Source organism: Lactuca saligna, chromosome 1 (assembly GCF_052625555.1).
Source record: "Lactuca saligna cultivar CGN05327 chromosome 1, ASM5262555v1, whole genome shotgun sequence".
NCBI classification, from domain to species: Eukaryota; Viridiplantae; Streptophyta; class Magnoliopsida; order Asterales; family Asteraceae; genus Lactuca; species Lactuca saligna.
In genome coordinates, this window is record NC_136417.1 from 66,885,539 (window position 1) to 67,029,717 (window position 144,179).

The 144,179-nt window shown below is 35.9% G+C and overlaps 9 protein-coding genes, 2 long non-coding RNA genes and 2 other non-coding genes across 14 annotated transcripts; 6 read left to right on the forward strand and 7 right to left on the reverse strand.

The window, feature by feature from the left end:
• Window positions 1-9,253: 9,253 nt before the first annotated feature.
• LOC145038970 (Peptidase S41 family protein) lies at window positions 9,254-12,325 on the reverse strand. Its single transcript, XM_078987157.1, has 13 exons — window positions 12,195-12,325; window positions 11,522-11,882; window positions 11,301-11,450; window positions 11,128-11,210; window positions 10,834-11,042; window positions 10,677-10,745; window positions 10,482-10,600; window positions 10,320-10,395; window positions 10,187-10,228; window positions 9,955-10,063; window positions 9,772-9,869; window positions 9,600-9,693; window positions 9,254-9,518 (listed from the first exon to the last, which is right to left on the reverse strand). Exons 1-13 carry the CDS (start codon window positions 12,267-12,269, stop codon window positions 9,393-9,395), a joined length of 1,611 nt encoding a protein of 536 aa, XP_078843283.1. The 5' UTR covers window positions 12,270-12,325; the 3' UTR covers window positions 9,254-9,392.
• Window positions 12,326-14,733: 2,408 nt separating this feature from the next.
• On the reverse strand, window positions 14,734-16,304 carry LOC145007740 (uncharacterized). The gene is made up of 2 exons (XM_078966539.1): window positions 15,520-16,304; window positions 14,734-14,908 (listed from the first exon to the last, which is right to left on the reverse strand). Exons 1-2 carry the CDS (start codon window positions 16,302-16,304, stop codon window positions 14,734-14,736), a joined length of 960 nt encoding a protein of 319 aa, XP_078822665.1.
• Window positions 16,305-16,331: 27 nt separating this feature from the next.
• LOC145007756 (uncharacterized) lies at window positions 16,332-20,476 on the reverse strand. Its single transcript, XM_078966540.1, has 7 exons — window positions 20,462-20,476; window positions 20,317-20,389; window positions 19,997-20,245; window positions 19,816-19,887; window positions 19,035-19,705; window positions 18,676-18,916; window positions 16,332-18,592 (listed from the first exon to the last, which is right to left on the reverse strand). The coding sequence occupies exons 1-7, from the start codon at window positions 20,474-20,476 to the stop codon at window positions 16,332-16,334; spliced, it is 3,582 nt and encodes a 1,193-aa protein (XP_078822666.1).
• Window positions 20,477-22,532: 2,056 nt separating this feature from the next.
• Window positions 22,533-23,697, reverse strand: LOC144998971 (uncharacterized). Its single transcript, XM_078958679.1, has 5 exons — window positions 23,554-23,697; window positions 23,173-23,464; window positions 23,024-23,099; window positions 22,798-22,922; window positions 22,533-22,690 (listed from the first exon to the last, which is right to left on the reverse strand). Exons 1-5 carry the CDS (start codon window positions 23,695-23,697, stop codon window positions 22,605-22,607), a joined length of 723 nt encoding a protein of 240 aa, XP_078814805.1. The 3' UTR covers window positions 22,533-22,604.
• An 89-nt stretch (window positions 23,698-23,786) lies between these two features.
• LOC144998987 (uncharacterized) lies at window positions 23,787-25,107 on the forward strand. Its single transcript, XM_078958680.1, has 2 exons — window positions 23,787-24,669; window positions 24,779-25,107. Exons 1-2 carry the CDS (start codon window positions 24,350-24,352, stop codon window positions 24,849-24,851), a joined length of 393 nt encoding a protein of 130 aa, XP_078814806.1. The 5' UTR covers window positions 23,787-24,349; the 3' UTR covers window positions 24,852-25,107.
• A 1,371-nt stretch (window positions 25,108-26,478) lies between these two features.
• On the reverse strand, window positions 26,479-28,105 carry LOC145038983 (uncharacterized). Its single transcript, XR_013679671.1, has 2 exons — window positions 27,384-28,105; window positions 26,479-27,278 (listed from the first exon to the last, which is right to left on the reverse strand). It is a non-coding gene; the product is annotated as an uncharacterized LOC145038983 (long non-coding RNA).
• Window positions 28,106-28,992: 887 nt separating this feature from the next.
• LOC144999003 (uncharacterized) lies at window positions 28,993-29,982 on the reverse strand. Its single transcript, XR_013660536.1, has 2 exons — window positions 29,496-29,982; window positions 28,993-29,411 (listed from the first exon to the last, which is right to left on the reverse strand). It is a non-coding gene; the product is annotated as an uncharacterized LOC144999003 (long non-coding RNA).
• A 702-nt stretch (window positions 29,983-30,684) lies between these two features.
• TRNAG-GCC (transfer RNA glycine (anticodon GCC)) lies at window positions 30,685-30,755 on the forward strand. The gene has a single exon. It is a non-coding gene; the product is annotated as a tRNA-Gly (tRNA).
• A 19,556-nt stretch (window positions 30,756-50,311) lies between these two features.
• Window positions 50,312-50,382, forward strand: TRNAG-GCC (transfer RNA glycine (anticodon GCC)). Its single transcript has one exon. It is a non-coding gene; the product is annotated as a tRNA-Gly (tRNA).
• A 1,375-nt stretch (window positions 50,383-51,757) lies between these two features.
• On the forward strand, window positions 51,758-53,369 carry LOC145038990 (Haloacid dehalogenase-like hydrolase (HAD) superfamily protein). The gene is made up of 5 exons (XM_078987166.1): window positions 51,758-52,192; window positions 52,470-52,512; window positions 52,620-52,680; window positions 52,768-52,902; window positions 52,978-53,369. The coding sequence occupies exons 1-5, from the start codon at window positions 51,799-51,801 to the stop codon at window positions 53,140-53,142; spliced, it is 798 nt and encodes a 265-aa protein (XP_078843292.1). The 5' UTR covers window positions 51,758-51,798; the 3' UTR covers window positions 53,143-53,369.
• Window positions 53,370-59,298: 5,929 nt separating this feature from the next.
• On the forward strand, window positions 59,299-61,667 carry LOC145039000 (putative folate-biopterin transporter 8, chloroplastic). 2 transcript variants are annotated; one of them, XM_078987172.1, is made up of 2 exons: window positions 59,299-60,078; window positions 60,397-61,667. In XM_078987172.1, the coding sequence occupies exons 1-2, from the start codon at window positions 59,580-59,582 to the stop codon at window positions 61,536-61,538; spliced, it is 1,641 nt and encodes a 546-aa protein (XP_078843298.1). In that variant the 5' UTR covers window positions 59,299-59,579; the 3' UTR covers window positions 61,539-61,667. The 2 variants fall into 2 exon arrangements, with proteins under 2 accessions (XP_078843298.1, XP_078843302.1); XM_078987176.1 differs by having other exon boundaries at window positions 59,865-60,078; window positions 60,408-61,667.
• A 186-nt stretch (window positions 61,668-61,853) lies between these two features.
• LOC145007772 (pentatricopeptide repeat-containing protein At3g12770-like) lies at window positions 61,854-63,713 on the reverse strand. Its single transcript, XM_078966541.1, has one exon. It carries the CDS (start codon window positions 63,690-63,692, stop codon window positions 61,854-61,856), a length of 1,839 nt encoding a protein of 612 aa, XP_078822667.1. The 5' UTR covers window positions 63,693-63,713.
• Window positions 63,714-64,781: 1,068 nt separating this feature from the next.
• LOC145007788 (uncharacterized) lies at window positions 64,782-65,567 on the forward strand. The gene is made up of 2 exons (XM_078966542.1): window positions 64,782-64,965; window positions 65,119-65,567. The coding sequence occupies exons 1-2, from the start codon at window positions 64,782-64,784 to the stop codon at window positions 65,565-65,567; spliced, it is 633 nt and encodes a 210-aa protein (XP_078822668.1).
• Window positions 65,568-144,179: the final 78,612 nt, after the last annotated feature.

Sequence of the window (144,179 nt, forward strand, 5' to 3'; positions counted from 1 at the left end):
AAATAAGGATCAGATATATAAGATAGTTGGGAGGCAGGGTCATTTCGATATATAGTTTTTCTTAAATCCAACAACCAAACCAACGTGATCATTCTAGACACATCTCTCATAATTAGATCAATCAGTATTATACTTGAGATTACTGATAAATCTTAATTATATATTCATAACATCGATTATGAATATAAATATAAGTTACACTTAAAGCAATATGAGTATAGCTTAACTTACTGAGATTTTCTAGCGAAAACCGGGGGATTGCACTGGCAAAACTATGACCTGAGAGCTTCTACTAGTCGAGCCTAGATACTTAAAGCTTTGCTAAACTAAAATACTCTGGAATCCCAAAGAAAGAACCTATTTTCGTGCCAAAGAATTAGAGAGAAAGTTTAGAAATGGTGTGCAGAGGAATGAGGGCAGCAAAGACTATTTATAGAGCATTTTCGGGGCAAGTGTGTCACGCACAGACTAGAGACGTGTCACGCCCTGGCTCTAGTTGGCCACTTTCCTCGTGACATGTGACATACTTTTAGTGGATCGACGTGGCCGGCTTCTAGAAGCGTGCGTTGTGCCTCCTACATGTGACGTCGCCGAGAAATCTTCAAAAAATCGTATCTTCTTCATACAAACTCCATTTTTGACGTTTTTTATATCCACATATAGCTATTGACGAGATCTACAACTTTGTTTAGACTTCACCGGCTAGTTCTCACTTTACTTTTTAAAATTATATTTTTAACAAGCTTAGACTGTTAAAGTGCGTGTAAAAATCATAACTTTTTCATACGACATCCGTTCTCGATTGTCTTTATATCGACAGACTCCTAATCACAAGATCTTCAACTCTCATTTAGATTGTTTTTCCTAACAATTGACCGACTTAAAATTCGGTTTTTGTGTCGCATACTGTTACGCTAAAACTTCAAAAAATAATAACTTCCTCATATGAAGTCAAATTTAAGCGTTCTCTATATGCACGCTCTTGCTTTTACGACTACTACGACTTTCGTTAAAATTACTTGGGCTAATAAGTAATCCATCTCTTATTCGTATTTTACGACACGTTTTATCGTTTAGGATTGAACCCGAGACTTTGAAGAGTCATAACTTCTCCATACAAAGTCATATTCGAACGTTCTATATATCTAAGGAAACCGTATTGACGTTTCCTAAATATTTATGATGATTACTTTGGCCAAAAAGTAATATATTTCTACATCGAGTTTTATAAACAAATGTTCATATTAAATCCTACTGAAATGTGAAAATGGGTTGTTACAAATTGGGTGTCGTATAAGATAATAACAATCTTTAAGGAGATAGATGGCTACAAAGGATAGGAAATTGGCCAAGAATTACTAGATTTCATTTGCGGATAGGGTATAAAAGATGTCATGTTTATTTTCGTGGATAACGACAAGGCAATTAATTTTTTAGTTAAGAAGTTGTCCAATCTTTATGACGGTTGAAATCATTTCCACATAAGGTTTATAGCCCTCATATTAAACTTTATCGTCATGAATGGGCTAAAATTCCAAAAAAATTATTAGGTTGTCAAGCTCAACAAATTAAGGGGTACAAAATACTCCAAAAGAACACTGCTATATTGCACTAATAGATAATACAGGGTAAGTAGGGTCGATCCACAGAGACACAGGGATAACGTCTATACCTCTTTATGTAAGGTACTTTGATCACAAGAAAATGAGGGTTTTGAATGCAATGATTAGAACTGATAATTAAAGACACAAGTAATCGACTAAATGAGTGAATTAAATTTAAAAATTATAAGGACTCCAACTCTATGTATGACAACTAGCAATGTGATTCAAAGATTACTAAATATTTGCTCAATTCTATCTAAGTTGGTACTTGAAAGTGTTAACAGGCTCTAACACTTCCCATTTACTACATTAATTAACCAAAACAACCGCTTTGATTAACCCTAACCTTACTAACTTAATCAAACAAGTTCTTAGAATTAGATTGAAAGATTGCATTAAACTTTATGTGAATGTCCCCAACAACACCCACTGCTCCTCACAAGCTCGAGAGCGTAAGAGTGTGTGAATAAGATTTGCACTAAATTCATTACATGGAAATCAGTTTAGTGCTTGTTACTTAGTCCAATTCACAAAAAAATTACGGATTTTGCAATTAGATAACTTGAATAACCTAAACCTAATTCAGATGGCCAATAAAAATCACAATTAGAATAAAAAATTCGATTAAAACAAAATCAAATTCACTAGATGGAAATTAAAAGCAAACATCAAGTCATATGACTGAAATCACAACTAATAAGTCAAAACATAAGGTTGGAGAAACTAGGGTTCTAGCCACACATGACTATAACAATCAACATGTCTAGAAAAAATGAAATAATCCACATACGAGACTTAAAAATCCAAAAACAAATGTTTCCAAATGATTACAATTGAAACCTTGCAAAAACCTTTGAAAATTGCCCTTCTCCCGTGCTCTAGAAATGAAGTCTAAGTCTCAAAATGCCCTAAATCCCATAATATGAAAGATAGGGAAAACTGTCAAAAGTTGGTTTTAGGGATGAACACGCCCCGTGTCAAAATAGAGTAAATCAACATGGGTCGTGTTGAGTGAAAATTGGCATGTCATCCTCGTGTTTTCTTCCAAAGCATAATGCTCGAAAATGCTCATTTGAGCCAACACGGCCTGTGTCAGAATAGGCTAAACTGACACGCGTCGTGTTCAGCATAGTCAACAACCTCTTCTTGGTCAAACAAGACCCATATGCATTTTCCAGTACAAACTGAACACGACCCGTGTATGCTCCTATCTCCAAGTCCAATCTTGATTTTTTTCAACTTTTCTGTTTTGCGTCCGATCATCCCAAAATCTTCATGCATTCTTCTCGGCACCTCCCAAAGCGCGTTCCAACCTCCGGTTTACCTGAAAAGATCATAAAAGTTTACAAATAAGGTTGTTCTAAAGACTAACATGAATTTGATGAAATGCAAGAAAAATGAAGGACATGTATGCTAAATAGATGCATAAAAGGGACTAAAAGATGCACAAAAGGTACACAAAATGCACCTAACAACTACCATGTCGAATGTATCCAAAAAGTTGTAAGGTATATTAGACAATCGGCACAAAAGATAAGCAAGTTCAAAGAGACTATGAAAGATTGTGGGTTAGAAATGAAGAAGTTTTTATGTAGTAACACCCCTACCTTACGGAAATTAACTTTCGAGTTATTGAAGACTGCATACAAGCTACGAGAGGCGTTTATGGAATTTTGCATAAGATGTATTTTTTTTTTTTAATTGTGTTGAATATGTCATCTTCTTTAAATTTTCATAACCCATTCGTTTGAAAGCGGAATGACATGATTTTTTCCAAATTTGTAGTTTAGTGTTTATATTTCATTTTAGACTATATAAATATCTTATTTTGTTACATATTGATTGAGTTAGAGACCCACAACATGGGATATAAAAGCTAAATTTATGTTGTTTCAACATTGTGATGAATCCTAATTCATGCTTTATGTGTTTTTATAGAAAAAAGTGTATGAAAATGATCTAGGTAGAGTACCAAAGCATTTTGACATACAAGCTACGAGAGGCTATGGAATTTTGTATAAGATTTATTTTTTTTAATTGTGTTGAATATGTCATCTTCTTTAAATTTTCATAACCCATTCGTTTGAAATCAGAATGACATGATTTTTTCCAAATTTGTAGTTTAGTGTTTGTATTTCATTTTAGACTATATAAATATCTTATTTTGTTACAAATTGATTGAGTTAGAGACCTATGATAGCTAAAGTTATGTTGTTTCAACATTGTGATGAATCCTAATTCATGCTTTATGTGTTTTTATAGAATAAAGTGTATGAAAATGATCTTGGTAGAGTACCAAAGCATTTTGACCTGAGTGTGATATATATATATATATATGACTCTCCTTCAGCCGATTCAGATACCGAATCGTCTCTCTTGGAGAGAGGTGCAGAAGCTCTCCCTAGTTCCTTGAAGATTTTATGACAAAAACGGAGATTGTTTTGGCTATATCAAAACCTTTAGTAGATCTCTTTATCCGAGAAGTCTTAGATGCATCTAAGAAATTGGTCAACCATAACCGGATTTATTGAAATGGTAACAGACATGAGGGCGAAATACGACAAGCATTAGGGTGCCTACAACAAGATGACTGATTTATTTACTTTGGAGTTTTGCTAGATCCTACCATGAAGTCGACTTTATTGTTACATTATTTAAAAAATGATCAGGTACATGAAGAACCCGATCAAAGAGTTTAAAGCTCGTCAAGTTCGAGAAGTCTAGATGGGGATGGAGAAATTGTTTGGCCTATTTGGAAAGATTTGACAATGGTGGGTCTTTTCAACAAGAAAGTCATCAAAAGGTCATTGCTTGTGATGATGATAGCGATTGTTTCGATAATTTCTTAATACGTAAGGTGGCAACTCGGATCCGAAGGATAACGAGTTAAAAAGCTATTTGAAGGAGAATCAAGTAGCTTACAAACAAGATTTTGATATCCCGATTGGTATAAAGTTAATGCGATAAGGCTTCGGGTACATGCTCAGATCGCGAAAGGTAATTACGACTTTTTTTAGTCTTTCCTAGTTTGTTTATAAATTAAAGTGGCAACTCGGATGTGAAGGTGGCAACTTGGATCCGAAGGAGCTTACGAGATAAAGGTGGCAACTCAGATCCAAAGGATAACAAGTTAAGAAGCTATTTGAAAGAGAATCAAGTCGCTTACAAACAAGATTTTGATATCTTCGATTGGTATAAAGTTAACACGATAAAGCTTCGGGTACTTGTTCGGATTGCGAAAGGTAATCACTACTTTTTTTAGTCTTTCCTAGTTTGTTTATAAATTAAAGCAGCAACTCAGATCTAAAGGTGGCAACTTGGATCCGAAGTAGCTTACGAAATAAAGGTTGGCAACTCGGATCAAAAGGATAACAAGTTAAGAAACTATTTGAAAGAGAATCAAATAGCTTACAAATAAGATTTTGATATCCTCGACTAGTATAAAGTTAACACGATAAGGCTCTGGATATGCTCGGATCGTGAAAGGTCATTACTATTTTTTTTAATCTTTCATAGTTTGTTTATAAATTAAAGTTGTTACAATTTGTAATTCTTTTTGTTGTTGGACATATTGACAATACAAATTTCAATCGTGTTTAGTACTAGTGGTATAGTTTAAATTAGTATCAGACTAACTTGTCCACATTGATAGTTGAAAGTTTGGTGTGCATCCAAGATTGGGTTAGAAAGCCTAGAAATTTGATAATATACATAGCTTTGGGTTTCCTTCTTCTTTTTTTACAATTTGTGTTCTATTTTGATACGATGATTACTTTTTATTAAATACTAAAAATCATTCGTTGTGTGTTTAAACAAAGTAGATGACAAAGGAATGGAGAATATGCCAACTTTTGTTAGTTGAATCGGTATTAAACTATAAATTCTGTGTTACGATAACTATGATGTATGTTTTATTATTATTACTTTTTGTTGGTTCATTTGGTATTCACGTTTTTCGGTTAATTTGTTGATTTGATATTATTCTGCTCAAAATATTGACTATATGACTAGTTCATTTAACACATAGTATAATATGTTTGGGTTCCAACTTCCAAACCGGGTATTCGACTGGAAACCGGGATGGCACCGGCTTATTGGTCAGCTTAATCGGTTCCGGTTCCGACCCCTAAACCGTCTTGCAAGTTGCAATCTTCAATTTTGTTGAAGATTCATTCAACTAATACAATACATATCAATACTGGCTTATCAAAAAACAAATTTGTAGCATGATTTGAAGCAATCAATTTCAATTCCGAAAACAAGCCCTAAATCAACGTTACATCAGTGGAAAAATAAAAATTTCTCATCAGATTGATCAATCTGTTCCTGTTTTGCGAATTTGTGGATCGGAAACCAATCACAACAAAGAAAAAAAAATACACCGTTCGAATTACGTAAAACAAAGTTTAAAGAAATAAAAGATGTGACCGTAAGATTAGTATCAATTGATGTCGGCGTCGTCGAAATCGTCTTCGAAGGAATTAAAGAAATCGGAATCGGTCAAGCGGTGGTGATCCAAGGCGGCGATAGGACCTTCTCCGAAAATATCGAGTGCTTCGACGTCGTCGACGTCCATAGCCACCGTTGATGCTTGTTCTTCCATCTCTCCGAACAATTCCACTGGCATTGGTTTCATTTTCTCTCTCCAAAAAGTTCGTGTCGAAGAAAAAGGAAGGTGCACTTGAAATTTCCTTTATATATGCCTTAATGCCGATTGTAAGTTTCCCAAATAGCCCCTCTATATTTCTTCATTTTCTTATTTCTTTTGGGATTTTGTTGAATTAAATATATTTTTTTTTCAAATCTTGGTTTACAAAAGATTTATAAAACATAATTAGAAAATCATTTGATTAATTTAAATTAGGAAATCATTTGATTAATTTAAAAAAATTGCAAAATAATTTTATATTTATTAAAAAACAATTTATTAATATCAATATCTTTTTTATATGACTCAAATAGGGTTAATTAAAAATGAAGTGGTAAACATTGGATATGTACTCCATTAATTCGACATGAACCAAAATCAAAGAGCCAGTCAAACCGGTTATTAAACTTTTTGGAATTATTCGGTTCTAGTTCAGATACAAAATACCCATGTTTTGAAAACGGACCGGATCGGGCGGTTCAACCGGGAACCGATCCCGAATCCGGTTCATAAAGATCAAAAAACCGGTATCTGTTTGAACCGGTAAAAACCGGTCCTGTTGAACCGGTAAAACCGGTCAAAACCGGAAATTTTAAAAAATATATTTTTTTTTTCATTTTTTGTATTTTTATATAATTAAATATAATTATGATATCATCCAGTTTTTCCGGTTTTTGAGACCGGTCCGACCGGTTGGACCACTTGAACCATCGAACCAGTAAAACGACCGGTTCGGTCTCCGGTCCGGTTTTCAAAACCTTGCAAAATACTCAAAATAACTACTAATTACAATCCACAATGTAGCATCTCTCCCTGCAAAAGGAAAAAGAAAGTGAAAAACATTAACTTTTGAACAACAAAAAGATGTTAAGATGTTAAATCCTTTTAAACTTCAAAATTATATAGTGATGTTTAATGAAACAAAATCTCAATGTATCAAATCACTTAAAATGAATATGTTTAAGTTTAACGGTATATATTTTATAGTGCTATTTGACAAAACAAAGTCTCACTGTACCAAATCATAATCATTTTCAATTTTTCCATAGGTTATATATAGGGGTGTAAACGAGCCAAGCCGAGGCCGAGCCTGACAAAGCTCGAGCTCGGCTCGTTTAATTTGAGGAAGCTCGAGCTCGATTCAAACCTTAAAATGAAGCTCGCGCTCAGCTCATGAATAATTTAGTGGGCTCGCGAGCCTAATCGAGCCTAAACGAGCCTCTATGTGTGTGTGTGTGTGTATATATATATATATGTGTGTGTGTGTGTGTGTATATATATATATATGTGTGTGTGTGTATGTATGTATGTGTATGTGTGTGTGTATATATATAGAGGCTCGTTTAAGCTCGTTTAAGCTCGCGAGCCCATTAATTGAAGCTCGGCTCGAGCTCATTTAATAAACGAGCCTCATATTTAGGCTCGAGCTCGGCTCAGGCTCGTTTAATTCGATCTCGAGTCGAGCTTTTAACGAGTCGATCCCGAGTAGCTCACGAGTAGTTCGGTTCACTTACACCCCTAGTTATATATATATATATATATATATATATATATATATATATATATATATATATATATATATATATATATATATATATAACACACCAGTTTTAATAAGTACCCATCGGATAACAGTTTCAAAAAATTAATAACAATAGTCATAATCACTTTCGATCGATTCCAACATTGAGCCGGAACCGAAACTGTTTACATTAGTTCTAAATCCTTTTAAACATTGAATCATTTACATAGTTAACCCTTAGGGTTAACTATGTCAAAGGCTTACCAACTTTTTCGTTTTAACTTATTTATCGGGTTTATATGCAATCTTCTAGTAATGACAAATGCTTTTATTTTCCAAAAGAAATTGTTTGACAAAGTTTTTCTCAAATGTGTTAGGGTTCAAAAAAAACGTTAGTTTACCAAAAAAAAATTAAAAATAAAAGGAAAAAAAAAAAAAAAAAAAAAACATATGGATAGCCATGTTTTGAGGGTTTTTCAGACAAATTAGATAAAATGAGTCGAAATGAGGAAAATAGTAAAACATGAGGGATTTGAAAAACTTAGCTGTTTAATATGATTAGCCCTTCAAACTATTTTGATAAGCCCCAAGTAATCCTAGAGTGTTTTTACTTAATTTGCTTTATTAGAGTCATTCCGTTATCTATTTAGCTTTAGGGGTAGAATGGTCTTTTTGGTATTATGGTTGTTATTAGCTATTTTGTTATGTTAGGAGCACTATCTTTGCCCCTTGTCTGTTTGAGGAACCACGCCTTTTGGAGTATCTTTCATTGATCATGTCTAGTATATATCCTTTCAGGGGGTTATTGTTTAGGAAGCTAAGAATTGATTTGTTTTGTTCTTCTTTTCCAGAGTCCATTCCTCTCGAATGCATGGGAAATCTATCTTAATTTTCTGGTATTATTGAGTGTTTTGTTGCTGTGAACCTGTTAGAATGTCTAGGGTATACGATAGATTCAACAAGGATCTATCATATTTTTATTATAAGAAAACAAACTTACAAAATTAGTTTTGTGATAACAAAGTTGACTCATAAGGTTCCCATTATGTTAGAGGGAGTGATGTACGTTTTCCACATCAAATTTTTGACATCCACCTCATTGTCACATCACTTTTACCACACAACATGAATGTCAATTTCAGAGGTGGGTCAAGATTGATTTTTTTCTAATTTAATACATTCTGTTAAAAAAAACAAGCATTTCATTAAAATAAAAAAAAAAAAGGCTACAACATTTGAAATATTACTTTACTTTACTCAATACTAGACTTATAACTTGACTTAAACTAGACTTAAAATATTATTTATAAATATGCATGTAACATGTTTTGAAGTAACTATATTGTGAAGCATGAAAGTTTGGGTCTTTCAGAAACACAAAAGTTAGGATCTTTCATATCTTGTGTCTGTATATAACATTCTAACTCACATGTTCGATCTTCTACGATAACCAAATACTCCATTTAATCAACAACTAGCTCATAACAAGAGTTTCACTTCATTTTATTTTTTCATATTTCTTTCAAAACTATACACATTTGAATCGTTAACAAGTAAGCAACAATCAAAATGAATGCTTAATGGAGTTTTAATTTACATAACACAAGTCTTTAATTTATCATCTTGAAAATAATCCAACTTTGTTTAGAAAACATCCAGATGCTGGGTCCCCTATGCACCCACAAAAACCATCATCGTCCTTTGGAAATGATGCTGGCAATGGATGATCAGGTGTTATCCCAACCTACATTCCTCAACACCAATACAAAATTTGGTCATACATACATACATACCTACATACATACATACATACATACATACATACCTTATTGATGTCAATGTGATCAGGGGTTTCATAACGAGCAACAGTAACAGCTAAGCCAGAGCCATCAGAGAGTTCAAAAACCGATTGTATTTTTCTGTAAATTAAAAATTAAATAAATATATTTGACTTTCTAAAAGAGAACAAAACATTAAATGAAAAATTACTTTATTACCCTTTGCCAAAAGTAGGTTCCCCAAGAAGCACTGCACGTTTGTTATCCTTCAATGCCCCAGCCAATATCTCACTTGCACTTGCAGTTCCTTTGTTCACCTAAAACACACACAAAAACACTTAATTTTCTTTTTGACTTTTTTCCAAATTTGCCCTTGTTGATTATTAAAATTATTAGCATTACCAAAACAGCTAGAGGCTCTGAAGCTGCTATTGCATTTGTTCCATCAGTGTCATATATATCTCTAACTCCACGACTATCACATATGTACACAATCACACCCTTGTTCAACCTGTTTCATATAATTTTTAAAAATTAAAAATAAATAAAAAAGAAAAATCTTTTTTAGTTCTTTTTGACTTGATACAAAAAGAACAACTTAAATACAGAAAGTTAGGAGAACAAAAAGGCTTACCAAATCCTAGCAATTTCAATTCCTTCAGGAAAAAGACCACCACTGCATCAAAAATTTTATCATCTTTTTAAAAAGTGTTACAAAAATGAAGCCCAAAAAACACTAATTTTTATTTTTTATAAAATATTATTACCTATTGTTGCGAAGGTCCAAGACAAATGCATCAACATTGTCTCTTCTTAAAGTCTCAATTGCTTCCTTCACAGCAGCTAGAAAGAGTAAAATTTGTTACAAGTTGGAAGCAATTTTTATAAAAAAAATTAATATAGTAAAAGAATTGCTTATAAAATATTACCAGAAGCATTTTGGTTGAATGATGTTAATTTGATGTATCCAATCTTTGAGGTACCCTTCCCCATGCCAGGTGTCTCACACACTCTTGACCTCACTGGATTTAGTGAAATGTTTTCCCTCCTTCATATCACATAATTTTAATCTCAATACACATTTTTTGTTATAAATTTATAATTTAAATGAAAGAATGATATACGTTAAAGATAACTGCTTTATCTCGGGCCCACTTTGTATCTTTAACTGTACTTCACTTCCTTCAGCCCCCCTGCAAATCAGTTACATTTTTTATAACTAACTTCAAGATTTAAAATTTTTTTAATATCTATTTCTTTATTTGATAATATATAACTTACTGTAAACGTTCAGCTGCATCATAAATATCCATTGTTTCTGTACTAAAATCATCAATGGCTAGAATTAAATCACCAGGGGCAATGGAAGCCCGACTTGCGGGCCCACCTGGAGAAGCTGAAATAACCATAAGTCCAGAAAGAGCTCCATCATTTCCAGTTGGGTAACCAATTGACAATCCTACCCCTGTAAGTGCACCTTGTGTTCCTGACTGCCTTCATAAAACATATTTGTTTAAAAAAAAAGAAAGTAAATCTCATTGAAATATAGTCAGCTTCATTTTCAATTTTTCATACCCTTAAACTTTTGAACTTTTCAGGCTCTAAAAAACGGGTGAAAGGGTCATCTAAGGTGGCAAGCATCTTCTTTATTGCTGCATCTGAATGCCAAGATAGAAACATGTTTTAGAGAATTGTTATTAGTAAAGAAAATGAAAGAAATGTGGAAGTGTAAAAGAATGAAATTTTACATGTTTGTTCACGATTGTTCATTGGTTCATTTCTCAGTGCATTTTCTCTGTACCTAAACCAACTTTGACCATTGAAGCTTTTGTCAACATATGCACGATCAATTGTTCTCCATGCCTCAAGGAATAAAAGATTCTCCTCTGTGAGTGCCCCTACATATCAACTCAGAATAAAATTGGAGATCTTCATACCTTGAAGAAAAATGTAAAGATCAAAAACTTACAGGAAGGAGATTTGCTAACAGGAATAGTGATTGCCATAAAGATCATCATTCCCAAGATAATTCGGACAAATAGAACTGGAAACAGATCTTTAAGTTTCTCAGAACTCTTCACTAGTTTCCGAAGGTTGATAGTATGATTCCTTAACTTCGTTAATAACCTTCCATTCCTCCTAAAAAGCACAACATGTTGGAAAGCGAATCTTTTGTTGAACCTTCTTATCAACCAGAAGAAACTTCCGTTCTGCTGCTTGTTAGGGTTGAAAGCTCCTAATCTATTGCTAGCATTTAAGCTTACACATGAAATCGAGTTACAAATTTGACGTTTTACAGAGCTAACAAGTAAAGAGTTCCATGGAAGCACCTGTAGAAAAAATACATCCAAAAACGTGAACAATAGTATAACTGTGTGATTTCATCGCCATTCCATGATAATTTCACATTTTACAACTTTACTTACTCGAATTACACGCAATTTATACTTTCCGGTAACAATTAAGGATTGCTATGGATAAAGCGATTGAAGTATAGAAAAAGGCAACAATGTAATCTAGGTCAAGTTAATGTGTTGAATGTGGTAGTAAATTCGAACAAAATTAGAAGGATTCTATAACTGATTGCAATGAAATTGTGAAAATGGAATTAATCAAAAGAAAAATTAAGGATGAGCGCATACCTTAGGAGCGAAACAGAGATTGTTGCGCGGGGAGACGAATACGGAGACGGAAGAGGAGCTACATATCACTTCCATTTGACTCCCACCAAAGTGGATGGGGTTTCGAATTCTTGCCCATTTTTATATGTGGACTCGTATGAAACTAGTTAACCAACTTATTATTTCTTTTTTTTTTTTATTCTATTATCTAGACAAAATTGCAAGTTTGGTCGTGTGTATGTCAAAAATTGGATGTTTGGTCCAAAAAGTTTTGGGGTTGCACCGATAGTTCAAAAGCTTTGATTTGTTGTAGAATTGGACCACCAGTTTAATTTAATAAGATATCAAAGGAATGGGCGTGAATTGACAAAAATACCCTCACACAGACGGAGGGGGTAAACGGCTGTTAAGCCTTTGGATCAATTCCACAACAAATCAAAGCTTTTGGACTATCGGTGCAATCCCAAAACTTTTTGGACCAAACATTCAATTTTTGACATACCACATGGGACCAAACTTGCAATTTTGTCTATTATCTATTTATGTACTACTTTTTTTTATGACTTATATGTCATTGTGTTTCATTTATTGTTTATCATCTTATGTATTAAACTAGCAATTGAGCTCGTGCTTCGCCACGGGTTTTTAAGAGTTTTTGTTACGAATTACAATTATATATACTACGGGGATACTAAATACTCACGAAAGTTTAGAAAACGAATGAGTGAAAGTGAAATTTTCGAAAGTTGAAGACAAAGGAGGTGAAAGTGATATTTTAAAAAGTAAAAGATAGAATATATCATTTTATAAAATAGAAGGGTTCCAAGTGATGGATAATACAAAGTTGAGGAGAAAAGATGAAGACGTAAAAGTGATATTTTACAAAGTTGGAGTTGGAGGAGGTGAAAGTGATACTTTAAAAAGTAAATTGACGGAAATATTATCTTATAAAATAGAGGGGTTGCAAGTAACGGATTATATAAAATAGTATCAGCTATAGTGATTTTTTCTATTGAGAGAGTAAAGTAAATTTCTAAAGGATAGAGGGGTGGAAAATGCATTTTACAGAGTATAGAAGGAAAAATCATATTTATATATACTACGTGATAAACACGAAAGTTTAGAAAACGAATAGGTGAAAGGGATATTTTAAAAAAGTAAAAGTATGAAAAAAAAATCATTTTACTAAATATGAGGGTTTAAAATGACAGAATATACGAAGTTGAGGGTTTAAAACTATACTTTAAGCATTGATATGCTTGTATATTGTGCATTACCACTTGTACTATTCACTACAGTCAATTTTAGTGAATTTTACCGAACGGAGATAAACACAAAAACTTAAAAAATGAGAGGTGGAAGTAACATTTTACAAAGTTGAAGGTAGAAGGGGTGTAATTTATATTTTAAAAATAGAGGGGTTACCACTTGTATTAATAGTTACAATGAACGGGACGGAGATAAATACAAAAATTTAGAAAATAAAGGGGGTAAAAATGATAATTTATAAAGTTGAAGGTGAGGGGGGTGAAGTGATAATTTACAAAGTAAAGTTGAAGGGGTTACCACTTGTACTATTAGCTACAATAAATTTTACGAGGACCAAAATAAATACAAAAGTTTAGAAATTGAAAAGTTGAAAGTGATATAATACAAAGTTGAATGTAAAGGGAGTGAAAGAGATATTTTAAAAAGTAAATAAATAAAAAATATCATTTTACAAAATAGAGGGGTTGCAAGTGACATGTTATACAAAGTATAGGTTATAAGTGAAGAATTATAAAAAGTTGGGGGATTTAATTTGGACTTCCTGCATTAAACACTTATACATCATGCATAAAATCATATACAGTAGTTATTACTCACAAGTAAAGTTTAGTTTTTTATCCTTATACTAGTAGTTGTTTCATATTAGACATCCTAATTAATGTGATGTTACTTATCAATTAATTAATTATCCATTATAAATTTATTACACCTCATAATTAATATGATATTACTTGTCAATCTGTTTATTTTTTATTTTCCATTTTAAATTTTATATTACTGTTTACATTAATTCACAAATAAAAATTGTCTAATATAAATTGAAAATTAATTTCATATATTTATTTGAATCAACGAATATAATTTTACATAACTAATAAAAATATCTCTTAACTGATAATTTATTTAAAATAATAGATTAACAATTTTAAATTTTTAAAATGAAATTTTAATTAATTTTGTAACCGTAGTTCCAACGAGTTATAAACTATTATATTTATAATTTGGTACAATATCAAATAAATCTGTTGTTGTTGCTAATTAAATTACGGATATATAATCTAATAAAAATTAGTTCACTCAAGTATATGAATTCGTAAACTAACATAACTACATTGCATTTATTAAGTATTTCGTTGTAATATCGATTTGATAATTCAAAATTTATTTCGTAAATGATCAATTTTGACGTTGAGGTCTTTTTAATTATTTATCTAAAATGTTATAAAAAAATCAAAAAGTGCTCCGTAAATGATCGGTACTAATTTTGATGCAAAATATGATAAAAAAAATATTAAAATAATATTTGAAGGAAAGAACTTAAAGAGCCTTCTGTGCATGGCCCACCAACCAAAGCCACTATACGACCACCCGTTCCAGGCGAACAAGCACAAATCAAACCTGCTTCAACACTCAATGCGACACCAGTGCATCTCAACGATCGATTACCAGGTGCGTAAAACCCTAATCTGATGGGGGTGAGGTTTTCAAACTGATATCCTAATTTAAAAGGGGATATTAATTGTTTTTATTAATTTACCATAATTAATTATAGTATAGATTACTATTATACTCTTATATTTTCTTAAATTTCTATTGTGCATTTAAGCATAATACTTGTTAAAAACATTTGAACCTATATATATATATATATATATATACTAGCCGTCTACCCGCGCAAAGCGGCGGGGCACGTGAGTTCTTTCGGTGATATGTTTCCATTACAAAATTGTTATGTTAAAAAAAAGTACATGTTGAAGACAATATAATCAAACTATGGTGTTATTTGTTACATCATGCATCAAATAACCAATAAAAAGCAACCAGTCAAGACAATACAAAATATTAATCGTGCAATACTTCTTTATACACCACATTTGCTGTATAAACCCCATCACCTTTTGAATTTTCGTTAGGCTGTACTAATACTTTTGTATTGCAACGTGAAACCCCTCTGGACAATGCAACATAAAGTTGTCCATGCGAGAATACTGGTTCTGGAAGATAGATACCTACATATGGAATTGTTTGTCCCTGAGCTTTATTGATTGTCATTGCAAAGCACAATCGAATAGGAAACTGTTTCCTCTTTAGCTTGAATGGGAACATATCATCATCAGATGGACATAAAGGAATCTTAGGCAAAAATATCCTTGTTCCTGCATGTTGACCAACAGCTATTTCTGCATCAATAACATTTTGCTGAAAGCTTCTACATATCAATCGGGTGCCATTACACAACCCATTTGCTGGGTCAATATTCCGTAACAGTATTATCGGACATCCAACTTTTAATCGAAGGTAATGCGGAGGTAAACCACTAACACTGATCGAGTTTAAGAATTCCAACGGATAGAAGCCATTTTTATCATCTATGGCTTCATCGACACTATAGTAAATTCTCTCTTCTCCTTGAAATCGATCGATCATGTAATCGTTAATCGCATCGACACTATCATTTTTTGTAGATAATATTGCCCGCGATATGATATAATCTGATTCAGACCTATTAAATTCCAATGAGGGAAACACTGCATCAATCAAAGAATCTAATGATTTTTCTTTATCAGTGTATGGAATGACCATATCATCAGGGATGCGAATAAAACTTCCGTCCACTGTTTCTTCAACTCCATCACCAACCCGTAATAGAAAGTTTGAGAACCATGGATCAGTAAGTGCTCTCATATTTATTGTTAACCGCAACTTTATAATCGAAGACCAAAGAGGCGACATTCGTAGGCTAGAGTCTACAATTTGTGCTCGTGTCCCACGTCTTACGACTGGCAATACTTGTCTAAAATCGCCTCCCAGAACCATTATCTTTCCACCAAAAGGGAGTGCCACCCCAGTGATATCTTGCATTGTCCGATCAAACGCCTCCACCACCTGTCACTTTGCCATCGATGCCTCATCCCATATGATTATTTTTGCAAGCCGAAGTAGTTGAGCGGTACCGCTTTGTTTTTGGATTCTACAGAATGAGTTATTATCTGGAGTTAGAGGAAGTTTGAAACGCGAGTGAGCTGTTCTCCCCCCAGGCATGTTATTAGCCGCAACACCCGATGAAGCTGTGGCGAGTGCAATATGACCAAGTTTGCGTATATTAGCAAGTAAAGCTTTGTACAGATATGTTTTTCCTGTTCCGCCAGGACCATCTATGAAGAACACTCCTGTACAATCAGTACACACATGCCTCATGATCTCATCATATGCATATTTTTGTTCAGGATTGAGAAACTCTTTGGCACGCAAATGGTCATCTTCCACAATTATAGAGCATTCTTCTTGTACCTCTCGAAAAACTCCAGACTGAAAATTCAAATCGGTGTTTACAGTCGGGAGATCAAAGTTATCAAGCTTGTTACCCATAGACTGTAGGAATACGCTTATGTCTGTAAGGACCATATTTTGTACTCGATTGACATTATCGTATTGTCTACTATAATCTTCGGAGAGAGAATTGTAGTGGGAATTCCATATCTTGCGAACATCTCCAGGATCACAAAAAACTAATATCGTTGCAAACAACCTTCTGAGAGCATTTGGAAACTGAAACAAGGAGGCCTCTACAAGACACTGCGATAAACTATCATCTGTCTCTATTAACCCTCTTTCAAGAGCCGCTTTTCGAAATGTGGGATGTCTTACGTTATTGACTGTGTACAGATCTTCAAAACATGTAGGACCCCTAACATGACATAATAACACACGTAGATAGTATCGCTCACCTTCAGCAGGATTTGCAGAAACCAAACGACCAACTGCTCGTGATACTTTTCGAGGATTCCATAGACGCGATTCTTTATTCCATGTGAAGTGTTTGGGAAAATCTTTGTATAAATATTCTCTTGCATTAACGTTATCTTTATTCATCTTGAAAAATGCAGTCAACATTGATCTCTTATCTTTCTCCCTCTCAACAACTGATTTCATTGCATCATCATCAGTGAACCTAACCAACTGTTGGTTTGGAAGATGCAATTGCAAAGTGATCACATTAGGGTGGATTTGATTAAGAGAAAAGCTAAAAATTCGCCATACTGCTTCTGGAGCGGAGACGTATCGTGCATCCTGAAAACGTTTTATCTCATTGATAACAACAGGTTGTGCATCTGGATCAATATGGATAACTTGCTTGTCGTGACCCTTGTAAATATACTTAAAGATGTATTTCACTGATGTTATACTCGAGCAAACCTCAACATTTAGATGGCAGTTGAACATCATCAACAACTTTGGGTTATATGGGACAACCCATCTATTATCCATCATAATACCTTGTTTATTCACAGCAATTCCATTATCTCTCCTTCGATAAACCGGATATGTGTCCTTTCCTTGTGTTGTGGCTTCGTTGAATTGTCGAGGGTATCTAAAACGACAGGTTGGTGGATCACCTTGCATACAAGAACATTTTTTGTTTAATGTACCACAAGGACCATGTATCATGTGTGATTTGACCAGATCGTGTAGTATAGGATACTTTGTCGGGTTTGGAATTTCGGCACACACATACTTGTCATAATGGTCTGTATTGGTGAGCTTCCATTCAGGTTTCATTATTAAGAGAAAATGAGCATGTGGTAAACCACGTTTCTGGAACTCTATTACATAAACATATGCACTCACCACACCAAGGACGTGCCTCTTCAAGAGTTGTTCCTTAAGGTCATGTAACTTAGCACGAAAAACTCTTGCAACCAGATCTGGTCTATCTTGTGCTGTTTGAAAATGAAGTAACTCATTTTGGATTTCAGGCCAATTCGGATTGCACGTTATTGTAAGGAATATATCAGGTTTCCCTCCATCTTGAACTAAAGCCATAGCATCGAGAAATCGTCGTCGCATGTCACGAGGACCTCCGATGAAACTTGCTGGCAAAACAACACGTTGCCCAATCATACTTGCTTGTACCTCACCGGCATTGACACAATCCACAACACCTTGGTATAACTCCGCTCTTATTGTAGATTGGTTTTTTCTACAAAATTCCAAACGCGAAGTCTCAATCTTGATGTAGATATCTACCACAAATTGTTGTAATAATCTCCCTCCTAACATAATTACGTTCAAGTTTGATCGAATCTGCAACTTGTAACAGTAGTACTCCCGCATAGTTACAGTTTTCCTACCCGTTCTTATATCAGTCTCTACATAATGATTAAATTGAATAAATTATATCAATTTTTACATTTGTAAAATTTAACAATATTAAAATTGTGGCTATGCGTACCTTCTAGATCTTCATCGAAGATTTGGTCGTCATTAACCATCTCATTGAATGAAACCCCTTGCCTTAGTATGTTAGAATGCCATCCAGGCTCACCATTTGGAAAGAATAAAGGATAACACAATGGGTCATAACATCCCCAATAAGATTGAATTGTTTTTGGTTTGTCGGACCTTCCATATACTATAATACTTCTTTTATATGCGGTTATGTTGTCATTGCCTTCAATCCAAATACCAGCAACCTGTGAAATTATACAATAGAAAAAATATGATTAAAACTGGTACGTAATTTGCATAGTTATATTTAATACATGAAACATCTTTTTTCTCAAAAACATATGTACATAATTAATTTCAAACCTCGGATGTGGTTGGCCGGTTGTACACCCTTTGGTCTAGTTCTACTGATGCATTTAAAGTGACTCTGTAATTGTCGAGCGGTCCTAGATCAGCAAGGCTACGAAATATTGCAACGTATGGGTTTGTAGCAAGAACGCGAGTCAAAATTTCAACAATTGGTTTAGCAAGATTCTTCCATTCGAGTCTATTTGACATCTCAGCTTCAACATCGTAAAAATACAATTGTAAGAACTTAGGTTCATCCTTTTTCCTTGGAACTAACTGATCGATTCTATGGTATATCCCTCCATTCACACAAAAAGTGTATACCCCAGATGTCATATTGGCCATCGATTCATCCACTTCTACGCCCATTGATGCAAATGAATAGTTGGTGTTGTATGCACGTATATTCTTTCTAAACAATTTGCCTAATTTTGTTTCTGAGGTGAAAAGATTGTGTAATTCGTCAGGAATAGATGAGTCTGCCAACTTTGTCTTTCCACTCATGCAACAAAAGCCAGCAGATTCAAATTGTAGTCGTTTTGCCCCACAATAACTACATATATCATTGAACTTCACCACACGATGTTTTTTACGGATACCGGCGAAAACAAAACTATATGGATCATCCGAGATGCTACCATTTTGTACTGATGGAGTGACATTGCCATGGATACAACCTTGTGGATCTGTAGACATTTTATTCATTAGTTAAATGTAATATAAATAAAATTAAAATAATTACACATAATTATTAGCCAATATATATGATATTTTTCGGTAAAAATCAAATACTGACCTATTGATGTTGAAATTTGAGTTATCAATTCATCGCGTGGAGGTAGTATTACGTCAGGCTGACTTTGAATACCTACGTATAAACAAAAATTTCTCATTAAGAATGTAAATTATGAAAGATTATGGTTAAATGTAATGTTGTACTACTTAGATTGTAATATGATAACTTCAGACATAGTTACCTGGTTTTGTTATGGTTGGTTCCGTCTGACGTTGATAAGGGTTTCTATTATAAATCAACTTTTTTTGACCAAAATCCATTACACATGTAGGAGATGCATTGGTAATATCCACCAGATTCCTATTTACTGTTGGCACATTTGACAAAAATGTTGCGTTTTGACTATTTCCTTCCCCATTAGCTATTCGTCTCATTTTGTTTTTCTCCTTTCGTCGTTCGTAACATGCCTTATTATATGCTTTTCGTTTTTCTGCAATATTTTTTTAAATGAATAATGTATAACGATGATATACTAATAATGATTGTAAATATGTGATATACCTTTTGTATTTTCTGCATCAATTTGGATAACATTATTATGTTTATTTTCTTTACCGTCAAACCTCATTGCAAACTGTAAAACACACAAAAAAATGTATACTTTATTTTATACATAACAAATCAAAAAGTATGATTATTCAAATACGAAATTTATTACCATTTGTTTTTGTTATAATAGTTTAGATCAAAACCAGATTTTATTTATGTGTTTCTGGTAATGTGAATGGTCTATAAGGAGATGATGCTTGAGTTGCCGACATATATTGGTTTGATGATACTTCTTTTCTTAGGTGAAGCTAGTTACTTTGAAACACGTTGCATCTAACTAAAAAAATACTATAAATAGTAGACTTTTTCATCATATAGTACTTGAATAAGAGATAATTTAAAGTTAAATACACATACCTGTTTGATTTTGATGAATCCGATAGAGCAGATGGTTTTTGTGAAGCCGATAGAATATATGTAGTTTATGCATGTACAAAGGAACACAAAGTGAGTGTGAATGGTGTATAATCGAGAAAGTAAAAATCGTAAATAGTAAACATACGCAGTAGCAGACTGTAGAACCGATGAAGCCTTCTTATATGTTAAATTATAATTATAGAATATGTTTGCAATTGGCGCCTATGGTTCATCTACTACGCAAATATCTCTCTCTCTCTCTCTATATATATCTATATATATATATATATATATATATATATATATATATATAGGTTAAAAGTTTGTTATGAAAGGATTACATATAGTTCATACTTATGTGTATATTTATAATAAAATTTGAAAATTCGTAATCCATTTTGATTTACTTTTATCTTATTAGTTGAAAAGTATTCAAAATTATACCGGGAAACAAAATAAGATTTTTTGTTTTGAATTGGTTTTACATGTAATTCAATTTTAATTATTATTTTTGTAGATTCTTAAAAAAAAAAAAATAGGAATTGCATGAATTGAGTTCGCATTTGGTTTTGTGGGTCAAAACAGTTCGCATAAGAAGTTCACGATTTGTTTGAGGTTAATTGATTTTGATTTCGCAAGCTTGGAGTCGGAGATCTGGATTGTGTTCGCATCTATGGAATGCGAGGAGAATTTAATGGTGATATTCAGTTCGCATTTGGTGACACAAGTACGTGGTTGATGATTTTTGGTTGGTTCGCATTTGAAATCAGTGGGTTTCGCATTTGGGTTCGTATCTGGGTTTCTCAAACAACTGAAATGCGAATATGAGACAACTGATTAATTTCTCAGTTAATGCGATGAAATGCGAATGAACTCAAAGACGGATGGATGCAAGATGCGAAGAACTTGAATGAAAATGCGAAGTTTTTAATGTATAAATTCGAATTGTGGAAGAAAGCTAAGAGTTTCGCATTTGGCCCCTGATCTTTTCAAGAAATAATATAAGTGGTCCAACTACAGGGATGCGAAATGAAAATTCTGCACTTGTCTTTTTATGACCCCATTTTGCGAAGTTGGACCACTTATATTATTTCTTGAAAAGATCAGGTGCCAAATGCGAAACTCTTAGCTTTCTTCCCCAATTCGCATTTATACATTAAAAACTTCGCATTTTCATTCAAGTTCTTCGCATCTTGCATCCATCCGTCTTTGAGTTCATTCGCATTTCATCGCATTAACTGAGAAATTAATCAGTTGTCTCATATTCGCATTTCAGTTGTTTGAGAAACCCAGATACGAACCCAAATGCGAAACCCACTGATTTCAAATGCGAACCAACCAAAAATCATCAACCACGTACTTGTGTCACCAAATGCGAACTGAATATCACCATTAAATTCTCCTCGCATTCTATAGATGCGAACACAATCCAGATCTCCGACTCCAAGCTTGCGAAATCAAAATCAATTAACCTCAAACAAATCGTGAACTTCTTATGCGAACTGTTTTGACCCACAAAACCAAATGCGAACTCAATTGATGTCATATGCGAACTGATTTCATATATGCGAACACAATTGATTTCATATGCGAATCCACATCCATCGATATGAAACCAATACCAGTTACAAGCAATTATATATATATATATATATATATATATATATATATATATATATATATATATATAGTAAGTCAAAAAGAAAATAAAAACACCACATTCACGAATGAAAAGTTAACAAATTAACAAAACCAATAATAAAACTTAAAACTGATAAAAGATATAATGTGGTAAAACCATATGTGTTAAAAGTTCCACAACTGAATTGAAAACACGGGAATTAAAAAAGTTTTCAAGAAAATCTTTTTCTAATACTCTCTCATCAATATCTAGCTCTAATCCTATCAGCTTCATACATTTGTGGTTCAACATCAAAGTCGGTTAAAACAGTAGAAACCAATAAATTACCTGCAAAAACATGAAACATGTGGCATAAAATTTAATAATATGTATTTACAATTTGGAATATGTTGATATTAATATAAATTATATACTGATCATATTTTTTAACTGACCCAAATTGTTGTGGACCAGCTTCATGCAAGAAACATAGAGTATGGATTTGTTGTATGTTGCAACAATAACCTTAATCATAAGGTTTGCTGGTACGTTATACAACAATAACTTTGTTACGTTCCCCCTATTAAAAGGTAATGCTGTTTAAACTCTTATAATGAATGATAATAAATTTAATAAAAAACTATGTTGTTTTAATTTTTTTTTAAATACATATATACTTACGTCTCATCTTGGAGAATTAACTCAAATGATCGCAGCTGTCTGATTCGATTTCCCCATACTATTCTTCCAACCACATCTAAAAAACATATTTTCTTGTTAAATTTATAGTAGATGATATAAAAATGATTAAAGAAAAGATATAAATATACCAACAAGCCTTCTTTTATTTGTATGATCTTGTGCAACAGTTGTGACAGTAGACACAATTGGATAAAGTGGATATCCACTGGCAAAATCGCTTACTAACCGAGTAAAAGTTGTGGCATGGTTTATCATTATCGCCTTATCACTGGTGCAGATTTTGTACTGTTGGTACATTGGATTGTCCAAATGGTATTCATCAACTTGGAAATGTTGCACAGAGAATACATTTCCTTTCAGATTCATGTTTCGATATCCGGGCACTAAATGGCGAGGTATGATTGCTAATATTTTTTCTCTCTGGTGTAAATAACAAAATGGTAATGGTATTATTTACAAAATTAAACTTTTAATAGAAGTTGAATATTTTAATTGGAAAAAAACCTTACCTGGCGATCTATCATCCACAAGAGCATCCTGTTGTTTTCCATGTCCTCCCAAACATACAATACTCTAACACTTGTAATGTTCCACCATTCATATATTTGCCCCAAAGCAGAAAATTCATTAACAGTAGTATGATAAATATCCATTTCAACTGAAAAACACTTCAGTTAATAATTGCTATACTTGATGGTTTTTCTAATACATATTGCTTGTACTATGAAATAAAGTAAAAGTTCAATACCTGTTTGATTCTGATATAGCATATAGAACAGATGGTTTTATGAAATCAATGGAACAAATGGTTTGATGGTAAAGTATGGAAGCAAGATTCGTAATCTTAAATACGTATATATGTACAGATTACAAAACATGTTTGTTATTAATGGATGAGATAGATTTAATGTATATCATCAGTTTTTTTTTTAAATGACAATTTAAAAAATCCTAATCAGTTTGGATAGAATTTGAAGTGCTTATCTGATAAGCACTATGATAATTTCGAAGTTAGTGTTATCTTTTTCTAATTAATAATGATATAAACTGTAAAGATAATTTCGAAATTAATATGTTGACTAACATTGATCCTTAAAATTTGGGATATGAATGGTTTTGAGCGGGAAAATATTGACACCTGGGTAACCCTCTACAATAAATACCTATGTTTGCTTCTCTGAAATTCGATAATGACTTGATTCTTCCACCTGGGAAGAAGGTATGTTCACATATTTTTTGTTTTCTCTTTTGATTTAATTGTTACGTTGTAACTAATACTACTTTTGACATAGAAAAACGGCCATAATGTCGAACTCAAGTAGCATTGTAAATAAGCAGGAATGTGAACAAATCATCCTTCAACTTTGTATGCATGAGAAACATGAGAAAGAAAAGAAAAGGGAATGGGCATTGCTAAATTGGAATTGGGATGAGGTTATTGATATTCTAAGTTCTGAAGATGAAAAGCTGGATGATGAAGCTGTGGAAAAGTCTGACACATTAGATTCAACAAAACCAAAAACTTTGTCACCACCACTGAAGAGACCCCGTGTCAAAGTTCAAAGCCGAAACAGATGTTATAGGCTTCGTGATGAAGAAGATGGTGAATTTCCTGTTGATGTCGGGTAAGATCATTTGTACTTTGTTTTACAAACGATCATGAAAAACTGTTTTTTTTATATATTTCAAGGATCAAGAAACTTATGAATGCCTTAAATTTTATTTTTTTGTCAGGAGTGGTTTGATTACTGTTGCAGCTGAAAACCAGCCATCTCAGGATGATGAAGATGCAGTTGTTAACACCTAAGTTTTTTTAGTAGATTTATTTGATGTTGGAATTTTTATGGTTGTCTTTTTTTTGGATTGTTTCAAATAAGTAACATGTTTTTATGGTGTTGTTTTTCCTTTGCTATTACATTATTATTTTCTGGGGTATAAATGCATGCCTTGTTTTTATGTCTTTTAAAAGGCAACCAATGTCACACAATCCATAGGTATTTATTGTAGAGGGTTACCCAGGTGTCAATATTTTCCCGCTCAAAACCATTCATATCCCAAATTTTAAGGATCAATGTTAGTCAACATATTAATTTCGAAATTATCTTTACAGTTTATATCATTATTAATTAGAAAAAGATAACACTAACTTCGAAATTATCATAGTGCTTATCAGATAAGCACTTCAAATTCTATCCAAACTGATTAGGATTTTTTAAATTGTCATTTAAAAAAAAAACTGATGATATACATTAAATCTATCTCATCCATTAATAACAAACATGTTTTGTAATCTGATTAAATGTCACACATATGACATTTAATCAGAAAATCGATCATTCTTCAAATATGACATTTAATCAGAAAATCGATCTAAAAATGAGACATTTGGTGTTTATCGATTTTTCAGGGTCGACGGGTTGTATGAAAAGCGAAGGCTGAGTAATTGAAAATTAGAGGATCGATGGTTGCTACTAATTGCTTGTAACTGGTATTGGTTTCATATCGATGGATGTGGATTCGCATATGAAATCAATTGTGTTCGCATATATGAAATCAGTTCACATATGACATCAATTGAGTTCGCATTTGGTTTTGTGGGTCAAAACAGTTCGCATAAGAAGTTCACGATTTGTTTGAGGTTAATTGATTTTGATTTCGCAAGCTTGGAGTCGGAGATCTGGATTGTGTTCGCATCTATAGAATGCGAGGAGAATTTAATGGTGATATTCAGTTCGCATTTGGTGACACAAGTACGTGGTTGATGATTTTTGGTTGGTTCGCATTTGAAATCAGTGGGTTTCGCATTTAGGTTCGTATCTGGGTTTCTCAAACAACTGAAATGCGAATATGAGACAACTGATTAATTTCTCAGTTAATGCGATGAAATGCGAATGAACTCAAAGACGGATGGATGCAAGATGCGAAGAATTTGAATGAAAATGCAAAGTTTTTAATGTATAAATGCGAATGAACTCAAAGACGGAAGAAAGTTTTTAATCTTAAATGAAATCATAGTTTCCTAATAAATTAATTAACAAAATACTTAACCCGAAAACAAAATCGAAAACCAAAATATAACCACATAACGTGAACCCACCAAACCAATTACGAATGTCAAAGAAAGACACATGAGAATTAACAAAAAAAAAAAAAAACTTTCATTCACAAATGGTATAATGCATAAATAAAGCTTATTTTTTTCATTTACATACAAAATATTAAGAACAAAACACTCCCATGTTCTTGTACATGATACATACAAAACAAAGAAGAAACTATTATTCATATGGTACCTTCAAATATAAGAATGATACAATAGTCAAATATGTATATGATAAAATTTGAAACAAATCAATCCAAATTCACAAAATTTTGTCAGTTAAATTTTTTTTGTTGTCTGACAATAAATGAAACCAAAAACTTATGCATTGCAATTTTCAAAAACAAAACTTACAAATGGGTTTACCCCAAACAATAACAAAAACTTACATATTGCAACTTTAAAGAAAAAACTAAACATTCAACTACAAGAGCTCTAAAAACCCAACAAGAAGATCATATTCAGATCTTAAGAAGCTTACCCACGATTTCTTTGAGATGTTGGTTTATATCAATCCATTTCAAGTCCTGTAAACACACATAAACACAAAGTTAGACATACGCATAGATACAGGACGATGGTCAGCAGCACCGGAATTTTAGAAGGATGCATAGAGGAAACTAATATGTGGAAGCTATGAGGTAGCTTTTTGATAGAGAGACAGAAAGGGGAAGTGCAAAGAACGATAACAAAGGTGGTGGGTTTAGCAAGCATTGTTATTTTTCTTGAAAACAAACATTAATTAAATGGATAAGGATTCAACAACTACAGTAAAATGATAGAGTAATAAGATATTTCCTTCATTAACTGGAGTCCATATCAGTACAGATAGTTGAAGATATACCTGAATTGATACAGATAGTTGAGAAATGTCAAAAGGACACAAATACCCTTAGTACCACTTAAACAAGAAAGCTTTACTCTAGATACACTTATACAAGAATATTTAATATACAAATGATTACCCAAAATGTAGACAAACATCAGAACCTGAAATGGAGAGGAAACACCGGAAATTGAGAGTAAACATTGACGATTATGTGATAAATGACTGAAAAGAACACTTTAAAATTGCTAACAAAAACCTGTATTGTTAGAGAACGTTTGTAAATTAATAGTGTTTGCCTCCTGGTTCTGCAATAGAGAGAGAGAGAGAGAGAGAGAGATGGTTGGAGACCTATGACCACAAAAAGAGAAATTCTCAAATTCACAAAATTTTGTCAGTTAAAGAGCACTAACCTTGAAATCGTGTTGGATCCTGGTCCACTGTGACACTTGTGAAAATGGTTGTCTGAGGTTTCTAGAGAGTCGAGTGCGACCAGCTGTGAGTAGTAGATGGTTAGGTCTCCAGGTATGTGTGTAAAATGCGTAACACTTACGACCTCACAGATAAGAAATTTTTTGCAGTCAATTGGTCATATAAGGGGATGGGGCAGAGATATGAAGAAAAAGATTCGTTCTAGACTTGACCGGTGCAATCGATCAAAATCAAATAATTAGAGAATAGAACAGTAGCATATGCTAGATGTCGAGAGATGGGGGTTGTGAACGGTGGTAAGATGAAGTGCGATGATGATGAAGGTGGCCTGTTTGATGGTAGTGAAGGTTATGTGACAACAAAGTTTACTGATGGTGTTGTGATGTTCGATATTCGGGTTTCTAAAGGAGATATGCAAGAGAAGAGAAAGGCAGAGGTGTTTAGCAGCGACTGTAATGGTCTCAGTGGTCAAGGTGTGGTGGGTAACTGCGTCGAATATGGGAGGAATTTTAGAGTATTTAATAGAGAGGGAGAGAGTTCAAGGAGAGAAGAGATGGCGACTCATCTAGGGTTATTCTACAAGGAAGGGCTATAGATACTAAGATAAGAGATGATATATAAAGTTTATCTATAGACCGATTCAATTGGCAAAATCTGAGGAAGACGGGTTCTTCTTTGACCAGTTCAATTTGAAGAAGAAAGCCAAAGCCTATTCAATATGTACGTAATTCATGTTAACCGCGTAAGATTTGGTATTTTTCTATGCATAAACTCATTGTAAATAGCGTAATAAGGGTTATACCTCTTAAAATTTAATATTATTTTATTAATGATTACTTGTACTAACAGCTTAATGGTTTGGACGTCTTAAAAAATATTATTATTATATTGAATCTATTTATGGAAATAGTTGGATTTCTATTATAAAGTAGTATATATATATATATATATATATATATATATATATATATATATATATATATATATATATATATTCCATTTTGGTCATTTTAGTCGTTTTCTAGAAAAAACTTGTCAAATGTGAATTTATGGTAGTTATTTTTCTTAACATTATTACAAGAACTAGCCAAAATTTACATGACTTCTACTAATGACTCTATTTTGTAGTTGGCACTGCGAATGCCAAAACGACATCATATTTTGTCCTATAAATTTTTGTTTTACGTTGTCGTTAACAGGGTCGGTCCATAGGTTTTTAATGCCCAGGGCGAAAAAAATTAATAATGTCCCCATAGTTGTATTGAATGATTTAAATGTATATACAACATAAATTAACTAGCGTCTTTTTTCAAACAATTGAATATCCATATGAGGAAATGTGCCAACATCACTAAAACATTGTCTTGTGCTTTCCGTGAATCAAAGAAAACTATAGATTAGCATGTTTAACAAGTTCTTTAGTGTTACCTAGTTACTCATAATGTAATTGATTTTAAAATAGTAAGTTAAAACTATATTTCAAACAAAATAGTAAACTGTGAAGGAGAAAAATAAAAACTAGATACATTAAACTGTGACAAACACACTACCCCTACCTTCATTATCTTAAATGTCTATATAAAATTAAAATTAGAAACCAAAAATTGTCACTGTCTTCATCCATTTGTAACATAATCTCAAATTAACACGGATATTCTTTAAATCGACTATTAAAACTGGGAACAAAGAATGTTTTTATAATTGCAGCAACACTGGGAACAAAGAATGTTTTCAGCACCAAATTTCTTTTATAATTGCAGCAACACCCAATTAGGCAATCAACTTTACAGGGATCCAAGGGCATAATCGGCAAGCCAAGCTATCCCTCTAATATTCCTTGAAACAAAACTCCATATCACTTCAAATTAAAAATATAGACTAAATACACCTCTATGAACAGGGGCTAGATCATCAAGGGCAGAATCGTCCAGATTGACAAATTTCAATAACATAAGAGGAAACAACTTTAAATCCAAATCATCCAAAATGAGTCACACATTTCCTTGCACCTGGTAAAATTCCAAACACAAAAAGTTAACATAGTTGAGAAAAAAAATGACATCTCGAAAAAAGTTATGCAACAAATTGGGAACCTGGTAATTCTGTAACAACAAGGGCAAGATCATTCATAATAAGAACTAAACAACAGTAGAATACTTCCATTGCAACACTGTTGAGTGCTAGATCGTAAAGAAGAGAAATATCCATAGAGTCACAGAAATTGGAAGAGGAAAGGGTATCTAAAAATTGAAAGAAAAAAAAAAAATTGTTGTGTTCTTGATAGAAATCGAGAGACGAGCAGAGTTTATAGAAATTATAGTTCTTGTGTTTGACGTAAATCTAGAGAGCTATTCATTGCGTATCCGAATACGTGTCTCTTAACCAATCGAAGATTTGAAAAACCATTCGACGAGCCAAGGGTGTAAACTGTAACGGTCCTCTCCATTCGATGCCTGACGCCTTGTGTTCTTCATCTTTGGCGTGTCACGTGTGTTTTAGATCGAAGAGACGAAGAAGAATTGAAGAGTCGATATGCGTTTGTGTTGTGTTGATGTGTTGATGGCCTTAATTAAGTTGCCCGCCTCCTGCCCCTTATGGCCTTATGTCTTATGTCTTCACATTTTACTGGACTAGCCAAAGTCCAATATACAATAACATTATAACAGACTTTAAATTGATGCCCCACTACACCTTGCTGCCCTGGGTTGTGGCCCAACTCGCCCTGGGCTTGGGCCGACACTGGTCGTTAAAAAGTTATGAATCTATCCAACTTTTAACACACCGTATTATCCAACTATTATATAAACATGTTAAATTTATAACAATATTCACACCAAAACTATATTAATTCATTCACTTTCCTATCTCTTTGTTATAAAAATGTATGTTAGGCCATCCAAGAAGTCCAATCTTTTTTTATGTTAAAGATTGTTTCGTTTGAATCGAATGAGTGCAATAATAGCCTATTTCTCTCTCATCTCTATCATTATCTATTTATCCTTTATTTTCATATTATTTTAATAAGAATTAATTACTTAATCATATAACAAAGCATTAACCCAACAATAATTTAAATCTATTCATAATTCACTTTTTTGGGTAATTTAATACATGCTAAAAGAATTATGCCCATTCCTTATACTCTTTCAAAGTGGAGAGGAAAGGGTGCTTCTAGTCATTTTGCATGTGGGCAAAAGGTCAAACGATTGGTTTGAGATATGAAACCAACAAACAGATTACCTTTCGTATTTGATATATTTAGATTGCAAAAGAAACACAAAAGCACCAGTGGTCTAGTGGTAGAATAGTACCCTGCCACGGTACAGACCCGGGTTCGATTCCCGGCTGGTGCATTTGAGCTATGATTTTACGCCTTCTTCAACGGTGAGCTCTTTTTGTTTATGTCGAGAATTGGAGTTCAACTATATTTATTCCTGTGTTTGGTGGGAATGGAACATAAAATATCTTACTGATGAAGGAATTCAACTTTCCTTTCATACAACCAGGAAATTCAATCCCAATCCTACCACATTTTTGTTAGTGATCGAAATACCCTTTATAAACTTTATCAAGCACAAGATTTTTGGTGATCACTTAATATGGACTTTATATGCTGGTTCCCTTAAATGAATGCATGACTGATTTTATTACTAAATTGTTACGTATTGGACAACATCGTGTCTCTCCAAGAAATAAAAAGATTTGAGGGGAAATTATTTTTCTAATGATAGCCAATAGACTTTGTGATCTTTATTACTTATTTTAACGAAAGGTCTTTATTATGTTCTTGAAGGAAAATAACAAAGATAGTGTTGTTATTTTTCTTATTGCTAGCTCATTAATGATTCATTTTGTATTATATCAACATTTTAATCGGTACAAGATCGTCCTATGAAAAAAGTATACTACATTAATAGGATGTATGTTTTGGCTTCATATTCTTCATGAATTTTCGATATCAGTGTGAGATTTGATCTTTTAGTTCATTTTTGAAATGGTAAATTTTCACAACCAACGTTGATATTTCGGAGTTATGTTTTTTTATTATATACAACATTTTGTTTGTAATTTGTTGTGATATCAACTTACATTGTTTTCGCTCTATATTGTTTGTTATTGAAGTGGATTATATTACGGTTTTTAAGGGTTCATAGTAAATCAATATGATAGTGTTCGAACATGCAAACTATATGATGCTACTTTTTGTAGGCCGCATTCTCTTTCAAGTACCGGTATACATGTTCATTTGTCGGGTTTACTGATGATGATATTGCTAATTGACTTTAAAGTAATTAAACAATGCATTTCACTTTTTTCCGTTTTTAACTTAATTTTATTTAATTGTGTGTTAATTGATTGTTATGCTTTTGATTTTATTGTCTTTTGATGTTTTTTTTTCATTCATATGTTGTTTATATACATAGCTTTGTCATTGTACAATGGATATGAAAAAATTACATAATGATGATATATAACAAAGTAAAATCAATATTTTTTATTATATCGATCAACCTTCCACCGGACAAATGGCATAACACTAGTTTCATAGTGTTCTTGAAGTTCTTTACCATGATCTACATTCGTGTCAAAATCAAATTATCCAAATGATCTACATTCTTGGTATAATAATAAATCAAGAAACTATAATTTCATCTTTGTCATCACTAATTTCTAAGTTTTGTTCTTGATGTTCTTCTTCAACACTATTGTTCATGTTTGTTTAACTATTGTTCATGTTTGTTTATTGTTCTTTTTTTTTAAACAATAAACTAACATATTTCTAAATACCACCTACGTTTTTTTAGTGAGACTTGAACCCATAACATTTTATTTAAAAAAATATCACTCTTTAAGTTCTTGATCATTGCCTTTACATTACTTCAAATCATTTTTTTTTGCTGGATTCCATCTCGATTGTCAACACATTCCTCATATTCCTCATCATTTTGATAAATCGTTGGTGCCCAAAAACGATTTGAAAGAACTTCAATCTTCATATATGCATCTCATCAACAATAAAGCATTCTTTATTGCTATACAAGTATTCGCTCTTGCTTCTCATAATCTACATACTAATACGCTAACAATTACCGTGAAAACCAAGCCTTTTCAATAAGCATGATAATTAACAAGATATATGGTTAAAGATTTATCATAGTTTAATATTATTATATTTGTTATCTATATATCATATATCGATATATTTTGTTTTTTATTGCTATCGTGAAAAAACTCTCATATAGTTTGTGCTTATCGCGGATTTTGAGCGCCAAGAAATCGATCGGCTCAAAGTTATGCTCGGTAAAATCACGTGAATTCATTACATTTCCTTATCAATTTCCGTCTTTGTATGAGATGATGAAATAATATTAACAGTATAATAAATTGTTAATAATATACACTTGGCAACCATCTTTGAGTATAATGTGTATCTCTTTCTTGTATGGGGTATACATCAGAAATACTAGAATGTCTCTCCAATCTCTCAAATCAAAGACCAAAATGTTGCAAGGCGACACATATAAACCAAACTTCCATCCATTTGTGAGTGCTCTTAGTGATGGACATGATAGACCAGGTAATGATGGTCCTAATGAACCAGAAGGTGGTACTCATGCTCGACCCAAAGGTCCAGATCGTGATTATCCAAGGATGATGATGAAGATCCTGATGATGATGTCCCAATATTCTTATTTTCTTCTATAGTGGGGATGACACCACTCATAAAAACCGGTGAACTTTATATAACAAGAAGTTGAAAAATTGAAATATATATATATATATATATATATATATATATATATATATATATATATTGTCACACCCCCGACCAAGGCAGAACATGCAGGGAGTGGGACTAAGTTCATGAATCACAGATAAACTGAATATATAACACAAGTATAACGATAAACAAAACATCATTTGTATTCTATCATTAAGTTTGAATACAGGGTTCTTACAGATACTAATAGTACATCAGTTGCCTTAAACAGGTAAGTAGATAACAGAAACAAACTATTTAGGTCGTCTGCAATCCGCAACTAATCTTCTGTCTGAAAGCCTGTCTAATGATCCCCTGCGAATACATGTAAATTTGAAAATCAACACAAAGGTTGGTGAGTGTCACAGGTTTTCTGCTAACCGCATACTTTTAAAAAGTCTAAAAAGTATTTTTTGTGTATGTATAACAACAGTTAAAACAATGTTTGCAATGAGTCTTTAAAAGCCAAAATGTATAGTTTGTATAACTAAAACCATACGTGAAACTGTGTTTGTAATGAATCTTTGAAAGCCAAAACGTTATGTTCCATAAGTAATTCCATACTTAAAAACCATTTTGAAAACAACCAAGTCCATGGTTGTATGGGTAACGAATAAAGTTTTATGTATTGTACTTAACAACCGCAGATACGGATAAACAAGCATACGGATATACGAATAAAGTTATCTGTTAATGTTGATCTTAACAACTGCAATTATGGATAAACAGATAAACAACAAGTATATTTGGTAAGTGTACACATAAAAATGTACGATACTTGTTTAAACAATTGACAAAACTTAGTATGGTGTACACAAGCACATGTATGAGCCTAAGATACAAGTTCAATAACTTGTATAAATGTATAAACCTATATATTTATGTGATAAACAGACATTCGGATATACGGATAAAGTTATCTGCCAAGGTTGATCTTAACAACCACAAATACGGATAAACAGATAAACAACAAGTATATTTGATAAGCATACACGTAAAGTGTGCGATACTTGTTTAAACAGTTGATAAAACTTTGAGTACAAGCACATAAACGAGCTTAAGATACAAACTCTATAACTCGTATAAATATATAAACTTATATATTTTTATATATGTATGACGTATAATTAGACTACCAAGTTGATAACTGGCTATACAAACATAGCCCATTTTTTGTCGGAACGTATATGCTATTTTTATTGGTTGTATAATCTTAACAACATAAAATATGAAGCTATTGAGGTTTAAAATGATTTTGTTTACTTGACATGTAGGCGTTTAAACAATTATTTCTAAAACTGGTAAAGTATTTACACAAAACAATTATATTTTTTTGTGTCTTTTGTATGACAAATATTACTTAATACACGTACTACAATGCACATACAAGGGCCAAAGATGAAACACCGAGGGCAGGATCATTTTGGCAATTAAGTTGTTCTGAAATCCAACAACCTATGCGGCCCTTCAAATCAGATTCCCCATACCGTAAGTAGTATAGTAATAAATACTATTTTTGTGTGATTTATATTGCATAAAACGGTGGTGTTGTTTGTTGAAACAAAGTATTTAGAAAATAGATATATACTAGATATATAATTACTACATGTATTCCCCCCCCCCCCTCCACACACACACACACACCCCGAAAATATGTAAAGGTGGGGCCGTAACACTCACCTTAAAGTGTGATTATCTATTTGTTTCCGAGAATGGATGCGAGAAATCGGGATGTATTGTTGTGAACGCGATATTCCGAGATGATTTAATTTCTAAGCACCAACAACAACACAGGTGGCGGGTGGTGGTGGCTTTACAGCGACAGTGGAGGTATGGTGATGATGAGAAAGTCTGACAGCTTTGCTGCTCCTCTTTTTGATGATCAACGAAGGGAGGGATAGAGATAGTGGGGAGGGCAGCAATCAAAGTAGGGTTTGGGTGGGCTTAGTTGGTGAAATGGTGGTGGTGTTTGGTGTAGCCGAGAGTAAGATAGGGAGGAGATATTGAGAGATTGCTAGAGAGATAGAGATCAAGTGTGAGAGAAGAGAAGCTGAAGGTTGAGGTGTGTTTTTGGAGTGAGGATGCTACTCTATTTCGCGAGGATGCCATTTTCGCGACTTTTATAAACATTTTTGTAAAAATTATTTCGATTGTGAAATTAAATAATAGATTATAACCTGAGTCCAAAAAAACTCTTAGAAATCCCGTTAGCAAAGTGTAAGTGCCTCAGTGAATCGATTTGATTTTACGCGATTAAAGAAAAACAATATTTTACTGTCTGTTTTCTTAAAACTATCGTATCTTTTGCATACGAACTACGTTTTGTGTGTTCTTTATATTTTCGGAAACAGGTAAACACGTACTATGAGGCTAGAATAATTTCTTCGCATAAAATGACATTTACAAATTTTTAGTTTTTCAGACGTATTCTAAGGTTACAATTTGTGCAGTTTGATTTGTTGTACATTTGAAAGTGCAATATCATCTACTATCATATTATAGTTAGAATGAAATTACTTGTCCTTCCTAAGATACACTAAAACTCGGTAATTCGGATAAACAAGAGATTCACGGATAGATTTTCGGTTATACTAATAGCCATAAATTTCGGGTTGTCACATTACCTCCCCGTTAAAGGAAATTTCATCCTGAAATTGAGTTGGTACTAGAAGTACAAGGGCTTTGATCAATTGTAAGGTATTTTTGTGGTATGATCCATGCATGGTCCTTCTATATCTCCTTGTGCATACAAGTCGTATATAATCAAGATTGAATAGATAGTCGAATAAGTGATTCTACTCTAAGCCTACAACCAAACAAGGAACAGGAAGTAAAGCGGAATCACAAATCCTACGTCTGTAGAATCTTAATTATATATAACCCTAACGTATACACTTAGCAATCATATATTACCAACAAGGGTCCTTAGTTTCTATATGAATGATGTGATTAATTCGGGTGAGAAAGCAACTAGGGAGTACTTTTGCCATATCGATAAATAGTAATGTACTTATGTGGTGCATGATCCCTAGCTGGCCCTTCTACATTCCCTTGGTGTATACAATTCGTATATAATCAAGATCGAATAGACAGTCGAATAAGTGATTCTACTCTAAGCCCACAACCAAACAAGGAACAGGAAGTAAAGCAGAATCACAAATCCTAAATCTATAGAATCTTAATTATATACAACCCTAACTTATACATTTAGCAAGCATAGATTACCATCAAGGGTCCTTAGTTTCTATGTGAATGGCATGATTAACTTGGGTGATAAGGCAACTAGCAAGTACTTTTTGTTATAGCTACTGCGTAGGTTTCATTAAGTTTGCGAATTTTTATATTTTGATGCGTGTTGAAACCTATGGTCGGTAAAGCTTTAATTGGCACTAGTATTAACAAATACCTAGGCCTAAATATTTTTGTTATGAAACGTACCAATAACCACAGGCGGTTCCGGAAGAGCCTCTCATGATGTGATCATAAGTACCCTTCCATCGCCACCTTGGTTCTTTAGTTGTGGGCAGTCCTTCCTAAAATGGCTTGGCTGATTTGTAACGCCCTGATTCTCAAATACCAAATTATGGTTATAAATTCTCATGAATTCAAGATCTACTCGACGAGTTGGTTTCCTGACTCATCAAGTAGTAGCGGGTTTGGGCCACATATTTAAGTTACCAACTCACCGAGTCGGAAAAGTGACTCGACGAGTTGGAGTTGGAGGGTGAAACTCTAATTTCCGGAGTTTGGCACCTTATTTAAGGTATCATTAGCCTCCCTCAGTTCCTTTGCAGCCTCTTGAGCGTCCAAAAACCCTAATCCATGTGTGTGTGAGATCCATATTAGTGTAAATTTCAATATTGGAAAGAAGACCTTGATACAAGGAACTTGAAGATCAGGAAGTTGGAGGCAAGAACGTTTGTGGGTCTGAAGTCTATCTCAGCTAGCTTCATTTGAGGTATTAATTCATGATTTTGGCCTTATTCCTTTCAAGATCTCTTTGGATGAAGTTGGGGCTTCTTGGCTTGGTTGTGAAGCTATTCTTAGGTATGAGCTCATATCTGAAGTTGTAACTTCAGATCTGAACTCTCTTTGATTTGTAAGTCCATAAAGTTATCAGCTTGGGCAAGTATGAACCCCTCCTTAAGTGTAAAACCCGATTTCAAGCTTGGTTTTGGCATTTTAGAGTCATTAGAGCCTTGCATGCACGTAAAGTTTACAACTTTACGTGATAAGAATGCCTTGGGAACTTGGATCTGTAGTATAGAGCCTTAGCATGGCTTAAAAAGAGTTTGTATGGCTTAAGGACTGAAGGAACTCGGCGAGTCACAAGGTCGAATCGGCGAGCCATATGAAGATAGGCCTAGACCTGACGAGTTGGATGAACAACTCGGCAAGTCCGATAAATATTTCCATAAAACTCGACCAGTTGTATGAACAACTCGGCGAGCCGATTGAGGTTTCCCCCAATTTATGTATGTGTGTGTAACCGTCGTCCGTCGAGTTGCAAGAAGGAAACTCGACGAGTGGCCTTAGAGTTCGATCGTAAACCCGAAGGAACTCGACGAATCACTCCATGACTCGGCGAGTGGGCAAGTACTTCAAGGAACTCGGCGAGTAGCCGAGGGTTCTCGGTTAGTTAGGGTCAACATGGACTGTTGACCTTGACTGATGACTTTGACTTTGACCAAGGGTTGACCGTTTTGACTGTTGAGGATAATTGGTAAGCGGGTATTTATGAATTGGATCTTTGATGGTTACAGGTGTTGGAGTTTGGGGCAGTGTTTCGGGAGCGTGATTTCGTGGTTCAGTCCGGCATTGCAAGGTGAGTTATCCTCACTATATCAATAGGGTCTACGACACCAAGGCCGACCCTTAAGTTGTTATTGTTATGGTGTGCTACTTGTAGTTATGATCTGTTAGATCGGAATTAGGATAGACAATATATTATGCTCTTCAGATCCGTAGGGATTGGTATGTTAGTGATCTGCTAGGTCGTTGCTCTAGTTACGAGAGATTTATATGATTGATGATCAGCGAGATAGATATGTTTGATGTTTGTATATGCCAATATATGATAGTTATGCACACATGGTTATTTGCTTGTTGGTTGGGTTGAGGAGGTCCTGCTTTGTGCTGAAGGCCAACATACCCTATGAGCGGTGCGGGGAGACTATAGGCCCATGTGGCGGTCCAGTCATGCTGAAGGCTTGGGATAGATTCAGGTAGATTGTAGGCCCTGCAGGGCGGTCCAGTCAAGCCGATGGCCCAGTATGTATGTTGTTGATTGTCTGTTACTGATACGATATTATCAGCGTGGTATTGGTAGTTTGGGGGTAGCTTACTAAGCCCTCGGGCTTACATTTTTCAGTTTATTGTTTCAGGTACTTCAGGAGATCATGGAATGGCGAAGGCGTGACCGTACCGCTTCTCATCCTTTGATCTAGTTATTGTGACACTCTGAAAATAATGATTTGAAAATATTTTGTAAGCAAATATTATTTGGTTTTATTTATGATTGGACAAGTTTAAATTTGGCATAAATTTTTGGATGTGACAAGTTGGTATCAGAGTCTTGGTTTGAGTGAATTGGAGGAGCACGCGTGTGAATCTAGTCTCAAATCAAGGAAAGATTTTCAAAATGATTTTAAATGGTTTTCAAAATAAGTAAATGAGGATGCGAAGTGTACGATCAGCCGGAGCCAGTAAGTAGACCCCAAAATACCATACGGTTATTTGATATTGTGATTTGTTAGAACAACATGCTAGTACTAGGCTAAGGATCTTTAGGAATTGCATGATAGAATTGCCTGAGTACATGATGTCTGTTACCCTAGGGTTTTTCCTTATATGAGATTGACATCATTACTGTAGTTACTTGTGTATGTATTACAGTTGTATATAATTAAGATCTTATAGCTTGAGAATGTTTGATCTAGCCTTATGTTCTGTTCTTATTGGTTAGGGCTTAGGGTAGGGTTGAATATTCGAAATTCTATAGGATCTAGCATTATGTATGGCTAGCATACACTAGTGTTGCAGGGGTTGGTGGAAGTTTCATGGATGGGTGGGTAGTGAGAGGCCGAGAGGCCAGTTATGAGATATTTAGCATTCCTCTAGGAGTGAGGATTTATCGCTCGCTATGTATATGTATATGGTAGGGTATTGTGGTGATACTTGAGAAAAATATGGGTAGGTGTGGAAGTTAGTATGGGCCAGTACTACAAAAAGCACGGGACCCATACGCGTATCAAGGAAGTTACAACCCTTAGGGTTGGGTTGGGGAGTCGGTTCCCAGTTATGGTAAGGAATATTCGAGACGTCTTGATACCGGATCCAGGTTAGGACCAGGAGCGAGCAGCCATGATAGGCCAACATTTTCAGGGGATCATGTTAGTGAGATCATCCAGGAGCATTTTCAAGGAAGTCACAACGCTCGATGATCCCCCCGAAAGAGACCAAGCAACTCCAAATACCCGAATCTCAGATGAAATCCTCAGAACTTACCATCATGACTGCCTCTGGTCATTCAGAATCTTACACCATACCATCACCGGACCTCCCAACTGTCCAGTATTAACCTTGAATCTTAAATGGGAAATAATGAACTGTTATACTCCTCATCCTTAACTCCTTGCCCAACGCTACGGCACGTCCCTTATCAAGAGCAGAAATCACATTTCCACTCTCTATACCCATCAAAGATAATGAGAGTCACTACCCTGATACACTCCTCTTGATCGTCCAACGTTGCAGCTAACACAAGCCCTACTATACTCAAATAGGGTGTATCCTGGTCTTTGACCATCTCATTCCCCACTGACAACATGCTCAAGCTCTACCATCCCCTCGCAGCGGACCTAGTGCCAGATACTTTGATTGAAGATCACCATCAGTGCGATCCTACATGGCTCACCCCCAAACTCAGAAATCGAAATCTCAACACCTCTTACGTCTCCCTCGTGAAACGGAAATAGAACCACTTGGGTCATAGAAGGTGACACCTTCACTATCGACTGATCGCTCAAATCATACCGCAATTCCCCATAAACACCATCCTTACTCATCCTTGTGTCTTGTGACTCTTACTGGCATCTCACCAAAGTTCCTCAAGACTAACCCGATTTCCCTCTCAAGGTCTGCTTCAATGCAACACGTGCAACACGACCCTCTTGCCCCCAGACTCTATCACATCCGACCTCAATCAAACAATCCCAACGGGATAGTTGGAAAAGGCCTAAGCACTATCTGCTACGAATCATGGTACCCGAACCATGACATCACCTCCCAATCTGCTACGAATCATGGTACTCGAACCATGCTATCACCTCCCGATCTGCTACCAATCATGGTACTCGAACCATGATATCACCTCTCAACCTGCTACCAATCATGGTACTCGAACCATGATATCACCTCTCAACCTGCTACTAATCATGGTACTCGAACCATGATATCACCTCTCAACCTGCTACCAATCATGGTACTCGAACCATGATATCACCTCTCAATATGTTACTTAGATCCTCTGGAATATCCCCTGTATCAAGTATAGGTCCTCTACTTTCGGTAGTACGAGCCCATAGTACTTGCCACATCTACCCATACTTTCTACACAGACCATCCCAAAGTTTTTAGGTAGCTCCTCAACCTTTTCGATCATCAATTCCGTCACGCGTGTTCGCTCCCCAACGAAATGCTCCACTCTGTCAGCACACTCATCTGACCATGGTCACACCTAGGCTCTTCCTAGGTTCTCACACTTCTCTGCCATCAGCTTCTGAAGAAATCCTAATGATGCCAACCATCTTCCTCCTGAATATTGTCGTATTCACTTAGTAGCTGACTCCCATCATCGAGAGTTCTTCGAAGCACAAAGCAAGAAGCATTCGGTCATCGAATAATCTCTATCATCACGTAAAACCACTCTAGGATACAACTCTATTGGCTTTATTCACACTAAGCAGGTGCCACTGAACTTAAGCAACTCTACCCCATGCGGGCATCTAACTACCCTCTCAGTAGGCTCCCCCAATGCTCATCTAGGTATCTCTCCTAGACTACTCCTCTACCCAAATCCCTTTCTACATAGGATTCCTGCTGAATACTCTTACTCAGCACATACTCGAAAATGCATCACGGATAACAACAACTCTTAGGCTAAGGCATCACAAATCAGGCCACTTTAGTCCTAAAATATGTAATACCTAGCCTATCCCTAGCATGCATAATATCCCATAACATATTTCATAACACAAAAGTAAGGGTATTTTGGGAATTCACTGTTCGGGCTCTGGTTGATTGTACACACTGCTCCTTCCCGTTTTCTCTTAGAAACTCTTTCTTGTTTTAGAAAAATCATTTAAATTGAAAATTTTCCTCATTTCCTTAGTTTGAGTCTAGATATACCCGAAGGTGCATCCGAATCCCTCAAACCAAGGCTCTGATACCAACTTGTAACGACGTGAAAATATAAAACAATCTTCCATTTTTAAAATGCATACTTTTCGTAACATATCGTATAAAAATCTATTTTATTCAATTACAAAGCACAACTCCATTAATAATCCAGGATCCTCATAACTCTTTCTCTGGTATGTACAATCAAGTCGGTGCCGTCCCACGATCCTGAAAAGAAAACCTGAAACACATAACACATAACACGATAAGCACGAAGCTTAGTGAGTTCCCCAAAATACCACATACAACACATATTAGCCACTCGAGGCTATAAATCTGTTTGACCCTCTGTTCAATGTGTCTTAGTGGGACCCTCCAGTCCCATAACTCTTGTGGACCCTCTGGTCCTAACTCTGTAAACTCTGAAACATACATAACATAAATCACATAGAAATAATGTAGTGTATCACATCATATAAATAGCATACAAAACACTCTGTCACATGACTCTAATTACCACTCTAGGTAAAGTATATTGAGAGGACTCACCTCGGATGAAGAACAGCTCCTAAAACACTGCTGCTACGCACCAGCCTCTAACTCTGTGCCAAACCCACAATTATCTCAATTAGCAGCTAATTCCAACCTCTCACTTTTTGGGTCTAAAGATAGACCACCTACCAGCCCATTAATGACTTAAGCCCATTAGGCCCACCAAGGCCCAATAATAAATGGGCTTCCCAGAGGCCCAAACCTCAACCTACATGGCAAGCCTAAACCGAAGGCCCAAGGCATAATTATATTATTTATCTGTTCAAAGTCTCAAATACGCAGGCCCAAAGATTCAGGTCCAACACTTAAGGCCCAACAATGAAATCTAGCCCAAAAGCATACAGAGAGATTATGCGGGGCATACCTGCTTGGTACGCTCAGCGTACTCGAGCGCGTACGAAACTTATCAGGGACCTCAACCCAGTACACGGGGCGTATTGGAATTACGCCGCTCGTACTCTCAGTTTAGCTTAATCAAGTGTCTGGGTCTTAACCCGTTAAGACCTTAACTCATCTCTTGGATCTGGACTTCCTAAAATCTCTTACTCTATAAAGTTAACGAATTTAGGCCCTTGAATGGCTGATAAGGTCACAACACATGAAACTCTTACTTTCTTAACCCAAAATGCACATAACTCATGCATGGGTTGATTCTCATGATCAAGATCTCATCTTTATGGTTCCTCACCACTAAAAACACTTAAAAGGATAGATTATTAAGCTCTAGAGTTCACCAACTCACAAAGTTCCAATCTTGGGACATAAAACCCTAAAAATGGACCATACTAAGAATAGATCAAAAGAATGGGAAGGCTTTGAGCTTTATACCTTCAAATGATGCTCTAGCCCCAAGAAAGCTTAGATCCAAGGCTTGGACTTCAACTTCATTCTCTTCCATGCTCCTTCTTAACTCCAAAGAGCCCACAATAACACATATAAGCTCAACATGGCCACCCATAAGCTCAAGAACGGATATTAGGGTTTAAGAGGGTTTGTTGACTGAGGAAGGTGGCCAGAAATGAGATCATCTCATTCTTTAAATATGGACACTACTCAAATTAGGGTTTTCCATCAGCGCCTAGTACGCCCAGCGTACCTTCTCGTACACCCAGCGTACTAAGTGGTCCTCGCGTCCATTCAACGCTCATAGGTACTGATAGTTAGTTTTGTTTACTTCTTTTTATAGTTTATTTTAGCATATTTCATTCATAATTTAGATAATTTCCATGCATATTTTCCTTTTTGTTATTTTATGACTATTTCGGGTACTCTCGAATCTTGTGAGCATAATTGCAGGTTTTCGGGTCTAGCGGAGAGGGAGTGTTCGGGACGTATAGGAGGCGATGAGATTTGGTAGACAAAAATGACGTTGGGCTTGATGGGTAGTGGAGATGATGCATGGAGTGATCTTGATGATTATTTGAAGACTATGAGAGAAATAAACTTTAAATTTGCAAGATGCGGGGGAATATTCAAGCGTACGTAAATTATTAATCGGGCGAGTTCACGAGCTTTGGAGGATTTGGAGAGGTCAAATTGGGCTTAAAATGAAGAAAAACTTGAAGAAAATGGGCTAGGAGGTTATTGGATTCGATCTGGGCCAAGTGGGCTAAGCTATGGGGGCCCAAAACCTCAAAGATGCTACATCCAGGGACCACCCGCGCAACCCACCCACGCAAGAGCACGCGGGTCGCGCAACCTCCTGCAGGGCAGTTTCGGAAATTCTTCTTTTGAGCTATTTGAGGAAGGTTGGTGCCCATCTTTTGCATACTCTTAGACATCCGATTTTTGAAGATTCTCTCTGGAGTTTTGAAGACTTTTGAAGGCCAAGAACCCTTGAAGAACATCATATTTTTACCTCTTGATTCTTGCTTAATGTTTGGTACAAATTTCTCTAACTTTGTTTCTTTGGGTTTAGCCATGCTTGGCTAAGCAAATCTTGGTTGACTTTTGGTTAATCCTTTGAACTTTTGTTGAATGTTGAAGAATCCATGAACATGTTCTTGAATCTTTATGGGAATGTTTTGTGTTTTAACATCTTATCATTACTTGTATGTTTTAGTTCATGAGTTTAAATGTGTTTGTGGTGATTAGTTGGCTAATTTCTTGATTAAGTAAAGGATCCTCAAATTAGCAAGCAACAAATGATTTCTGTGTTGTTTTTGCTTCACACAATCATAAAAACATTTCCTCCAACATGGTGGTGAAAGCATTTGACCCCTCTTGGATTTGGTGACTTTTTGGTTCTTAATGCTAGTTGACTTTCACTAATTACATGCTATTTGGAATTAGTGACTTTGACTAAGGAAATTGTTATGAGCTTCTCTAGCCATTTCAACAATTAAGAAAAGTCTAGGTAATCTCAAGCTCCTTGGATTACTATAGCCAAATTGAGGATTTAAAACAAGTATTGCACCATTGAATTCTAATGATATGTTCACCAAAAGTCAAAGTGAGGAAACCTTAAGTCAACCATCCTTCTCTAATTGAGTTTACATCAAACTCTTATTTTTGTTGCAATTGTCTATTTAAATCATAGTTAATTCTAGTTTGTTTCAAGTATTTCAAAACATCAAAATCCCCATTTTTAATTTATTGTCATATTCCAAGTATTTTTACAAAGAGATTTTTCATAGAGTTATCAAATTGAACCAATCTCCGTGGATTCGATCCCTTTACCACTATACACTATTTTAGTGTGTAATATTTAGGGTTATTATTTGTGTTGGCCTCGATAACCACCAGGTACGCTAAGCGTAACCATATTTACGCCCAGCGTACCCGATGCCACCCATTTCTCAAATAAGGACCAAACTTGCCATAACTTCCAAACTATCATAGCATCTTTGATATACCTCAGATTCCAACGATCCTCATGACTACAAAAAGGTGATGAGATGCCCTACGCTTTGGCAACTCGCTGCAACTCGAGACCTTCCCATGCCCGGTTTGTGGCTCACGAACCCTAATCACGGAAAATCTGAAATAGGATGTTACACCTATATATATATATATATATATATATATATATATATATATATATATATATATATATATATATATATATATATATATAGAGTCAAGATCAAGTAAGAAGGAAATTTTTGGTAGGAAGGTAAGAAGTTTTTTTTCTACATATTTTTTTCGCGAACAAACAAAATGAATCATTATATAGGATATAGATCTTGACTCTATATAGGATATAGATGATTCACAAGAAAAAATTCTCAAAAAAACATTTCGATGATTTATTTATATAATGATTTTGTTGTTATTCACTAAAATTGTCATAAAAGTTAATTTTTTCTTAATTTACTTAAAAATGAATCATAAAGATGTTTTTTTGAGAATTTTTTCTTGTGAATCATCTTACAAATGAATCATCTAGTGATTCATTTTTTTTGTTCGTCAAAAAAATATGTAGAAAAAAAACTTCTTACCTTCCTACCAAAAAAAATTTCTTACCGGATCTATATCCTATATATATATATATATATATATATATATATATATATATATATATATATATATATATATATATATATATATATATATATATATATATATATATATGTTCCAATTTAACCATTTTAACTTTTTTTTTTCAGAAAAAACTTGTTAAATGTGAATTTATGATATTAACCCTTACTTTTAAAAAGAAAATGACAACAATAGTTATTCTTCTTAACATTTTTACAAGAATCAACCAAAATTTACCTCACTTCCACTAATGACTCCATTTTGTAGTGGGCACTACAAGGCCAAAACGACATCATATTTGTCCTAATTTACGAAAAAGTCCTAAACTAAAAATTGTTTACGAAAAACATGAATTACCAGTAAAAATGACGATTTGTCCAATTTTTCCCGGTTTGATTACTTACCTGGTTTCATTAAAATCTCATTATTTTACCATAATTTACGAATAAATCTCAAACTATAATTTAGTGATGATTTGACCATTTTCTCCATATGACATACATTTTACCGGTTTCATTGCTGACATGGATGCCTAATCATTAAATGAACTGATGAGATGGATATGTTAGGTTATATAGTGTTATGTTTACCTTAAAACTTGATATCTTGATGCATTGTATATTTTTTGGAATATAAAATGCATCAAACGAACACTGCATTACTTACATAAACTAGCACAACTTCATCATTTTTACGTTTATAAGAAATTTCAAATTGTGTATCTAATCTTATGTAGCTAAATATATACATCTCATCAGATTTCAACTCATTTTTTGTTGTTTTTTTCCTGAAAACACATATTTTATTTGTTATATTTCTGACCTAGATACATAGTCATAAATAAGTCGATGAGATGAATATTAAATTTTATAGTAAATGTAGTATTATATAACTCATTGTATCCATCTTATCAACTAATTTAATGACTATGTGTCAAAGTCAGCAATGAAACTGATAAAATGTATGTTACATGAAGAAAAATGTCAAATCATCACTAAATTTTAGTTTGTGACTTATTCATAAATTAAGGTAAAATAATGAGACTTTAATGAAACCGATAAATTGGGAAAATGGTGTCAAATCGTTTTACCGATAATTCATGTTTTTTCGTAAACAAATTTTAATTTGGGATTTTTTTTCTTCATAAATTAGAGTAAAATAGTAGGACTATTATGGAGATTTCCTTACGTCGTCTTTAAAAAGTTATGAATCTACCCAACTCTCCTACTAAACACTTTCAGCTAACTCGACTTTTTATTAATTTCCACGTACCACATTATCCAACTATTATATAAACATGTTAAATATATAACAATATTCACACCATAATTAATTCATTCACTTTCATATCTCTTTGTTATATAAAAAAATGTATGTTAACCACTTGAGTTGTGGTGACTTGGTAAGACATGTGGAAGATATGATGGATAACCTATTAACCCATGTTCAAATCCTGATACCACTTAGCCCTTATGGTCATGGAGATTCGCTTGCAGTGACTCCAGGGCATGAGACAAAGCCTCATGTTTTCAGCAGGAGATTAGTCGGTGCGCGAAAGCTAGCTCGGAAACCCTCGTTAGGGAAGTTCCCGTTCAAAAAAAAATATGTATGTTAGGCCATCCAAGAACAATATTTTTATGTTAAATGTTGTTTTGTTTGAATCGAATGAGTGCAATATTGCCTATTTCTATCTCATGTCTATCACTATCAATTTATCCTTTCTTTTTTCATAGTATTTTAATAATGAATTGATTACTTAATTACGAAACAAAGCATTAACCCAACAATCATTCAAATCTATTTATAATTCACATTCTGGGTAATTTAATACACGCTAAAAGAATTATGCCCATTCGTTATACTCTTTCAACGTGGAGAGGAAAGGGTGCTTCGATCATTTTGCTTTTCATATCGGCAAAAAGGACAAACGGTGGGTTTGAAGTGTGAACCCCACAAATTACGTCTCGTATTTGAAATGTTTAGATTACAAATTAACACAAAAGCACCATTGGTCTAGTGGTAGAATAGTACCCTGCCACGGTACAGACCCGGGTTCGATTCCCGGCTGGCGCAATTGAGCTGTGATGCTACGCCTACTTCAACGTTGGGTTCGTTGTCAATCCATCTTTCATAGGTGAAAATTCAGGCCTTTCTGAGCTCTTTTTTTCCTTCTAAAGTTTATTATTCCCTAGTTTATTATTCCCTACGTAATTTGAAGTGCATCTTTTCAACTTTTTCAATGTTATACTTCAAGTGTTCATTTTCATGTTTGTTTCTTGTTTAACTTCATGTTCTTGATCATTACCTTTACATTACTTCAAATCAAATGATTTTTTTTTGCCGGATTTCATCTTCATTGTCAACACAGTCTTCATATTCCTCATCATTTTGATACATAGTTAGTGCCCAAAAAGGCCAAAACGATTTGAAAGAGCTTCCATCTTCATATATGCATCTCATAAACAACAAATCATTCTTTATTGTTATACAAATGTTCGCTCTTGCTTCTTGTTTAGTCCCTTCAGTTCCATAATCTCCATCGTGAAAACCAAGCTTTTCAATAAGCATGCTAATTAACAAGCTATGTTGTTAAAGTTTTTTAATAGTTTAATATTATTATATTCCTTATCTATATACAGTGGCGAATCTAGAAATCAAACTAACGGGTTGTCCATTTAACACCTCAAAAAAATAAAAAAATTATATATATATATAACAAAGAATATTTTCAAAAAGATAAAAAAAATTAGAAACTAATAACTATTTATTGTATCACGCAAGGGTTACTATTCATGATAATATGTATGTGTTGCTACACATAATGGATGCTATAAGACCTATGATTAATTACTCGTTTCTAGGTTTTGACTTTTTACATAAAATTAAAATTTATATTTATATTGCTTCCACAAAGGACCAAACTCACATGAACCGAAGAAAGAGAAAGAGAGTTACCTCCAAAAATCAAATTAGAGGAGTCGAAGTTCTGTAGGTGGAATGCGACTATGCAAATTAGTTTGAAGGTGTCTTGGAGAAGATGGATGCGATCCACAGAGATGTATTGCAGGTGACAACAGCGAAAAGCAGTGCCCATTAACACCAAGATTTGTAATTTTTTTAGGTTTTCAAGGTCACTTTTCCTAATTCTTTTATATTTCCCCGGAACTTATATTAAGTTTTAATGATTTATCTTGTCCGTTATATTTATAGAAAAGATTTGGTATTGTAACCGCCTCTTAAATCAATGTTCCTAAATCTTTTATAAGTTTTAACTTTTAAAAGCTAGAAATAGATTGTTATTGACAAATTTTAAATATTTAAATTTTGTATTTGTTTTTGTTTCGTATCCAAAGGGTGTCCAATTTGTGATTCCCACATGTGTCCCCCCATATTTACCATATGACATGTATATAAAATTTCAAAATTAGGGGTGTCCAAGGACACCCTTAAGATACATGTATGATCGCCTCTGTCTATATATCATATATCGATATATTTAGTATTTGATTGCTATTGTGAGACCATAGAATAACTATATGAAAAAACTCTCATATAGTTTGTGCTTATCGCGGATTATGAGCGTCAGAGGATCGATCGACTACAAGTTATGCTCGGTAAAATCACATGAATTCATTACATTTTCTGATGATTTTCCGTGTTTGTATGAGATAATAAAATAATATTAGCAGTATAATAAATTGTTAATAATATATAATTGACAACCATCTTTAAGTATAATGTGTACATCTTCCTTAAATGGGGTATACTTCAGAATATTATACTAGCATGACACTCCAATCTCTCAAACCAAAGACCAAAATGCTGCATGACGACACATGTAGACCAAACTTCCCTCCATTTGTGGATGCTCATGGTACTAACGAATCAGAAGGTGGTGCTCGTGCTCGACCCAAAATTCCAGATCGTGATGTATCCAAGGATGATGATGAAGGTCCCGATGATGATGTCTCAATGTTCTTATATATTTGCTTCTATAGTGGGATGACACCACTCATAAAAACCGTTGAACTTTATATAACAAGGAGTTGAAAACTTGAAATATATATTCATGGGCGTCAATGTGTGGCCGAGTATTCGTTTAAATTTAATGTGATGAATATATTTGTGAGTGTTTATGAATAAAAACAAATTAGTATCACAAAAAATATTTATTTATCTTGAACTACAATATTAAATGGTATTTTTATAAGATTTAATAAAAAGGATGTAAATTTCATAACTAAATTCAAACATATCCTTAAACATTTTATTATTATTTATGTTTAAGTTTATTTTGTTTAATTCGAATGAGTGCAATAACTTTGTTATGTAACAAATATTAACCCAATTTCTTCTTTCTTTCTCTCACATCTCTATCAATTTCTTCTTTCTCTCTCTCTCTCTCATATCATTTTAACAATTAATTAATACTTTGTTATGTAACAAAGCATTAACCCAATTATAATTTAAATCTATTCTAATTCACTTTTGGATAATTTAATATATGCTAAACAAAATTGCTCATTCATTTATACTTTTTCAACGTGGAGAGGATAGGTGCTCTAGGATTTTCTAAGAAATACTAGTCCTCATACTCATTTTGCACATCGGAAAAAAGGCGAAACTGTGGTCTTGAAGTAATGCTCATCAAAGATATGGACCCAACAGGGAATATTTTTAAATTTCAAGAATTTAGATTGCAAAAGAAACACAAAAGCACCAGTGGTCTAGTGGTAGAATAGTACCCTGCCACGGTACAGACCCGGGTTCGATTCCCGGCTGGTGCACTTGAGCTGTGATGTTACGCCTACTTCAACGGTGGGTCCGTTGTCAATTTATCTTTCATAGGTGAAAATTCAGGTTCTGAGCTCTTTTTTTTCTTCTAAAGTTTTATTATTCCCTATGTCATTGGATTATTTTGAGCTACTTTTATCACTTCTGGGATTTCATACTCTTGTTCAAATAGTTCTACAACTTCCTCCATCTCATATCTGCGTTTTTTGTTAAATAATAAACCAAAAAACTGTAATTTCTTCTTCGTCTCACTAATTTCTAAGTTTTCTTCTTGATGTTCTTCTTCAACACTATAATTTCATGTTTGTTCCTTGTTCAACTTCATGTTGTTGATCATTACCTTTAAATTACTTCAAATCAAATGTTTTTTTTTTGCCGGAGTTCGTCTTATTTGTCAACAAATCCTTCATATTCCTCACCATTTTGATAAATCATTATTGGTACCCAAAAACGATTTGAAAGAGCTTCCATCTTCCTATATGCATCTAGATCAACAACAAAACATTCTTTATTGCTATACAAATGTTCGCTCTTCTTCTTGTTTAGTCCTTTCCATTCCTTCATTTCCATCGTGACATGCCACAACCACCGTGAAAACCAACTTTTTTCAATAAGTTTGCTAATAATTAGCAAACTATATGGTTAGGTGTTAGAGTTTTTTTTGGTGATTTAATCATCAAATATATTTTAATGTAATGGATTAAACATTGTTTTAGTTATAACAGTACAAGGATTAATTTGTCATTCTTTAAAGATGTAAATTCAAGGATTAATTCGTATTTTCTGAAAGTTGAAAACTGTTCTCGTTTTATCCGTTGTGTGGATAAGTCCGGGAAATAGTATGACTTCGTTGAAACACAGAAAACTGATAGGACGCTTTCTTCTTCATCCTCTCTCAATATTGATTCTGTGTTTTGTGCCTAAAATCAGAATCATTTCTTCAGAAATTATCCTAGTTTAGATTTCGTGATACCCAAGACAATTAGGCTCGAAATATTAAACAAGGAAAGTGTATCACACGATTCCTGTTTGTGATCCAGATTTCCTATAACCCAATTTCGAAATTCCCCAACAGCTTTTTCTTAGTTTAATATTATTATATTTATATATCTATATATATTTTGTTGTTGATTGGTAATATGAGACTATAAAAAAATTATGTAAAAAAACTCTTCTATTATAAGTGTTTATAAAGCTTTTTGAGTTAGTGATTTGGCAACATGTGACTATACAAGTACCAAAAAACTTTCTTAAAGAGTTGATAGATGCTCTAAGAAATAATGGTCGCATGAAAAAATTGAGAAAAACCAAACAAATTTATAATAACTTCGTATCACACTTTATAAACCTTAAAAACGCATATTACCCAACCTCGTAGGATCCGTGATCTTCGATCTTCTTATCTATAAATGGCGCCGCTCAATTTGTCGCCACTCAAATTCCAAACAGATACGCTTATGCTACAAGCATCCATACCACCGCTCTTTTCCAGAGCTCTCTTCAAATCCATATCGACCACCATCACCATGTCTCTTCAATCCACTTCTAAACCCATCAAATCTCGCCTCAGGGGAGTGGTTTTTGACATGGACGGAACCCTTACAGTCCCCGTAATTGATTTTCCGGCCATGTACAAAGCCGTCCTCGGCGAAGATCAGTACCTTTCCATCAAATCCGCTTCCCCTTCCGGCATCGACATTTTGCATCATATCGAACAATGGGAACCTTCCAAGCAACAGAAAGCTTACGAAGTTATTGCCGATTTTGAGCGCCAGGGGCTCGATCGACTGCAGGTTATGCCGGGTAAAATCGCATGCCTTCATTACCTTTCCTGATCAATTTCCATCTTTGTATGGGATGATGGATAGATATTAGCAGTATAACGATGTTATTTAGCTGATTGCAAGTAGAATTTGGTGTTGCGACATCAGATTTATACATTTGAATCTGCATAATAATTGGGGAAATTAATGGGTTTCGTCAATTGCTGCTCATAACAACTTAAATTTCTTAACTTTCAGCGTTCTTGGAACTTCAATCGGTAATAAAAACTTTTCGTTATACTTGAACAACAATGCAGGTGCTGCAGAACTTTGCGGGTTCCTTAATTCGAGGAATATCAGGTTAGATTTTGGATTTTGCTCACATGATTTCTTTACAATATGATCGCTTATACAAATTATCTGTATCCCTTCATTACCTCTTGCAATTGAATTGATTGCTTTTGCAGAAGGGGACTAATAACTCGTAATGTCAAATTAGCTGTTGATCTGTTTCACGAACGATTTGGGGTATATATTTTTTCTTTTCTTCTTTTCTTCTTTTCTTCTCATTACATTACTAAATCATTAAACTCATAAGGACATATATTGTTACAGATGTCATTTTCTCCAGCATTGAGCAGAGAATTTCGACCTTATAAACCAGATCCAGCTCCCCTGCTTCATATATGCTCAACATGGGAAGTTGAACCTCATGAAGTGATGATGATTGGAGATAGCTTGAAGGATGATGTGAGTGATTCATGCCTTCCAATTTCTAAGGGATATATAAAGTAATAATTTTTTTAATGTTATGATTTTAAACAGGTGGCTTGTGGGAAAAGGGCAGGAGCATATACATGTTTGCTTGATGAAACAGGAAGGTATGATTCTCCTGAATATGCTAATGTTGAACATAAACCAGATTACAAGGTATCCTCTCTTGATCAAGTGCATTCGCTATTGGAGTCAAACTTTGACTTAACGCCTTGACTATTGGAGACTTTATTGAGTTTGTAAGTGAAGTGCCTTTCGTGATTTGGATATAAAATCTGAGAGGCTTCAGTTGTTCAAGATTTTTGTGGGTAGAAGAAGCATTGAATTGATGTTGGCTCTAAGTATTTGTGAAAGAAATAGATTAGTTCACGTTTTGTTATATGGGCTTCTTTTGTGGTGGTGTTTCAAGCTAAAACAATGGGAATGTTGTATATTTTTGTAAACTGGTTTGACTTTTGACCCAAGTCAACAAGTCAACGTTGCTCTTGCTTTCTTTAATTAGAATTAGATCATTGTTAGTTTGCTAATGATCAAGAATACGTTCTTTTAGTTTGATTGTGTAAAGTTCATTATGTTTTTTATTTAAAATATCAAAAAAATAAGAATTTAAAAAATTTAATAATCAATTTTATTTAAAAGGAACATTTTGAAAATCTTCCTTAGAAGCTCATGGTAAGAGCATCTTTGACGTATTATATTATATAGCTTAAGGTTTGATCTCTTATTGTAAAAGCCTAACTTTAATAAAGACATCAAATATGAATAATTATTTCCATATTTTTTTTATTACTTTGCTGCTACTTTTTATATGAACACATTAGGCCGGAGGGTATGCGGTTTAGGGGGTGCAGGAAGGGAACTGTTCCCTGCGGCCGGAAACACAACATTGCCCCTGTGGTTTATTGTGTGCGGGAATGGAGAGAGGGAAGGCTATCCCGCCCCCTCTCTCTTCAAATCATTGGCTTATATATATATATATATATATATATATATATATATATATATATATATATATATATATATATTTCTAATTCCAATGGTAACCTTAAATTTTTTTTTTTCAACAGCTATAAACTAGAATTTTTCATTTAAAAAAAAAATACATTTAGAGAGTCGACGATTGTCGTCATCGGTATCCGATTCGATGGCTCAAGCAACGCATTATTTGTCGGTTCCGTTATAACAAAAACAGTGGTTTATTTCCGAAACCGACAAGGTCAAAGTTTATGTTCACAGACTTCAAACAAGAAACCCTCTGTTAGTGAGAAATCGTGAAATTGGGCACAATCGTCTTGTAGAAGACTATTTTGTAGATGACACCGTGTATGCTAAAAAGTTTCGACGACAATTCCGGATGAGGAAATAGTTATTTTTACGTATTGTTAGTGATTTGGAAAATCGTTTTCCATATTTCCAATGTGAAATGCGAGACGCAAAAAATGTTTTTCTTCAATAAAACAATGTACAACCACAATTCATCAGTTAGCATACGACATGAGAGGACATGAGAGCAGACAAATGAGATGATTATTTAAGGATGTCTGAGCATAACACACGGGATAGTGCGTACAAATCCGCGAAAACTATTACTTTGGTTTACACGCTACGTTATTTGCGCAAACCAACCATTAACGATGTCTACTAATTGTACGTGGTGCATGAAAGTATCGGTTCCTAAGAATGCTAGGTAGTATCAATTGCATGCACTGGTCCTGGGCATTGTGCCCCAACGCATGATGTGGTCAATACATGCGAGACAATCATAGAGAGTCGACGATTGTTTTAGAAGCAACCGCATCACATGATCTTTGGATATGACATGCATTCTTTGGTCCAACTGGTGCAAACAACATCAATGTTCTAGACTGGTCGTCGGTATTTAACGATATCTACATTCGAAAGTCGTACGATGATGTACCGTTTGAAATAAATGGGGTAGCATATAAGCGCGATTACTATCTTACTATCGGGATTTATCCTAACTTATATGTTTTTGTGAAATCGTTCACATGTTTAAATGACGAAAAAAGAAAAAAGTTTAAGGAGGCACAAGAATCAGCTATGAATGACGTGGAGCAAAATTTTGGTGTACTTAAGAGGCGTTGACAAGTACTACAAGTCTGGGCACAATCATATGAAGTGAATAGGTTGCAACACATAATATACGTCTGCATCATATTACATAATATGATTCTAGAAGATGAAGAGTAGTTGTTGGTACGCAAGAGGATATGGTGAATAGAAGAGAAGTACATGATCGTGTCATTCATCACGCCTTTCATATGGATTTGGTGGAACACATATATAGGACACACATACAAGCACGATGATTTGTTTGATGAACCAGATGAAGATTCGGCTATGCGCATCAAGGACTCGGATGAGGATTCGGATGACGATCACGAGGATGAAAGTGTCTTGGATGATGTCGAGACTCGTGCAGGGATTCAGAGTGACATATAATTTTTGTTTTTCAAATTTGGTTATCATGTAATTTTTAATTATGTTTTCTAAGTGTTTTTTTTTTTAACTCTAGGTTGTGTTTTTTTAATCTTGTTTTTTTTTTTTTTTTTTTTTTTTTTGTTTTTTTTTTTTTTAATTTTATTTTATTTTAAATCTCGATTGTTTTGTTATGTCCCTTTTTTTTTTGAAGTAATGAAATATTTTTATTTAAAATAACTATTAAGTTTATTAATCATTTTTAAGAAATTATATTTATTTTTTGGATTTATAAAGATTAAATTTAGATTATTTTTATTAGAAAAAATAAAAAATGAAATGTAATTATTTCCTGTTTTTTTTATGAGTAAATAAGTGACGCTCAGAAAATGAGCGGTGAAATATGGATACACCCTACCGTCTTATTGAATATGCTTTTGATATATATTTAATACTCATTCACAACTATTAGTAAAAAATATCATGTTTAATTAATATGTTTGAATGATTAGAAATTAAGGCGTAACATTAACATGTAATATATGTTACACATTACTAATTTGTAATACTCTGTTTAACACATTACTAATGTTTTATGGATATTGACAAAATAAATATAAAAAATAAATCAATTATCTAAAATGACTTTATTTTGATAGATTTAAGAAATAACTATCCGATCTAGAACACCACTAGCCGGACTACGTAGTATACACATACCAAACTGTTAATTATTACTTTGCTATTTTGACTGGGTTCAAAATCTAATGTGTAGTAAGATATACTATGAACTAACAAATTGTAAATCCCAAACTAACCATATATTTATGAATTCACCTAATATTTTTTTACTTGCCATTTACCCCTTAATGTATAAACATGTTAACCTTAACATTTTCTTGTTCTTACAAAAATTGAACTGATTCATTTACTATAAAATCATGTAAAATAATACGTTTACTTTCATATAAACATGATTTCATCTAAGCAAGCTGTAAAAACATGTAAAGATGGTGTAGGCATTACACAATCGAATAGGTTAATGATGAAAATAAATAAATAAGGACTATTGTATACTAGAAAACTTGTCATAATTAGTTGACTTGGTCAATAACCTAAATGATAGAGTAATGGCGGAGTGGGAAAAATGTATTAAACTTGAAACTTTATTTAAAAATCCATGTCAAATGGTGCCCATTTGTGCAATAAGAAACATGAGAACTTAACTCGCCAAATAGCTAAAGATTTAGAATAACTAGTTAGTCTCCCCTCATTTAGATTTAGAAACGGGAATGAGAAGTTAAAGAGCATCTCCATGGCGATCTCATGCTCTTGAGCAAAACCTAGGGCTAGTGTTTGAAGATTAAGAAGAAGGTTGAAGCTTGAGATCATTACCAAGACATTTGGGGTGTAATATTCTCATTTCTAAGTCAAAAAAATCCGATATAGTGTTTGGGTGATGAGTTAAATATGAAAAGCCAAGTTAAATTATGTTTATAAGTTAGTTTTCTCATCTTGATGTCGTTTCCATAGTTCCAAGCTTGAATCATCATCTCCCTCGATGTATTTTCGAGTTTGGGATGATTTGAATCATAAACCCTAAACATAGAGAAACAATGACTTGGTCAATGAATCATGTAATAGATTGCATTAGAGTATGTTATATTAATATTTTCTTACTCAAAATGAAACAACCTTGGCTATTCATGTCAGACAATTTACCTGCCTAACTTATTTTGATTTATGCACAAATTGAAGAAGATAGCAATTTAACAGTTGCTTAGACGATAGCAAAGATATTTTGAAAGCCTCGGGTTGTAGGTTGCATTTGAACTATATAATGTTATTAAATTGATTACCACCTTGTTCTTTTAAACAAAACTCCACACTTTGAAACTTTTAAATCAAATACAATACACAAATATTTAAATTATTTTTAAAACTTGCTATAGATTATGGGGCCATATATTTTTCCCACAAATATGAATTTTGAAACTTTTAGAACTTAAACAAGTATTTTTAAAATGTTATTTTAAACCACCCTAGCGAGGGGTGTTTTAATGCGTGGACCTAAACAAATATGTTTAAAAGGTTATTTTAAACTACCCTGGCGAGGGGTGTTTTAATGCCTAATTATACCTTCGAAGCAATGATGGATGCTGGCAAAGAAAAAGATTAAAAACTGGTTAGATATTTAATGAACATGTAGACATTCTCTTAAGAGAGCTCACAAAAAAGATATTCCATGTGGTTTGCCTAAAATAACACTTTTAGTCCTAATATTGAGATTTAATCATGGGTTGTTCATGTGAAGATTTTTGGTATCACCGGTGGTCCCTAGGATCGTTACCGTTTAACATGCTTACGTTAAGTGTATATCAAATGACAAAAATGCCTTTGTTTTTATTTTTTGTTTTTTATTTTCTTATTTTCTTATTTTTTTTCTTGACCCAAATTTACTATAACCTAACAACATCTGGTACCAAAACTGAAATACGCTGTTTAAACCGATCGTCGATCTCTTCACCTTCCTTGTCCTTTCGTCTACTTAATGCACACACCACTTGTATATAAATCGACCCCTAACCTTGGAACACACACCTTTCAATATTCTATTATAAACACCTATCATCCTTACCATAAGTACATCATGAATACAAAGGAACTCAAATCTGACCATCAAAACCTCATTCACAAAGAACATCGGACGAAAGCCACTACGATGGAGCTGTATAAAAAAATCCAATCCGACTTCGACATGAAAGAACAAATGATGAAGGAAACCATGCTGCAGACAACCACCACTTATGAAGGAACAATGGAAAACATGCCCAGTTAACGAATATACGAAGCTTTTGGAGAACTCTTTTGCGTAAAATGTTAACTTATCTACCATATGTAATTTCCTATTTTTGTGCCTTATTAGAATATAATGTTAACTTATCTACCATATGTAATTTCCTATTTTTGTTAACTTATCCACATGGTTGAAGAATATAATGAAAAAAATCAATGCTAAAAAAACAATCATTCTTCAAACATACGATATGTAGTAGTTTCTCCAAATTCTTGGCTCTGAATCAAAACTCAAAACAATCAAAACATACTATCTTATACATATATGGAAGAATCTAGTTGAAAAATCAACCTGGTTGGGGTAAGGCGCCAAAGCTTGTAAATGTAGACAACTTCATTAGGAGGCTGGTATATATGTAGGAACTCTGTGTGTTTATTTGGGATTGATTCTTGGCGTTTGTGGGCATATACAAGAGTTAAGGAGAGTTATGTCTTGGATAATGGGTAAGAAATATAGCATGATAACCATGCATGATGTCATGGATATGCAAATGGAATTATGATAATTACAGGGATGAGACTTATTTGAAACGAGTGATCATGCCATCGAATAATCATGTCTTGTTTTGTGTTTTTACCATGAGTATCTATGATAATTATATTAGAAGGAAGGATGCTTGAATCAGTTGTTGTGTTGTTATCTAGAGCGAAGTGAAGTGACAGATGGTTTAGTGGTGATTGACGAATTGATAATGGTGTGATGGTGGTTGGGAATGATGGTAATTAGTGATCATGATGATTTTGGATACCACAAAAGAAGGGATGTGATAGTTATTCTACATGTCTTTAACTCTAGAAAACAAACGAGCTTAACACGGGTGGACTACAAGTGTTATCAAAACCCTTAATAGGGATCATTGGTGTTATTTTGCCAAAAATTGGACCAAAACTGTTATATCATGTAAACCATAGGGTGTCAAGACTGTAATTTACTCAATCTTTTATATTAAAAAAAATATATTTTAAAGTTTTGATGTGTACCTTCAAATTGTCGTAACACCAACCATTAGGACACGTCTACACATCCGTACGGTCGACAGAAAAATAAACTAATTTTCCCATTAAGCCCCCCACAAGAAAGAAACCCTAACCAAGTCGATGAAGAAATAGAAAGACAACAGATTGGTGTCCCTATTCCCATTGGGTCCATTCTGGATCTCCAATTAAAGACAAACAAAATAAATAAACCTCAATTTCGATACACATCTTAACATCTCTAGAGGGTTCTCCTTCTTGGAGCCTCTGTATATTTTTCTCCACCTTCTACACATCTTCTTGATCCATTTACCTTTTGTTATTCCTTTCTCTTCGTGTTCAAGTGAAGAACATCACAGAATCCAGAAACACGAAGAAAAACCATGGCTTTATCATCAGTTTGCAATGAAGTCCCATCATTTGCATTCAATCCATCTTTCATAAATCCGGCAAAAAACCAATCTTTTTTAGAGTTGAGAACACCCACCAAGTTTTCTTTTCCTTATTCCATCAAACAAAGAAAACCCATGAAAATCTCGAAAACGACGAAGTTCATGAACCCTAGAACTGATGTGGCCGACCCTGTTTTTTATCGGGACACGATCAAGAAGATAGAGAGTGAGAAACAAGATGGGAATTTGATAGGGATTAAGCAAATGTTGAATCTTTGTGGATTTGGATATTGGGTTCAAGGATTTAGATGTTTTCCATGGTTAGCGTTAAATTTTCACATGGCGAACAGTTTGAATATGAATCCTTCAACGTTGCAACTTGTTCAGATTTTTGGTACTCTTCCAATGGTGGCAAAACCCCTTTATGGAATCTTATCGGATGCTATATTCATTGGTGGTTCTCATAGGTTACCTTACATTTCCATCGGAGGTTAGCTCTTCATCTCTCAAATCTAATTTTAACCTAAATCTATTTGCGCACGTTAATATCCATGTTTATCATATCATCCTACTTTCATTTTGTCAATTTGCCATATTACAATGTCATCCCAATACAAAGCAATTTCCAATTCTATTATTAGAAAATCGTTTTGTACAATTGGTCAAAAAAAGTCGATCAATTTGTTAAATGTCACGTCATATAGTGGCGAGTTTTGTGAATATCTCATAAATGAAAGTACATTACTACTTATGAACCAATATCACGGATTATCCTTAGATTTAAAGCGCTTGATATCAATCTTTTCAGTTATGTTGCAGGTATTATCATGGGGTTCTATGGCATTCATGCCAACAGAAGCACTTCCTATTCTCATGACATTTGTTTTACTTAGTAATCTTGGAGGATCCATTACAGAAGTTGCAAAAGACGCCCTTGTTGCAGAATACGGTCAAAAAAACAAAATAAACGGTCTTCAATCATACGCATTCATGGCTCTAGCAGCCGGGGGCGTTTTAGGAAATTGTCTAGGTGGCTATTTCCTCTTGAAAACACATCAACCGAAAGCCATGTTCTTAATCTTTGCATCTTTACTCTCTCTACAACTCGCATTCTCTTTGACAACAAAAGAAAAATCTCTCGGGTTACCTCACCCTTCAAATCACCATGAATCAATCTTGTTGGGTATCAAGAAACAATTTTCTAATCTAATTTTGGCGATTCGGGATGAGGGTATTTTCGTCTCACTTTCTTGGGTTGTGGGGTCTATCGCGATTGTTCCAATTTTATCGGGGTCTTTGTTTTGTTACCAAACACAAATTTTAAATCTTGATCCGTTTATTATTGGGATGTCAAAAGTTATAGGACAGTTACTGCTTTTAGCAGTAACTGTCCTATACGACCGCTTTTTGAAAGCGGTCTCCATGAGGAAACTTATTGGTTTTGTTCAAATTTTATATGCGAGTTCTCTTCTTCTTGATCTTGTTCTTGTAAAGCAAATAAATCTCAAATTTGGAATCCCAAATGAAATTTTTGTTGCTTGTCTTTCGGGTATGGCGGAAATCATTGCACAATTCAAGATTCTTCCTTTTCAAGTTCTTTTTGCCCGTTTTGCCCCTAAGGGATGTGAAGGGTCACTTATGTCATTTTTGGCATCCGCCCTTTGTTTGTCATCAATTTGTAGTGGGTTTTTGGGTGTTGGAATGGCGTCTATTCTTGGAATTACATCGGTTGATTACTCAAATCTTCATGTGGGAATCTTGATACAATTTATGGCTGCTTTGGTGCCTTTGTTTTGGATTGGGAATCTACCTAACTTAGAATCTTTAGATGAAAAGGAAAAGAAGATGGGTTTGAGTAAAAGGAGGAGAAAGTATAGAAGAGTTGGTAGAGTTGTGTATAATATGGTTGTTGTTTATCGAAGAGAAAGAGAATCCGAAGCCCAAAGGTAAAGATTTAGAATCAAGAATATCTTTAGATACAACATTTGAAAGAGAGGTGTAACAAAGGCTTAGGCTAGGTTGATTTCTACAAACTTGTGTATAGTATATACATGTGGAGAATGTCATTTTTTTTAATTATATGATCAATTCCGTTGGATTCAAAACTTATGTTAGCATAAGTAGATCCATTGTTTAATTGTGATTGGATTTTTCTTGAAAGTTGTAGATCCTAAGGGTGGATTAGGGTTCTTGTTAAACTTTAACAACACTACAAGAAAGTACTTCGATTTTGTTCATTGATCTAACAATATATTCAAACAATAATCACATCTCTCCAAATTTCTCCAAATTGGGGTCTCTAATCACTAGAATCAATTCATTCAAGATTTCATAAATCTTATGAGATTCAGGATGTGATTTATCAGCAACAAAGAAACTATGAGTTTGACTATTAACAATAATCCAACTACACCCAGGCAACTTCTTCAAGCTTTTATCTTTCATCACTCTTCTCACATCACCCACCAATTCCCACTTCCTACAACTTGCATAAAGATTAGAAAGAGAAACATAATTAGAAGGATTTTCAGGTTCAATCTTGATAAGTGATTCATAACCCAAAACTCTTGTGTCATAATCCATATGAACCTCAAAACCACTCACAAGAGCTCCCCAAACACTAGGCCCAGGTTCTAAACTCATCATCTTGATAAAAGTCAAAGCTTCATTGACCCGACCCGATCTTCCCAACAAGTCAACCACACAAGAACACATCTCAACCGTTGGATCAAACCCATATGTATTCACCCATTTGTTGTAAACATCAACACCTTTATCCACTAACCCTGATCTACTACATGCGGATAAAACTCCAACAATGGTGATTGCATCTGGTTTGATTCCATTTTTTACCATTTTATCGTATAAATCAACTGCTTCATGGCCTTTATTGTGTAATCCATACCCTGAGATCATACAACCCCAAGAGATTATGTCTTTTAAGAAACAATCATGCTCAAAAACTAATCTTGCATTGATTAAATCACCATTTTTTGAGTACATATCTATTAGAGAGTTGCATAAAGGAGTGTGATTTGTAAAACCGTTTTTGAATGAAAACCCATGAATTTGAATTACTCCTAACAACCCTGCAAGTAAGTTACTAGCTTGGAGAACAATTAGAAGAGAAATCTCATTTGGTTTTATCAAATCCCTTTGCATTTCACAAAATAGAAACATGACTTCATCTGGATCACCATTTTGTAGATAACCATTCATCATTGATGTCCATGTGAAAACATTTTTAAACTTCATTTGGTTGAAGATAAGTCGAGCTAAATTTGTTTCACCACATCTTGAATACATATCTATTAAACAGCAGTTTAAGTGAACACTTGAATCTATGTCAAGGTGCATTTCATTTCTTATTGCATAACAATGGAGTTCCCTTCCATGATCAAACTTACCAGATCTTGATCCACACAATGGAAGAAGATTGGATAATGTAAACTCATTAGGCTTCAGTCCTTCTGTTAACATGTACTTTACAAGCCCCCAAACTTGATAATTTGGGAAGGAGTTTTTACTGTTGATATATCCCGACAGCATTATGTTCCATGAAGAAACAGTTCTTTGAGGCATTTCATCGAACAGTTTATGAGATTCTTTAACTCGGTGACATTTGATGTACATTGACATTAAGGAATTGGTTAATACAGGATCTGACAAGAACCCCATTTTTATAGACTTCCCGTGAACCCATTCTCCGGCGGCGATATCTTCAATCACACCGGAAGTTTTAGCCAGAGTTGAGAATGTGAATCCATCAGGGGAAGAATTAGCGCTTCGGCACATAGTATTAAAAATGCTGAAACATTCCTGATGGAGATTGTTTTTTGCGAAGCCGTTGATTAACGTGTTCCATAAACATACATCCTTGAGTTCAATGGAGTCGAAAAGCTTTTGAGATTGAAGAGGGCTCTTGGAAGAAGAGTAGGCATTTATTAAATTAGTTATGACCACAGGGTGTTGGTGGAGACCCAAGGAGCAAACTCGAGCATGGGTTTGTTGGGTTAGTTTCAGAGATTGATTGTTGATTGAGAGCTGAAGAAGTCGGAGAAGGTGGCGAGGACCAGGAAAATCTGATGGCTTTGTGAAGAACATCGAAAATAGACAAAAAGTATCTTATGTTTGCTCATTATTGCCGTCTAAGGCTCATACGAACGAAAACATATGCCTCCTTTTTAGCCAAAAAAAAAAAATAATCCTATTTTGCTGAATTTGATGTTAACACCTCAAACACCATTTTTAATAAATTTTAATGATTGGGATATATTATTAATTTAATTAATCATGTAATAACATTCTTATACCATCGGTAACACTTATGGGTATGGGCAACGGGAAAGGGCGTTATGACCATGTTGACACCTAATAACGGCGTTATAACGGGAGGAACACCGTCACCTAGCAGTTATTAGACGTAACAGATAACGCGTTATGGTGAATAGAGGAAGTAACGTCCATTTTTTGCATGTTTTTTTCATTCAATGGTCATAGTTTTGACCGTTTTAAAAACGGTAACATACTAAAAAAAATCAAGTTTTATTTATACTATAAAATACACATAATTTATATCATTTTTACGTACAAAATACATAACTTTCTCTCAACTACATATTTCTTTCAATAATTCAAAACCAAAATATGAATCGTTTTGATCTGGCCCATCCGTACAACGATGATAACTACGAAGATGATATGTTCGTGAGTATGATGTACTGATATTATACAGACATGCTACTACAGTCAGATCCAGCTCCACTATTCACGTGCCATGCGACGTTAAATATAGATCGTGAGGAAGGGCATAAACGGCTAGTTAACGATTACTTTGCGGATAATTGTGTCTACCAGCCAAGCGATTTCAAAAGAAGGTTTCGTTTGCGAAAAAATGTGTTTGAAAGGATAGCCAACGCCATGGAAGCAAGGTATCGTTTGTTTCAACTTTTCTAATTTATAAATGTCACTTTTAGATAAAATAAATACAATTTTTAAATGTTTAATATATATTTAGGTATCGTTAGTTTCAACTTTTCTAATTTATAAATATCACTTTTAAATAAAATAAATACAATTTTTACATGTTTAATATATATTTAGGTATGAATTTTTCCATTGAGATATAATGCCAAAGGTAAATGAGACTTCATAGGGTTGCAGAAATGTGTTGCTGCAATTAAACTTATGGCAATGAGGGAGTCGCCCGATTCTATTGACGATTATATGAGAATGTTTGAGAAGACCGCAAGAGAAAGTTTGTATTTATTGGCAAGAGGTATTGTCGAAACCTTCAGTGACAAATACTTGCGCAAACCCTCGTTGCATGATATGCAACAACTATATGCGACACATGAAGAAAGATATGGTTTTCCGGGTATGCTTGGGAGCATTGACTGCACACACTGAAAATGGAGAAATTGCCCCGTGGCGTGGAAATGCCAGTATTCGTGCGGTCATCATGGAGCGCCTTTGTTGATATTAGAGGTTGTTGTTTCACAATATTTATGGATTTGACATGCTTTTTTAGGGGTTGTGGGTTCTAACAACGACGTTAACGTTCTCGATCAATCACCAATATTTGACGATCTTTTGTCAGGAAAAACCTCAGATGCTCATTTCACAGTAAATGGAAATGAATATATGTTTGGGTATTACCTTACGGATGAAATATATCTATCATATTCCACATTTGTAAAGGCGTTTCGACACCCAGTAGACCCAAGAGACAAATATTTCAAGAGACAACAAGAAGGGGCATGTAAGGACGTTGAACGTGCTTTTGGGGTTTTGAAATCAAAATGGCACATAGTTGAACATGCGGCGAGACCTTATGAGTTAGATACTCTACGAGATATCATGTATGCATGTATCATAATGCATAACATGCTTGTCGGAGATAAAGGACGCAATATTGCAACGTATTCACCTACGAAACCTAGACATGTGCAATTTCAACCAGAGACATCAGAATATTAGATAGAGTGATTGATACTCAAGATTAGCGAAAACACAAGCAACTCCATTAAGACTTGGCAGATTACATCTATGTTGGTTACGAAGATGAAGATGAATAGTTTTAGGCCAAAAATGTAGGGTTTTTTTTTTTTTTTTTAGGTTTTTAAATGTGTTTGTCTTTTGTTGTAATTTTTTTAATTTAAGATTTATTAAAATTTTATTTTACTTTTCAAATGTTATTTTTAATTTATGATTTAAGTTATATGATAAATATAATTATTATGACATAAATAGATAAAAAAAAACAAATTCGAAATATAAAAAAGAAAAACATCAAAAAGAAAGTAAAAAATAAAATAGAAAATAATTGATGTTATCATATGTTATTAGATGTTATTCATTTCCACCTTAGGTAACACCCATGTATGAATAGGATGGTAACATGATATCTTTTAGGTGTGGTAACATGTAATAACATGTTGTCCACACCTAGTAGTCTAACATCATCAAAATCATGGATTAAAGAGATCATTTCGTGTAAACTTCATTTTAATACATTAAAACTAAAAAATGATCATTACTTTTGAGTTCTCATCCATGATTTACATTAAAGGCGTATCACAATTCAAACTTATTAACATTCACAATTTCTCTATCTAATGAATCCATAAGTGTTTTGCCAAATTTGAGCTTAAAACTTTGTTAAAACACCAAAAAATCGCTTTCAAACCAATAAAAGGATTCAACTTCACAATTTGGACTTATAATTATACACCCTTAATCTAAAACATATATTTAGCTCATAAAATGGTAAATTTGAGTTTTGATAAATCAAATGGATGATTCATGATTCATGATTCATGTTAGGTCTTCAAAATCACCCAGAAGCTTCATAAACCCGAATTCCATTATAGATTTTGAACTCTTATCCATAGATTAGTGTTAGAAACATTAATTTAGCACAAACTCGTATTAAACTTGAATCTCATCCTAGAATTCAGATTTGAGATACAATTACCAATGAACATGAATCTCATCTTATTAATATTCAGATTGAGATACAATTAACAAAATGACCAAAGAAATGCTATCGAGACCAAAGAGTGAAAGCAAGAAGAAAGACAAAAGGAACAAAATGACAATTTTAAAAACAAAGTATAAATACAAAAACTTAAATGTATAAAAAATTAATATTAAATTAATTAAGTACAGAAAAGGGTAAAATTAATAATAAATTATAATATAAATATTACAAACAAAAAATTATAAAAAGTAATAATATTAATATTAATTTTGTTAAACTTGTTATTAGATATACTAAAATACAGAAAACAATAAAATTTATACTCAAAAATAGAATTTCTTTTAACATCGCTCTTGAGAAAAAATAGCTGGGCACCTCACGGAACAAGTTTGTTTATATATGTCGTGTACTAATATGTGTACTAGAGTTCAAAATTTTGAATAATATAAATAACTAATTATCCAAAATAATGAAAGTGAAAAGTTGGCTGTTCTTTAAATTACAAAAAGAGAGAGAGAGATTATATATGGTCCAAATAAAAAAGGGTTTGCTAAGTCAAAAAAGTGAGACATGATCAAGTTCAACTCCAGTTGTTTGATGTTAATGTAAACCTATTTAGGCAACATAAGTAGTGGATAGGGAGAGAATTTTGTCGAGGGTTTTTATAACGAATATTATTGACTAATCTATCATTCCATTTAACAAAAGATCTTAGAATTAGTTTGGTAGAAATGAGATATTTTCTAACTCTACTGTGAATGTTAATAATACAAAATATTTAAATTTTACTAGGATTGTGCATGGGTCGGTTTGGGTCAGTTTTGGATCCAAATCCAACCCAACCCATAAGTGGTTGGTTTCTGGTTTTCAAAACCTAATAGGATCGGTTTCTGATCGGTTCGGTTTCTCGGATTCTGAAGTCGGTTTGGGCGGTTTTTCGGTTTCTTGGGTTCAACCCATACATTCACGGGTTCTGGGTTTAAACCCATGGGTTTTGGGTTTTAACCCATTTTCCATAAATGAAACAACAAGTTTAATACTTCAAAAAACACCAAATTTAAGTTAAATACTTTAAAAAACATGAGTTTTACAACAAATAGTCTATTACAAGTTACAACCAAAGCTCGAAATAACTATTACAACAAAAAAATCAAGTATGAGTCGGTTTCTTGGGTTGGATGGGTAGGTTTCTAGGGGCGGTTGGTCGGTTTCTTGGGGTGGATGAGTCCGTTTCTGGGTAAAAACTAAAACCGAACCCAATGTTTCGATTTTTAAAAAACTCAAACCCTAACCGTCGGTTTCGATTTTAGTCGGTTTCTCGGTTTCTTGGTTTGAGTTTGCTCACCCCTAAATTTTACTACCTTTATTCTACTAGCAAAAAATGAATAAACAATTGTGTACTTTATATCAAATGAACCACAAATTTTATTAGAGTAAATTACACGAATGGTCCCTATAGTTTAGGGTAATTTGCGCGTTTGATCCCTAACTTATTTTTTTAACTTGGAAGGTCTATACTATTTGTTTTTGTTACGTGCTTGGTCATTACTGTTTGTTTTTGTTACACGCTTGGTCTCTATCTTACCTAAAAAGACTATTATTTAAATAGATAAAAATTATGGGGTATGTAAGGTAAGGTGAGAGAGTGAGGTTGGAGGTGTGTTTATTTAAATAAATTAAAAAATCAAGGGCATAATAATCATTTTAGGTAAGACAGGAACCAAGTGCGTAAGAAAAATAAACGAAAAATAAACACTAGGTACTTTTCGAGTTTAAAAAATAAGTTAGGGATCAAACACGTAAATCACCTTAAACCATAAGGATCATTTGTGTAATTTACTCATTTTATTACGAGTATTTAGGAATGCATCATCTTTCTTTTTTCTTTTCAGTTTTATCTTATTTTTCGATCCAAAATGGTTATAGCTTAAGTTGTGTGGAGCATCTTAATTTTGAAGATCTGTATTTTTAAAAGGGTTTAAAATTTTATGGTCTAACTTTTTAAAATGTAAAAAAAAAAAAAGAGAGAGAGACGGTCATGAAACAGAAAAAGAAGAGAGCAAAATCTTTGCTTAAAAATTAAAGTATTTTTGAAACACGATCATTTTTTTAGGGTAAATAACATAAAAATCATGAAGTTTAAACATAAATTCGATTTTGACATTATCTTATTTTTTTTTTCTCAAATTGGACATTGTGTTTCTATTTGTTATAATTTTGACAATTTAACTGGTTAATCTAGTTGCTTGCTGACATGACATGATGATATGTGAGTTTATGATGATGTGACATGCTAGCATGACCTGACGACATATCAAAATTGAAGAAAAACACAAAAAATATTATTATTTATTTTATTTATCAATTTTTTTCAATTTTTATACTAAATTATTATTTTTTTATCAGTTTGGACATTCTGGTTTTTTGTTCTAAATTGAATATCATTTTTTTTTGTAATTTTGTTCAATGTTGGTCATTTTCAATTGAATATATATATATATATATATATATATATATATATATATATATATATATATATATATATATATATATATATATATATATATATAACATTTGAAACCATATAAATACATATTTTTCATTTAAAACCACTTTTTTGTATAAATACAAAACATGTACATCAAAACCATAATGTTATGTATAAATATGTAACAACACAAAAACAATGATAAAATTTTTATTTTTAAAATGAATAGTTTCATTCATCAAATATCTCCAAGTAAATCACTAAATACACTATCAAAATATCATAGTACAAATATCTAAAAAGTACGAAAATCATGAGGGGAGGATGTTGTGCCATCACGTCGGACCATTCTCCTTGGTATCAGAAGTATCTGAAATCATAAACAAAACTGTAAGCATAAGGCTTAGTGAGTTCCCTAAAGTACCACATACCAAACATACAACTGAGTCTAACCTTAGGGTATATTCCAACCCAATACACAAATATGGGCCTAGCGCTAGGGTTTTTTCCAACCCATCATATACTCATGGGCCCAACCCTAGGGTCTATTTCAACTCAATCATACAATAATGGGCCCATCCTTGGGGTCTATTTCAACCCAATTATACAAACATGTAAAAGTCATATAATAACTAGCATCTTACATAAATAATCTGGTGGGCCGACATTAGTGCCTTCAACCTACAAGCGTAGTGAGAAGACTCACCTCAACTGAAGATATCTGAAACACACACTCGAGTTGCTGCTACTACGACTTCTCACACTGATCATAAACCCAAAATCAGTTCTAGTTAATAATCGGGATTCTAACCCCATAAACGAAGGTCCAATTCATCCTTTAACATACTAAGGGGAAAAGACCATCTTGCCCTTCCCATACATGACCCAACTAGATAAGGCCCAAAACCGAAAATGACCCAAGGCCTAATGCACAAAAAATAACCCAAAAGATTTTTCGAGATTACACCCAATGTACTCCTTACTATGCCTAACGCACAACTCGATCTCGAAAGGGTTACGGGGCCATAACCCAGTACAGTTAGTGTACTTAGGAGTACGCCCCGCGTAACCCTCTAAACTCTAAACTCTCTTTTAATGTCTTAATGCTTTAAGACTTAAGGTACAAGCTTCAGATATACGCCTAATAAACGTCTAAAATCACAAAGTTGCAACAATTATGCCATTGTATGGCTACAAGGAGCCAAAAACCAAAACCCTAACTCATATAATGTAACATCCATAAAATTCATGAAAAATTTTAAACTTTTAAGACCAATCCACAAATCATCATTGTTTACAAAATAGTTTTCAAAACATGTTTAATATTAGAGTTTCCCCAAAATCATAAAACAAAACACGAGGAGGTGCACGATCATACCTTCGTCTTCCCGCGATCACTTGAGGTAACTGAAACATAACCCAAAATTGTAAGCCTAAAGCTTAGTGAGTTCCCCCAAAGTACCAACACACAAATGAATAACACATATATAATAATAGCTTACTATGGGTCCAATCAACCATTGGGTTGGAATAGCCCAGGCCCCTCAACCATCGGGTTGGAATGCCGACATATTATGGGTCCAATCAACCATCGGGTTGGAATACCCCACGCCCCTCAATCATCGGGTTGGAATGCCAACATACTATGGGTCCAATAATCCTCAGGATGGAATACCCTCGGGCCCATTCAACCATCAGGTTGGTATGCCCCAACCTGTTGGCTTACACATAAATTAGTGAAGCCTCAACCACCGACCAAAAATATGCACATATAACATATAATCATATAATATTCTATACCACTAGTCAAATAGATCTACAGATCACTAAGCATACTATCATCATATATACCGGGATTCCGATCTAATAGACCACTATAGTACAATAACATGCATATAAGGATGTCAATCTAATGGGTTGACATTGGTGCCTTCGACCTGCAAGTACAGTAAAGAAAACTCACCTCGCAAACTAAACAGACCGATGAGGCTCGAATCCGAATCTTAGCTCTCTAAACGATACCTATTTCGACCAAATGACTGATTCCATTAAAATCCCAAAATACCCTCAAGGTCAAACTTGGTCAAAGTCAATCAAGTCAACCCAACCAAGTCAACTCAACCGTGTTAACTCAAGTTTGGGAGCATGTGAGGCGTACCCCATAGGTACACTTAGCGTATGCGAAGCCTCACAGAAGACCACTATCAAGGTGGTTAACTGAGTACGCGGGGCGTACTCCTATGTATGTGGGGCATACCCTTACAACTTCTAAATTCCATTTAGTGCTTAATGGCTTAAGTACTTAAGCCCATATTTCATATCCATGAGCAAAACACACCCTAGAGTCATAAGGTTTCCAACTTTATGACTTTACATGTCTAATAAGAGCTTAAAAAAGGTCTTAATCCATTAAGACCTCCTACAAGATGCATGGAACAAAACTAACCAAACAAACTTCATTTTTTTGGCTAAGGACCCCTCCTAGGGTCTGAAAGGACTACTAAGAACATCCAAAACATGCCATGCTCAAGATGAGACTTTTGGGACCAAAAAGATGACATAAGACCCCCATACTAGATCTACAAGATTAAGAGGCAATGATGCAAGCTTTATACCTTAAAAGGATTGCAAATGAAAGATGAATCCCAAATCTAAGGTGCATCTTCCTCCAAGTTGAGCTTGATCTTCTTCCTTCCTCTTCTAATCACACAAACACACCCTTAATGCTTGAAATGGACTCACAAGATGCTTCTAGGTTTTCAAATCACGAAGAGAGGGTAGAGGTTGATTAGGTGAAGAGAAATGAGTCCATAAAGATGCTTAGATACCACCCAAACCCTAAAAATTAGGTTTCCAACTTTATTTAGTATGCCCCATGTACATAAGTGTACGTCTAACGTACAACATGTACGCTTGGCGTACTCCTTCTGGCCAAAATTATGAGAATGCCACTAGGGTTTCAAGGCACATTCTCTGGGACTTAGGGACCAAAATGTCATATAACAAACTTAAAGGGGGTAAATTTAGAAGTACATTAACATCGGGATGTTACAATTCTCCCCCACTTGAACTAGACTTCGTCCTCGAAGTCTGTTGTGGTGAAAAAATCTGGATAATGCTCCCGCATCTTAGCCTCCGGCTCCTAAGCCCGGTCGGAGCCCCTCTGGTACTGCCACCGTACCTTTAACAAAGGTACATCCTTGTTACAGAAAACCTCCACCTTCCTTTCCAGGATAGCCATTGGCTTCTCAACATAGTTCAGGCGCTCATCGACCTGAATATCATCCAAGGAAACCACTGCCTCCTCATCCAATATGCACTTTTGCAACTGCGAAACATGGAAAGTGTTTTGAATCTGACTGAGCTCCTCAGGAAGATCCAATTTATAAGCAACCTTGCCAACCCTGACAATCACCCGAAAAGGCCCAATATACCGGGGGCCTAACTTCCCCTTCTTCCTGAAGCATATCACACCTCTCTAAGGTGAGACCTTCGGTAATACCATGTCGCCAACTTGAAACTCCAACTCGGATCAGTGCTGATCGGCATAGCTCTTCTGCCGACTCTGAGCGGTCTGTAGTCTCTGCATGATCTGCTGAATCATCTCTGTGGTCTGAAGGACCACTTCAGTTCGAACCATAACCTCATGACCAATCTCTCTCCAACAAACCGGGGTACGACATCTCCGCCCGTACAAGAGATTGAAGGGCGGAACACTAATGTTGGAGTCCTAACTGTTGTTGTAGGAAAACTCCACAAGAGGCAGGTAGGAGTCCCAACTCCTACCGAAATCAATAACACGTGCCCGTAAGATATCCTCAAGGATCTGTATTGTCTGTTCACTCTGGCCGTGGGTCTGCGGATGATAATCAGTGCTAAAGTGCAACCTCGTGCCCAATTCTTTATGTAACTTTTTCCAAAAATGGGAGTTGAACCAAAAATCTGGGTCTGAAACAATGGAGACCGGAACCCCATGGCGAGCAACGATCTTGTGAACATACATATCGGCCAAATTCTCAGCTGAAGAACTCTCCCAAATTTCCAGAAATGGGCACTCTTGGTCAATTGATCCACGATGACCCAGAAAGCATCAAAACCCTTTTCCGTCTTCGAAAACTTGGTGATAAAATCCATCGAAATCTGCTCCTATTTCCATATGGGAACCTCCAGAGGCTGTAGCTTGCCAGACGATCAATGATGCATCTCTCCACATACCAGACTATCTCTCTCTCTCTCTCTCTCTCTCTCTATCTCTTCGTACACAACCACCCGTGGCTTAATCTCAAATCCCGATACATCTTGGTGGCCCCGGACGAATAGAAAAACGAGACTTACGAGCCTCCTCTAACACAATTTGTCTGACCCCACCAGATATCAGAACCCAGACCCGTCCACATCGGGTCAACAACCCATGACTATCCATGGAAAATTTGTCAATCTCACCCCTAATCCTCTCTTTCTTCTAATTCTCTTTCTAAACACCCTCAACCTGAGCCTCCCTGATTAATCCCAAAAGCAGGGAATCCACTAATATCCTTATACACATCTCCTTATCCGAAGATCCAGACGAATTGCGGCTCAAAGCATCCGCCACCACATTCTCTTTACCCAAATGGTAAAGGATCTCGCAGTCATAATCCTTGAATACATCCAGCCACCTGCGATGCCTCATGTTTAGGTTCGGCTGATCCATAGTATGCCTCAGACTCTTGTAATCCGTGTAGATAGTACAGTGGACCCCATAAAGATAGTGCCTCCATATCTTAAGGGAAAAAATCACTGCCCCTAACTCCAGATTATGGATAGGATATCGCATCTCGTGCGGCTTTTGCTTCCGCGAAACATAAGTAATCACTTGTCCTCTCTGCATGTGGACTGTCCCCAAACCGGTGATGGATGCTTCACAGAACACCACAAAGTCCTCAATTCCCTCCGGGAGGGTCAATACTGAGGCCTCACATAATCTCTGCTGAAGAGTTTCAAATGCCGAGTGCTGCTCATGGTCCTATTGGAAATCCACCCCTTCCTCGTCAGACGAGTGAGGTGTACCGCAATTTTAGAGAAATCTGGAATAAATCTCCAATAGTACCCTGCCAAACCCAAGAAACTCCTGATATCCGAGGGATATTTCAGAACCTTGTACTACATCACAACCTCGATCTTGTCCGGATTTACCAAAATCCTATCCTGGTTAACGAGGTGCCTAAGGAATTGAACCTCTCGCAACCAAAACTCGCACTTCGAGAACTTAGCATAAAGCCTTTATCGCCTCAAAACCCCTAAAAGCTCGTGAAGATTATCCTTATGCTGCTCTCTGGTCTTGGAATACACCAAGATATCATCAATAAACGTGATAACGGAACGATCGAGCATCTGGCTACATACCCGATTGGCTGATTCATCGAATCCATGAACTCCACAGGCGCATTGGTGAGCCCAAATGGCATCACCAAAAACTCGTAATGCCTATAACGAGTATGGAACGTAGTCTTCTCCACGTCATCCTCTCTCACTCTAATATGATGGTACCTATACCTCAGATCTATCTTGGAGAACCAAAATGTATCCTGCAACTAATCGAAGAGGTCTTCAATCCACAGAAAGGGATAACGGTTCTTCACCGTTAACTTGTTTAATTCTCGGTAATCAATGCACATCCGGTGTGAACCATCCTTCTTGACGAATAGTATCGGTGCTGCCTATGGAGAAATGCTCGTCCTGATGAACTGCTTGCCTAGCATCTCCTGCAGATGAGATGACAACTCCTGCATCTCTGGCGGTGCGAAGCGTTACGACGCCTTGGCAATCGGGGCCACACTTAGCACAAGGTCAATCCTTAACTCGACCTACCTCTCGGGAGGCATACCAGGCAACTCCTCCGGAAACACATCTGCAAACTCCCTGATAACCAGGACCTCTGAGACAAAAATCTGATCCCCAACATGTGTATCCACCACATAAGCCAAGTATCCTGTACACCCATGCTAAATATCTTGATGAGCCCTGGCTGCTGAACAAAACCCTAAACCCATCTTGGTGCCCTCTCCATAGCTAACTAGTTCTCCCCCACTTAGGGTTCGAACTACCATGTGCTGGTGCTCACAATAAATCATGGCACCAAATCGGATCAGCCAATCCATACCCACAATCACGCAAACATCCCCCATCAGAATAGGGATCAGATCGATCGGATAAGGCACCCCAAATATCTCCAATATACAACCCTGATACACCGATGATGCAGAAACCCCGTGTTCGTTGGCAATAGAAACCTACAACGAGTATTCTAACTCCCCAATAGGCATATCAAACTCTCTACTAAACAAACGAGATATAAAGGACTGACTCGCACCCAAGTTAAACAACACTAGAGCATGCAAATAGTTCACTAGAAATGTACCTAAAAAAGGCACATATATAAGCATAACATAAAACATAATCAACAAGATAATGGATAGAAACATATCAGTCATAAAATCTAGAGCTGCTCTAGCATCCTCGACAGTGAGCTGGAAAGCGCGACCTCGAGCTCGCGGGGGCTCTACCCTGCCCCGAATCCCATCAGTGATCCTAAAAGTAGCCTACGCCGGCCTAGCAACAAGCAAGGGACAGTGGGCCTTCATATGGCCCACCTTATCACAATGATAACAAATCCTGATTCCAGGAGTTGGAGCCATCTGTCGGCAATCCCTCACAATGTGACACTACTTGCCACACTTGTGGCACCTCGAAGAAGATCGACAAGCTCCATCATGCACCTTACCGCACTTCCCACAAGTGCGGACCCTCTGACTCCCCGACCTCGTATCAGTGGTCCTAAGCCACTTTGGCGCAGGCTGCAACTGCGTCAGGGCCGATCTCTACTCCCTTGTCTGCAACTCAATCTCAATCTCACGCCGCCTGGCGACCTCCTGTAACTCCAATAAAACTATAGTGCTGGGTGGATACCAGTTGTTTGATCTCCTCCTTGAGCATGCTCAAGTAACGGGTCATCCGAGTCTGCTCAGAGGCGACAAACTCATGACACAGCATGGCCCTCTCCGTGAACATCTTGGTGATCTCAATCACCGACTTTGTATCCTGCCTCAAATCCAGGTACTCCTGGACCAACATCTCACGCTCCAATAGCGACACATATTTGGAGCGGAACATCTATGAGAACTTCTCCCATGAAATAGTAGCTCTCTACTCAGAAGAAAACGAACTAGTAGCAAGTCTCCACCTATCATTCGCTCCGGACCTCAAGAGGTTCAGAGCGGACCTGACCTTCTGGTCAGCTGGGCAAGAGCAGGTGAAAAAGCATCCCTCAACATCAGACAGCCATCTCATGGCTATAATCAGGTCCTGAACTCCATCAAAAGATGGGGGCTTCATATTATCAAAGTTCCGATACTGAAAAACCTGACCCGAACCGACCCCTGCAGCTGCAACGGCTACGTAGGCTGCAACAACAACAATCTTAGCAATGGCTATGTATATGTCATCAAAGCACTCCATCATTGCGGTCTTGAGAGACCCAAAAGCTCTGGTATCTTCCCGCAGACAATAGACCCAACCTCCTCATGGATAATCTCTCTGATATGGTCCTCTGACACTACTGGCCCACCCCAACTCCTAGCCTCGATCCTGACCCGGACCCAACCTCAAATCGTCTCGTAGTCACCATACTGAAATTATACCAGGGAGATATCAGATAACACACATATCATCAGGGGAACCAACTTCCAACAAGCCCTAGGGGTTGTAACTTCCTTGTTACACATAAGGGTCCTATGCTTTCAATAGTACGCGCTCATACTACCTTCCACACCTACCTGTATTTGTCTCAAAGATCACCACAGCAACCCTAAGAATACATACTAGCATGAGCACACATGAAATTCTCACACCCTATAGGAAGGCTACACATCTCGAGACTTGCCGACAGACCCCACACAACTCATCCTACCACTGGCTGCTACCCGACCCTCCATTGGTGCCAGATAACTGTTGCATGAATACAATCACATGCCTCACAGCTTAAACAATCTTAGACTAGAAGATTTAATCCTACCACGGTTGGTCTCAGACAAGAGTTGCATAGTAGGACCAAATCCCTTATCCAAAGATCATTTAAACCATGTATCATGTGACTTAGTGTATTCACTCAATATCTAGTTCACACGCGAAAGAGTCATACAACAATCAATCAAGTACTTTACAAAAGATAAGGCATCATATATCAGGAAATTCTATCATGCAGATCCTGAAGATCCCTATCCTATTACCAACATGCTGTTCTAACATATCATAGCATAATCTCAATAAACTATATGGTAATTTGGGGTCTGCTTAGTGGCTCTGGTTGATCATACACATCGTACCCTCTTTTATTATTTTGAAAAGCATTTGAAAATTGTTTTAAAAATCCGTTTCCTTAGTTTGAGACTAGATTCACACGATTGTTTCTCCAATTCACTCAAACCAAGGCTCTGATACCAACTTGTAAGATCCATAAAATTCATGAAACATTTTAAACTTTTAAAACCAATCCACAAATCATCATTGTTTACAAAATAGTTTTCAAAACATGTTTAATATCATAGTTTTCCCAAAATCATTAAACAAAACACGAGGAGGTGAATGATCACGTCTTCGCCTTCCCGCGATCACCTGAGGTACCTGAAACATAACCCAAAATGTAAGCACAAAGCTTAGTGAGTTCCCCCAAAGTACCAACACACAAACAAATAACACATATACAATAACAACATACTATGGGTCCAATCAACCATCGAGTTGGAATACCCTAAGCCCTTCAACCATCGGGTTGGAATGCCGACATACTATGGGTTTAATTAACCATCGGATTGGAATACCCCAGGCCCCTCAACCATTGGGTTGGAATGTTAACATACTATGGGTCCAATAATCCTCTGGATGGAATACCCTTGGGCCCATTCAACCATCGGGTTGGTATGCCCCAGCCTATTGGTTTACGTACAAAGCAGTGAAGCCTCAGCCATCGACTAAACAAGTGTACATATAAAATATGATCATATAATAGTCTACAGCCAGTCAAATTGATCTAGAGATCACTAAGCATACCATCATACTCTATACTAGGATATCGATCTAATAGATCACTACAATATAATAGTGTGCATATCAGGATGTCAATCTAATGGGCTAGAATTGGTGCCTTCAACCCGCATGTATAGTGAGGAAAACTCACCTCACAAACTAAACAGATCGAAGAGGCCCGACTCTGAATCTCAGCTCTCTAAACGATACCTATTTCCACCAAATGACCGATTCCATTAAAATCCCAAAATACCCTAAATACCCTCAAGGTCAAACTTGGTCAAAGTTAACCGGTCAAACCTACTAAGTCAATCAAGTCAACCCAGCCGGGTCAACTCAACCGAGTTAACTCAACAAGGCTGACCCACCAAGTACGCAGGGCGTACTCCTAATGTATGCTTAGCATATGCGAAGCCTTGCAGAAGACCACTATCGAGGTGGTTGATCGAGTACGCGGGGCGTAACCTCGCAACTTCCAAATTCCATTTAGTGCTTAATGGATTAAGCACTTAAGCCTATATTTCAGATCCATGACCAAAACACACCTTAGAGTCATAAAGTTTCCAACTTTATGACTTTAAATGTCTAATTAGAGCTTAACACAAGGTCTTAATCCATTAAGACCTCCTACAAGGTGCATGGAGCAAAACTAACCAAAAGGACTTCATTTTTATGGCTAAGGACCCTTACTAGGGTCTGAAAGGATAACTCAAAACGTCCAAAACATGCCATGCTTAAGATGAGACTTTTAGGATGAAAAGATGACATAAAACCCCCATTATTAGAACTAAAGGATTAAGAGGAAAAGGTGCAAGCTTTATACCTTAAAAGGCTTGCAAATGAAAGATTAATCCCAGATCTAAGGTGCCTCTTCCTCCAAGTTGAGCTTGATCTTCTTCCTTCCTCTTCTAATTACACAAACACAATCTTTAATGCTTCAAATTGCCTCACAAGTTCCTTCTAGGGTTTCAAATCACGAATAGAGGGTAGAGGCTGACTAGGTGAAGAGAAATAAGGCCATAAATATGCTTAAATACCACCCAAACCCTAAAAATTAGGGTTTCCAACTTTATTTACTATGCCTGAGTACATAAGTGTACGCCCAGCGTACTAGGGCGCACCCTAGTATGCTCAACGTACACACATGTACGCTTAGCATACTCCTTCTTGCCAAAATTATGAGAATGCCACTAGGGCTTCAAGGCACATTCTCTTGGACTTAGGGACCAAAATGTCATATAATAAATTTAAATGGGTAAATTTAAAAGTACCTTAACATCAAGATGTTATATATAACCATTTAAAACTCCATAATTCTTGCATGGAAGAATACCAAGGACAAAACTTGCATTTTTATGACACTAAACACTCTTAAATGCTTGAATGGAAAAATCAAATGGTATGGAGTAGACAATACTCAAGATGCCAAGATTTTGTGGACAAAAAGGTCATAAATTGCAACCTAACAAGATCTAGAAAGGCAATCATCAATATTTGAACTTTATACCTCCAGAAGATGCACAAGGATGAGAAGAATCTGGATCCAAAAGTTTAAGAACAACACCACAACTTTAAAGGTCTTCCTTCACCACCAGGCACACCAAGATATCACTAAAAAGTTTCAAAACTTGCACATAAGAATTAGGGTTTAAAGATGAGGGTAAAAAGGGATGAAGGCTGTAGGTAAGGAGAGGTTTGAGGCCATTAAATTATTTAAATAGGGTCCAAACCCTAAAGATTAGGGTTTGGAATATTTGTAAGTACGCCCTACATACTCTTACATACTCCCAACATACTCGAAAGAAATCCCGCCACTCATTAACCAACTACGCCCGACATACCAGGAGGCATGCCCCACATAATGACTGATTTTGCAAAGATTTTAAACTTAGATCCAAGAGTGAAAGGTACCTGGAACATGGGTGTTACAACTCTCTTCCACTTGAATCAGAATTCATCCTCGAAGTCTGCTGCTGCAAAAAAAATATGGGTAGTGCTCCCTCATCTCATCCTCAGGCTCCCACATCTACTCAGAGCCTTTCTGGTGCTACCATTGCACCTTCACTAGGTTCACCATTTTGTTGCGTAGAGCCTTGGTCTTCTTGTTGATTATCGTAATTGTCCTCTCCAAATAGTTTAGGCGTTCATCAACCTGAATATCATCCAAAGACATCACTAGATAATCATCGGCTACACACTTCCACAACTGAGAGACATGGAAGGTGTTGTGGATCTGGCTAAGCTCATCAGGCAGATCCAACCGGTACGCAACCTTGCTCACCCAGGCGGAAATCCTGAATGAACCAATAAACTTGGGGCCCTACTTTCCACTCTTCCGAAACTGGATGACACATTTCCAAGGTGACACCTTCAAAAGCACAAATTCCCCCTCGTAAAACTCGAGGTCTGAATGACGACGGTCTGCGTAACTCTTCTGTTGGCTTTGCGCTACTCGAAATTTGTCACATACTTACTAAATCAACTCATTAGTCTTGAGCAATAATTCGATACTCCCTATGACCCGATGCTTGACCTTGCCTTAACAAAAAGAGGTCATGCAACTCCTCCCATATAACATCTCAAAAGGTGGTCGATCAATAATAGTATGATAATTGATGTTGTTGGAGGACTCGACCAGTGGAAGGTAGGTATCCTAACTCCCTCCAAAATGTAACATGCACGCCTAGAGCATATCTTCGAGCGTCTGGATCATCCGCTCACTTTGTTCATCCATCTGGGGGTGGTATGCTATATTGAAATGTCAATGAGTACCTAAATACTCATGAAACTTCCTCCAAAACCAGGAGGTAATGTGAACATCTCAGTCTAAAACCAACAAAAATGGCACCCTGTGATGAACCACTACTTCTTGAATGTAAATGTCAGCTAGCTTCTCAGCAGATATACTCTCAGCAATCGGTATGAAGTGTGTACTCTTGGTTAATCTATCAATGATGACCCATATCGAGTCAACTCCACACACCGTCCTTCGCAGTTTTGTATTAAAATCCATGGTGATCTCCTCCTATTTCCACATGGGAATGGGTAATAGTTGCATCTTACCATGGGATCTCTGATGTTCGGCCTTGAATTTTCGACAAGTCAGGTACTACTCTACAAACCATGCTATCTACCTTTTCATATAGGGTCACCAATAACTCAACTTCAGATCCCTATACATCTTCGTGGGCCCTGGGTGGATTGAAAACTTTGACTTATGAGCCTCTTCTAACAATGTATGTCTCACCCCACCAATATTTGGAAACCAAACTCTTCCGCACTGATTCAACAATCCTCGACCATCTCAGACAAAAAAGTAATCTGTCCCTTGATCTGTTCAGCCTTCCAATTTTCCTTTTTCAATCCTTACAACTGAGCCTTCTTGATCATATCCAACAGTGGAAAAATAATAATCATCCTCAGACATAAGTCCCTGATAGGAGCACTTAATTCTTTATGGCTTTGGGCCTCTGCCACAACCTTGGCCCATTTATGGTTGTATAGGATTTCACAATCATAATATATTACCACATCCAACCACCTCCGCTGCCTCATATTCAAGTTCGGATGATCCATCAGCTACCTCAAACTGTAGTGGTCAGTGTATATAGTAAACCTGTCCTCATACATATAATGCATCCATATCTTGAGGGCAAAAACCACGACCCTTAACTCCAAATTATGCATGGGATAATTCGCCTCATGAGGCTTCAACTACCTCGAAGCGTAAGCAATCACATGTCCTCTCTATATGAGGAAAACTCCCAAACCCGAGATAAAAGCATCACAATAAACCACAAAATTATCCATGACCTTAGGAATCATGAGAATCGATTCCTTGCATAATATCCGCCTCAGAGTCTCAAAAGCCAACTACTGATCAAGCCCCCACCGAAAAGTAACATTCTTCTTCATCAATCGGGTTAATGACACAACAATCTTGGAGAAATACTGGATAAATCTCCGTTAATACCTTGCAAGACCTAGGAGGCTCCGAATCTCATATGGGATTATCAGAACCTCCCATCGCATCACGACCTCGATCTTGGCCGAATAGACCAATATACCCTTCTGGTTGACGATGTACCCCATGAACCGCACCTCGCACAACCAGAACTCACATTTGGAGAATTTGGCATACAACCTCTCTCTCCTCAGGGTCTCTAATGCCTCTCACAAGCATTTTTCATGCTACTCCTTGGTCATGAAGTAGACTAAAATATCATCTTTAAAAAATATCACCGACCGAGACGACATCGGTCTGCAAACCCGATTCATGGGATCCATGAACGCTGCTGGTACATTGGTGAGCCCGAATGACATCACCACGAACTCGTAATAACCATAACAAGTCTTAAAAGCCATATTCTATACATAATCATCCCTGACCATCATATAATGGTAACCCAATCTCAAATCAGTCTTGGAAAACTAAGATGCACGCTGAAGCTGATCAAATAAGTCGTCAATACTCAAAAAGGGTAACGGTTCTTTACCATTAGCTTATTCAACTCATGATAGTCAATTCACATCTTGTGTGACATGTCCTTCTTCTTCACGAATAGGATCGGTGCTCCCCAAAGTGAACTACTTGGCCGAATAAATCCATTGGCTAGCAACTCCTGAAGTTGTGTAGAAAACTCCTGCATCTCCGATGGTGCCAAGCGAGATGGTGCCTTGGATATTGGGGACGCATCAGGAACTAAATCAATCCGAAACTTAACATGCCTCTCGTGAGGCACTCCTGGAAAATCCCGAAAAATTGGCACCTCACTCTATGCCTCGTGCCCCCAACCTGAGTATTCGCCACATAAGCTAGAAACCCAAAATAACCCTGCTGAAGATATCTCCTGACCTTCACACCTGAACAGAGAGTCAGTCCATATGAAGTACCCTCGCTAGGAATAACCAGTTTTCCCCCACTTAGGCTTCGACATCTCACCAGCTGGCACTCACTGTCAATCACAACCCCATTGGGACCCAACCAATCCATACCGATGATAACCTTCAACCCTCGTAGAGGAATTGGTACCAAGTCAATATAATATCTCTCGCTGAAAAATCCAGGACACACCCATGATGAACCCTCGAAGTACTCACAAAACGATCATCAACAATCTCAACTTCTAACGGATAATCTAGAATCCTGGGAGCATCATTAAACTTCTTACTAAGCGCAAGAGATACAAAGGATCGAGTAGCACCCGAAACAAACAACACATGAGCAGTCATACCATTGACTAAGAAAGTGTTGGATTATTGTCTAAGTCCATAACTATTTTGGTATGTACTTGACCCGATGGTGCATAGTCCTTTTGGGTTGCCTTCACCAAAGCAACTTGATTGGAGAAATAAATAAAGAGAGAGAGGTTATTATGATTTATTAATATGTTATAAGAATAATATATTAAAGGAGAAATCATATTTGTTTAATTAATATTGGTCAATAATTAATTAGGAATTAATTTTGTGATCAAGTGTAATTAATTAAACTAGAGGGGCTGATTTGTAATTATGTGATAGTTACAAAATAAGGTAAGGATTATCTTAAATATAGGGTGAACGAATTTAAGGAGATAATGCCTTAGAATTCAACTAGGATAAGGGTTTCTAAGACTTATCTTATGGTTACTTGGTGGGCAAGCAACTAGATAAGGATAAGGACTAAAACCCTAATCTTTACACCTATATAAACCCCCTAAGGCTCATGAATTCGTCTAAGCCTTCCCAAGAAGTCCTAAGGATGAATTCTTATACCTATCCTCTCTCTTTATAACTTCTCCATTTGCTCTTGGTGTTTGTAAGCCATTAGAGGAGTGACACTTGTAACTCTAAGCCTTCCAAAGTCAATTCAAGGAGGAATTAGGATTGTTATTGCTACATAACAATCAAGGTAATATCTTATAAACCTAATTATATGTTAATATCAATTTCCATATGCTAGAATTAGGGTTTATAGTCTTGGATTCAAAGCATGTACAATAGAGAAACCTAGATCCAAGCTTTAGGGTTTGTATGAGTACATAGGATGTCTTATGACCAAAACCCATCAGAAAGTCCCTATACAAGATAAGATATAACATAAGCATAAATGAAGAAAGCAATAAAAGATAAGATAAAATCACATACTGGTAAGCACATTCGGAGCCAATCAAACCTTATCGCTAGTCAACCGAAATGCCCTGCTCTTCACCACAGGTGTCTCCGCCTTGCCCTGACGACCATCAGTAATGCTCAAGGTGGCTGGTGCAGGTGCCACCATTGCCCCTCCTATAAATCTCAGACAATTGATCTTTTTATGGACGGTCTGATTACAATGAAAGCAAATCAGTGCACCGCTGGGGCAATCCCTACTCATGTGACTTGTATGTCCATATCTGAAACAACATGACCCCACTGCTCGACATGCCCCATCATGCGGATTGCTGCAACAACTTCGACCCTATTGACCTCTGGTGTATGAATCAGAAGTCTTGGGCTTCTTAGCCTGACCCACAACTGTCTGCACCTGCTTTGGCTTGCACTTCTTCCAAAGCTCCAACTCGATCTCCTGTTCTCGGGCCCTCACAATCATATCATTCAGGCTCTTGCACCCCGAATAGCTCACAAAATCTATGATCTCATCTTTCAGCATGTCATGATATCTCATCTTCTTCATCTCCTCATCCACAATGTACTACGAAACCAACATTTCCCTCTCACAAAATTTGGTGGTGATCTCCACCGCGGTCTTAGTAGTCTAATGAAGGTCTTGAATCACCCTTACAAGCTGCTGCATCTCAAATGCTGGTGCAAATTCATCATGAAATCTCGACACAAACTCCCCCAATACATGGTCGCCACCGCCTTAGTCTGCACAACATGACCGACCTCTTCTCACCAATCACGGGCTCAGTCTCTCAGAAGGCAGGAGACAACCACAATTTCCCCCTCAAGATAGAAGCTCGTTCGCTGTGCATTCTCCATGTCAGCGATCCATCGGTGGCTGCCAATAGGGTCCTTGGCCCCAAAGAACTCCGATGCTCCACAAGCCTTGAACCCCCAAAATGAGGGAGTTTGAGCACTTAACTGACCTGACGTGAACTCTTCCCAAAGGGCCACAAGTAGCTCATCTAGAAGCTCCATAATCCCTTCCTTGATGGTACCAAAAATTACAGGGGTGACCTCAATGATATCGTGAGTGATCTCAAAAGTGATAAACTCGCACAACCACTCATCAATGGGTTCAGTACCAACGCGCGAACTGGATCTAGAAGCTCGTCCTCGAGTAGACACCATGATCAAAACTGACTGAAATACAAACATACAATCGATCAACAAAAATATCAGGGAAAGTTCATCTCTACAAGACCCTTAGAAGTTCCAAGACCGTTCTTGTCTCAAATACAAATTCTATGCTTTCAGTAATACTGGCCTAATACTATCTTTCACACCTATACTCATTTTCCTCAAGAACCATCCTAAACCCTCTAAGCTGTAACACCCTAAATCCATATACACTAACCCGCTAAACATCATACATATCTCGCATAAATATAGCTGATTAGGCTATCTTCATCCCATATATGATTACATAACAACCTAGGCTTAACCGCAACGTCCAACTTATCTAAATACTTTTATATGGATCTTATTATGACACTTTTCTAGTATGCATGTAGGTATGTATACTTTTATAAAAATACTTATATTTTAAAAGTATACTTTTAGTTAGAGCTTTTTAGCCCCATTGTATTTATAGTTGTGTATCTTACATGGTTTGATATACTTAGTTCACTATAAACAATGCTCTGATACCAATTTGTCAAACCCTCGAACCGGAACTGCGGAAACGTCCACGGGCGGAAGACGTCATGTACACTATCATAACAATTAAATAATAGAGATCAAAGCATTATAACTACCATATTGATAATTTAATATTTACATTGAGTTCGATTCATCGTTTGGTTGACTCCAAAAACATATGACAAAAATATAAGACGTGACACTGCTACACTCCATCTTCACAAAACCTGTGTGGGTACCTGTCTACCGATTCCCTGAGAATACAAATAGTTTTGGAAAAGTGTCAATATTTAAGTTGATGAGTTCATAAGCATTTTGTTTGAGAAATATATGCCATTGTTCCTTGGAAATGATAGTGTGTTCTTCTAGAAAATCCAAACTCTATTTTAATGTCTTAATGCTTTAAGACTTAACATCCAAGCTTCAGATCTAGGCCTAATAAATCTTAAAATCACAAAGTTGAAAACTTTATGTATTTGCATGGCTACAAGGAGCCCAAAACCAAAACCCTAACTCATATAACCATTTAAAACTCCATAAATCTTGCATGGAAGAATACCAAGGACCAAGGTTGTATTTTTATGGCACTAAAGACTCTAAAATGCTTGAAAGGACAACTCAAATGGTCTGGAGTAGACAATACTCAAGAGGCCAACATTTTTTTTTGGAGAAAAGGTCATAAATTGCAACCTAAATAGATCTAACAAGGCAAGCATCAAGATTTGAACTTTATACCTCCATAAGGCGCACAAGGATAAGAAGAATCTGGATCCTAAAGCTTGAGAGCAACATCACAACTTTAAAGGTCCTCCTTCACCACCAAGAACTCCAAAATATCACTAAAAAGCTTCAAAACTTGCATACAAGAATTAGGGTTTCGATATGAGGGCTAAGAGGGATGGAGGATGGAGGTAAGGAGAGGGTTGAGGCCATTAAGTTCTTTAAATAGGGTCCAAAAGCTAAAAATTAAGGTTTGAAATCTTTGAGAGTACGCTCTGCGTACTCTTATGTATGCCCATCGTACTCAAAAGAAATACCACCGCTCATTAACCAACTACGCCTGACGTACCTGGAGGTATGCTCCGCGTAAGGACCGATTTTGCATAGATTTTAAACTTAGAGCCAAGAATGAAAGGTACCTAGAACACGAGTGTTACAAAATATGCATTAGTTATATTACAATCGTATTTTTCATTAAATACGCAACTTGAAAATAATTTTGATGATGTGGAATGCATAGTCATAAAAGATGTCGGGGACATGAAGGTAGGCACGTCGCTTTAGTTACCAAGGGACTGCTCTTTGTATATATTCATGATTTTTGGTTCTTATAGATATACTTCTTGATTTGTTGGAAAAAATTACAACATCCTAATAATATATGAAAAATACGGTTATAATATAATACAGTTATAATTTAATTAGTACATATTTAGTGTGTTATCTATAAAGTTGGTGTATTTTAATTGGATTATATGTAATAAATGGAAGAATTGTAATTAATACTCCAACTTTATAGATAACAAACTTAATATGCATCAAGTATATTATACTCATATTATATTATGTTGAATCTATATGCCCAAGAATCATTATGGAGTGATATTTTTGATAATATATGATCCTATAGGGTCACACCTTTATCAAGTTGGCACATTTTGTATATTTATTACTAATATGATTATTAATAAATAATGTCGATTCTTGTAATTTAATTAGGGAATAATTTTTTTTATGAAAATAATAATTATAAGAGAGTATAACTAATTATTATTTCATGTGGTATGAATTAATAAGTCATGCACAACCTTTTGGACTAGTTGGATTCTTTTGTCTTTTACCTAAAGATAAAGTTTATATTTTATAAACTTTGAGTTTATAATAATTGAAGAATCTTTCTTATTTTAAAGGGTATGGCCAAAACTAATCAAATATTATGAAGGTTGCTTGTCAACCTCCATGCCTTTCCCCATGCTTCTTGAAAAGAAAAGAGTTGCTTTATATTATTTTAATATAAAGCCCTTACCATGCCTGGACTATATAATAGATGCATGAGGCATTTTGGCCAAGAAATATTCATGAGAACATGTTTTTATAAACTATACGTGTAACACATATATAAAACCTTTTCTAAAAATGCAATTCATTTCCGTCCTTTTGAAGAACATTCGTTATCAGTTGTATGGTGTTAGTATTATAAGGTCACCTGGTCATTAGGATTAGATTATGATGTTCGGGGTAGTTTTGTAGTTTCTGGTTTCTAAAGGGTCACCTTGTCACTGGTTAGTTACAGTGCTACAAGTTGTTTCAAGTAGGATGACATGATCAAAATCTTGTGTGATAAATGTCACCTAAGCATGAAAGGTCTGAGGAATAGATGGGATAAACATGCCAAGTTAAGCAATAGTTGTTTAGGATCCCATAATTTAGGAGTTAAATATCGTATGCAATTGGTAATCGATACCTATAGAGTTTTATTATGTTTATGGGATAAAGGTCACCTAACCATTTACTTGTTTCACTACTTGGATCCCAGACTTTAATAAATTAATGTTTTAAGAAATAATAAAAGGTATTAATTTTTAAAGACTAAATATTGAAAATACTAAATGAAACTTTGCTAAACTCTGTTGTTCAAGCATTGAATAAAGGAAGTCTAAGAGATTCTGTACTGAAATAGACTTATAGTTCGATTAAGGGAAATACAACATAAACCCAAAAATCAAGAAATGACCAAATGATTAGTTTTTGTTTCTACTGTGGAAGAAACTGAACACTAAAAAAGAAATTTCATTTCTAATCTCATCGAGTTAAAGAAGCCTGACTTGGACAAGACTTCAGATATCTATATGATAGAACTATTTATTTTTACATCATTTACTTGAGTATGTTATACTTAAAGTGACACTAATAATTGATATCATGTGTTGATGATTGGAAGAAATAATCAACTGATTACGGATGAATGATATTTCATGTTGAAGATATAATAAGTGATGTTATAGTCTTTATTTAAACAATAGATGTTTTGTACCTATTCTTATAGGGACATGTAAAAGTTGTGATTTATGAATAAATCTAGATTTATTTATCATTTGATGAATGTTCACATTCAATATCTAAAATGATGTATTCTATGTTAAAGAATATCTTCTCATAATGTTAATTATGAAGTAAATCTACAAGTTTTCATTAAATTGATAGTTCTGATCATAACACCTTAATGATCAAATGATATTTGATTGAAACTTATCTATGTCATAATCATCATGACTATATAAATAATAAATACATATATCGACTTCAAAAGGATGGAATTTTTGAAGACAAATGAGCTTGATTCGTTTGATATATGTGGATCCTATATATATGGGAAAATGATTCACAAGTGTCTTTATCTATTAGTAGTTAAAGGACAAAATTCATGAAAAAGAATTATACATAAGTGATGTATATAATCTTTTCAATCCATGAATAGATTTGGTGATAGATACGTAATCAATTCCACTGATGACTTTTATTTGTTATTGTTGAAACCTTTGATTTGCTCTAACTGCTTCATAGTGAAGACTGAAATACAACTTAATGAGATCATCATTAAAATTTCGTTGTGATAAAGAAAATGAGCTATTGTAAACTAAATTTTCTTGGAACATCTTAGGAGTTGTGGAATCGATTCACAACTCTTTCCGAGAAAAACACTCACTCATCATTAGTATGTTTCTTGTGGCACAGGATCACCTGGTCGCTTGGATCTGTCTTTTGATGTTTGAGGTAGCTTTCGAATTCTCTAGTGGGATAGGGTCACCTGGCCACTAGTTGAATGGCGACGGTACAAATTTTTGAAGAGGATAAAAGTAGACCTTTCAGTCTATTATATGATGTTTATTAAAAGAACTATTTACTTTATATATATATATATATGTATGTATATATATATATATATATATATATATATATATATATATATATATTGTCTAACCAAACAAGTGGATTAAATACTTTCATTAGACTAAGGATGTAATGACTTATCCTTATCTAAAAGGTATGGAGTTATAGAGCTTATGTCAGACAATAAGCTTAACTACTCTAGCATCTACAAATTGCATTTATGTAGACCATCCTAAATGATTGTTTAGAATGAAGTATCTACTAACCCCAATAATTGTCATTCCATAAGATAAGTACTTAGAAAGTGATTTTTCTAAGTGGGATCTATATGGAACTTTAAGAGCTAAAGAACCATAAACTAAATGCATCATAGTTTGGAACTAGCCAGTTTTCAAATGTTGTTGAATCTTCTCAATAGTTGATCAGAAACTAATAAAACACATAGAGATGCATTCATGTATAATTATCAAGTATGGTTTAGATTAATCTTCCTCGATATAGTCTGACTATAAAGAGTAAGTGAGTTTTCAAAGGAGAAAACATACATGAATGAAAATCTTCTCAGATTTAAGCTAACATCTCAAAGTAAGAATCTTCTTTATTATAAGATAATTACATAGTGTGATTTGATTATAAATAAAAATGACTCTAGTGTTTTCTACAAAGCTAGTGGGAGCGCAATAACATTACTAACCTTATATGCAGTTGACATACTAATTCATGGAATAAGGATCTATATAGATAGATCATGACAACTTAAATGATTAAGTAAAATTGTATTACTTGTCAAGGATCTTAAATAGATTAAGATAAAGGACTCTGAGAGAGTCATCTTGTCAAATACCATATGACACGATTTTGAGCAAAATCCTAGTGCAAATGTTTTTAAACTAGATAATATGATTGTATTCCGTGTGTTGCTACAATTGGATTAATCATATATGTCATGATTATGCATAAAGGTCAAATAAGTCGTATGCTTAGAGCATGTTGAATGATACCAATATAATTCAAGAACAAGTCATTGTGTGACTTATAGGAGCATTCTAAAGTACTTGCGAGAACTAGATAAATATTCCTAATCTATGGAGTATTTGAAAGAAAGCTATGTTCAAAGTTGTTACACTTGTGCTAAACTTTCAAATAGATTAAGATGATTCATAATCACAATCGAGAATGTCCTCATTATGAATGAAGAGAAAGATACATGGATAGTGTTTCCATTACAGTTACACATCATAGTTAGAGTACATCGTGGTTTGGAGAACCACATACAAAGATGCTTAATGTATAGTTCATTATGACTATGAGTAATCCAATTATGCTAGTATTAATATCTAAGTCATATTGAAGTATCTAATACATTCTTAATAATTTTCATTATATATGAAAAAATGAAAATGTTTGTATTCGTAAAGTTTATACAAATCAAGTTTGTCAAATCTACCTAACAAGATCCTTTATTATTTAAAGCAAGAAAGTCAAGCTGGTGCTATAGGGGCTTGTTGATGTCAGTATATATATTTGATTAAAATTTAGTATTTGGATATTGGAACAGTACAAGCAACATATATTGTAATGAATTGATATATTGGATATGAGTCTTTCATTGAATAATTGTTGTGTTCTAAATTAGCATGTTTAAATCCTTGAATAAATAGGTTATTCTAAAATTCCATAGTAGTTCATAGTTGTGGGAGCATCTATGAGGTAAGACTAATATGAGTGGATTGGTGGATTCTCATGGAGATGAGAATATCATAAGTTGATACTAACTTCATAGGTACTTGATTAGGAGAATAAGTATTGGACTTGACTCACATCAAATCGCTTTATGGATCGTAGTCAAGAGTGATGTTTTGATCAAGGTTGTATCTTTGTATTCTTATACCTAAAATACATCTTTGGGACTTGAAGTGTAGGGATTGTTGTGCTTTGACATGGTTTAACGTTGTTCCATAAAAGCCAGTCATAAAGGCCATCGTTGGGTATGACATGAAATACATTGATGGGCGTATGTTGTCAAGATGGGATTTATCCCTCTTATTCATTGATAGTTAGACATCTAAGGCGTTACTCAAAGTCAAACACTAAATGAGATTGATCGCATCCATATCTCATGTCAACATGATGTCTAAGGCAATGGAATAATTAATACCACACCTTAAGTAACAATTGTAGCTTAGAGCTCCTAGAATTGGCTGTTGATGAGATGACACCCTTCATATGTTGTTAGGGTAGTAACATGTTGCTAGACTTCAGCTACTATCTATGTCAGTCTATAATGAATCTTGTGCATGTGGGAGATTGTTGAATCTATATGGCCAAGAATCATTATGGAGTGATATTGCTAATAATATATGATCATATAGGGTCACACCTTTATCAAGTTGACACATTTTGTATATTTATTATTAATAAATAATGTCAATTCTTGTATTTTAATTAAGGAGTAATTATTGTTTTATGAAAATAATAATTATAAGAGAGTATAACTAGTTATTATTTTATATGGTATGAATTAATAAGTCATGCACAACCTTTTGGACTAGTTGGATTCTTTTGTCTTTTACCTAAAGACAAAGTTTATATTATATAAACATCGAGTTTATAAAAATTGAATAATCTTTCCTATTTTAAAGGGTATGGCCGAAATTAATAAAATATTATGGAGGTTGCTTGTTAACCTCCATGCCTTGCCCCATGCTTCTTGAAAAGAGAAGAGTTGCTTTATATTATTTTAATGTAAAACCCTTACCTTGCTGGACTATATAAGAGATGCATGAGGCTTGCATTTTGGCCAAGAAAAACACTCTCTCCTTCCTCCTTTTTCTTCACCAAAACCGTGGGCATGAAAGATCTTGGAGCTTTCACTCTTTTGAAGTTGTTGCTTGGCTTTTGGTGCTTAATTTGTGTCTTCCTTTAGTGATTATTTTTTAAGTACTTAAAGGCTTAAAGAACAAAGTATTACAAAAAGGAACTAGCATTACAAGTGCCTTAATCTTGATGATGGATACTTGTAGAGAAGATCATAATCTTTAATCTTTCCATCTTCATCAACACCCCAAAACCAAGTAGGTTCAAAGGCTTTAAAGGTTATCATTCTAAAAGCTCTTTGGTTGTTTTTGTTTTATTATAACCTCTATAAATGGATCCATGATGGTTTGGTTTTGTTATGAACTAAAAATAAACTTGTTATTTTTAAAGACTTCCGTTGTTGGTTTTTAGGAAAAGCAAACTTATATTTCATATCAAAACCCAACATATTATAACCATACTTTTCATACATTATTAGTATATTATAATTTTTTCAACAAAAATCATGAATATATACAACGAACGACTCTTGGTAATTAAAACGACCTCCGTACCTTTGTCTTCCTGATATCACATTAGTTTATGTGACTTTGTATTCGACACCTCCAAACTCATATTAAAGTTGCATATTTAATGAAAAATACGAGTTTTAATTGAAAAAATATATTTATACGGGTTGAATGTAAAAAAGCTTTGTATTTATACAAAAAAATATGACATTTAAATGAAAAAAGTATATTTATACGGTTTTAAATGTAAAAAAAATTATTTATACAATTTCAAATAGAAAATTATTAATATTGGAGAAAATGATGTTCAATTTGGGATAAAAAAATGGAATTTCAAATAAAAAAAAAGAAAAAAAAATCATAACTTAGTGTCAAATTTGAAAAATGTGAAAACTTAGGGCATCTCCAACCTTATATTACAAAACCACTTTTATACTATAAATTATACTATAATGCTCTAACCGTACAATATACCTAGCACTATATATAGTGTTTAGGGGTGTGCGCGGTGCGGTTTGGTGCGGTTTCGAGTCAAAACTGCAAACCGCACCGCATATACGGTTTGAATATTTTAAAAACCGCAAACCGTACCACAAATGTTCAAAACCGCATGATGCGGTGCGGTTTGATGCGGGCGGTTTATGCGGTTTAGTTGCGGTTTGTGCGGTTTGATGAGTTGTTTAACATTAAATCTATCAAAAAATCAAAAACCTAACCGGATTAAAAAAAATGATTGCTTTCATTTTATAAAAACAAATACAATTTTCGAGTTAAATCGTTTTTAATAAATTGTAACTCATGTTACTATAGTTTTGTAAGTATCATTGTTATTGCTTTATATTGCCATTATAATTGATATATTTTTGTAAACCATGAGATCTTGATCTAATAGTGATTTAATGTTACGTTATAGATATTTGGTTATTGTAAGAAATATATTTATATACATCATTTCTAAATCGTGATTTGAAGTTATAACAAAATAAAGAATATATATATATATATATATATATATATATATATATATATATATATATATATATATATATATATATATATATATATATATATATATATATATATATATAACATGTGGTGCGGTACAGTTTGAACCGCAGTTTTATAAATACAAACCGCAAACCACACCGCATAGTGCGGTTTGATAAAATGATGAACCGCAAACCGCACCGCGAAATTCTAAACCGCATTATGCGGTGCGGTTTGGTGCGGTGCGGGCGGTTTGTGCGGTTTTTTGCACAGCCTTAATAGTGTTAGCTTTTAGTGTAACACTATATATAATGTTGAATTTTAGTGTAACACTAAATATAGTTTTGAATAAAGAGCAATATACCTAGAATATTTCTTTTTAGCGTTAAATATAGTATAATGGGTTGGAGGACTTTAGTGTATACATTATCTTTTACACTATAATTATAGGTATAGTGTAAAAATATAGTGTTAAGGGTTGCAGATGGTCGTAGTGTGTTTTGTGTAATTTTCTTTTCAATGTTGACATGTCAGCATGCCATGCCAGATCATCAAAACTAACACGTCATTTGACAATCAGATTTGACCGGTCAAGTGGTCAGAATTATAAAAATTGGAATCTCAATGTTCAGTTTGAGATAAAAAATAACACAATATCAAAATCAAATTTTTATGTAAACTTAATGACTTTTGTGCTATTTACCTTTCTTTTATTCAAATACAACTTATATTTTTTTTGAAAAGTAAAAGACTGCTAAATAATTAAAATACAAAAATTAAAAAGCTAAATCCAAAAAAATTATAAATCTTCCCGTTAAATTTACTTATCACAAAATATGAACAAACGTGTTCTCTTTCTAAAGTGGACTAAATTAAATCAAATGAGGATTTGAAGGGTTGTAAATGTAAATATCCATATATAATAATCCTTCGTGTATATTGCTTTGATACCTGCCTTGAAAGAGAATTTGTCAAAGTAAAATTCAAATGATTCAAAGGTTCAATGAGTGAGTATGCTTCCACATTACCTACCTAAAGTTCTTGATAACATCCAAACACCCATCATCATTGTAACTCTTGTAATCAACAGTTATATTCTAATCCACTTCAATATATAAATAAAATAAGAGTTAAACAGTGTGGAAAAAGATTTATCCGGTTTGTAATTTAATGACTAATAAATACATTATTATTATATTAGAGGTAACCATCTATGTAATTATACAAATAACCTGTTACATCATACATGTACATCTGTTAAGTATCAGTTCGTTTTACCAAAGAGGTAACCAATTATAAAATGGTCCACAATTTCACTTTGACAATTTTGGCCAAGTTTAAATTATGTTACGAATTTTGTCCAAATATGTTTACAAATTTGAAATTAAAATTTGTACAACTTTTTTAAAAACATTTTACAGTTTGATGCAAACGGTTTTTAAAATATTTATTTATCTAAGTCATAATTAGTTCTACAATGCTTTTTAAACTTCTTCAATTATTATTATTATTTATCATTATTTTTTTATTATTATTTTTTTACAATTTCTTGTAACTTTTTTTACAAACTCTAGTTCTAATTATTATTATTATTATTATTATTATTATTATTATTATTATTATTATTTATTAATTTTTTTTAAATAAGCCTTTAGCATATGCATTTCATTTTATAAAAAGATAAAATTTTGAATAAAATTTATATTAGTAATTTCTAATTTGATCTAAAAATAAATTATCTAAATTAGTAGTACATTAACGTGAAAAACATAAGTTTATAAAAAAGTTTGGACCGAGTTGTAAATATTTTAAAAATATTTAGACCAAATTATAAAAGGTTATAAAATATAAATGCAAAAACAGTTGTATAAATAAATTATAAAAAATAATATTAAGTGTTTTAAAAAAATTGTATGAAAAGTAAAAATTTATGTTCAAATTTGTAAAACATCTGTATCAAATTCATAATAATATTGGAAGACAGTATTTATAGTTACAAAAGTCGATAATATTAATATGAATTATAAGGTTCTTTTATGTTACATGTAAAGACAAAAATAATGGGTCTAGTTTATTTATTAACTAATGGTTTAATTAATTAATAAGAAATTTTTAATTAATTATTAAGAAATTTATAGACTTAAGAGATTTAAAATATAAATATTTGAAAGACAATTGGTGCAGGGAAATCCGTGTCAAACACCAAACCAACCCCATGACATGTCTCCAAATCACCTTGGCTTGATTCAAATTCTCGTTTTGGGTTCAAAATGGTTAAAATGAGGAATATACATTTTCCTAGGATCGCCGACATGTTCTGTTGTAGGAAGGCATTACAACGATATTGACCAAGTGTTATAGAGACAGAAAAGCTAATGCGAAAAACTATTTTAAGAAAGTGGGATGGGAGTCGAGTATTGCAGAAGTAAGGGTAACACCACCTGTTGACATGAATCCAATAAACTGAGAGAATGCAATTCAAATTTTTTTAAGCAAGAAACATAAAAAACGTTCAACTGTGAACACAGTAAATCACCAACAACAAAAAATAGTTAACTATAGGGTGTCAAACACGTATAGCAGTATGTGTTACAAAGAAGTAAGTTGCTATACATCTATATATGTAATTTTTTTTTTTTTAAATTTCTAATCTAATTTTTAATATTGAACAAAACTGAACTAGACTTCAAAGGTTTCGTAAAGCTCATATCGATAGAAATGAGATTTGTGACTGCGTATTATCCGAGCTATATTATGTAAGTGTTTATTTAAAGTATGACTTTCATATATATATATATATATATATATATATATATATATATATATATATATATATATATATATATATATATATATATATACACACACACACACACACTAGCCGCTTGTCCGCGCAAAACAGCGGAGACGAATAGTTTCTTTCAAGCAATTAGTTTCATTCGGAGACATGTTATATTTCTAAGAACACTTGCACAATTATTGATCGGTTTCACAAAAATAAAAAGTGCAATGCCAAAACCAAAAAATATTGTGGTGGTTGATTCCATGGAGGAAAAGGAGATGAAGATTTGAATTAGTTTCCAGTCAACTATATTTTATGCAAAAAATTAGGGAACTCCAATTTGAATGAGCTTTTCAATTTCAAACGATTTGTCGAAAAGAAGTGTTTCAGATTTCGAATGCACCAGATACCAAAGAAGAGATATTTTAGGAGTACAAGTTGGGTCAAAATTGATAAAAATACTAATTTAATCCCTAAAAATAAGAAAATACTAATTTAAATGTGTTTTTAATACTTGTATCCATAGCATTATCATTTGTAAGATATATATTATAATATTATTATATTAATAGTTGGTTGTACTTTAAATTTAAAGACTTGAACGTTTAAAAAAAATATTATTATTATATTGATTCTATTTATACAAATAGTAAGATTTATTTTATAAGGTAGTATATATATATATATATATATATATATATATATATATATATATATATATATATATATATATATATATATATATATAAGTTCAATTGAGAAAATAAAAAAGGTTGAGAATGGGGGAATCGTTTTCAGTCACTCATTTATTTTGCCGCAAAAACCTTTGTTGTACCAGCGGAAATGGATAAGGAATACTCATGTGTTTCCAAAAAAACATATTTCCTTAAATTATGTTAATCATTACCTTAATATATATAAAAACATAGTTTTTTTTTTTTTAATTTTGTTTTTTTAATTTTTAATAAGCTATTTATATCGAAAAATAATTTTAAATATACAAAAATTCATGATTTTTTATTCTCTACAAATAGACATCTATATTGATATACTTTTAAGATAATATATATATATATATATATATATATATATATATATATATATATTTATAATTTCAGGTATCATTATTCATAAGTGAATAAAATACATCAGATTTTTGCTACAGTATATTCGTTATTCACTTATGAATAATAATATATAATTAATTTTTTTTACAGTTTAAATATCATTTATACTATTTATTCATATATGAATAACAGATTAACTGTAACAAAAATCTGATAAATGTTTTATTCATATATGAATATAAAATATGACGACAACTAATACACGTTTTATTCATATATAAATATAATATATGATGAAAGATGATGTAAAAAATATATTTTAAGTAAGAAAACTTTATTGCGTGTCATATTCATATATGAACGATACTTAAACTATAAAAAAAGTTACGCATACGTTTTATTCATAAGTGAATAACGAATATACTGTAATAAAAATCTGATAGATTTTTTATTCACTTATGAATAATAAAGCTGAAACTCTAATTTTTTTTTTTTTTAAATTTTATCTTAAAAGTATATCAATATGGATGTCTATTTATAGAGAATAAAAAATTTTGAATTTTGATATATTTAAAATAATTTTTCGATAAAATTGACTATCTAAAAATAAAAAGAAAAAACGAAAAAAAGTATGTTTTTGTGTATATTAAGGTAATGATTAACATAGTTTAAGTAAACATCTGGGCTGCCAAGTCTGTCGAAGATATGATCAAGGGAAGAGCCTCCAGCAAGATGGAGGTTGGCGAGAAGAGAAAGTTTGAAGGATCTTCAAGGTCCAGCGAGAAGAGAAAATTCTCGAAGTTTGAAGAAGGAACACAATGGTGTGACAAGTGTAGAAAGAAGCACATCGGGAAATGCTCTAAATATACGACATGCTTTAAATGTGGGAAGACTGGTCATTACGCCAACGAATGCACAACCAAGAGAGAAGTCTGCTTTAAGTGTGGAGAAGAAGGACACTTCAAACAAGACTGCCCAAAGAGAGAAGGGGCTACAAAGCCAAATGTGCCACCAAAGCCAAAGGCGAGAGCATTTCAAATGATCCTTGACGAAGCAGTTGACAATGCAAGGATTCAAGAGTGAAGGCTTGACATCCAAGGATCGAGTTATGGAGTAATCGTGTAGATAGTACCTCATGATGTAGCCCGTTAGAGGCATAGTCTAGGGTGAACTTGAACACCTATGTAATAGTTTCAAGAAATAATATAAAACCTTTGTTTTGTTATCTGATGTGTTAAGTTGTTGTATGGTTTTCTTGTATGGTGACTTGGAAAAACTGCGGGACAATACTTGGGACGAGTATGAGTAGGTGTGAATGGTAGTAGAGGTCTATACTACCGAAAGCACAGGACTCACACTTGGATCAGGGAAAGTCACAAGGTTACCAAGAAGCCAGTAATTGATTTCGTTTTATTCAAGTATGCCGTTACCATTGTTTCGGTAATGACTAAGAAGATTGTTGTTATCCCGACCCTAGTGGTCATATCACCTTGAGTCCGACTACGATGAGTAGGTTACGTGGTTCAGAGAACCAAGTTTGATATAGCGTCTGACTTAAACCAAACGCTTAAAAATCAAAGCGATCCATAGAAGTATCGCGCTCGTTGGTAGCTAGAAATGCTACATGTTAAAGTATGATTATTTCACATTAGAACATGAAGGAAGGCTTAGTCTGTTTTAGAATTTAAGAGACCTGAGTCTAAACGTACATCACATGATGATAGGTCATAATTTGGAGTCTAATATGAGGTAGAGATCAGGTGCACGATCAAGTACTGCTTACAGTCAATAAGTCTAAGAGATAGACTTGAAGGAATAAAGAAGTTATAATTATTACCTAGGATGAAGAGATGACGTATGGATTCATTATACAATCCTTGTTTCGTTGATGATTCCGGGACGTAATCATCCTAAGGGGGAGATAATTGTAACGCCCGCAGATCCGGGCTAGTCAATTTAGAGGCAATAGGGGTCAAAAATGACTTTTCGACAAAAGATTATTTATAATGAATAATCTTAACCAAGTTTTAGAATATGTCACAAGGTTTCCGTACATATAAAGAACGCCGAAATCCGAGTTATAACGAAGAAGTTATGGCCCGCCGAAGTTTTACGGCAAAACCGGCACGGCACCGGAAGACGTAAATAGTGAATTTACGATAGAAGACTTTTTATCCTTAGCAATCTAAACAAAAGTCGTAGAATATGTTAAACTAAGAGCGTCGATAAAAAGAACGCCCAAATCTGACTTCGTATGAGGAAGTTATGATTTTTCTAAGATTCGGCTTAGCAGTGTACAGCCCGAAACTCGAATTTTAGTTCGAGCGGTTTTTGGCTTACGTGAAATAAATGAAAGTTGAAGATCTCATTAATAGGAACTCAACGGTAAAAAGACAGACGAAAACGGAGTCCGTATGAAGGAGTTACGAATTCTTCGCGGTCATTTAACAGTCTAAACGCCTCGTACTGTTAAATTTAAGATCGGTCGAGAATTAGCCGACGGAGTCAAAATGAAAGTTGTAGATATTATTTTTACCTACGCGTGGATATAAAGAATGTCAAAAACGGAGGTCGTATGTGAAAGTTACGGATTTTAGAAATCGGAAGTGTGTTGTGCGAAAATGGGTGATGTGGCACAATCTTGGCCATTGCTTTCTCCCCAAGTCTTGCCACTAGATGGTGACATGTGGCACCAAGTTCAGCCATTTTCACCCTATAAATACCACCTCTCCCACCCTCATTTTCTTCACACCTTTCCCATTCTTTCTTCTCTTTACTCTCTCTCTAGAACCTCTCTCTAGCCCCGAAATCCCCCGAAAAGCCTAGGGAACCTCCCTAGCACAAGGCGGAAGCCCCAGAGTGCTCGACGGCTCCGAGAAGAAGAGCTTTTCGGCTCGGAAATGCTGCTCCAAGCAAAGCCTGGTTTTTTATAAAACCCGCTGTAAGTGAGCTACGCCTATGCTATTTTTAATATAGTTTTTATTTAATTATATTAACGTTATTAAGAACATATAATAAATACTTGGGCTATTATTATGGGTTATGTAAGTATTTTTTTAACTCTTATATAATAGTAATAATAGCTAGACTATTAATTAGTCTCGGCGAATAATAGACTAAAATCTATTGGTGATAATACTAGGTTTCGTCGAAGGAAATTATTTTAAAGTGAACGAAGCGCTGTCCGAGTACCGAGTCACCACCTTCTCAGGTGAGTGCATAGTCCCTTTCATGAACATGATTTTAATACAAGTATTGATTGAAGTATTAATTATATGTTTATGTGCGAGTTAATTGATGTTGCTTGAAATTCGTGTTAAAGAACATACCTGATTATATTTGATAATTTAGGATAAAGAGTAGACCTAAATTAAAAATGAGGAATATTGGGTAGTATATTCTTACGAGTACAAGTGAGTAAAACTCAGAGAATAGAAGTTAGTATATGTCACTTATCCGGGAGTATGGATTAGACATAGTCATTGTCCCTAGTCCGAGAATATGGATTAGGCATAATCATTCGTCGTTAATCCGAGAGTATGGATTAGCTATTGTCCCTAGTCCGAGAGTATGGATTAGGCATAATCATTCATCTTTAATCCGAGAGTATGGATTAGTCATTCGTCCCTAGTCCGAGAGTATGGATTTGGTAAATTCGTTCATTTCTGATCTGAGAGTATGGAGGAGGTAAAACGACTAATCTTAGGCCCGAGAGTATGGATAGCCTCGTTGCGAGGATCGACGGGGTGGGATAAGAGTTGTTTATATATATATATGTATGGTGAAATTGTATATTTTGTGAATTTTAAACTATATATATGGTATAACATTGTGGGATTGAAATCTCTATGTGCTCACCAGGTTTCCCAACCTGACCCACTCAGTTTATTTATATCACAGGTGTTGATATGAAGTGACATTACACTGAGAGATTTAAAGAGATGTAGACCACTAGTGTGAATAATTGTAAGTTCTGTTTATGCTTATGTTCCTGTATTAACGATGACATCCCAAATGTTTTAAAATGAAATAAATACGTTTCTTCGAAAATGTTTTAATAACGTATTTACCATGTTTTTCTGGGAACAAATTCCGCAACCTTTTTATAAAATGAAGTACTCTGATTTTTATAAAGCATAAACAAAATCGGTCTTTTCTGGCCGTGATTTTGGGGATGTCACAGTTGGTATCAGAGCATTAGTTTAAGCGAACTAGGAATATGGATTTATTTCTAGACTTAAACTTAGAATGCTAAGCGATGATTGTGAGGTGTGAGCACTAGATTATTTTAGGAATTGTGCCTAAAATGTTTTTATGTGCTAAATACTTATGCCTGATATGCTGTTAGTTGTTCGGATCTATGGTCTGTTGCCGACCGGATCTGGAAACCTTATGTGTTTAGGATTCTAAACGTACGACTACGATATTAGAACTAGCATATAAACGTTTCGGAGTGATAAGGATGATTTAACCGTCAATCCTAAGTAAAGATCTAGATTCACCTTATTCGGTGTATAGATCAAGATGGCAAGAACCCGTAGCGGAAACGTGAATGCAAATGGGAACAGAAACCAACCCCCAGTGATTGAGCAAATACCGGTGATGGAAGCCGCCGCGGAGCCAGTCACAATGGCTGGAGTGCAAGCGATGATCCAAGCGATGTTGGATCGTCAAATGGAGGAAACTAGACGTTTGCTCCAGCAAAATCGTGAGGAAGCCACTATTCAGATCGAACAGCCCGAGTTGAACGAAGGGCAGACTGAGGAAGGAAACTACAGTGAGACTGTTGGTCAAGTCAACCCACCAATAGTTCGACAAAACAACCAAGATGACGAGGTCGAGAGGAATGGATGCAAGTACAAGGATTTTTTGACTTGCAAGCCATCGACTTTCACTGGAAAGGAGGATCCGATCGGGGTCATGGATTGGATCTCGGAGATGGAGTTAGCCTTCATGACATGTGGTTGTAGAGGGAAGCTACATACCACATTTGCAGTGCGTCAGTTTCGAGGAGGCGCTGTACGTTGGTGGAATACCTTGGGGAAGACTCTGAGCCCTAATGAGCCTCTGCAACTGACATGGGCAGAATTTCTGGTGCAATTCAAACGAAAGTACTGCTTAGCTCAAAACCTGCTTGAGCTAGAGAACCAGTTTCTAACCCTGAAGAAGGGAAGCATGTCAATCGATGAATACACCAACAACTTCACAGAGAAGATGGAGTTCGCCTTGCGTCTTATTCCGGATGAGCTGACGAAAATCGACAAGTACGCAAAGGGACTTCCATGGGAGTACGCGGTGCCAGTGTGTCAAGCACCTACTCTAGAGGCAGCTATCTGGGCTGCCAAGTCTGTCGAAGATATGATCAAGGGAAGAGCCTCCAACAAGATGGAGGTTGGCGAGAAGAGAAAGTTTGAAGGATCTTCAAGGTCCAGCGAGAAGAGAAAATTCTCGAAGTTTGAAGAAGGAACGCAGTGGTGTGACAAGTGTAGAAAGAAGCACATCGGGAAATGCTCTAAATATACGACATGCTTTAAATGTGGGAAGACTGGTCATTACGCCAGCGAATGCACAACCAAGAGAGAAGTCTGCTTTAAGTGTGGAGAAGAAGGACACTTCAAACAAGACTGCCCAAAGAGAGAAGGGGCTACAAAGCCAAATGTGCCACCAAAGCCAAAGGCGAGAGCATTTCAAATGATCCTTGACGAAGCAGATGACAATGCAAGGATTCAAGAGTGAAGGCTTGACATCCAAGGATCGAGTTATGGAGTAATCGTGTAGATAGTACCTCACGATGTAGCCCGTTAGAGGCATAGTCTAGGGTGAGCTTGAACAACTATGTAATAGTTTCAAGAAATAATATAAAACCTTTGTTTTGTTATCTGATGTGTTAAGTTGTTGTATGGTTTTCTTGTATGGTGACTTGGAAAAACTGCGGGACAATACTTGGGACGAGTATGAGTAGGTGTGAATGGTAGTAGAGGCCTATACTACCGGAAGCACAGGACTCACACTTAGATCAGGGAAAGTCACAAGGTTACCAAGAAGCCAGTAATTGATTTCGTTTTATTCAAGTATGCCGTTACCATTGTTTCGGTAATGACTAAGAAGATTGTTGTTATCCCGACCCTAGTGGTCATATCACCTTGAGTCCGACTACGATGAGTAGGTTACGTGGTTCAGAGAACCAAGTTTGATATAACGTCTGACTTAAACCAAACGCTTAAAAATCAAAGCGATCCATAGAAGTATCGCGCTCGTTGGTAGCTAGAAATGCTACATGTTAAAGTATGATTATATCACATTAGAACATGAAGGAAGGCTTAGTCTGTTTTAGAATTTAAGAGACCTGAGTCTAAACGTACATCACATGATGATAGGTCATAATTTGGAGTCTAATATGAGGTAGAGATCAGGTGCACGATCAAGTACTGCTTACAGTCAATAAGTCTAAGAGATAGACTTGAAGGAATAAAGAAGTTATAATTATTACCTAGGATGAAGAGATGACGTATGGATTCATTATACAATCCTTGTTTCGTTGATGATTCCGGGACGTAATCATCCTAAGGGGGAGATAATTGTAACGCCCGCAGATCCGGGCTAGTCAATTTAGAGGCAATAGGGGTCAAAAATGACTTTTCGACAAAAGATTACTTATAATGAATAATCTTAACCAAGTTTTAGAATATGTCACAAGGTTTCCGTACATATAAAGAACGCCGAAATCCGAGTTATAACGAAGAAGTTATGGCCCGCCGAAGTTTTACGGCAAAACCGGCACGGCACCGGAAGACGTAAATAGTGAATTTACGATAGAAGACTTTTTATCCTTAGCAATCTAAACAAAAGTCGTAGAATATGTTAAACTAAGAGCGTCGATAAAAAGAACGCCCAAATCTGACTTCGTATGAGGAAGTTATGATTTTTCTAAGATTCGGCTTAGCAGTGTACAGCCCGAAACTCGAATTTTAGTTCGAGCGGTTTTTGGCTTACGTGAAATAAATGAAAGTTGAAGATCTCATTAATAGGAACTCAACGGTAAAAAGACAGACGAAAACGGAGTCCGTATGAAGGAGTTACGAATTCTTCGCGGTCATTTAACAGTCTAAACGCCTCGTACTGTTAAATTTAAGATCGGTCGAGAATTAGCCGACGGAGTCAAAATGAAAGTTGTAGATATTATTTTTACCTACGCGTGGATATAAAGAATGTCAAAAACGGAGGTCGTATGTGAAAGTTACGGATTTTAGAAATCGGAAGTGTGTTGTGCGAAAATGGGTGATGTGGCACAATCTTGGCCATTGCTTTCTCCCCAAGTCTTGCCACTAGATGGTGACATGTGGCACCAAGTTCAGCCATTTTCACCCTATAAATACCACCTCTCCCACCCTCATTTTCTTCACACCTTTCCCATTCTTTCTTCTCTTTACTCTCTCTCTAGAACCTCTCTCTAGCCCCGAAATCCCCCGAAAAGCCTAGGGAACCTCCCTAGCACAAGGCGGAAGCCCCAGAGTGCTCGACGGCTCCGAGAAGAAGAGCTTTTCGGCTCGGAAATGCTGCTCCAAGCAAAGCCTGGTTTTTTATAAAACCCGCTGTAAGTGAGCTACGCCTATGCTATTTTTAATATAGTTTTTATTTAATTATATTAACGTTATTAAGAACATATAATAAATACTTGGGCTATTATTATGGGTTATGTAAGTATTTTTTTAACTCTTATATAATAGTAATAATAGCTAGACTATTAATTAGTCTCGGCGAATAATAGACTAAAATCTATTGGTGATAATACTAGGTTTCGTCGAAGGAAATTATTTTAAAGTGAACGAAGCGCTGTCCGAGTACCGAGTCACCACCTTCTCAGGTGAGTGCATAGTCCCTTTCATGAACATGATTTTAATACAAGTATTGATTGAAGTATTAATTATATGTTTATGTGCGAGTTAATTGATGTTGCTTGAAATTCGTGTTAAAGAACATACCTGATTATATTTGATAATTTAGGATAAAGAGTAGACCTAAATTAAAAATGAGGAATATTGGGTAGTATATTCTTACGAGTACAAGTGAGTAAAACTCAGAGAATAGAAGTTAGTATATGTCACTTATCCGGGAGTATGGATTAGACATAGTCATTGTCCCTAGTCCGAGAATATGGATTAGGCATAATCATTCGTCGTTAATCCGAGAGTATGGATTAGCTATTGTCCCTAGTCCGAGAGTATGGATTAGGCATAATCATTCATCTTTAATCCGAGAGTATGGATTAGTCATTCGTCCCTAGTCCGAGAGTATGGATTTGGTAAATTCGTTCATTTCTGATCTGAGAGTATGGAGGAGGTAAAACGACTAATCTTAGGCCCGAGAGTATGGATAGCCTCGTTGCGAGGATCGACGGGGTGGGATAAGAGTTGTTTATATATATATATGTATGGTGAAATTGTATATTTTGTGAATTTTAAACTATATATATGGTATAACATTGTGGGATTGAAATCTCTATGTGCTCACCAGGTTTCCCAACCTGACCCACTCAGTTTATTTATATCACAGGTGTTGATATGAAGTGACATTACACTGAGAGATTTAAAGAGATGTAGACCACTAGTGTGAATAATTGTAAGTTCTGTTTATGCTTATGTTCCTGTATTAACGATGACATCCCAAATGTTTTAAAATGAAATAAATACGTTTCTTCGAAAATGTTTTAATAACGTATTTACCATGTTTTTCTGGGAACAAATTCCGCAACCTTTTTATAAAATGAAGTACTCTGATTTTTATAAAGCATAAACAAAATCGGTCTTTTCTGGCCGTGATTTTGGGGATGTCACAGTTGGTATCAGAACATTAGTTTAAGCGAACTAGGAATATGGATTTATTTCTAGACTTAAACTTAGAATGCTAAGCGATGATTGTGAGGTGTGAGCACTAGATTATTTTAGGAATTGCGCCTAAAATGTTTTTATGTGCTAAATACTTGTGCCTGATATGCTGTTAGTTGTTCGGATCTATGGTCTGTTGCCGACCGGATCTGGAAACCTTATGTGTTTAGGATTCTAAACGTACGACTACGATATTAGAACTAGCATATAAACGTTTCGGAGTGATAAGGATGATTTAACCGTCAATCCTAAGTAAAGATCTAGATTCACCTTATTCGGTGTATAGATCAAGATGGCAAGAACCCGTAGCGGAAACGTGAATGCAAATGGGAACAGAAACCAACCCCCAGTGATTGAGCAAATACCGGTGATGGAAGCCGCCGCGGAGCCAGTCACAATGGCTGGAGTGCAAGCGATGATCCAAGCGATGTTGGATCGTCAAATGGAGGAAACTAGACGTTTGCTCCAGCAAAATCGTGAGGAAGCCACTATTCAGATCGAACAGCCCGAGTTGAACGAAGGGCAGACTGAGGAAGGAAACTACAGTGAGACTGTTGGTCAAGTCAACCCACCAATAGTTCGACAAAACAACCAAGATGACGAGGTCGAGAGGAATGGATGCAAGTACAAGGATTTTTTGACTTGCAAGCCATCGACTTTCACTGGAAAGGAGGATCCGATCGGGGTCATGGATTGGATCTCGGAGATGGAGTTAGCCTTCATGACATGTGGTTGTAGAGGGAAGCTACATACCACATTTGCAGTGCGTCAGTTTCGAGGAGGCGCTGTACGTTGGTGGAATACCTTGGGGAAGACTCTGAGCCCTAATGAGCCTCTGCAACTGACATGGGCAGAATTTCTGGTGCAATTCAAACGAAAGTACTGCTTAGCTCAAAACCTGCTTGAGCTAGAGAACCAGTTTCTAACCCTGAAGAAGGGAAGCATGTCAATCGATGAATACACCAACAACTTCACAGAGAAGATGGAGTTCGCCTTGCGTCTTATTCCGGATGAGCTGACGAAAATCGACAAGTACGCAAAGGGACTTCCATGGGAGTACGCGGTGCCAGTGTGTCAAGCACCTACTCTAGAGGCAGCTATCTGGGCTGCCAAGTCTGTCGAAGATATGATCAAGGGAAGAGCCTCCAACAAGATGGAGGTTGGCGAGAAGAGAAAGTTTGAAGGATCTTCAAGGTCCAGCGAGAAGAGAAAATTCTCGAAGTTTGAAGAAGGAACGCAGTGGTGTGACAAGTGTAGAAAGAAGCACATCGGGAAATGCTCTAAATATACGACATGCTTTAAATGTGGGAAGACTGGTCATTACGCCAGCGAATGCACAACCAAGAGAGAAGTCTGCTTTAAGTGTGGAGAAGAAGGACACTTCAAACAAGACTGCCCAAAGAGAGAAGGGGCTACAAAGCCAAATGTGCCACCAAAGCCAAAGGCGAGAGCATTTCAAATGATCCTTGACGAAGCAGATGACAATGCAAGGATTCAAGAGTGAAGGCTTGACATCCAAGGATCGAGTTATGGAGTAATCGTGTAGATAGTACCTCACGATGTAGCCCGTTAGAGGCATAGTCTAGGGTGAGCTTGAACAACTATGTAATAGTTTCAAGAAATAATATAAAACCTTTGTTTTGTTATCTGATGTGTTAAGTTGTTGTATGGTTTTCTTGTATGGTGACTTGGAAAAACTGCGGGACAATACTTGGGACGAGTATGAGTAGGTGTGAATGGTAGTAGAGGCCTATACTACCGGAAGCACAGGACTCACACTTAGATCAGGGAAAGTCACAAGGTTACCAAGAAGCCAGTAATTGATTTCGTTTTATTCAAGTATGCCGTTACCATTGTTTCGGTAATGACTAAGAAGATTGTTGTTATCCCGACCCTAGTGGTCATATCACCTTGAGTCCGACTACGATGAGTAGGTTACGTGGTTCAGAGAACCAAGTTTGATATAACGTCTGACTTAAACCAAACGCTTAAAAATCAAAGCGATCCATAGAAGTATCGCGCTCGTTGGTAGCTAGAAATGCTACATGTTAAAGTATGATTATATCACATTAGAACATGAAGGAAGGCTTAGTCTGTTTTAGAATTTAAGAGACCTGAGTCTAAACGTACATCACATGATGATAGGTCATAATTTGGAGTCTAATATGAGGTAGAGATCAGGTGCACGATCAAGTACTGCTTACAGTCAATAAGTCTAAGAGATAGACTTGAAGGAATAAAGAAGTTATAATTATTACCTAGGATGAAGAGATGACGTATGGATTCATTATACAATCCTTGTTTCGTTGATGATTCCGGGACGTAATCATCCTAAGGGGGAGATAATTGTAACGCCCGCAGATCCGGGCTAGTCAATTTAGAGGCAATAGGGGTCAAAAATGACTTTTCGACAAAAGATTACTTATAATGAATAATCTTAACCAAGTTTTAGAATATGTCACAAGGTTTCCGTACATATAAAGAACGCCGAAATCCGAGTTATAACGAAGAAGTTATGGCCCGCCGAAGTTTTACGGCAAAACCGGCACGGCACCGGAAGACGTAAATAGTGAATTTACGATAGAAGACTTTTTATCCTTAGCAATCTAAACAAAAGTCGTAGAATATGTTAAACTAAGAGCGTCGATAAAAAGAACGCCCAAATCTGACTTCGTATGAGGAAGTTATGATTTTTCTAAGATTCGGCTTAGCAGTGTACAGCCCGAAACTCGAATTTTAGTTCGAGCGGTTTTTGGCTTACGTGAAATAAATGAAAGTTGAAGATCTCATTAATAGGAACTCAACGGTAAAAAGACAGACGAAAACGGAGTCCGTATGAAGGAGTTACGAATTCTTCGCGGTCATTTAACAGTCTAAACGCCTCGTACTGTTAAATTTAAGATCGGTCGAGAATTAGCCGACGGAGTCAAAATGAAAGTTGTAGATATTATTTTTACCTACGCGTGGATATAAAGAATGTCAAAAACGGAGGTCGTATGTGAAAGTTACGGATTTTAGAAATCGGAAGTGTGTTGTGCGAAAATGGGTGATGTGGCACAATCTTGGCCATTGCTTTCTCCCCAAGTCTTGCCACTAGATGGTGACATGTGGCACCAAGTTCAGCCATTTTCACCCTATAAATACCACCTCTCCCACCCTCATTTTCTTCACACCTTTCCCATTCTTTCTTCTCTTTACTCTCTCTCTAGAACCTCTCTCTAGCCCCGAAATCCCCCGAAAAGCCTAGGGAACCTCCCTAGCACAAGGCGGAAGCCCCAGAGTGCTCGACGGCTCCGAGAAGAAGAGCTTTTCGGCTCGGAAATGCTGCTCCAAGCAAAGCCTGGTTTTTTATAAAACCCGCTGTAAGTGAGCTACGCCTATGCTATTTTTAATATAGTTTTTATTTAATTATATTAACGTTATTAAGAACATATAATAAATACTTGGGCTATTATTATGGGTTATGTAAGTATTTTTTTAACTCTTATATAATAGTAATAATAGCTAGACTATTAATTAGTCTCGGCGAATAATAGACTAAAATCTATTGGTGATAATACTAGGTTTCGTCGAAGGAAATTATTTTAAAGTGAACGAAGCGCTGTCCGAGTACCGAGTCACCACCTTCTCAGGTGAGTGCATAGTCCCTTTCATGAACATGATTTTAATACAAGTATTGATTGAAGTATTAATTATATGTTTATGTGCGAGTTAATTGATGTTGCTTGAAATTCGTGTTAAAGAACATACCTGATTATATTTGATAATTTAGGATAAAGAGTAGACCTAAATTAAAAATGAGGAATATTGGGTAGTATATTCTTACGAGTACAAGTGAGTAAAACTCAGAGAATAGAAGTTAGTATATGTCACTTATCCGGGAGTATGGATTAGACATAGTCATTGTCCCTAGTCCGAGAATATGGATTAGGCATAATCATTCGTCGTTAATCCGAGAGTATGGATTAGCTATTGTCCCTAGTCCGAGAGTATGGATTAGGCATAATCATTCATCTTTAATCCGAGAGTATGGATTAGTCATTCGTCCCTAGTCCGAGAGTATGGATTTGGTAAATTCGTTCATTTCTGATCTGAGAGTATGGAGGAGGTAAAACGACTAATCTTAGGCCCGAGAGTATGGATAGCCTCGTTGCGAGGATCGACGGGGTGGGATAAGAGTTGTTTATATATATATATGTATGGTGAAATTGTATATTTTGTGAATTTTAAACTATATATATGGTATAACATTGTGGGATTGAAATCTCTATGTGCTCACCAGGTTTCCCAACCTGACCCACTCAGTTTATTTATATCACAGGTGTTGATATGAAGTGACATTACACTGAGAGATTTAAAGAGATGTAGACCACTAGTGTGAATAATTGTAAGTTCTGTTTATGCTTATGTTCCTGTATTAACGATGACATCCCAAATGTTTTAAAATGAAATAAATACGTTTCTTCGAAAATGTTTTAATAACGTATTTACCATGTTTTTCTGGGAACAAATTCCGCAACCTTTTTATAAAATGAAGTACTCTGATTTTTATAAAGCATAAACAAAATCGGTCTTTTCTGGCCGTGATTTTGGGGATGTCACAGTTGGTATCAGAACATTAGTTTAAGCGAACTAGGAATATGGATTTATTTCTAGACTTAAACTTAGAATGCTAAGCGATGATTGTGAGGTGTGAGCACTAGATTATTTTAGGAATTGCGCCTAAAATGTTTTTATGTGCTAAATACTTGTGCCTGATATGCTGTTAGTTGTTCGGATCTATGGTCTGTTGCCGACCGGATCTGGAAACCTTATGTGTTTAGGATTCTAAACGTACGACTACGATATTAGAACTAGCATATAAACGTTTCGGAGTGATAAGGATGATTTAACCGTCAATCCTAAGTAAAGATCTAGATTCACCTTATTCGGTGTATAGATCAAGATGGCAAGAACCCGTAGCGGAAACGTGAATGCAAATGGGAACAGAAACCAACCCCCAGTGATTGAGCAAATACCGGTGATGGAAGCCGCCGCGGAGCCAGTCACAATGGCTGGAGTGCAAGCGATGATCCAAGCGATGTTGGATCGTCAAATGGAGGAAACTAGACGTTTGCTCCAGCAAAATCGTGAGGAAGCCACTATTCAGATCGAACAGCCCGAGTTGAACGAAGGGCAGACTGAGGAAGGAAACTACAGTGAGACTGTTGGTCAAGTCAACCCACCAATAGTTCGACAAAACAACCAAGATGACGAGGTCGAGAGGAATGGATGCAAGTACAAGGATTTTTTGACTTGCAAGCCATCGACTTTCACTGGAAAGGAGGATCCGATCGGGGTCATGGATTGGATCTCGGAGATGGAGTTAGCCTTCATGACATGTGGTTGTAGAGGGAAGCTACATACCACATTTGCAGTGCGTCAGTTTCGAGGAGGCGCTGTACGTTGGTGGAATACCTTGGGGAAGACTCTGAGCCCTAATGAGCCTCTGCAACTGACATGGGCAGAATTTCTGGTGCAATTCAAACGAAAGTACTGCTTAGCTCAAAACCTGCTTGAGCTAGAGAACCAGTTTCTAACCCTGAAGAAGGGAAGCATGTCAATCGATGAATACACCAACAACTTCACAGAGAAGATGGAGTTCGCCTTGCGTCTTATTCCGGATGAGCTGACGAAAATCGACAAGTACGCAAAGGGACTTCCATGGGAGTACGCGGTGCCAGTGTGTCAAGCACCTACTCTAGAGGCAGCTATCTGGGCTGCCAAGTCTGTCGAAGATATGATCAAGGGAAGAGCCTCCAACAAGATGGAGGTTGGCGAGAAGAGAAAGTTTGAAGGATCTTCAAGGTCCAGCGAGAAGAGAAAATTCTCGAAGTTTGAAGAAGGAACGCAGTGGTGTGACAAGTGTAGAAAGAAGCACATCGGGAAATGCTCTAAATATACGACATGCTTTAAATGTGGGAAGACTGGTCATTACGCCAGCGAATGCACAACCAAGAGAGAAGTCTGCTTTAAGTGTGGAGAAGAAGGACACTTCAAACAAGACTGCCCAAAGAGAGAAGGGGCTACAAAGCCAAATGTGCCACCAAAGCCAAAGGCGAGAGCATTTCAAATGATCCTTGACGAAGCAGATGACAATGCAAGGATTCAAGAGTGAAGGCTTGACATCCAAGGATCGAGTTATGGAGTAATCGTGTAGATAGTACCTCACGATGTAGCCCGTTAGAGGCATAGTCTAGGGTGAGCTTGAACACCTATGTAATAGTTTCAAGAAATAATATAAAACCTTTGTTTTGTTATCTGATGTGTTAAGTTGTTGTATGGTTTTCTTGTATGGTGACTTGGAAAAACTGCGGGACAATACTTGGGACGAGTATGAGTAGGTGTGAATGGTAGTAGAGGCCTATACTACCGGAAGCACAGGACTCACACTTAGATCAGGGAAAGTCACAAGGTTACCAAGAAGCCAGTAATTGATTTCGTTTTATTCAAGTATGCCGTTACCATTGTTTCGGTAATGACTAAGAAGATTGTTGTTATCCCGACCCTAGTGGTCATATCACCTTGAGTCCGACTACGATGAGTAGGTTACGTGGTTCAGAGAACCAAGTTTGATATAACGTCTGACTTAAACCAAACGCTTAAAAATCAAAGCGATCCATAGAAGTATCGCGCTCGTTGGTAGCTAGAAATGCTACATGTTAAAGTATGATTATATCACATTAGAACATGAAGGAAGGCTTAGTCTGTTTTAGAATTTAAGAGACCTGAGTCTAAACGTACATCACATGATGATAGGTCATAATTTGGAGTCTAATATGAGGTAGAGATCAGGTGCACGATCAAGTACTGCTTACAGTCAATAAGTCTAAGAGATAGACTTGAAGGAATAAAGAAGTTATAATTATTACCTAGGATGAAGAGATGACGTATGGATTCATTATACAATCCTTGTTTCGTTGATGATTCCGGGACGTAATCATCCTAAGGGGGAGATAATTGTAACGCCCGCAGATCCGGGCTAGTCAATTTAGAGGCAATAGGGGTCAAAAATGACTTTTCGACAAAAGATTATTTATAATGAATAATCTTAACCAAGTTTTAGAATATGTCACAAGGTTTCCGTACATATAAAGAACGCCGAAATCCGAGTTATAACGAAGAAGTTATGGCCCGCCGAAGTTTTACGGCAAAACCGGCACGGCACCGGAAGACGTAAATAGTGAATTTACGATAGAAGACTTTTTATCCTTAGCAATCTAAACAAAAGTCGTAGAATATGTTAAACTAAGAGCGTCGATAAAAAGAACGCCCAAATCTGACTTCGTATGAGGAAGTTATGATTTTTCTAAGGTTCGGCTTAGCAGTGTACAGCCCGAAACTCGAATTTTAGTTCGAGCGGTTTTTGGCTTACGTGAAATAAATGAAAGTTGAAGATCTCATTAATAGGAACTCAACGGTAAAAAGACAGACGAAAACGGAGTCCGTATGAAGGAGTTACGAATTCTTCGCGGTCATTTAACAGTCTAAACGCCTCGTACTGTTAAATTTAAGATCGGTCGAGAATTAGCCGACGGAGTCAAAATGAAAGTTGTAGATATTATTTTTACCTACGCGTGGATATAAAGAATGTCAAAAACGGAGGTCGTATGTGAAAGTTACGGATTTTAGAAATCGGAAGTGTGTTGTGCGAAAATGGGTGATGTGGCACAATCTTGGCCATTGCTTTCTCCCCAAGTCTTGCCACTAGATGGTGACATGTGGCACCAAGTTCAGCCATTTTCACCCTATAAATACCACCTCTCCCACCCTCATTTTCTTCACACCTTTCCCATTCTTTCTTCTCTTTACTCTCTCTCTAGAACCTCTCTCTAGCCCCGAAATCCCCCGAAAAGCCTAGGGAACCTCCCTAGCACAAGGCGGAAGCCCCAGAGTGCTCGACGGCTCCGAGAAGAAGAGCTTTTCGGCTCGGAAATGCTGCTCCAAGCAAAGCCTGGTTTTTTATAAAACCCGCTGTAAGTGAGCTACGCCTATGCTATTTTTAATATAGTTTTTATTTAATTATATTAACGTTATTAAGAACATATAATAAATACTTGGGCTATTATTATGGGTTATGTAAGTATTTTTTTAACTCTTATATAATAGTAATAATAGCTAGACTATTAATTAGTCTCGGCGAATAATAGACTAAAATCTATTGGTGATAATACTAGGTTTCGTCGAAGGAAATTATTTTAAAGTGAACGAAGCGCTGTCCGAGTACCGAGTCACCACCTTCTCAGGTGAGTGCATAGTCCCTTTCATGAACATGATTTTAATACAAGTATTGATTGAAGTATTAATTATATGTTTATGTGCGAGTTAATTGATGTTGCTTGAAATTCGTGTTAAAGAACATACCTGATTATATTTGATAATTTAGGATAAAGAGTAGACCTAAATTAAAAATGAGGAATATTGGGTAGTATATTCTTACGAGTACAAGTGAGTAAAACTCAGAGAATAGAAGTTAGTATATGTCACTTATCCGGGAGTATGGATTAGACATAGTCATTGTCCCTAGTCCGAGAATATGGATTAGGCATAATCATTCGTCGTTAATCCGAGAGTATGGATTAGCTATTGTCCCTAGTCCGAGAGTATGGATTAGGCATAATCATTCATCTTTAATCCGAGAGTATGGATTAGTCATTCGTCCCTAGTCCGAGAGTATGGATTTGGTAAATTCGTTCATTTCTGATCTGAGAGTATGGAGGAGGTAAAACGACTAATCTTAGGCCCGAGAGTATGGATAGCCTCGTTGCGAGGATCGACGGGGTGGGATAAGAGTTGTTTATATATATATATGTATGGTGAAATTGTATATTTTGTGAATTTTAAACTATATATATGGTATAACATTGTGGGATTGAAATCTCTATGTGCTCACCAGGTTTCCCAACCTGACCCACTCAATTTATTTATATCACAGGTGTTGATATGAAGTGACATTACACTGAGAGATTTAAAGAGATGTAGACCACTAGTGTGAATAATTGTAATTTCTGTTTATGCTTATGTTCCTGTATTAACGATGACATCCCAAATGTTTTAAAATGAAATAAATACGTTTCTTCGAAAATGTTTTAATAACGTATTTACCATGTTTTTCTGGGAACAAATTCCGCAACCTTTTTATAAAATGAAGTACTCTGATTTTTATAAAGCATAAACAAAATCGGTCTTTTCTGGCCGTGATTTTGGGGATGTCACAATTAAGTTAATGATTAACATAGTTTAAGTAAACATGTTTGGTTGGAAAACACATGTTTATCCGTTATCCATTTCCGACGGTACGCCTAAGTGTTTTGCGGCAAAACAAATGTGTGGCTGAGAATCTCTCTCTCTCTCTCTCTCTCTCTCTCTGTCTATATATATATATGGTAATTTTGATACTCATTGATTATTTATTAATTCTTTTGGTAATTGTAAGTTTGGTTTATGTTTTTACTTTGATATTTTAGTTTATGTTATTTTGGTAAATTTGATAATTGGAAGTTTGATATGTAGTTTGGTATACTGATAACTTGGTAGTTTGGTATGTTGTTAGTTTTGGTGATTAATTGAAAGTTTGATATTCAGTTTGATATTTTGATATCTTTGGTAATTTATGTTTGATATGTGGTTTGATATTTTGGTATGTTGATAATTTACATATGGTATGTATTAGGTCTAATAAAGTGTTGTGTTAAATGTATGCTATTAGGGTTTGTTTATTCTGAAATAGGCCTGTCCATGTTCGGATTTAGTATCTAAAATATTCTCTATATATAGCATGCATGTAACCTTAGGGTTACAACTTTTGAAGCTCTCACAGAAAAGTTTCGTCATAAGAACTCTTCTAGAGCAATGTTTAATACAATCATTCAACATTCTTCTAATCATTTATTGTCTCTCATAATTTATTCATCTTATTTATATAGAATCTATTGATCATTATTGTTTTTACAATTGGTATCAGAGCAGGAGATAGTGTAATCAGTTCGCTATTCTTCAGTCGAGTAAATGGTTTTGTTAGGGTTTTACGTCTTTCTTACATATGTAGATCCTAAATCCAGATCTCTAGATTACCCTTGAACTCGGTTCAAGTTTTACACATCTGGTTCTATATTTGTTTTAGTGAATTCTTGACAATATGCCTAACAACGATCCTCATGCTCTTTCATTCAATCTCTCAAGCAACATTGGATCTAAGACAAGGATTCCAATCCTCTTTCCAGAAGGTTATGAAGTCTGGGCTCTTCACTTTGAAGATTACGTTCTTGGAATCGAAGAACATGGTTCCACTATATGGCATGTAATGACGAAGGAGACATACACATATTCAGGTACCAGACAAGAAATCAAAACTCTGGCCGATTATAATGCACTCATTATTGAACATACTAACATTCCAAATGATGAGAAGAATAAGCTAATGTGTAATATAAAGTCAATGAGAATCATTCGATCTGCTCTTCCTCCAGACATTTTTCGTCTTGTTAGTGCATGTGATACTACAAAAGGTATTTGGGACAGGCTGAAGGAATTGTATTCAGGTGATGCCGACTTAGAACATTCTTTGAAAATGAAAATCTTTTCGGAATTTGGATCGTTTGTACAAAAATCTACTGAAAAGTTAGATCAAACGTTTAATCGCCTCAATCATTTATTAAGCAGAATGCTGAAACACAATCTTGAGCGACGAGTCATTGAATAGAAGGCCACGTTCGTGAATGCTTTAAGATCCTAATGGAAATATGTAGTTTCAACTGTGAAGGCACATGAACAATTCAAAAGCTATACGTTGGAAAAGCTCGTGGGTATTCTGAGATCTCACGAAGATGAAGTTACTAAGGAAGTGAAGCTTTTTTCTAGTGTTGGATCCCTGGCATTGGTTGCGAAAGGTAAGAAGCAAGCGGAAGTTGATTCAGATTCTGATTTTTTGGATGATGAAATCTCAAAGGAGGACAAAGCTTTATTGGTATCTAATCCAAAGAAGTCTGATAAGAATAATTTCTCTCGCTTCAGAAACAAAAACAACCAGGGAAACTCAAGTTTTGAAAAGCCAAGAGAAGAAAGTTTCAAGAACTCTTAGAATGATGAGGAAAAGAAATTACTGGGTGATTGTAGCTATGAATGTAATTCTTGTCATGGAAAGAATCATTTTGCAAAGGAATGCTTTCTTCGGAGGCTGAATGAGAAGAAAAAGAAGGAAAAAGATGAGGCCTATTACATTCAGAAGATATAGGAGCTTCGAAAGAAAAGTACATAAAATGTGAAACCTGCATTGATTGTGCAAGAGGAAAGTGATGGCGGTAGAGTTGAAGTATGGTTAACAGATTCAGAGGACGATGAGGTGAGAAAACCCTCCCATGATGGGTGCTTTGTGGTGAAGTCAGAGAAGCAAGGATATAAAGGCAAGTGTATGATTGTTCAGAATGGTTGTTCGGAACCAAAAGGATATGCTACTGATGGTGGAAAGGCTTCAGAGAGCTGATTTGCTGCGAAGACAATCACGGAGCAAGTGAAAGAGTGCGAGAAGGCCATTGATAAGGTACATTCTATTCTTAAATCTCTTAATATTCCTATGACCCGTTATGATTCTGAATTAGACGACTTACAATATACTATTTCTAATTTTAGTGATAGTTTAAAAAAAACTCATCTTAGTAATTTTAATCCAAATAATCAACTTAATAGGGTAACATTTAAGAGTGAATGGAGAAGATTAAGAATAGAGGCATTGGAAGTAGAGCTTACTAGATCACGAGATGATATTATTTATCTACAAGAGACAGTATTGCATTTCTAAAACAGAGGAATAATTTTTGTTTGATTTCTAAACTTTTATATTTTAATATTACTTAGCTTCATTTGGATTGTGAAATAGGGAAGGGTTTGCACAAAATGATTTTACCCTTTCTTGAATTGAAAGAGGATGAAATTGATGCTGAATGCTATAAATGCGAATCAATTGTTTCTTCAGATGATGTTTCTGAATCTTACAGGGTTGGACTTGAGAAAATTAAAGAATATATTTAGTCCAAAGACCATAAAAACATGTTGAAAGAAATGTTAAATGAAAAAGATAAAGAGGAAATCAAATTAAGTGCTATGCAGAAATATAACTTATTATGCAAGAAACTGAGTTCAGAAACTACTCTTGATTCCGAGAATATTTTTTAATTTGATGAAAGTGAAATGAGTGAAATATCTTTAGAGGAAGAAATTGATTGTTCCGCTTTACAGTGATGAACCAAAGAAAAACTTAATTTGTGAAAATTCAATCTATTTTGTTCGAATTTCTGAAAATAAAGGTTCAAAAGTTTTGAAAGAAAAAGCAACTATTTTTCCTAAAGTTCAAACCGTTTCGAATCAAGTTTTTGTTAAGAAAGGACTAAACAAACATCTGAATTAACATCATTGGTTGCTGATGATAATGCGAAAGGGTGTGATGACTTCTGTTGGTCAGAGCCCATAGACAACGCGGATGAAACAAAAGGTCTTTCCGAAATTACCTCTTGGAAAACAAAAGGAAAATACATTTCAGAACTATTGAATCATGTGGAACTTTGTTATGAAAAGGCCAGATCAAGTGGGACAAAAGATGTTTCAAGTGAAACCTTTTCAGAACAGAATGAAATGCCAGTTAGAAAGGAAAACCCAAAATCTAACATTCACAAATCTGTTGAAGAATTGATTGCAAAGAAAAGACAACTGAATGCTAGATATAGAAATAATTTGAAAGCAAGAAAGCATTTTTGGAAGAAAATGAATTCCAATCAAAGTTCTTTGAAGACGACACGATATTCTAATCAAAATAAAAACTCATCTCAAATTCCGAAACAAAAGTCAAGTTTTTCTTCTAATCAAAGTTGTTCACAAAAGTCACAGATTTCAAAACCAATTGCCAAATCAGAATATTTTAAGGGTAAAAACAAAATTGCCTCGGAACCAGAAATTACTCTCAAAAAGTACGAAGCAAAATTGAAAAAGGAGGAAAAAGAATTCTAAAAAAGAATGGCTCTAAAGTTCAAAGAATACATTCAACGAAAAGTTAATGTTGTTGAAATTAATCTTTGTAATAACAAAGTTGAAGTTTTTAAAATGGAAAAAGGGATGAACTTTGCTTTGAAAATAAAATCCTTTTGTTTTGACAAAACAAAATTTTTTCCTGTTCAAAAGAAGTCCTCACAAGGACCCATGTATCCTCTAAATCTGAATCCGATCCAAGGAAAACCTTTTGTCTTCTGCTTACGAAATCCTCTTCGGATGATAGTTGGTTGTGGCACAGAAGGCTTTCTCATCTAAATTTCAAGGACATCAACAAGCTCGTAATTGGTGATCTCATTCATGGGCTACCTCTTCTGAAATTTGAAAAGGAACATTTATGTGCTGCTTGCGAGCTCGGAAAACAAACTAGAAAGAGCCATTCTTCAATCATCAATACCAAAATCATTGAGTCACTGGAACTTTTGCACATTGATCTATGTGGTTACTCTGCCATCGAAAGCATTGGTGGTAACAAATATATTTTGGTCATGGCTGATGATTTTTCTAGATTAACTTGGGTTTTCTTTCTTAGACAGAAATTCGACGCAACATGTAACACCCAAATTTTCAAATAAATTTTCACATTTTAAAAACACCTTTTCATTCATCATTTTTATAAAACATCACTGTATCACATAGTCAAGTCATAACATCACATCCCACGATCATAATTTAAAAAGACCCCTCGTGTGTGTACTTATCAAGCTGGCACCTTCCCGTGATCATCACTGGTACCTGAAACACATAACATAACACTATAAGCATAAATGCTTAGTGAGTTACCCAAAATACCACATACAATACATACTAGCCATTCGAGGCTATAACTCTCTTTGACCCTTTGGTCAATGTGTCTCAGTGGGACCCTCCAGTCCCATAACTCTATGGGCACTCTAGCCCTAACTCTGTGGACGTTCCGGTCCTAACTCTGAAAGCTCTGATACATACATGGTACAAATCACATAGAAATCACATCACACAAAAGCATACAAAATACTCTGTCACATAACTCTAATTACCACTCTAGGTAAAGTATAGTGAGGAGACTCACCTCGGGTAACTCGATAAAATCTCGATATCAGAATACTGCCCTAGCCTCTTCCTAGACACAATACTAAATTACACTAAATAAATGTCTCTTCACAAATTGGATATTCTTTGATGCAAATCCCTAGAAGGGTAAAAGACCATTCTACCCCTCTTCAGACCCGAAGGCCCATTTGTTGACAAACCCTAAAAGTCAACCAAAAGTCAATTGTCCATTTCGACCAGACGCGCTGAGTGCATACGACGACTCGGCGAGTCCCATCGTTCCCAAAGACTCTTCCCTTTCTAAGACTCACTCGACTCACTGAGTCACCCCTCAACTCGCCGAGTCACCACTAGAGTTAGACCCCGGGGCAACCCAGTCCGACTCGTCGAGTCTACATATGTACTCAGCGAGTTTCCTCCATGGACATGCTCAAAAAACCTCCTGAGGTCAGATCTACTTAACCAAATCATAGATTTAACCCTTAAACACTCAAAAGTCATGTAAAGGTGCAACCTTTACGTGCATGCAACCCATATCAAGCCTCAAATGGAGAAATAACAATAGAAATGGCAACCTAGTCTCCAATTCCTTATTTGCTTGCAAAAAAGCTGGAAGATAATAACTCTAGGGACCTCTCATAGTCTAGATCTGATGTCATAATTCCAAAGGGGACCTCATACTCACTAGTTCTTCCATAAAAATGAAGGTAAAAACCCTAAAATCAAGAAATCCAACAATATAACACGAAATGGAAAGGATTATACCTCCAAAGATGATATCACTAGATGATTAGCTCAGATCCAGTCCCTTCACACTCTAGATTTGTGCTCCTTCCTTCCTTCAAGCAAAACCACACAAAAAGATGAAGAAATAACCCCCTCTTGCCCTCAAACTCACTATCTCTGCTCTCTAGGGTTTCTCTGGAACAAGGTGGCTGCAAATGAAGGCCATAAAGGTCTTTAAATAGGCTCCCAAACCCGAGGTTAGGGTTTTCCTAATCAGCACCGACTCGACGAGTCAGATACCTGACTCGTCGAGTCCGGTCGCAAAACCTCGCCAACAGATAAGACTCTACTCGACGAGTTGAGTCACCAACTCGTCGAGTTCCCTAAAAAATAATACAAAAAATAAAATTACATAACCAAACTCCGTCTGTTACACAACATAGAAGCTGATAGGTTTAATCTAGCATGTGGAGCTACAATTACAAAAGCTAGTTCAGAAAATTCGTAGTGATAACGGTTAATAATTCAAAAACCATGCGTTTGAAGAATTCTTGACCGACAAAGGGATTTCTCACAATTTCTCTTCACGTTACACTCCACAACAGAACCGTGTAGTTGAAAGACGAAATCACTCTCTCGGTGAAGTTGCAAGGACAATGCTATCATTTGCGAATCCTACCTTGTGTTTGTGGGCTGATGTCATTGCCACCACTTATTTTACTCAGAACCGTTCCTATATCAACAAACGATTTCTGATTACTCCATTTGAAATTTTGAGCAATCGGAAACCTAATGTTAAATTCTTTCATGTATTTGGATCCAGGTGCTTCTTATTAAATTCCAAAGAAAATCGGAACAAATTCGACATGAAAGCCGACGAAGGAATTTTTCTGGAGTATTTTTTGACATCAAAGGCCTATCAGGTCCTGCACAAGAAATAAAAGAAGATTGAGGAAACCTACTACGTCACGTTTGATGACAATTATATGAAGAAATATCAAAAAGAAGATTGTCAATCTGAGGACATTTTTCCATCAAAAAGTTCTAAGACTATTCCTCTCATTAACTTATAGGCAATCTCCTCAGATTTAAATGCAAAAGTCAGTCAAGAAGATGAATTGATCAAGATTGTTGACGAAGCTGCCAAAAATGCAGAGATTCCTCCTGAACAACCAATTCCGAATGACCCTCAAACCTAATCTTCTGATTCTCCAGTCCATGGGGAGAACTCAATTTCGAATGTGGGGTCGCATTCAAACTTCTAGGGGGAGAATAGTGAAAATAATGAGTCAGATGTACAATCAGAATTCGAAGAAGTTTTCGCTGAAGTTGGTCCAACCTATAATCAGAACTATCATGCAATGACAAAATGGATCAAAGACCATCCTCCATCTCAAGTGATCGGAGATTCTTCATCAGGAGTTCTCATTCATGCTCAATAAAAAGCAAAACAAACTGCATTATTTCCGAAAATGGAAATTTGCATGTTTAACTCTTTTATGTCAAAAATCGAGCCTAAATTTGTTAAAATTGCTCTTGATCATGCAGATTGGGTTCAGACAATGCAAGAGGAGCTAAATGACTTTGAAAGGAATAAAATATGGAGTTTGGTTCCCACTCCAAAAAATGCTTCGGTTGTTTGCATGAAGTGGGTGTCCATAAATAAAATGGATAAGGAAGGAAACGTTATTCACAACAAGGCACGTTTGGTGGTTAAAGGCTATTATCAATAAGAATGAATATATTTCGAAGAGACGTTCGCACCGGTGAAGGACTTGAATCTATTCGGATCTTTCTAGCACATGCCCCTCACAAAATTTTTGAAGTCTATCAAATGGATTTGAAGTGTGCATTTCTGAATGGCGAACTTGAGGAAACTGTCTATGTGGAACAAACGCTAGGTTTTGTTAATGCGAAATATCCCAATCATTGTTACATACTGGATAAGGTAGTGTATGGTCTGAACCAAGCACCTCGTGCATGGTATGAAACCCTGACTCATTTTCTTATGCAATCAAAATTTAAACAAGGTTCGGTTGACCCAACCTCCTTTCGCAAGAATGATGGTGACCATTTAATGATAGTTCAAATTTAAGTTGACGACATTATTTTTGGATCCACTAATCCTAGATTAACAGCCGAGTTCTGAAAAGTAATGGAAACTAAATTTGAAATGAGTTTAATGGGTTCAATTAACTTTTTTTTCTTGGTTTAAACATTAGACTGAGTTTAGAAGGTATTTTTATCAACCAAGAAGCCTACATGAAAACCTTGCTAGCAAAATTTGGAATAGTGGGTGATTCAAAGGTCAAGGTTCCTATGGCCTTTAGAACGGAACTTAGGCCCCGTTTGATAGTCGCTGACTGAGAAAGTGCTGATTGGGAAAGATCTGTCTAGGTAAGAAATCCTGACTGAGTAAGAAACCATTTTGTTTGATTGTACATCTGACTAATAAAAAATGATCACTTTACCCTGCTGCTTAATTGTACATCTGCTCATACACACACATACATTTGATTTCAAACCAATCACATACAGAAAAATACAATAGAGCAATAAAGGTCCAACATACATAATATATCTTTATCGATAATATATAACAACAATATTGTTCTTATTCACAAGGTACAAGTGCATATTTCAATAATAATAATAAAAAATTATATCCCCCCTCATTAGGCTAAACCTCTTAACATATATAAAACCTAAATTACCCAAAATGCCCTTCCACTACCAAAGATTTCCAAACTATATTTAGCTTAATTTAATTAACTATTTTTTCATTTGTACCCCTAAGAAACACACTAGGCTGAAGTGGATGAGTTTAAAAGCAATCAACTTATACACACAAATAACTCTTTGGTTTGTAGCATCCACCAAACACCAAATCAATATTCCATTTGAATAAGCTCAAACACCCAAATAATACAATCTGTTGCCAGGGAAATATAATGAAACTATCCTGCAAAAGTTTCATCAAAATACTCAACCCTCTTTCAACATCGAATTACAGTTTATTAAAACAAATTCAAAAATCAATTCTAAATACTTAAGGAAGTTTCATCTGAACCAGAAAATCCTATCAACACCATCAATTCATATGAACCAGAAAATCCTATTAACACCATCGATTCATCTGAACTAGAAAATTCATTTAAAAATATATTCATCCATAGTGGAACAACAATATTGGCGGTCTAGAAAAATTGGTTCCAATATCAAAATATTATTACAAAACAATTCTATCACAAGATTTGATTAACATAGTATAACATAATAATTGAGAAGTATGAGAATTGACCAAGAACTCAAAATTTTTAAATTGCACAATTTCAAATGGAGATTAGGTTTTCATAAAATATCATAACAATCACCTCAATGGTCGACTTAGGGCGTAGGTCGACAACACTGCTTGAGCCAGAGGCGGAGAATGTGGTAGCCGAGAGGAAGGGTGAAGCAGAGATTGAAGACACATTGTGGAGAGATGTACTGGAAGATGCAAGTTTTTGATATATGTTTGCCTTTGCAGACGTCGGATGTGGATAAGGTGAAGGAACGTGTGAAAAGGAAAAGGGCAAAAAAGGGAATGATTCTCATCTCTTTTAGTCAACGAGTTTTTTGAGATGACCGAGTAAGATGTTTAAGGACCGAGTAAGATGCACATTATGGAGGTATCAAACACATTGACCTGACTGAGTTAGCCATAAAGGTCTGACCGGACTGGGTCAACAAGAAATCAAACAGGGCCTTACTCCATCATTGGACAAGCCAACAACAAATATCACATTATTTCATCAGATGATCGGATCTTTAATGTATTTAACATCGATTTTTCCTGATATAATGTTTGCTGAATGTTATTGTGCCAGGTTTTAGGCTAATCCCCGTGAACCGCATATGGTAGCTGTAAAGAACATATTCCGATACCTCAAAAGAACTACATCTCTCAGAATATGGTATCCATCTAATCTGGGTTTCTTTGTGCAAGCTTACTCTGATGTTTACTTAGAAGGACGTGGTCTTGATTGGAAAAGTACATCAAGGGGATATCAGTTTCTAGATGGCAAGCTTGTCAGTTGGCAATCTAAGAAGCATACATGTGTTTCCTTGTCTATAGTTGAAGCATAATACATAGTAGCAACCTCATGCACTTCTCAAGTGGTGTGGATTCAAAATCACTTAAGAGATTATGGAATCAATATGAAGCGAATTCCCTATTATTGTGATTTTGAAAACGCAATAAGAATTTTCCATAATCTAGTGCAATACTCCAAAACAAAGCATAAAGCGCTGCGATACCACTTCATAAAGGATCATGTCGAGGATGGGAATGTAGAAGTTCATTTTGTTAGATCCTCAGACCAGTTGGATGATATCTTCACAAAGGCCCTTCCTGAAGCATCATTTAATCGTATTTTACAAGGGTTAGGAATGATTGAAGCCAACTCAGTTCCGAAATCCCCTTCGTAATGATCAGTGTTCAGAAGTTACTTTTCACATTCTGAATGGTTCCGAGCTTCGCAATGGTTCGGAATCTACTGTTCATATTCTGACTTGTTTCGAGCTTCAGAATGATTTAGAATTCTCTGTTTACTTTCAACTCGCTCTGAGCTTCATAATGGTTTAGAATCTACTGTTCATTATGGCTCCAAAATCTTTCATCCTTGTAAGACTTTTCTTATTTTTTTTTTGTATACTTCTTTATTTTTGTTCTGAAGTTACTCTTTAATTTCGTTTTTATCAGAAAATTAAAATTCCAAAATTACTATATTTGTCTTTGTCTTTGGTTTTCAAAAATTCAGAAACATCAAAAATACGTTCATTTCTAATTTCAATTCAAAAAAGTCTACAACAAGGAATTGACAATTGACTTCATCACTTCTTTTTACCATTTCTTATTTCAACCTCCATGTAGTCCCTTGACTATCGGAACAAAACCAGTTTCGATATAGGGCTACAAAATTCTTGTTAGTGATCGTAAAATTATTATCAACATGATTTTTGTGAAACTCCCAACCACTCTATTCCAATCTATAATTATGTATCGTAATCCTTAAGACTCTCAGGTTTAACCACTGAGGTTTAGGTTACAAAGCATTTGTGTTTATGATCTTGAAATCGTTATTACTAAGACTTTGAGTGAAACCCAAAAATCCAAAAATACCATTTCTGAATTGATGGTGAAGTGTTCAATGATCGTAGTTCAATGGGAAACCAAACAAGCACTTTGGAGTCTCTCTTGAATCAGAAGGAAGAGATTGTTTTCCCTTTTCAAATCATAACATAAACTTGTATGGGTAATTTGGGAGTACTTACTTGAGCTCGGCTGATTGCATGCACCATACGCGTTTTCTCTTTTTAAAGTTCTTTTCTATTTTCAAAGTTCTTTTCTCTTTTCAAAATTCTTTTCTCTTTTCAAAATTCTTTTTATAAAAATGCTTTTCTTTTGAAAATTTTCATACCAAGTCCTTTGTTTGTTTTCCGACGCACCCGAGAATGTGCCCGAATCCCTCAAACCAAGGTTTTGATACCAACTTGAAACATCCCAAAAATACGGTCCAAAAAAATTTCGTTTTTATTTTATAAATAAAACTAGAGTAATCCAAATCATCTCATAAAACATAAATGATATATCTCAAAACATCATATCAAAACACTATTTCAAAATCACATATCCAAATATCAGAGTAGGTCATCCCAGGCTAAACGTTGTGGTGTGTGCAATGCAGTCATCTTGAGCTCTTCCCCTTACAAGCGGAAGTACCTGAAACCAAAATTGAAAACTATAAGCATGAAGCTTATTGAGTCTCCCCAAACTACCAAACACCATAAAAATAATCATGCTACTAAGAGATATGAGCCACATCCACACTCAAGGAGATACGGGCCCCGCCCATACTCCACTAACTAGGAGATACGAGCCCCGCCTACACTCTGCTGACTACAAGATACGGGCCCCGTCCACACTCGGCTAACTGCGAGAGACCCCACCCACACTCGGCTAACTGTGAGACACAGGCCCCACCCACACTTAGTTACTAAACATACATACAAGTATCACATAGACAACAAGTATAATCAAATCTATTAATCAGTCCTATATCCAAACTCAAGTATTGCTATGAGATACGGCCCGCCCACAATCAACTATCTATGAGATACGGGCCTCGCCCACACTCAGCTACTAATTAAAAATATACGGGCTGGCCTTGGTACCATCGACCAGTTCAAGTAGGAGGAAAACTCGCCTCACAAATTTAACTGTGAAATCTCGCGTGAGGAATCTATGACGGCTCCTCCAACGACTCCCCGACTATCATTATCACAATAACACTTAGTCAAAATATAATGATCCGTCTTAGGGTAAAATAACCATTTTACCCCTGGTTAAAGTTAACGTTCTGGGTTGACTCAAATTGCCTAGTTGTCCCATCAACTCGCCGAGTTCTATAACTCAGAAACCCTGAAATCGTGATCCAACTCATCGATCCATCCCCCTGACTCGCCGAGTTCTCATGCTACTCATATTCGCGATTAAGTGAGTCAACTCGTCGAGTCATCCTCAGACTCGTCGAGTTCTACCATGTTCAGAATCGGGACAAATCGACTCAACTCGTTGAGTTCCTTTATGGACTTGATGAGTTCCTCAGTCTGTTTGGGCTATCTTAATAGATTAAGCCCCTACTCTTCAGATCTAAGCTTCTTACTTCTCATGTACACTGAAAATGCCTTTTTAAGGGTAAAGTTTGCAACTTTACCATTAATAGCCTCATTTGACGGGTTTAGATCAAACCCTAACTCTTTAGGACTTAGATCTTGGTTCACAAGTCATCCTTACACCAAACTAAAGCATACAAATAGAGATCTAGGCCTTAAACACTTCATGAACACGTAAAGCTTCCACCTTTCACTCAATGCATGGCCTTTTAGAGCTTAAAAAGCCAAAAATAACATCCTATGGCTTGCATGGGGCTTCAATGATCATAAAGTTTGCACCTTTATGCCATGAAAGCCCTTAATAATTCTAGAACCAATGGTTCACTCACTTGGGATGTCTATATCCCAAAGATCAAGCTTCTTCGACCAAAAACCCAATAAAAAGATGATAAAGAGATCTAAGAAGCTACTAAGCAAGTTTCAGACTTGTTTACTAGAAAACAATGAGGAAGAAACGAAGTTGCTGGATCTAGTATCTCCTTCTTGAGTCCTCAAGCTTCTCATGCCTTCACAAGCTTCAAAACACACAAGATTTTACTCAAAAATGGCTCACAAGCTCACAATGGCATCAAGGTTTCTAAATCTAGGGTTTGGGACTAGGAGGCTGGAAATAAGGCCAGCAAGTGGGGATTAGGATGCTTAAATAGGGTTCAAAACCTCGAAATTATGGTTTCATCCCGGTAGCCCTACTCATCGAGTCGAGGCTCTCAACTCATTGAGTAGGTGACTTAAAACCCCGCATCAATTCTGGTTTCTACTCGATGAGTTTGGGGCTCCCAACTCGTCGAGTTGCTCTACAAAAATGAATAAATTATAACTAAATACGTACCAGGAACCAGGTGTTACAATCTAATGATCAAGGGACCTTGGTAAGTCATAAAGTTGTTAAATTTATCAGACACAATCACCCAAACTTCAACCACGGACCAAAACATGCTAAATAACTTAGATCTACAAGGAAGAGACCAAAAAAATCAAGTGTAATGTCTGCAAATTTAGACAAGACGTTTAAGGTATAATAGTAATAATTATACATTTTTTCAAGTAATTAAAATCATTTATTAGAGTAATTTTTCTTCGTACGTGCCATGAGCTAATAAATATTATTGTATACCTGATATGTAAACAAATATTGTTAGTGTATAATATTGGAAGAAAAACTTAATATAAAATTTATCATTAAACGATAAAATAACATTAAAAATAAAAGATTATTTAGGATAAATAATATAAAGGAAAGGCGTAGAAACCGTAACCACGAGCACGTGGATATAAAGAATGCCTAAATCAGACTTTGTATTAGGAAGTTATAATTTTTTGTAATGACACAATACAATAGTATGTGTCACAAAGTATAAAATAAAGATCGATCACTCGTTAGAACAGACTATCTAAACGATAGTTGATGTCTATGAAAATACAAATCCATTGATATAAAGAACGTCGAGAATGAGGCTCGTATGCGAAAGATAGGAACGAAACTTGGTCCATAAACTTGAGGCATAATGAAATCTGTACATAATAGTAAATTTAAATCGAATGAGAATTAGCTGATGAAATCTAAATGAAAGTTATAGTAATCTTTGATACAAAATCAGAGATATAAAGAACGTTGAAAACAGAGCTCGTATACGAAAGATATGAAGGAAGCTTGGTCCCTAAGCTTGATATGCAACGTCTTTCGCAGTGTAATCTTTAAAAAATTGTAAATTTAAAATGAATGAGAATTAACCGACAGAGTGTAAATGAAAGTTGTAGTACTCATTGATAGGAAAGTGGGGATATAAAGAACGTCCAAAACGGAGCTCCTATGAAAATTATATGAACAAAACTTGGGCCCTAAGATGAAGATGCAACACACCTCGTAAAAGGCACGATGCGCCTTCCGTCTAGGCTTCTATAAATAGCGAGCCAAACCTCCCTCATTTTTTGCTCATTCCATTCTTGAGTTTCTGTCTCTATAAAACTTTGTCTCTTTCTAAAATTGTGGCCTTTTGAGCCCCGAAGTATTCTTGATGAAGTGTTGTAGCGACAGAAAACTGACAAAAAGAAGGTTTACTGTCAAAGTTCTATTTGCGACTTTCCAAGTTTTTTTTTTGCTAAACAATATGTAAGTTGAGTTATGATTATCGTACTTTAAGTATAACTTATACTAATGTTTGTAGGCGTTATTATGAACTTATAAATAAAATTTATCAGTAATACCAGTTGTTATACTAATTGATCTACTTACGAAAGTGATTTTCTAGGCTTGATACGTGAGGTGTTTATAGTGGATTTTCCAAAAAATGTATCTCCATATATGAACAGATCCTACATCCAATACGATCTTACCTGGTTGTTCCTTATCAAATATAATTCTATATTCTTTTGAGATTATTGATAAATTTGAGAAAAACATTATAACGATTAAACTTTATAAATACAAACAAATAGTAAGTCTTAGTAATAGTTGTATTTATGTCGTTTTAAAGGATAACTAAAGCGTTAATCAAGGATCTAGCTTTCCAGCGAGTCTTCCACCTAATCAGGTGAGTGCATAGTTATTTTCATGATGTAACACCCCAATTTCCTGGATGTAGAACATGAGAATTTTATTCATATCAGAGGACGTACTCGACGAGTTGGTTGGTCCCAACTCGTCGTGTAGGAGTTGATCAGGATGCGTGGAATATGAAGTCTACTTGTCGAGTCGGAGGACTGGACTCGACGAGTTAAGTATGTTTTATGAAACTCTAACTATTCGGGCTTGCACCCTATTTAAAGGACTTTAAATCCTTTACCCCACCTCCCTCATCACTTTATCACCTTGAGACAAACCCTAACCGAGTACCTTCCATTTGAGAGTATTTAGAGCTAATGGTGGGTGTGTTTTGGTGCATTCCTTGAAGAGTAGAAGGCTTGGAATAAGAAGGAGTCTTTGGATCCGACATCATCTCAGTGGTAGCAATCATTTGAAGGTAAAAAGTCATTACCTTGATAACTTGTTTGTTTGATCTCTCCATTAGAGAGTTTATGGACCTTTCTAGCTTCTCCTTGAGTCATTAATGGTTGTGAGCATGCTATGGAGCCAAGATCTCATATCTGGACACTACTAGGCCCTTTAGGCCTAAAGCCTCAAGCTTTATAAATCTTTGATTCGTCTTCATGTCCTAAATCCCTTCTTGAGCTTAGTATTGGGTGTTTTTTCCTAGTAAGGCCTTGCATGATCGTAAATTTAGCAATTTTACATGGTAACTTCATCCTAGGAGGTTGGATCTAGAATTTGGAGCATTGGAATCGACTGGAATGAGTTTAATGTGTAATGGCTGAAGAACTGGACGAGTTGGGCATCCAACTCGACGAGTTGAGTCAGGTTTTCCCATTTTGGATTTAGAGTAAACTCAACGAGTGGCTAGGATTTTCCCCGATCTTCTAGACTCTGCATGGACTCGATGAGTTGGCTAGCAACTCGACGAGTTGACTGAGGTTTTTGTGATTTACTAAGCACTGAGGAATTCGACGAGTTCTTGAGTTGCACTCGACGAGTTGGGTCATCTTTGACTGTTGACTTCTGTTGACTTTAGAGTTTTGGTTAAGTTGTGGATTTTGGAGGCCATGGAGAGGCGGAGTCTAGACCAACAGTTTGAGTGTGGGATATATTGCTTTACTAGGCGAGGTGAGTCTTCTCACCATATTTACCTGAGTAGTAATACTGTTTGACCGGAGGGTCTTATTTGAGTTATTGACCAGAGGGTCTTATGTGCTTATATTGAGTTATGTGATATCATGCATTATGTCTTTGTGATTTATGATGTATATTATTTCTGTGCCTTATTGAGTTAGGACCGGAGGGTCTAAACCGAGTTGTGGGACTGGAGGGTCTTCACTGAGATACCAGACTGGAGGGTCCGACCCGAGCTGTGAGACAGGAGGGTCTTCACTGAGATACATGACCGAAGGGTCGTTATTGAGATATAGCCATGAGAGACTAATTATTTGTGCGTGATATTTTGGGGAACTCACTAAGCTTCGTGCTTACAGTGTTGTGTGAAATGTGTTTCAGGTACCTCTCAGGATCGCGGGAAGGCACCTGGTTGATTGTACACACCAGCTAGAGATTATATAACTGAAGATTCTGGGATATTGTCAAACATTTTTATTGACTTGTGTTTTGAACAAATTATAACTTAAGTTTGAGAAATGTGAAACTATGATTTGTTCTCAACATCTTTTTTCACTAATTATCATTCTTACATAATACAATTATTAAGAACACATTCTGACAGAATGATAATAAAAATAATAATTAATCTCCTTATAAACGATTTAGTTAGTGAAAATGAATGATAATAATAATAGTTAGGTGAGGTTGAACGTATTCATATTACCAAATAATAAATTTTATCAATCATTTTCACAGAATAATACTATCTAAACGTCCGTACAATCCATATATGAATCTCTCTCTCTCTCTCTCTATATATATATATATATATATATATATATATATATATATATATATATATATATATATATATATATATATATATATGTCACACCCCAAAACCGATAACGGCGGAATACGTTTCGGGGTGGATGACGTAGTGTACAGTATCATCACAATTGTATAATAGTAAAAGCAAGAAACATACAACCATTTCATTTATATAGTAAGTGTATTTACAAGTGTGTTTTGTAATGTTTGACAAACACCAAAAGTAAACAAAAATAAGAGATGGGTCTTGTATCCTCCATCTTCTCCAAAAATTGCTGATGTACCTGTCTATCTTTGACCTGAAGATACAAGTTATTTTGAAAAGAATAGCAGCATAAAGATGGTGAGTTCATAAGAGTTTTAGTGTGAGTACTTGTATAAAAATCATTAGAGTCATTATTGTGAAAACTGAAGTTTGAAATCATAAATAGTGGTGAAACCTAGAAAATCCCATATTTTCCAGAACATTAAGTAATGTAATATAGTGAGTTATTCTTAGAGTATGTAATAGTGGTGCAGCATCCTTTAGTATTAGATACTTATTTACTTCGGGATATTACTTCATCTTTCTTTTAGTATTTTAGTGCGGTTATAGTGTCTTTCTAGTATATTCCCAATAGTGTGAGTAATAGCGAACCCCCATGACCTTCCCAGTCATGCATAGTGTAGTAGAGTAAAAGCATCCCTGGGCCTGAGCGGCTCGGACTGAAGTTATCAGTCGGGATGTAATAGCGTCTGCCCCGTATAGATCTATACATATAGTGTCGTCTTCCTGTCGGAAAACTTCGGGCATAGTGAATAGCGTATAGAGTATCCCGTAGTGGATTAGTGAGTTATCTCATGATTAGTGCATTCTCTTGTATTATAGCGTAGTAATCTTTCGTATAACTTGTATTGTATTCTCTTATTAGTGTATTGCTTCATAATATAGAGAATTATAGTAGTGTAGAGTAATAGTGGAAACTAGGGATAGAGTCCTTAACTATACCCATTATAGTTAATTTAGTGTATGTGGTTCTAGTCAAGTAGTGATTCAGGTAATTAATGAATTAAGAAGTACTCATAATCTGTACTAATATATGAGATATATAATTAAGAAATCAATGACAGTCGGATGGATAACTACTACCCTAAGTCCACAATCAAACAAGAAACAGGAAATAAGGCGAGCTATCGGTCCTAAGTCTTTCAAGTCTTACTTATATAAATATATTAGTATGATTACATTCTCATAAAGAGTTTTATTTAACAAAAGTATTGTACAAAAGGAACATTTAAAACTTGTTTGTTAATCCAAAATAGTTTTGAAAACAATTGACTTATTTATAAAGCATAGTGATAAATCACATGTGATTTGAACTACAGATTGGGAATCACATGTGATTAACTTTGAATTCTGAAAAATAGTTTTGTATAAATTTTCATAAACGTGTATATTCAACTTGTATCTCCCCCCTAAAACATATAAAACATTTGAAAGGTTCATTAAGGGGTATGAACTCACCTGAAATCGCGGAAATCGGGTGAATGGGGTAAATCGGGTAAAAGTGTCGATTGAGCGTTTGGTACCCAATAACCTCTTGAGCACCTCCTAGGACCCTAATGTCCTATGAAATATGTATTTTACAAGAAGTTAATCATCTTATGCCTTTCATTATAGTATTTGGACATTCTAGCATCGTTTTCGGGGTTTTAAGGCCTAGAAGGGGTTCCCGGGAGTGGTACAAAGTCATGAATGATTTACGGGAGGGTCCACGAGCTCACTCCCTTGGAGTTTATGGCCCAAAAGCCATCCTTTGGGAGTTTACGGCCGTAAACCCCTTAGGTTTGGCCGTAAACTCTTGTGGCACTCCAAAGTGTATGCTTAAGGTCTTATTTCACTTCCTTGATTTAGTGGTGTGTGTCTTGGACCATTTTAAGGGATTAAACATCATAATTTGTGACATTTTTGGGGAGTTTACGGCCAAGACTTGTTCTTGGGCCGTAAACTCTTGTAAACCCTTCAAGATGTATGTTTTATTGGTACAACAAAGTCTCATACACCTTAGATAAATCCTAGAAGGCCATATAGTGAGTTTGGGACAATTTGGCATATATTTTTGGGGAGTTTACGGCCCAAGAACACCCTTGGCCGTAAACTCTTCATTTTGTGCTCAAATGTGAAGTTTAATGGTACAACACACTTCCAAAGGCCTTAGCTAAAATCCTTACATGCATTTGAGGGGTTTTGGGACTTGTTTGACATAAAAATAGGGGTGTTTACGGCCCAAGCTTAGCCTTGGCCGTAAACTCTTCTTTTTGCCATTAAATGATGTTGTTTGATGCATTTAAGCCTTCCTTGTTGTCAAGTCTAAATTGCCAAACACCCTAGATGAGTTTTTGGGGCTTTAAACAAGTGTTTATGGGGTGTTTGAGGTGTTTACGGCCTAAGCACATGCTTGGGCCGTAAACTCCTTTTTACATGTCAAATCCTTGTGTTTTAGTGTCCAAAGTCCCCTAGGTTTATGCCTTAACTAGTCTATAAGCTTAAAAGAAGGAAAAACAAGGCTTTTGGTATGAGTTTGGGGGTTTGCGGCCTAAGGAGCTTCTTAGGCCGTAAACTCCTTTATGGTCCTTGATTCTCATGATTTTGGACTCTAAAAGCAGTAAAGTATGATTAGATTAAGTTAGGGGATGAATCCTTACGTTTGGAAGTCGGAAATTTGCGGATTTGGAGTCGATTTTGGGTCTAGAGAGAGAAAGTAGTGAGAGAGAGGTGTAGTAGTGGTAAAAGAGTCCAAATTGAAGTGTTCAAGTGTTTTTATATGTCTCGGGTATTGTACCCGATACACGGCTACCCGATGCTAAAGTTTAACGGGGTTAAAACTTTTTACCCGGGTGAAGTGGTTGAAAAGTAGTTATAACTTTATTTAGTTAAACGGGGTTAACATTCGCAAGTTATAATTACTCATGATAATACCGGAACATATAATTAACTAAATATTTATTTATTGACAACCCGAACAATACCGAGAAATAACATATAATGACGCATTCCGTTAGTGAAAATAGGGTTTGTAACGGGAATAGATTTGGGGTTGTTACATCATCCCCCCGTTAGGGGAATTTCGTCCCGAAATTTTAGAATTCATACATATAAGAGTTGCAGTACAACTACGCGAAGAGATGGGGGTATTTGAGTTTCATTTGGTCTTCGCGTTCCCAAGTGAATTCCGGTCCTCGTTTGGCGTTCCACCGAACTTTTACAATTGGGATACGGCTTTGCTTCGTTCGTTTTACTTCTCGATCCATAATCTCAATAGGTTCTTCCACGAAGTTGAGGCTCTCATTGACCTCAATCTCGTCAAGGGGAATTACGAGCGTCTCGTCTGACAGGCATTTCTTCAAGTTAGAGATGTGAAAGGTAGGGTGTATGTTGCTTAGTTCGTGAGGTAGGTTGAGTTTATAAGCTACGAGGCCGATTCTAGCGAGAATCTCAAAAGGCCCTATGTACCTTGGGTTCAACTTTCCACGCTTTCCAAAGCGTATCGTGCCCTTCCAGGGTGAGACCTTCAACATGACTCGATCTCCCACCTGGAATTCCAAGGGTTTTCTTCGTTTATCGGCGTAGCTTTTCTGTCGATCCCTAGCGGCTTTAAGTCGTTCGCGTATCTGTACAATCTTCTCGGTCGTTTCTCGAATGATCTCCGGACCAGTGAGAGAGCTGTTAGGAACTCTTCCTTTAGCTAGTTGAGTGTCACCCACCTCAGCCCAGCACAGAGGGGATCTACACTTGCGGCCGTAGAGGGCTTCGAATGGGGCTGCCTTGATGCTCGTATGATAACTATTATTATAAGAAAATTCCACAAGAGGTAAGTGTGTGTCCCATGACTTACCGAAGTCAATTACACAAGCTCGCAGCATATCCTCTAAGGTTTGAATCGTCCTCTCACTCTGTCCGTCGGTCTGCGGATGGTAGGCTGTACTCATGTCCAGCCTCGTCCCTAGTGCTTCTTGCAACGATTGCCAGAACCTAGAGGTGAATCTACTATCTCTGTCTGAGATAATTGAGATAGGGACGCCATGTAGTCATACTATTTCTTTAATGTATGTTCTAGTGAGTTTCTCCATCTTGTCCGTTTCCTTGATGGGTAGGAAATGTGCGGACTTAGTCAACCTATCGACAATGACCCAAATAGTATCTAATCCACCCATTGTCTTGGGAAGTTTGGTTATAAAGTCCATTGTGATCCGCTCCCACTTCCATTCTGGTATCTCAGGTTGTTGGAGAAGTCCTGATGGCTTCTGATATTCAACCTTGACTTTCGCGCAAGTGAGGCACTTACTCACAAATGTGGCGATCTCCACTTTCATGTTTGGCCACCAGTATAGCTTTTTAAGATCCAGATACATCTTATCTGAACCCGGGTGGATGGAGTAGCGAGTGTTATGCGCTTCCCTCATAACCAAATCTCTAAAACCTCCATGGCGTGGAGTCCAGATTCGGTCCATGAAGTAGTAGGCTCCGTCACCCTTTACCTCCAAATTTTTATCCATTCCACGTAGAGATTCTCCCAACACGTTCTCGGGCTTTAAGGCTTCCAGCTGAGCCTCTTTGATCTGTGTGGAGAGATGCGAGTGGATAGTCATCATCAACGACTTGGTCTTTCGACCGGTATACTCCTTCCTGCTCAGTGCATCTGCTACTACATTGGCTTTTCCCGGGTGATATCTAATTTCACAGTCGTAATCGTTAAGTAGCTCGACCCATCGACGCTGCCTCATGTTGAGTTCTTTTTGGTTCATTATGCGTTGAAGGCTTTTATGATCAGTGTACACCACACTCTTCATCCCATATAAGTAGTGTCTCCAGATTTTTAGTGCAAAGACAACTGCTCCTAACTCGAGGTCGTGAGTAGTGTAGTTCGCCTCATGGGTCTTTAGCTGTCTCGAGGCATATGCGATAACCTTACCCCGTTGCATCAAGACACAACCGAGCCCCTGGTTGGATGCATCACAGTATACGACAAAATCTTCTGTCCCTTCGGGAAGGGATAATACTGGTGCGGTGCATAGGGCTCGCTTCAGGGTTTGGAATGCCTTCTCCTGTCTTTCCTCCCAGTCGAACGGTACTCCTTTCTGTGTCAGCATAGTGAGAGGTTTCGCAATCCGAGAAAAGTTTTGAATGAATCTACGGTAGTAGCCAGCGAGGCCTAGAAATTGACGAATTTCCGTAGGCGTCTTCGGTGCTGACTAGTTCTCAATAGCTTTAATCTTGGAGGGATCCACATGAATTCCTTCTTCACTAACCACGTGACCTAAGAATTCGACTCTTCGGATCCAGAACTCGCACTTAGAGAACTTCGCATATAACTTTTCGGATCGCAACGTTTCCAAGACTCGTCGTAACTGATCCTTGTGTTCTTCCTTGTTCCAAGAGTATACGAGGATATCATCAATGAAGATGATGACGAACTGATCCAGGTATGGACGACACACTCTATTCATCAAGTCCATGAATACTGCGGGGGCGTTGGTCAGTCCAAAGGGCATCACTACGAACTCAAAGTGTCCGTAGCGGGTTCGGAAAGCTGTCTTCGGAACATCTTCCTCGAGTACCCGTAACTGATGATACCCAGATCTAAGGTCAATCTTGGAGAAGTAACTTGCTCCTTGTAGTTGATCAAATAGATCGTCGATACGAGGGAGAGGGTAGCGATTTTTAACCGTGAGTTTATTGAGTTCTCTATAATCGATGCACATCCGGAACGATCCATCTTTCTTCTTCACGAACAAGACCGGAGCTCCCCAAGGTGAGAAACTCGGTCTTATAAAGCCCTTGCTGAGCAGTTCGTTGAGTTGACCAGACAGTTCTTGCATTTCGGCGGGCGCTAAACGGTAGGGCGACTTAGCTACGGGGGTAGCTCCTGGAATTAGGTCGATTCTGAACTCAATCTGACGTTTGGGAGGTAGGCCGGGAAGATCCTCCGGAAAGACGTTAGGGAAATCGCATACTACGGGAATGTCTTTTGGATCTTTCGATTTCTGGTTAGTGTCAACAACATGGGCAAGAAAGGCGCGATACTCCTTGCATAAGTATTTCTGAGCCTGAACACTGGAGATGATACGAAGGCTCGTACTCGGCTTATCTCCATATATCAAGAGGGTTTCGTGATTTGGAAGGTTCAGGCGAATGGATTTGTCGGAACATAGGATATCGGCGCAATGGAGACTCAACCAATCCATACCAACAATGACATCGAAATTTTTGATTGAGACTGGCATAAGATCGATTGGGAATGAGTGATCGTCTAACATAAGAGTGCACCCTTTGTAGATTTCGCTAGAGCTTTCTGTTTTCCCATTAGCCATTTCTACGACGAATGTTTCTTTTAGTGGTTGAGGGATTTGTTTTAGTAAGTGTTTAAAGTTATGATTTACAAAGCTTCTTTCTGCACCACTATCAAATAAGACACAGGCATAGGAGTTGTTGAGAAGAAACGTACCCGTGACTACTGTGGGATCTGCTACCGCTTCATTGTGACCGATAGCGAGTAGCCTTCCAGTTCCTCCAGCATGTGTGGTCTTTGGACAGTTTCTCTTAAAATGACCCGCCTCTCCACAGCCATAACAAGTTGGGGTCACTCCCGTACCAGGAACCTGCGTGATAGGTTTGGGAGGGGCCTTACAAAATCGGACAGTATGGCCTTTTCGACCGCAGTTGGAACACTGCAGGGGCCGTTGTGGTGGAAAGGGCACTTGGGACACTTGGGCAAGTTTCCACTGTAAGCTTTTGGCGGGGCTGGAGCAGCTGGAGTGGTCGGGGTGGTGGCAGCATGGACCGCCACAATTTGTTGGTCCTTTGAGGAGGTTTGAGTTTTCTTGCCTTTCATCTTATCCCATCGCTTCCTCTTTCTGTCAGATGAAGCGGGCGGTGCAGTGGTTGTTGTGGTTGCTGTCGCCGGAGTGGAGGGGATTTCGTGGTTGATCAGACTCTAGGCCAATTCCTTGGCGCTATCAAAAGTTGTAGGGCGTGAAGCTAGAACATTTCCTTGATACGGGGGCACCAAACCCCAGATGTACCGTTCAATCTTCTAGTTCTCTGTAGGGATCATATTGGGGCACATAGCTGCCAAGTCGCAAAACCTGGCCGTATAAGCTGTTATATCGGTCCCCTTCATCTTGAGGTTCCAGAGTTCTTCTTCAAGTTTCTGAATTTCGCCCCTAGGGCAGTACTCTCCCCTCATGAGGTCCTTCAGAGTGTCCCAGCCCATAGCATTGGCTGTAACCAAGGAAAGTGAACTAACATGGCCGTTCCACCATGTTAAGGCCCTGTTGGTAAGGGTAGCAGTAGCGAACTTGATTTTGCTCTCCTCGGGACAAGAGCACATCTCGAACACAGCTTCGGTTCTTTCGAACCATCGAGATAATGTCAGAATTCCTCCAGTACCATCGAAGAAGGTGGGTTTACAGTTCATGAAATCCTTATAAGTACATCCCTGCACTCGATGATGGACTTCACCGAACCTGGAGTTACCACCGCTCGCATCCCCAGAATTCATTTGGGCCATGGCTGCTGTCACGGCCGCAGTTACCGCTGTTTGAAATAACACCGGATCGATCTGTGGAGGAGGGGGTGGTGGAGTAGGGGTTTGAGTTGCAGGTCTTCCTCTGGCGGGACGCTTTCGTGGAGGCATCCTTTACTGGAAGAAGTATAGAAATGATAGCAATAGTAAGAGTCTATTGCGAATATAAATAGAGTGTTTTGTGGACTAAATCGACATAATCCAAGATCAAGATGAGAGTTATAGCAATAGAGGAATCAACTGCCAATATATTGGTATCCATGATGCAACACAAGTTCATGAAAATTTGACCTAGCAATAGGTCTTACATCATACCATAGAGAAAAGGTTTGGCAGTTTAGGGGTTTGACTAGAGTACTTTCAAGCTAGGAATGTTTACAGATAATAGATCTACGGAACATAGAGTGGATAGGTTAATCCATTAAACAAAAGATAGAGGTAACTAGACGTCTTCTACTGGCGACGGTTACTTGTCGGGTGAATCCTCAGTTCTGCTAGCTGACGCATAACTTCTTGAAGGTGTCGATCATGAGTCCTTTGGCGTGCACGGAGTTCTCTAACTTCAGCTCGGGATGCAGCCATCTGGTGCTGCAGAGCCTCGTTAGTCCTCCTTGTCATGTCCATGGCTTCTTCGAGTTGGCGGATGCGAACTGTGTTGAGATTTGAGTTGGCATCCACTTCCACAATTCGACCTATTGCAGCTTGACCTTGCTCGACATTCCTGGCAATCCTTCGGATCATGATGGGCAGAACCTGATCTGCTGATCCACCTTCGTTTATGTTGTAGAAACTTCGGTCTCCATTGTATGGCGTGGGCTGACCCTGCTCTTCGCTCCATCTGTGCAAGGATATGGCCCACGTAGGAGTGGGGCCTTGAAATGTCGGACGGGGGTTGGGGTTTGGGACTCCAGGGGTAGGTTATTAACTTCTGGCTCGGAGTCGGAGTTATCCGGAAAGCCTTCTGCTCGGTGGTCATCCAAGGGGATTGGGTGATCATCGTCCGACTCTTCACTGAGCCATCCCCCATTACCCTGGTTTGGGTAGTACGGGTCGCCTGGAGGGTGGAAGCCAGCCATGGTATCTATGCGAGAAGAGGGGAAAAGAAGGTTAATAGGCGTACTAACCTAAATTACTTATAAGACGGTCGTCACGAGTTGGACCAATACTTGCATAATGCATACTAATTACATGTGATTGGGGCAGGATAGTCCGTCAAATAAGTGACCCTAACTCTAAATTCACAACCAAACAAGGAACAGGAAGTAAAGCAAAGATCACAGATTCTAAGTCTATAACGCCCTAGTCACATGTAACCGGAAAGTATCCATTTAGCGACTATTGCTCCATCAGTAACGACCCTTTTTAGTTCTCACAGATGTATGTTTTTAGAGGTACAGAATACTCCTATAGTATTCTAATGTTAACGTTATTGTGGTAGTGTTGGTAAGTTTTAGACTTGTTGCAATACCACAACCAAACTTAGGCACATGCTAGTCACTCCCAGGAAAACGTAGTTGATCAGGCTACATCCCCCTAAATGTGACTATATGTCTCTAAGCTCAATTGTGCTATCCAACAATCTTAATACTTTTGTTTGGTTCTAGGACGATACTGACTTCTGTATTTTATAGTGATGTGTGTATATATACTTAGTTAAATCTTTTAGATACTTTACAGTATATATTCTTGGTCAGAGTGTTTTAGTCCCGAAGTGTTTATAGTTCGTATATCTTTTATAGGTTGATATACTTGATTCACTATAAACAATGCTCTGATACCAATCTGTCACACCCCAAAACCGATAACGGCGGAATACGTTTCGGGGTGGATGACGTAGTGTACAGTATCATCACAATTGTATAATAGTAAAAGCAAGAAACATACAACCATTTCATTTATATAGTAAGTGTATTTACAAGTGTGTTTTGTAATGTTTGAAAAACACCAAAAGTAAACAAAAATAAGAGATGGGTCTTGTATCCTCCATCTTCTCCAAAAATTGCTGCTGTACCTGTCTATCTTTGACCTGAAGATACAAGTTATTTTGAAAAGAATATCAGCATAAAGCTGGTGAGTTCATAAGAGTTTTAGTGTGAGTACTTGTATAAAAAGCATTAGAGTCATTATTGTGAAAACTGAAGTTTGAAATCATAAATAGTGGTGAAACCTAGAAAATCCCATATTTTCCAGAACATTAAGTAATGTAATATAGTGAGTTATTCTTAGAGTATGTAATAGTGGTGCAGCATCCTTTAGTATTAGATACTTATTTACTTCGGGATATTACTTCATCTTTCTTTTAGTATTTTAGTGCGGTTATAGTGTCTTTCTAGTATATTCCCAATAGTGTGAGTAATAGCGAACCCCCATGACCTTCCCAGTCATGCATAGTGTAGTAGAGTAAAAGCATCCCTGGGCCTGAGCGGCTCGGACTGAAGTTATCAGTCGGGATGTAATAGCGTCTGCCCCGTATAGATCTATACATATAGTGTCGTCTTCCTGTCGGAAAACTTCGGGCATAGTGAATAGCGTATAGAGTATCCCGTAGTGGATTAGTGAGTTATCTCATGATTAGTGCATTCTCTTGTATTATAGCGTAGTAATCTTTCGTATAACTTGTATTGTATTCTCTTATTAGTGTATTGCTTCATAATATAGAGAATTATAGTAGTGTAGAGTAATAGTGGAAACTAGGGATAGAGTCCTTAACTATACCCATTATAGTTAATTTAGTGTATGTGGTTCTAGTCAAGTAGCGATTCAGGTAATTAATGAATTAAGAAGTACTCAAAATCTGTACTAATATATGAGATATATAATTAAGAAATCAATGACAGTCGGATGGATAACTACTACCCTAAGTCCACAATCAAACAAGAAACAGGAAATAAGGCGAGCTATCGGTCCTAAGTCTTTCAAGTCTTACTTATATAAATATATTAGTATGATTACATTCTCATAAAGAGTTTTATTTAACAAAAGTATTGTACGAAAGGAACATTTAAAACTTGTTTGTTAATCCAAAATAGTTTTGAAAACAATTGACTTATTTATAAAGCATAGTGATAAATCACATGTGATTTGAACTACAGATTGGGAATCACATGTGATTAACTTTGAATTCTGAAAAATAGTTTTGTATAACTTTTCATAAACGTGTATATTCAACTTGTATCTCCCCCCTAAAACATATAAAACATTTGAAAGGTTCATTAAGGGGTATGAACTCACCTGAAATCGCGGAAATCGGGTGAATGGGGTAAATCGGGTAAAAGTGTCGATTGAGCTTTTGGTATGCAATAACCTCTTGAGCACCTCCTAGGACCCTAATGTCCTATGAAATATGTATTTTACAAGAAGTTAATCATCTTATGCCTTTCATTATAGTATTTGGACATTCTAGCATCGTTTTCGGGGTTTTAAGGCCTAGAAGGGGTTCCCGGGAGTGGTACAAAGTCATGAATGATTTACGGGAGGGTCCACGAGCTCACTCCCTTGGAGTTTATGGCCCAAAAGCCATCCTTTGGGAGTTTACGGCCGTAAACCCCTTAGGTTTGGCCGTAAACTCTTGTGGCACTCCAAAGTGTATGCTTAAGGTCTTATTTCACTTCCTTGATTTAGTGGTGTGTGTCTTGGACCATTTTAAGGGATTAAACATCATAATTTGTGACATTTTTGGGGAGTTTACGGCCAAGACTTGTTCTTGGGCCGTAAACTCTTGTAAACCCTTCAAGATGT

Excerpts from the sequence above, each read along its gene's own strand:
- LOC145038970 (XM_078987157.1), bottom strand. The coding sequence starts at position 12,269 with ATGGAAGTGATATGTAGCTCCTCTTCCGTCTCCGTATTCGTCTCCCCG. Across the intron at positions 10,396-10,481 it reads ATTCAACCAAAATGCTTCTG|CTGCTGTGAAGGAAGCAATT; the intron begins GTAATATTTTAT and ends TACTCTTTCTAG. Across the intron at positions 9,694-9,771 it reads GAACCTACTTTTGGCAAAGG|AAAAATACAATCGGTTTTTG; the intron begins GTAATAAAGTAA and ends TTTAATTTACAG.
- LOC145007740 (XM_078966539.1), bottom strand. The coding sequence starts at position 16,304 with ATGCAAGATATCACTGGGGTGGCACTCCCTTTTGGTGGAAAGATAATG. Across the intron at positions 14,909-15,519 it reads TTCAAGCTAAAGAGGAAACA|ATTAGGGTTTTACGCACCTG; the intron begins GTTTCCTATTCG and ends CACCCCCATCAG.
- LOC145007756 (XM_078966540.1), bottom strand. Across the intron at positions 20,246-20,316 it reads TGATGCAGAAAATACAAAAG|AAAAACGAAAAGCATATAAT; the intron begins GTATATCACATA and ends AAAATATTGCAG. Across the intron at positions 19,706-19,815 it reads TCAAATTTCAACATCAATAG|ATCCACAAGGTTGTATCCAT; the intron begins GTCAGTATTTGA and ends AAATGTCTACAG.
- LOC144998971 (XM_078958679.1), bottom strand. The coding sequence starts at position 23,697 with ATGGATATTTATCATACTACTGTTAATGAATTTTCTGCTTTGGGGCAA. Across the intron at positions 22,923-23,023 it reads TTAATTCTCCAAGATGAGAC|GGGGAACGTAACAAAGTTAT; the intron begins GTAAGTATATAT and ends ACCTTTTAATAG. Across the intron at positions 22,691-22,797 it reads GCTGGTCCACAACAATTTGG|GTAATTTATTGGTTTCTACT; the intron begins GTCAGTTAAAAA and ends ATGTTTTTGCAG.
- LOC144998987 (XM_078958680.1), top strand. The coding sequence starts at position 24,350 with ATGTCGAACTCAAGTAGCATTGTAAATAAGCAGGAATGTGAACAAATC. Across the intron at positions 24,670-24,778 it reads GAATTTCCTGTTGATGTCGG|GAGTGGTTTGATTACTGTTG; the intron begins GTAAGATCATTT and ends TTTTTTTGTCAG.
- LOC145038990 (XM_078987166.1), top strand. The coding sequence starts at position 51,799 with ATGGCGCCGCTCAATTTGTCGCCACTCAAATTCCAAACAGATACGCTT. Across the intron at positions 52,681-52,767 it reads TGTTTCACGAACGATTTGGG|ATGTCATTTTCTCCAGCATT; the intron begins GTATATATTTTT and ends ATATTGTTACAG. Across the intron at positions 52,903-52,977 it reads GAGATAGCTTGAAGGATGAT|GTGGCTTGTGGGAAAAGGGC; the intron begins GTGAGTGATTCA and ends GATTTTAAACAG.
- LOC145039000 (XM_078987172.1), top strand. The coding sequence starts at position 59,580 with ATGGCTTTATCATCAGTTTGCAATGAAGTCCCATCATTTGCATTCAAT. Across the intron at positions 60,079-60,396 it reads ACCTTACATTTCCATCGGAG|TTATGTTGCAGGTATTATCA; the intron begins GTTAGCTCTTCA and ends CAATCTTTTCAG.
- LOC145007772 (XM_078966541.1), bottom strand. The coding sequence starts at position 63,692 with ATGTTCTTCACAAAGCCATCAGATTTTCCTGGTCCTCGCCACCTTCTC.
- LOC145007788 (XM_078966542.1), top strand. The coding sequence starts at position 64,782 with ATGAGGGAGTCGCCCGATTCTATTGACGATTATATGAGAATGTTTGAG. Across the intron at positions 64,966-65,118 it reads AGAAAGATATGGTTTTCCGG|GGGTTGTGGGTTCTAACAAC; the intron begins GTATGCTTGGGA and ends ATGCTTTTTTAG.